Consider the following 144,179-nt stretch of genomic DNA (forward strand, 5'->3'; position numbering starts at 1 on the left):
TAGAAATTTACCTAATAATTTACCTCATAATCTAAATAAGAAATTTTGAATTGTAAACATTTATTTTGAGAGTCTTTCAAGGCACGTATTATGATACTGTTCGGAAACGATTCCAATCGGAATGATTCCACATTTGTCCCTTTTTTCCCTGTTCTTCTCTTTCTTTTTTCTAGGGAAAAATGTGGGGAAACGGAATCATTTCGATCGGAATCGTTTCCGAACAGTATCATAATACGTGCCCAGATATCATTGAGAAGCTTCTATAGCAATTTGGTATACAAAGAAACTATTTATTTGACCTACATTTAGCCGGTAAAGTAGAACTCTTCTACTATAGTAATATAGTTCGATAACTGATGATATTTAATGGACAAAATATAAAACTATGAAATATATAGAAAATAAAATAGATGAAACAGAAGAAATATCGTTGCTCCAGCAACAGTAGGCAACAGTGACGTCGGCCGAGGGTTGCAGCAAGCGGAAATTTCAATTAACTTTACGGAGGCTGCAATGTAAATTGCATAGGGGTCAACCCGGCGTGTCGGCAGGGGCCAGAGTAGGAACAAGGGTGCCATTATTGCTGCTGTTGGTGTATCACTATTGGTGGGACAAAGGTGACAGTTGCTTCTCTAGTAGTTGTGTGGCAGTGATGGTCCTGGTGATAGTGATAGTACTAGTGGTGGTGGTGGTGGTGGTGGGTGGTGGTGGTGGTGGTGGTGGTGGTGGTGGTGGGGGGTGGTGGTGGCGGTGTGGTGGGGTGGTGGTGGTGGTGGTGGTGGTGGTGGTGGTGGTGGTGGTGGTGGTGGTGGTGGTGGTGGTGGTGGTCAGCGTGACCAGAATGTAACATAAATCCCACCATACGGCACCTGCATACGCAGTGAAAGAAACACATAATAGATCATATGATTGACTTAGGCAGATTTGTGCTTCGATCCTATGTAGAACATACGTTTGAGCTCCATAAATTTTTTTATATTTGCGTATTAAACATACTGATAACACACAATATAGAAAAAATATCATAATACATGTTATTAACATGTTACAAAACTATTTATAAAGTTAAACTGAAATTAATATCAATAACAAACATTAATTGATATATAAGTGTATTGCAGTGATTCCTATAATATGAATATAATATTGCTCTCCAAATGTTATAAAATAAAAAACAAATAATTACAGCTTCATTACAAATTCTATAAAGTAATTTGTTATGTTGTAATTTGGAAAACTCAAATTATCATAATTTAATCCTAAAAATACTTTCATAGTATTATGATAAGATATTTTATATCTCAATATTATATTAGATGTGTAAATAAACCGCTGCTTTTATTGAAAAACTTGAGTCTTCATTATAAAAAAGTAATAAACATATCAATCTGCGAAATATCCACCATCATCTTCTAATGCTTTTCTCCATGTATCGGGCAGCTGTCAAAAAAGGAAGTAATTAAAATCTCCATTCCTTTAAAATAAGCACTGGATTAATTTGTATACCTGATAATAGTATTTTTTAACCCTTTGCCGTACAAATTAGTTTGGCACCACGAGCTAAATCACTATCACGAGTCTGACGAGTGGACGGAATTCGAATCAAACATGAATCACGAGTCTTGTGTTTATATTTCACCTGTAATCCCTACTAGTCTAATTTGTGATTTTTGGCCCGGATTCCATATGACACACTCGTCATACGGCAAGGGGTTAATTTAGTAAGTATATAATATGTGCACATATTAATAATTAGTATATGTCATAATCAATTATATGCAGTTATTAATACTTTTATATTCCTTTATTTCGTATTCTTTGTTTCTAGCGCACACTGGTATCCTTTTTGGAAAAAGTATGCACAGAACTGAACGTTGAGCACGTTTATTCGTGCTTGTGCATTGCGCATGATTGAGATTTCTCACGAGCTGGCCATACTGTTGATAGTAGAGGTGGTGGTGGTGGTGGTAGTGGTGGTGGTGGTGGTGGTGGTGGTAGTGGTAGTGGTGGTGGTGGTGGTGGTGGTGGTGGTGGTGGTGGTGGTGGTGGTGGTAGTGGTGGTGGTAGTGGTGGTGGTATTGGTGGTGGTGGTAGTGGTGATGGTGGTGATGGTAATGGTAGGGATGGTGGTAGTAGTAATAATGGTGGTGGGAGTGAAGGTAGTGGTAGTGATGGTGAAGGTGGGAGTGAAGGTGCTGGTGGTGGGGATGAAGGTGGTAGTAGTGATGGTGGTGGTGGGAGTGAAGGTGGTGGTGAGAGATGGAAGGCTGGTGGTAGTGGCAATAGCAGTACTCGAATTGAGACGTGGTAGAGGTTCACGGTCTCATGAGCAATAGGGTGCAGCGAGTTGGATGAGTATTGATCACAGTCGTGTGGCCAACAAAACGTCTTTGCGAAAACCTACTACATCGCGGCTTCCATTACCATCAGTATAATTATAATTATTATTACATCATCGTCATCATCATCTGAGATTGTATTCCAGTTAATTGTATCAGATGCTTCAGAACGCTTTCTATCCTTTCCCTATTTTCAAATAAAAAGGAGGAAATAGTGTTCTGAACGACAACTAGATTGTAGCCTAAATCGTATGCATATCATAAATACACTAACACGTGTGTCGCAATAGTTATCTACTGTATATTTAGTATTATATAAAGGTATATAAAAATAATCTTACTATTATATAAAGAGAAGTCACATTTTCCTTTGTTACCTAGGATCTTTAAAACTACTGAACCAATCGACTTGAAATTTTAATATGAGTATCTTGAGGGTTCCTGGAATGTCATAGGCTATATCATTTTCTATAATAATAATAATATCGCGAGCGAAGCCGCAATGGGGGATGCTAGTATTATATAAAAATAAATTATAGAATAATAAATTTGTAAATAACAATATTATAATAGACAAACCGAACATCGAACATGTTTCATGTATACGCATACACGTTTTTCCTTTTGGAGCATATATTGTCGAAATTATAAAAAACAGAAAACAGTTTTTTAATAAGAAATGAACGGTTTGAAAAGTACTTTATAACATTTCGTAATATTTTGAAAATGTTATAATTTTCTGTAATCCCCATCGCTTATCGTAATTATTTTATATATTATATATATATATATTCATATATATTTGCGCTTGATATATGAAAATGTTTTCTATTCAGCATTCCTGTCATGATCATCACATGTAATAACTTTGTACTTTAAACTGTACTACTTTTCGTAATTTGCTTTGTTATTATTATTTAACTTTTTAAATAATGCTTATATGTATAATAAATATAATAAAATGTATAATAAAAATAAATAAATAAAACACAATTCAGCAAATATTATTTACTTATATACATTTTAACAATGTAAGTGTTAAATAATTGGAAATTATTATTAGTTACTTATATATACGTTGCTTTCGGTTTCGTCACTCATATACTTTAACTGTTAATTTTATACGTTAAGAAACCAAACCGGCAATAAGAGTGAGAACGCAGTTAATGATGCGTGTTAGTCAACAATTTGTGACTAACCAATTATTACATGCAAGTAATGCACAAGGAATTCTTTCATACATAATTTAATTAACAAAAGAAATGACAAAAAGTCCTTCATACGTTTCGGCCCCGCTTCTGGCCATCTTCAGCGATACATAAAGATAACATTTCTTACGATTTTCTTCCGACAATCAACATTATAAGTCTTTCACTACTCCTCATATCTCCTCAAGTTCAAATGATAATGTAAAATGATGAGAAAAACCAGGAAATTCCAGTATGTAAATGTGAATGTGAAGGTACCAACCTCCTGTAATTCAATATATTAACGTTATACTGTTTATTACTAATATAGCGTCCTGAAAGAAACACTCACCACAGTCATGAAGAAACATGAGAAACTAACAATTATCACCACAATAGTTCCGAAAAGTTAAATAATACACGCTAAATTGAACAGTAGAAGAGTAAAAGCGTCGTATGATACCAACTATCAGCAGAACAATGAGACTTCGCTGTCTCGAAACATTCAAAATATACCGCAGTCAAAAACACAATAACACTGACATTGAGATAATATACAACTCATCGAAGACTAAGTAACCGCGCACATACATAACATTGTCCATAAGACCATACTATAATTTCGATAAAAAAGAGATATAAACATTGTGCAACGATTCAGTGTCCGTCTGTAGATTAAGTCCATTATCTTGTAACTTTATGTAAATCATCTCTGATATTAACCTTTTTGACAAAAACCTCTCGTTGTCTAGTATCCTGACATTCTCCCAGTCAAATTCATGATTTAAATCAAGTCTATGTTCAGTGATAACGGAATGGGTATCAGTATCTCTCCTGATATGGTTTTTGTTAATTTTATGTCAAACACTACCGTGTCTCTTAATACACGCTTCTCATAAATAACGATTTATGTGCTTTCAGATAGCATATGTACACTCTTTCATAACAAAAATATTAAGGAACATATAAATACTGTTGTGTATACATTAATTACTTTCAACATTATTATTGTAGTTGTTATATTTCAATGATATATGATAACATATGCCGTATATCTGTACTAATCGTCATCTCTTATTATGAGAAAGTTCAAGAGAAGGTACTGCGCCTATACGTATCGAGGATAGGCGGTTACAAAATATAGCGCGCACATAGGGTTGTTTTCATTTACTTTTCGACAAATTCATCTTGCGGAATATAACATTGTTATACATGGCTGAAATGAAAATGCCCCTTCATTTAAATAAAACAAAACTTTTGTAAAAAAATTATGATAGAGATATACTAAAAATTATAACGTTTTAAAAAATCTCAAAATGCCATTATAAAGTAACCTTAAAAACATTCAGTTTTTATAGAAAATTGTTTTCTATCTTTCATAATTTGACATAATCACATATATCATGATGATATATGTTTTGAAAGAATCAATGAATTTTTTTTCATAAGGTTCATCCCCTAAAAATGCACATGGACATATGTAAAAAAATACGTGTCCCCTATTTTTGTGTATAAATTTTTTGTTTATAAATATCTGGGTATTATATATTGAAGTATAAAGAATTTACATTTCGCTAATCAATGCTTCTCCAACTTATTTTTTCGCTGGGACTGAGATCAGAAATCAGAAAGAAAAAGAGAGAACGAGTATTGCAAAAACAACACGAAAAGAATTGTGAATTGAAACGAGAGAATAGAATATTGGATCAAAAATGGAAGTTTCTCATTCATACTATGAGCATCAATGAGGTCGGCGAGATGTTTCGGCAGGAATGTGATTATATTATATACTGCCATTATCATGTGCTATTCTTTTATTCTTTCTCTTCTTCTCTTGCTATTGCATCGAAGAAAAACAAAAACATACATAGTAGAGTAGACAAAGACGGGACATGGAAATAAATGCATTGAGAAAATAGAGTTTGCATGCGCGGGATTCGATAGATGCACGAAGGAAGTGAGGGGGGCTGAAGCAGAAGGGTGAGATGAGAGACAGAGTTTATGTCGACGAAGCCAGCGCCGCGACATAGTGCCCCCGATTGCGATATATATATTTTCTCTCCCAGCCAACCCTATGCTCCCTATCCACCCATACGTTTCCACTCCCCTCTTCTCTTCGTCCTTTCCATTCTTTCCTCGCTTATTTTTCTCCCCGTGGATTCATCCTTTTGCGTCATCCCTACCCTTCCTGCCTCTTTCATTTCAACTATCCCTACTAGTGGTCCCTTCCCGCATCCCATTTACAAGATTTCACCCCTCTCTTCTCATCACCCTTCGCCACCGTTGCGTCTTTACTATCGTCCTGCAATGTTCTCTTGGGATTCTCCGGCGTTGCGTACGGATAGGGGTATTGAACGCAAAGACGGTTCATGGTAAGCGATTCTTGACAGCACTTTTTGTACAAAAAACATATATGGAACCACAGGAAGATGGATGCTTCTTCTATTTTTTCTTTCTTAAAAATTTCTTAAGAATTTAGAATTCGTTGGGCACATTTTGAATGTAAAATTCTCATATAATTTGCAACGCGTATCGAATGCCCGTGCTTGTATCTTACTCGTATCAAGCTCTACAGCGATATATGTATTGTGTGCTCCTCGAAACGTATCTTATATTTTACGCCTGTGCGAGTAAACCATAGGCGTCAGCAGGATTTTTTTAGGGAGGGGCATGATTCAAAATGTTACTTCTAGAATTAAAATATTTATAATTTAAAATTTATAAACCGTTTGATAGTAAAAGCTTTCTCACCGCGACAAGGTAGAGGCTGTGCGTTTGTAATCTGGCATCTTTTTTTATTTCAAGGAAGAAAAAATGACTAATTTTAATTGTTTGCTGATTGAATTGAATGCCCGATCTTGTTGCCTCCCCTGCGGACGCCCATGGAGTAAACTATATAATTTGTGTAAGTTCCTAATTTAATTAATAGATATAGGTACCGACATAGCTATTTTAGCGAAATTTCAGATGTTTTCATGATATAGTAAAGCACAGAAGAGAGTAAATCAAAAACTATGTTAATATCTCAGGTTAATCAAAATAATAAGGTTAATTAAAATAATAAGGATCTTGTCCAGTTTTCGCTACAAGCGAAACACGAGCAACAAGATAGACTATGTATACTTTCGTGAAATCTTTTAATGGGAACAAGCATGTTTATCTCATCTCCGTAAGAGTTGACATAATTGATTTCTAAATAAATTTAGAATTGATAGCATCCGTGTCTTTTTTACCTCAAAATTATTTTTCAAGAAAAATATTTAAAAAATGCCAAATATACATATATGCGCCATGGATTTGAACGTATTTTTCTACAAAAAAACATGATATCAGATAATCGCATTAATAAAAAAATATTTTATGAAAGAAATTTGGCGTTTCTCGATCTAATAATAAGCAAATTAATAATGATTAATTTTACACGCTAACTTCTATCTTCTTAGACAATTCTCTCTCTCTCTCTCTCTCTCTCTCTGCGCGCGCGCGTGTATGTGTGTATGTGTTATGTGTATGTTGCATGAGAGCAAGAGGGAGAGAAAGTGAGGTCCGCCGCAAAGTACAACTTGGTAGGATATCGACCAGCGCGCCGGAAGTCTGAGTAGTTGTTGCCATGGAGACGCTCAAGTCAATTTGACTGGGCCAACAGTCAGCAGCATACTGATGCACGATATAGTATCCTATTATTCATATAGTTTTTATACAGTAAAACGTATTTCGCGGTGCGATTCCCCAATGACGATATAGCATATTCGCCTTGGCGAAACGGAATTCTCCTTTAGGTCATGAAATATCGTGGGCTTGGTGATCTTGTTGAGAATCAAACGAAACTGTCTGCACTTTCCAATATTCTATTTCAATATTACGTTTAACTTTCTGAGTAAAATAATTATTTATTTTACTCAGAAAGATAGAATGGTGTTGAGATGTTTAGATGTTTAAAAGTTACCATATGCAGGGCTGGATTAAAGGAGGGGGGCTAAGGGAGGCTATAGCCCTGGGCTTCGCTTATTAGGGGGCCTCATCCGAGCATCATTCAAAAATACTTATTTTCCGAATAACTGAAAATATTTTTTAAACGTTAATGCAAGATTTTAAATAAACTAAAGGTAATTAAAATTTCATTAGACTTTTATTTTATTACTAGCATTTATTTTACAAACTTTGTACCTCTCCCCCTCCCCGCTTTTTCGTCAAACGGCTTCCACGGAGCCAATAGCCCCGGGCCTCAAAAACCTAAATTCGGCCCTGGCCATATGCATACAGTTCAACAAGATTTACACGTAAGATTATAAATGAGCAAAGAATATGATGCTTTTAAATTGAAGCAGTATCAGGATTATTTATTATTTAATTCGCTTCTTGTTATTGTAAATAAAGATGGTAAATGTTGCTCGTAAAATATGTTTGTATATCAAATCGATTTTTATATATTTGAATTGCAAAAATTGCCGATGTTTCTCCTAAAAGCATTCGTATATACATCCATCAAATCAGTTTAAGCGCATTGCATATTATACATACAATGCAGATAACATTGAATAAGAAACGAAGTTTGTTAGAGGATCAAAGTTGATCTTTCAAACTAGTCCTTTGCATTTAATGGTAAGTGCGCGCTAAAAATAGAATTTTATGCTGATTTTTTGCTTTTAAGCATTTGCCGTCGTAAAATAAAATTAAGAAAATTGAACAAAAAATAGTGTTTTTGTAAACATGAGTAACCAAATTTATGATAACTTATAACATTTTCTTCATTTTTATAAATCTATGAGGAATAAAATTCGAGATTTTGTTTAAAAATTTCGAACATATGATCAAAACAGAAACGCGATTTGTTGCGAAATTTTCTCAGGATTTGCGGCATCGCAGACACCTGTTGGCTGCCGATTAAAGACTCACTTTGAAGGTTATTCGAAATACCACGCGTAACTTTGAACTTAATTCGTCTGTGATTTACCATAGCATTGGTGAAGTGTGTCGGTCGGTCTCAATTTATTTTCCTTTGTCTGTGCGCCTGATAATGTCCCTGTGCTTTAACTATAACATTGAACTTATTAAACTTTAGATATCATTAACCCTTTCAGGGACACTGGTACATATATGTATCACTTACATTGCCGCAGTTTTATTATTGTTGCTCTTACAATTTGGCCATAATAATCGTACCTTTTTATTGTTTTGACTTCTAAATACTTGTCCTTCAAGTTTAATTAATATTTTTATTTATTACAATAATTAACAATTATTATGAACAAACAAAGTTGAGAAAATAGCGTTTTCTTTCATTTTAATTCATCCCTGACGACACAAATGAAGATGGGAAGCTAAAACAATTACTGAATATATTTGATACCTCCTACTAGTATATATAATTTTTGCATATTTTTTCGAAGGTTCAATTTTTTATAAATAAATAAACAATTATATATTTTTGCGAAATAAGTGAGAAATGTGCACCTTTCGCTCAAATATATATTGAAAAAATATTACAAGTTGAGTTTTTTACTTTCAAAATCATAATACATATAAATAATATATATTAAGATAAATATAATACAAGAATATACATATAACAATGTAAAACATTTGGAATCTTTTATCTTGCTTCTGAAAGTGTGATAGGTCATTTTAATAGTATTTTTTCCGTAGATTACGAATCTGAAAACAGAAATGTTCCATCACCTCACGTTTTTGAAAACAACGGGCTCAAAAAGTAAAAAAACGGCGGTCATATTAGATTCATCATATTGAATTTTTCAAATCTGACTTCAGATTCGTAATCAGCGATCAGAAATTTGAATATAAAAACGTAATCGAAATTGAACATAAACTATGAATATATTTTTTGTAACATCAGATGCAATGGAAGAAATATTGTATACAGGCCAACATTGCGCATAGCATGTGCACAAAGAGCATATCATAACATAATATAACATTCTGCTTAACACTCTGTAATCAGAAAACTGTTAGGATTATTCATGATGGTTAGCGACTCGTCAATCTGGTGGTACGCAGTATATCATGTATACGAGACAATATAAACTTTCGGTATCACACAAAACGCAATGACAATGTGAAGAGGGAAAGTGAAGAGAAAAAAGGGCGAGAAAGAAAGTAAACAAAAAAAAAACGATATAGGAGAAAGAAACGGAAGAGACTAGAGAGAATGTCAAATTGTGCTGAAAATGAAAAAAAGAGGAGGAAGAAAGAAAGATAGAACTACGATTGGAGGAAAAACAGAAAGAGAGGGGGTGGTGGAAGGAGGGGAAGGAGTGCGGAGGAAGGAGTAAGGGAGAGAAGATGAGAGGAAGGAGAAGAGGAAGAAAAAGGAGAGAAGGGGAAAGGGAAGTTAACCGAGGGATAGAGGGAGAAATGGGAGAGGGGAGGAAGAAATAGGAGAAGGGGGAAATGGAGAAAGAAGGAAAGAGGGAGGAGGAGGAGGAGAGAGAAAGAGGGAAAGGGAGAGGGAGAGAGGGAGAGAGAGGAGAGGGAGGGAGGGAGGGAGAGAGAGAGAGAGAGATTGGAGTTGTTGGTACTTCTACCTGATCTCTTATCCCCATTCCTATCTCTACCCATCGTTTCTGAAGCGCCCCTTAGCATACTGGCTTGTTCCCACGTCCCTGTACCTTCATCCTTGCTCCTCGTATAACACTACCACCCACTTATCCACCCCACCAACCGACCATACCACACAGTAACACCTCGACCGACAGATCAATACCTACGAACTATCAAGCTGTTCCCAGATTATGTTTCTATCCGACTACTTCGAAAATTGAGTGGCTGCGCGTGCATGTCGGTTAGTGATTACATTTGATGCACGTACATACGACGTATATCCGCGTGTAAATATTAAACACTGCAACTATACACGACAACAAACTGTGCGGATTCATTCAATGAATATTGAGTTCATTCATAAATAAATTTCATTTTACTTAGCAAACTAAATTTTTATGTTTCAGAAACAATAAAATTTACAATAAAACGTAATCTGTGATATGTCCATTATTACAACTTGCAACAATTAAAAAATAATTAAATATCATGAGTGATATTGGTTTCTCAGAAAAAGTAATTCAGTAATTAATCATTAATCTATAGCTGAATTTATTTATAAATTAACCTTATAATTTCACAAATATCGTAAGTTCTTCGACCGTATCTTATAATTTCAATCACACGTCGCTTTTTACATCGTTTCATGCATACGTGTCTCTAATGAGGAAATTCCAATTTATATCTACATAAGAAATATTTACTTTGCATAGGACATACACACACACACACGCGCGCGCGCACGTACGTGTGCATACGCACGCACACATAACACAAATTATTGATCTATAAAGAAGCGCCAATCACATCATCCTATTACATTAAATATTGCTTAGAATAAGTTTCATAGCGACCTCGTCGATGTTATAATTCTTTTCCTTTTCAACAGTTAATTTGAGCAACAAAGACAAAATAACACTGGCATCATCATCACTGGTTATTACATAAAATTTACTCTGATGAATTAAAAGAGCATAAGCATAAACAATTTTTTTCTTCTATTACGTCCAATAGACTTGACTGTTTCTTTCTTTCTTTCGGAAGCTGCGTCCTATAGAAAATCTTTTTATTTACTGAGCTGAGTAAGATTCCCTAACAAACGCCAACACGGTATCATTTTTGTTTATTTCCAAATTAATGTCCTATAGAAAATCTTTTTATGAGTTGATTAAGGAGAAGCTGAAGTCGTCTGTATTACCGACGGGGTGAGTGATTTTTTAAATAGATCTTTTCATTGATTGCGCAGAATGAAAAATCCTTTTGCACGATATCAAGGAACTAATCTTGTGTCTGTTTTACTCTTGGGACACGATGTTACACAAAATTGTAGCGCACAGAACTCTTTTTATTTACACTTCTAAATTCACTTCTAAAAGCATCCTCGTATTTCTCCATTGTGTCCTCACACCGCTAGACAGCTAGAGTTTGTGCATACAAAGCCCATAACTTTCATATTAGGCAAATTAATGTAATGAGGTTAGGTCACAAACCAATAACAAAACTGCAATTTTTGAACTTTTTTTGATTTTGAATATAAAGTCCTGTCTCGCGGACTTTCTTACTATGTATACTTCATTTGTGGAAAAGGATTTTTTATTCTGTGCAACCAATATAATATGTGAGAGGGTCTTTGTTGCGCCCTTTCTTTCCCGAGCCCACCCGAGTTTCGGAGCTCTATACGTAATACTTCTATTAATTCTTATTTTTCTTAACAAATTTTATATTATTTAGTGACGAAGATATTTAGCGTGATTTAAGGAGGGACATTGTGACGGTTTCAAAAAGTCGAGTTTTTTGCATTTTCTTACTTAATCTTAATCTTGGGATTTTGAAAGTATGTCCCTCAAAGAGTATATTAAAATTCACAATATTAACGGAGTTTTCATAAAATAACAATTTTTGTAAAGTAGCATAAGGTTGGTCGCATTCGGTCGCATGCTACCTGAAAATACTCGCCTCAAGATGTCTAATTCTAACTGACACCACTGCTAAATGACATCGTTAATGCAGTCACTTCGATTTATACAGATTTAAGTGATAAGAAGCTGAAAAATGTGGTTTTTGATTAGGTAGTTTTACTCAAAATAATAATTAGAGAGCTTCAATAGCCTATACCTTAAGGAAGCGCTCCAAAAACAACATGGAGTGGGACTGTGGTCAAAATCACTACGTACTTAGCCATGTACATACTTAATGGAGGCTACACGGACATATTGACAAATAATGAAGCGTTGGATATTTGGATATAAAAATTGGATATAAAAATAGCTGCACAGTATCAATCGCAAGGACGAACACCGAATCTCCGCTGCCAAGATCCGAGCAGGAGACCACGCGTAAGTAGATTGCTGAAAAAACACACGAGAAGCGAGGCCAAAGCTGCCACTGAAGCAGAAGGCCTCTTATATGCATCCGGATTGGACGCGCTTTGGTTTGTTATGAAAGTCAATCATTCTATATAAAATATAATAATAAAGAGTTGTAAAACTTTAAACGCGTTTTTCTCCAAATTACATTTTCATAGTTGGACGTCCGTATCTCGGCCAATTTTTATCTGAATGACTCGCAATTTGGATAGAATATGTATAATTATATTATCTTAAATTAAGCGTAGCAGCTTTTCGATTGGACAATTTGGTTTTGAAAAACAATTAAGAAAGTGAGAAATTGTGACTAAATATCGAACTGTTATTTTTTGAACTACGCCATTTTGTTTCAGATTCATGTTTCAAAAAATCCGTATGTTTAATCGAAACTACTTTTAACTGAAACTATTCATATAGTTTAAAATCAAAAGTCATCAAAAGTTTTTATTTTAAGTCTGTTTTAGACTATGCAATACGAGTATATATTACGCTAGATTTGACGCAATTTTTAAAGCAAGAAATATTGCAGAATATCATACACAAATTGCAAACAAATTCTAGGGTAAACTAGGGTATGATGGCGATAAAGGTGGCGGAAAAGATAGGCTGTAATTTCTCCAATAATTGTTAAATAGTGTGTTTTGGTAGTCAATCTCAAAGATAATTAATATTTACAGTAATTAATGTACTGTATAAACTATTCGAAATAACAATATTGTGAATAATGTATAATATGTTTACTTTCGACTGCCTGCAAAGTTTTTCACGTCTCTAAAAGCTGCTATAACGTGAAATAAATTATAGTTAAGTTGCCGTAATCAACGTTAGATTCATAATAAAGGTATGTAAATTATAATTTGACCTATAACTTGTATTTTCGTTATTACTATTTTTTATTTATAAATACTATGACCATCTTACGTCAGTACTGATGGCTTTCGGTTAGATACCGCGTTCCATGACAGCTTGGTGCCGACGTTTCACAGACATTGCAGTCCGCATCATCAGGGCTGAACTCCGATACTGAATTCCCTTGGCAATAGTCCTTATATATCCATATTAATTAATCGATTAATCGATCAACGTTTCTCTCTTTCAAGTTTAAGGAAAGATTCTTCTCCGAGTTTTCATTAAATTTCGAGTTTGTTTTAATGCTTTTTTGTCCGATGCATTAATGCGAGAGTGATTTATATATTCGAATCGGGGTGAAGGGTTTCAATTAAAAACCGGGAGGGCCGCATGCCAAATGGGATTTACCTGAGAACCTTTATCACGGTTCAGGTTGTCAGGATTTAAAATTTCTAAACCTTATTATTAGATTAATATTAATATTAAGATTAATATTAAGGTACCATATTATTACATATGTGATGATCATGAAAGAAATATTATATATATATATATATATATATATGTACATTATAAATATTTATATACAACTACTTATATTTTAAATATACAATAATTATTCAATAAATATACAATAACAATTCCTAAAGAATTAATTAATAATAATATATATTACATATCGCTTTGCTTATTTGCTCATTTATTCTCTTTTATTAATCCTCATTTTGTCATCCTTTTGTTACAGTATTGTAGAAAAACATTTTTTATACTTTAAACCTTTATGGAAAAGTTGTGTAAGATATTAATACGTTTTTCACATATTGTATAATGTTATTCTGCTAAATGTTTATTTGAAAAATGTTTTTATATCTTTATTAAGAGACACGGTAGTGTCTCGCGCCAAATATACGCGCAGCGAGACCGCACCGTGATAATTTAGACGATACACGCTTCGAAAAAATATCGATTTTTTTCAGAGGTCGACATTTCACCTCTCGACAATATGTATAAAAAGATGCATGTTCTCTGATTAAGTCTACATTACAACATGTTTTAAACTTATCAAAATCAGAGATGGACACCTCCTGATTGAGTGAGTTTCCTGATTGATTAAACAACGAATGGACAGACAGGGGACTGAAAAAATTATAACACTGAAAAATGACTGAGAAAATTATGACATTGAAAAATGTTATATGTCTTTTATCACTTTTGTTCCTTATTATGCCGTTATATTACACTGTCATTACTTTACACTCATATATAATGAAACAGTATAATTTTTCAGAATCAAGCGACTTTATAATTGTATGCGCGTTATATCAAATTAAAGAACAACAGGTGTCTCAGCTCATCACCCAATGTATCTCGCATTAAAATAGTGTAACGGACGGAATGTATATTATATATTATATATTATATATATATATATATATATAATATTATATGTATATAATATTATTATCACAAATTTGGATCTTTATGTTTATCATTTCAGATGCCAAGTAGAATTAAACATGCAGTTATACAAAATTTAACAAAGATTTTGTCTAGATCAGTCAAAAAGTTATATTGTATATTTCATTATTGACAGAAAAAAAATACATCCTTATAAAAGAGTATGAAAAATAATTTAATTTGTTATTGATCTCGCCCAGTACTGCATAATTAAAATAATATTTTAAGCTCATGAAATATTATATTATCCAGAAATTCTTTGAATTACATTTTTTAGTTATTTTTCAGATTGATGTTGTTAAGATTAATCTTATTAGAAAAAGAAGCCGAAAAATAATCAATAATTGCAGTGATTAAAAGGAGAGCGCGATAAATGTTACATATACGAGATTATTTTTATTCTTTTATATATTTTTCCTCTTTTATTTTATAGGAAAAGTATATAAATAAATTTTTGGTTTAAATTTAATTAAGACAATATCGTTTTTTATGCTATCGCAATTCCCCATTATCAAACTGTGGGAAGAAATTGATTTCACATACTAACAGGATACTTATTTCAGAAAACAATGTGCCAATTCATTAACTGAGTTTACAAAAATTATGTATACGTAGTGCTTAGAAACGTTAGTTAGACTATTCTTAACAAGAATACTCAGCAAAAATCAAAATAGATCACTGATAAAATTGACCGATGTCATAAATGACATTAACGGCATGCGAAATAATATGAAGTTCAAAATCTATGCATTTCCTTTCTTTTGCGTGATAGGAAGACCTTACAACATACGGTACATAAGTATCTATCAAGAGACACGATAGTGTTTCGCGTCAAGTGCACGAATGAGCATTAATATATCTAGACCTAGCATTATGTCCGCAGAGTAAAGTTGACAGTTGGTAGTTTAAAATAATATAATTTTATTTAATATTAAATTTAAATTTAATTTTAATTTAATATTAATTTAATATTAAATTAAATTAATTTATTTATTTAATATTAAAGTAATTTTATTTATAAATTCTTTTTTTATTCTTAAGTTCCTGTCGATTTTGCAATTTTTCTTTATTGAAATGAAACAATTTTATGTACACTTAACGCCATTTTCTGATATTGCTTTTGCACAAAATATTTTTTATACATAAATATTAAAATAAAGTATAGGTATGTTCCTTACTTAATAATGATTTTCTGATAACACAAATTGTATTCAAAACTTTTTATACAAGCGATCTACATGTGTACTTAATGTCAGTTTTACCTTTCTTGAGAATTTTTAAAAGAAAGAAGATTTTTAGAAAAAGGCGTCAGTTTTACTTTTTTTTGTACGTACTGAAGTGGAAATGTAAGAGAGAGTATGCACAATATTATTAGGTCAGCGCCTAAGTTCTTGCTGATTTTGCAATTTCTCTTCATCGAAATGAAGCAATCGATACAAATAATAATAATAATAATGATAATAATAATAATAATAATAAATCAATCAATCAAAGTATTTTTCATCATTTTCTACTTTTTTCATCTTTCTGGCAACATACAAATACCACATCGAAAGAAAGAGTTTTCGAGGTGATTCATTCATCGATTCATTGGTAAAAACTTATACACCGACCTAATATTGATTTCATAGTTATATTTAATATATTTTATATTTACATGTTTTATAAAATAATTGTTATAAAGATAAAAAATATTTTTAAGAAATGAAGGAAAGTTGCACCGAATACAAAAACTTCAAAGACAACATTCAGTGACTCCAAATTTTTCTGAGTTAAAATTACACTTGAAACAAAATTATTGTAAATGTTCTACATTAAATTTTTTCTAAATTACATGTTATTTTATAAATTTTTTGTTTGTCCATATAAATGTGATGTATTTTTGCACAATTAAGACAGCTTTGATCAATGATGATTTAACGACATAAATGAATAAATTAATATACTAAGTTGCAAGAATTATAAATATTTTGTTTATTAATTCAATTTACATGAGCCATCTACCAATTGGTCTCTAGAATCTGACTTAAACAATATAAACAAATAATACAAACAAATAATACAAACTATAATGTATTATAAATCAAATTTAAAGTTGATATAAAAAGTGGTTTGCGAAGCGATGATTGATTTGCCAATCAAAAAATTCATAATTTCTAATTTTTAAAACTTATTACCTACACAGGTAAAATACACTTAAAAATAATAAGATGGTTTTATCTCTTTATCTAAATTATGGTCGTAAATTAATTCAATTTTTATAGATCTGTCTCATTTTGTTTTGAGAATTTTAGCTTTGTAAAAGTAAATCGCACTAACTTTTACGCTGTAATGTTGATATTTGAGATGTGATATAAAATAAAAATGACCCTGGCTCTGGCAACATGTATTACTACAAAATTACATTATGAGGGATGAGAGATTTAAAATTGGGAAATTAAATTGTAATCTAGATCGTAAAGTAGACCGTAAATGCATTTACGAATATGGTGAATTATTGGAATGAAGCATTGTAGATATCTGCGTACATAACATTGTAAATACATGTTCCTGTGCGAACAGTATAAATATTCATAAGGGAAATATGTAAGAAACATAGATAATAGGCTAGAAGAAAAGAAAATACAGGAAAAAAGATATAATTGCAAATCTGCAATTATTAAATAGATTTATTAATTATTATTAATAAATAAACTGTAGAAAACTTGATACAATTGGAGTAGTCTGTACAAGAGCAACATAAGAAATAAGATGCATCACAAAGAAAAAAAGTAAAAAAAAAGGAAGGTAAATATGTGTAGATGATAATAGAGAGAAGGATGCAATAAACGACAAAAAAGTGAATTAACAAAGAAGGAATACGAGGAAACGCGAGAGAAAGGACAGTAACAGGGTAGCGGTCAGGGTCGGAGTAAAGGGAGGCTAAGAGGGACTGTAGTCCCGGGCCCTCGCTTATTAGGGGGCCTCATCCGAGCATCATTCAAGGATACTTATTTTCCGAATAACTAAAAATAGTTTTTAAACGCTAATGCAAGATTTTTAAATAAATTAAAGGTAATTAAAATTTTATTAGACTTTTATTTTATTACTAGCATTTATTTTACAAACTTTGTACCCCCGCGATTTTTCGTCAAAGGGCCTCCACGGAACCAATAGTTCTGGGCCTCAAAAACCTTAATTCGGCCCTGGTAGCGGTACAGATGTAGTGGAAGAAGAAAAACACGAGGATTTCCTGATTGGTGAGAGGCACTCGTATGCGCGCGCCGCTGCAGGCACTGACAGCATAAATCGGGAAAATTTCGGTGCGCGGAGTTCCTAGTTGGTATATGCGTTTATGTACACCCGCGTCATATAATATAGATATGTGTGTACGATTTTCTCCGATGGTATTCGTAGATGTTGCGAGTTGATTTATGGCTTGTCGTTGCCACGGAAACCTCGATGTGACTGGATTGCACCATACCTTCATATCCGAGTCGACTCTGGTTTGCTTTATTCTCCACATATCGTCTCCCCTCTTCTTCTCTCCTTTCCTTCTTTCTTCCATCTCTCTCTCTCTCTCTCTCTCTCCCTCCCCCTCCCCCTCTCTCTCCTCCTCTCCTTTTTTCCTTCTTCCTTTCATCCTCCCTATCCTCTCTCCTTTTCTCTTACCCCTTCTGCACTATTTCCCTTGCTCCCGCTCCCCTTCTGTTCCTCCCTTTCCATTCCTCCAATCGCTCGCTTTCTGTTTCTCTTTTCGTTCTTGCTTTCCCTTTCATTTTTCTCCATCTCCTCTCGTTCGCTTTATCTCTCTCTATTTTCTGATTTTCGTCTCCATATCTCCCACTCTCTTGCTCCTTCGCTTTCTCTTTCTCTCTTATATCTCATTCTCTTTTATTTCATTCCCTCTTGCATCCTTGTCACTCCCTCCTGCCCTTGCTTTTTGTTTTCTTCCTACATTTAACATGTTTTTATGTATAATTATCGATTTTTTCAAAAATAACTTGATTATCAATAATAATACGTTTTTAATTTTTCTTCCAGGTTAAAGAATTCTAGTATATAATACATGTATTTTCTAGATTACTTTTATTAGTTTATGTGTCATTCTGCGTTTATTGTTGATTGGGTTTTACGAGGCCAAGTGAATTAAACACGAGTCGATTTTGATAATCTTTATGTCTCAAACAATTACATGCCACACATTCGTTATAACAGAATATACCATAAATAGAAGCTGTTGCGCATCGACCTTCTTCGAAAAAAGTGTTGCTAACTTAAAAAAAAAAACATACAAACCTACAGAAAGCGCTAACATGTATTTACACTTTCAGAATACATCTACTACTCAAAAAGTATCGAGACTGATCCAATAAAACGCAAATTATGAATTTATTCATCCAAATTTATTTCATCCCCTTCAAAATCATCCTCTCCCACTGTAAACACCTATGCCAACATTTTTCAAATCCTCGGAGCACCTTTTGTAGTCGATTTCAGACCTTTTATAGCCTTCAAAAATCGCAGCGAATTATCTTTTATTACATCTAATGATAAAAACGGTGCTCACGAAGTGGTAATTTCAGCCGAGGGAATAGAAAAAAGTTACACGGTCTGGCATCACTGATGTGAGTAGAAAGGGTGAGGTCAGAAAGCGTGCGACGATTCGCGAGACCATTCCCGCTCCATCCCCACCGCATGCTACAAAGCACGCTTTCTGGCACCGCTGCCTCACTGCGCCGTAACCAACAACGAGCGCGCGACCCTCTTACTGACGGCCTCGCTGCACAAGCCGCGCTCTCATTCGTACTGATTCGGTAATCTTCTTTTATTAATAACTCGAAATTTTATGTGGTTATTTGCAAAGTAGTACAGGATTTTTTAATTCAATTTGACGAGATCTACCTGTGGGCGAAAGGTTTTTACTGTTATGTGAAACATCCTGTACATATATATATATATACAGGGTGGCCCATTTTAATTTATACAGTCGATTTTTTAAAAAACTAAAAGAGATACGAAAAAATGTTTCAGACAGACATGTCACGATTTCGAGGGGGACATAAGATGATACCATTGGTTTGACCTTGAATAGTCGTTTGAAGGTCACGCGAAGATCACCTTCAATTTCTTAAATTGAATCCCCAACTTTTTATTGCAGATTCTTATTCTCCATCGAAAAGTAAGTAACTTTTGTTTGAAACATTTTTCCGAAAAATGTCATCTTATGTCCTTAAAATGTCCTCAAAACTCATCTTGAAGATCATTTTAAGGACATAAGATGACATTTTTCGGAAAAATATTTCAGACAAAAGTTGCATGTTTTCTCGCGTAGAATCCGAATCCGTAATAAAAAAATACCATGTTTCGTTAAAAAAAATTTCAGAATTCTAACTTCCGGTCTGAAATTTTTTTTAACGAAACATGGTATTTTTTTATTACGGATTCGGATTCTACGCGAGAAAACATGCAACTTTTGTCTGAAATATTTTTCCGAAAAATGTCATCTTATGTCCTTAAAATGATCTTCAAGATGAGTTTTGAGGACATTTTAAGGACATAAGATGACATTTTTCGGAAAAATGTTTCAAACAAAAGTTACTTACTTTTCGATGGAGAATAAGAATCTGCAATAAAAAGTTGGGGATTCAATTTAAGAAATTGAAGGTGATCTTCGCGTGACCTTCAAACGACTATTCAAGGTCAAACCAATGGTATCATCTTATGTCCCCCTCGAAATCGTGACATGTCTGTCTGAAACATTTTTTCGTATCTCTTTTAGTTTTTTAAAAAAATCGACTGTATAAATTAAAATGGGCCACCCTGTATATATATATACACATATACGAAATTTACGCGACTATTATAATAAATTATATACATATATATGTATATATATATATATACATATATATATACACACACATATACAGGGTGTCCCAGACCTACCGTATCACCGGTTAATGGTAGATTCCTGAGGTGATTCTGAGACGAATGTTCCTCTTGCAAAATGTCGAGGGTGGCGTAGTTTCGGCGCTACGAAGGGTTGTAGTTATCCTATCCTTGTGTAGAATTTTCCCGCGTTCAGTGACGGTGGGTCGAAGGGGTCCCGCGCATCGCGCACACTTCAATTTGAACAGCCGCGAAAAATTAAGATCAAATTGAAGTGTGCGCGATACGCGGGACCCCTTCGATCCACCGTCACTGAACGCGGGAAAATTCTACACAAGGATAGGATAACTACAACCCTTCGTAGTGCCGAAACTACGCCACCCTCGACATTTTGCAAGAGGAACATTCGTCTCAGAATCACTTCAGGAATCTACCATTAACCGGTGATACGGTAGGTCTGGGACACCCTGTATATAGAGAAAGTTTTATAATTAATAATAAAATAATATATATAATTGAATAATTTACGATACAGTTTTACTTTGTTTATCAATAATAAGATTATTTCTAATAATATATAAAGTGTTTTCTCATTCAATACTATATATATATTATTATTTCGCCAGCAAATCATTAACATTGGTAATATTTCAGTGATTGTATCGATCAATCTAGTCGATACAATCACTAAAATATTACCAATTTTCTCATTCAATTGAATTGGATTTCGTCGTTGACAAGGAAATGCATTAGGATAAAGTTATTATATAAAATTATTATAAGGATATTATAAGATTCCAATTATGGGTAAAGTACAGGATGTTTCAGATGGCAAAACTTTATGAACACATTTTATTCAACGTAAAAGGTGAAAAAGGTCATATAAACTTAGGTGTGGAAACGCATTCTTTCTAAATTATGAAAAACTTTTGTTTATAATTTTGACGAATACCTATATCAGTCAGGTTTAGTGTCATAAATATAGGTTTATAAGTTATAAATATAAATTATAAATAAGTTTAGAATTATAAATATTACTGTCAATTCTCTTTTGTTAGAGATAAACAATAATAGTCCTTGTTATCGGATGGTCTGTTTGAAATTAGAATTAATGTCGCAATGAATATGAAGATTACTTTTTAATTTTTTATTTGAGTATTTGAGATTAAAATAATGTTTATCAAGATGATAATTTATTTAATATAATATAAGCAAACTATCTACTATACATATAAGCCAGCTAATAGAAACTAAAGGATAATATTAATCGAAAAGTAAGTAAATAATTAAGACAAATAGAAAAAAATTCAAGAATTATAAATATTATTGTTTTATTGAAGGATTTTGAAAACAATTCTTCTGTAATTCTTCCACATACATAAAATTTCGTTGCTAGCAAATTATCCCTTACTAGTAAGTTTTGTTTACTGGTACCTGCAATAAAGCACTTTCTCGATTTTTGATATATCGATACTTTTAACAGACGAAATTTACGTGAACTATTATAATAAATTATTATAATAATTATCAATAGTTGAATGAAAATCATGGTATTATTATATCTTACAATTAGTATCAATTTTCGTGTTATGTGTGAGTATTATTGAAAATTTCCTTCATGAATTGGTTTTTTTATCTTAAAACTGACAAAAAAGTTTTGGAAATACAACTCTCTGTGATTATTAAAAGATGTTCCACTACGAAATGAAAATAAAGTTACGAAGATATTTCAGACGGTAATATTTAACAATATATATATATATATACATATAAGATTTTTCATTTGTGTATTGTGTATGTATTTATATGTAGAAATAAAACATGATCCATACACACGTAAAAAAACAAACAACAATGAAAAGTCACGAAAAGATAAAGATATTGATCTTGGGAGATTGAAAGAATGAAATACTGTATGAATTATTGCTAAAATATATATCTCTAGGAATTTAGTATTAGTATTAGGATTTAATACAAAACGCGGATTATTATAAATTAGAGATGTCAATATCGAGAAAAAATATCGAATATGAATATATTCATCAATTTTAAAAGTATTTATGTTAATATCGAATAAAATATCGAATAATCAATATCTTTTTATAAAAGCTATAAAAACTCTATCATGACACTTTTATCTGTTTTATAATAAATAAAAAGTGTAGGGAAGAAATATTTTATTCTATTAAAATTAATTAAGAAAATAGATAATATTTTAATTAAGAAATTAAAATAGAAAAATATTTAAAATATTAATTATGAAGCTTATAATTGGGAATATTCACTCTTCATTCAATCTTCGTCTCTTTTTAATGTGCCCTTTAGAAAGAGACGAAAGACGAGTTAAGCTACAGTTAAAGTTAAGCAATGTTGATGCAATCGGGCCTAAATTTTAAGTTTTGCCTTAAAATCTCATTGTAAATGACGCACTATGCAAATATGTAAGTTTGTTTGAATATACTTTATAAATATAGACTTATTGACTAGTTTTCAAAAATATTCATTTATACTTGTTTAAATTCTTCAAAAGCATTCATTCGATATTTTATTCATATTTTTTGCATTCGATATTTTCATATAGAAGTTGAAAAAATATCGATAATATCGAATATCGATAAACATCTCTATCTCGTAGGAATTTAGTATTAGTATTAGGATTTAATACAAAACGCGGATTATCATGAATATCTTCGCTTTCGTCTCGGTGTCATTTGCGATACGCAAGGAAGCATCCTGCTGGAGACGACAAATTTGCATTTATGTGCCGTATGAGCAACGTGTCATCAAATAAACGTATCGACACAAAACACGTATATCTGTCAATGCACAATCCGCATAGCACACATAGAAGCGCTACACGCGGTCGAAGCAAGCTGGTAGTAGGGGTTGTGTGTGACGTCCTAGTAGCGATGACACAACGATGGGATAGCCAGTAAGACAACGAAAGACGGGGAGAGAGAGAGAGAGAGAGAGAGAGAGAGAGAGAGAGAGAGAGAGAGAGAGAGACACGGACACGGCGGAGAAAGCGGCCGATGGAGATAACGAAAGATGAAGAAGAAGGCAAACAGGCGACGGAGATCATACAGCGCCAGTTTCTACCATATCAAGAGAGAATGCCAGAGAAAAGGAGATGCGATACAACGATCGTGATGCTCAGAGAGGGAAACCTCTCCTTCTATCATTGTGGCTCCACCCACATACCACCACCGCCTCTCAGAGTCGAAGCGCACAATCTGGCAACAGTGGTTTGCTATAACCGATATTGTAACCGTGGATTGAATGGAGGGGAACTAGGACTCGTTCTTTCTCTCTCAGATGAAACTGTTCCACCAGCGACATCCTTTGGTCGCTCGGAGGAGAGTGACCCTTCGTCTAACACACCTAACCCTTAAATTCTTTCCCCTGCTCCGTTTCATTTCAACCAATATATATATATATATATATCCCTGCAGCGCGTCGCGCTCTATTGCTCCTCTCTCTCACCGACATGGCCACGTTCTCCCCTTCATTGTTAACTACACCTCCCCTCCGCCAGATGGCGATCAAACAAGGCGTGCCTTGCTATGTGTGCGTCACGATTCTCCCGCACATCGATGGGGCCTACTATTATATGACGATGTCACGCTCCTTCACTATCTCGAATAGTGATTTCACTCATCCATATAGAAACGAAAACGGTGATATGTGACGCGCATGCGTATACGTACGTACGACAGAGATCGACGACAAGGACACATGCCATACGTCAGGCGTCTATATACTCAGTGTGCGGGACAGAAATGGAAGAGAGTGCTATAGTGGGAGTGAAATGGTGAGGCGAAAGCAATGAAGAGATAAAGAACGTAGTAGAGGAAGCGAACAAGAGCAACACTGTCTGCCCCAAATGGCCTCTCACTAGACAGTATTACATTCAACCGTTAGCAGGACTAATACTACCTAACGAGGAATAATCAATCAGTGAAGTAACTGAAATCGACCATCAGCGAATACCGAAAGAATACGTTCATTTTTTCTTTATTTTTTACTTATTTAGTGGGCAAAGCGTGGTATAGTAGACAGCGCACGAGTCTATAAAGTCGAAGGTCCCGGGTTCTATTCCTGGCAGAACCGAAAAAATTCTATACACTCACTCTTTTCTCAAAAGGCAACGGCAAACCACCGAGAGTATCTTGCTAAGAAAACTTCTCTAAACAAAGCCGTTCGAAATCGGCGTTAGATCCCGCATATATGTGCATAATCTGTGTGTGCAACACACATATATACGAAAAAGAGAAGTCACCATGTCCTGTCAAGGGCGGTAGGACTGAGGAGACTTATTTAGTATTTTTTGTGTTTTTTCGCTTTCGAAATATGAAGTACTGTTTCATCAGTAATATTAATATGTATTCCTGTCGTATCAGCTCTGTATAGCCTTCATATCATGTCGCTACACACCTAACCTACACTGCTAAACCTCAGCCCGTGAGACGTACGAATGTGCGCGTCTAATAGATAGAAAATCTCCATGGAGGACGATCTTACAAACGCGCGCAAGGCATAAAAGAGTGCGTGCATCAAAGAAAAGAAGGAAAAATAGCAGCAAACAGAGAGGAAGAAAGGGAGAGGGGAGAGAGAGAGAGAGAGAGAGAGAGAGAGAGAGAGAAGAGAGAGATCGAAGAATGCTGGGTGACTGCACAGCCGTTGTTTTGGAACGTTCCTTCCGGTGAGCATCCGGATCGATGGCAGATTCCAAGTCGGGATACATCACTCAACGACGCAAGCAAACGTATGCAGGTACGTATGTAGATACACACTTGGAAAGGAATCTCGTGTTGCCAGAAAAGCGATACAATCGACAAGTCGCAGCACGCCACCACAAGGACTCGACACCCGTTATCGGTCTATGAACGGAGAAGTCTTACCATCTCCCTCTTACCATCTTTCTATCGCCTGGCTCTCGACGGGGGAAAGGGAAGGAAGAAGTGGCGGGGCGAGCAGAACGCATCGCATTCAAGTCGCACGCGCGTGGAACACTCCGACCGGTTGATTGTGGCCTGCGGTCGGCTTCAGTGGATTCGAGAATCGTACGAGATGTGGTCGTATCGTTCTGGTTGTTGATCATTTCTCGGCTCGCGCACGTCATCGTCGCCGTCGTCGTCGTATCAACGTCTCGTCGTCGTAATGTGCTTATGACGGAGTGATGAATGGCCGACGTCGCTGCAGTGTCATGAGCAGAGTAGTGACAGTGTACGTCGTATCCCCAATGGACGATGACGACTAACGTAGCAGCAGCAGCAGCAGCAGGACGAGTAGTATCGCGCGATGGTCATTGATTGCAGACGCGCAACCGAAAACAGTGTGCTTTGTGTGATTAGTGCGTTTCTTTGTACACATATATAACAAATACATCGTCGAGCATTCTTGGATTACATGTCGTGGAAAGGAATTCCTTGTTTCGAGGCAAGGATAATGTGAGATCGCAGTTGCCTCATGGGTGAGTTATTCCTAATTCTAAAATGTTAATAAAGATCGTTAGGAACACTGACGCAGTTTTCGAATGCATACTGTTTCTTCTGTTTTATGTTCTAATTTTCAATGGAAAAATTGATGGCTAATAACACAGTTCAACAAAAAAAAAACACCGGAGCGAGATTAGTAGTTTCTCATAGTTTTTTGGACGCTGAACACGAATCCGGTTTCCAAGTTGCTCCATCACGTCACAATTTTGAGAAATGTGCAATTAAAGTTGCAAAAAAGGACTATTTTGACAAACTTCATCATATTATAGCTACAAAGTATGACGTGCTGGAGAAGTTTAATTACAATCAAAATAAAGTATGTTGTTAGGACTTTCATTCCTCAAAAGGAATGTTTGGTGTTGGTTATGGTTCATAAGATATCCATGGTTAAACATGGGATGTATTGTTACGAAAGTTAACTGTGACTTAGGCCACTGACAATTTATCTTTCAATTATGTTTTTTTAAACTTAAGGTTTTAGGTGGCTGAATACGAATCAAATGTCAAAATTGTCAAATTAGAAATGGTGGATTAAATGTGACGAATGTTAAACCTTAAAAAAATATTAGATTGTTACAAAAATTAATGTATAGATATCTTTTATGGCACTGAATAGGAATCCAATGTCGAAAATGCAAAATATTGGAATTAGTATAACGGAGAAAAATTAAATAATGTGTTTGGTGTGTGTGTGTGTGTGTGTGTGTGTGCGCGCGCGCGACTAACTGAAGGACTCGAATTATTCGTATTCTCATATACTCCATATTTAACCATGGATATCTTATGAACCATAACCGACACCAAAAATTCCATTTGAGGGTTGAAAATCCTAATAACATACTTTATTTTAATTGCAATTAAACTTCTCCAGCACGTCACATTTTGTAGCTATAATATCATAAAGTTGGTCAAAATAGCCCTTTTTGTAACTTTAATTGCAAATTTCTCAAAATTGTGACGTGATGGAGCACTTTGGAAACCGGATTCGTGTTCAGCGTCCAAAAAATTATAAAAAACAACTAGTCTCGTTCCGGAGTTCGAAAAATGTCATTTTTTGTTGAACAGTGTAATTTATTTAGGCGAATACATCGCGTTTTGAGTTCACTTAAAGTTACACTCATAATTGTTATAGTGTTCATTCTTACGAGTTTCATATTAGTGTTTTACAAGTTCAGTTTTTCTAAACACGTCGCAAATTAACATTCACGCATACAGTCTTATGTCCTACATAACGCGCGCGCGCGCGCGCGCACACACACACACACACACACATACACACACACAATACTTTTTCTATGACGAAAAGTGCTACAGTTTTTAAAAATAAAATTTAATTCACAATTAGTAATGTAAATAGTGTTAAAAAATTAACTGCTTTATTACCCAAAAACCAATCATCTGCTGTATTCCGCAAAATCACTCACTTTTAAATCAGTCTAGCTCTTGCTTAGTTGTGAATTGATACCATCGAATTATCGCGACGATTGCTGTCAGCATAACACACATTTTGTCTGCTTTAATTATTGTTTAACAAATATACAAAACTGAAGTCTATAGGAAAAAGTTTGCTCCATATTTATATTTTTCGAGATCGTTTTTCTTGAATTCCATTCTAGATACTACAAATATAGAAAACTGTTTCTAATTAATTGTTCTTAATTAATTAATTAATTATTCCTTAGATATATTAGATATCACATTTTTCTCGTATTTTCGCAGTGAAGCCTCATGATAGCAGTAGTTGTAATGATAGTAATATTAGCATGGAAGCATTTATATTTATCAATATTTTACTGTAATCTTATTTTCACAAAATGTGCTCGGATTCGGAAATTAACCATTGCAGAATTCTACATTATCTTCGTGTACATATTGATTGGCAGCAAAACCTGCAATCCAATATTGTGTCGTAGATTCGAAAATTACGTCTACATAAATTGTTTACATATTGTCTACACGACGTTTACGTATACTTTTTTCATATAAACAATGTAAACTATTATACAAATTTATGACAGATGTCATAATGCAAAAAAGAGAGTGATTATATTATAAAATGTAAATGTGATTATAGTAGAGTTTAGTAAAAAATTATAAAAATATCTATAATGTTAAAAAATGAAAAATTTTGCGCGTGTGTGCAATAAATAATGATATTATGTTATGCTATATTTTCATTACATTATATTTAAAAAAAATTACATTTTGTTTCACTAAATTTATATTTTTTATCATTTTTATAAATTTTTACAAGAAACTTTTATATAACTTATAAAATATGTACTGTAATATATAAAATTAACGAAAAAATGTTACTTATCTCAATGATATCTAATCTATTCTAAGTGCTGAAACGTTTTAAAAAACATTTATAATATTACTGTTAAAATAAAATATCATAATATATATGTCTTATGTACTAATTGCAAGAACTTTAACAAAAATAAGTTTATTCAACTTTTGCCCAAATAATTATGTAGTTCTTTTACATAATTACACTGCTTTCTTATAATTATATAGTTTTTATATCAATATTTTCTGTTATTGCAAATTCCCTAATTTTATAAAGATGTAATGTTTTAAGCATAACAGATTTTAGAAACTGATATTGTTTTGAAATTATATAAAGCTATTAAATAGAATTATTAAGTTATTTAATTTAAATCTAAATTTTTTAATCTAAATTTAATACAATTTTATAAAATCTAAATAAAATTAATTTAATCCAAACTTAAAATAAAATTAAAATATGAAACTTAATAATAAATAATAAATTATTAAATAATCATTGAAAATATTTGAATGAATAATTTTGTGGGTGTAATATATATGTAACAGTTTCTTGGATCGTTTAAAATTCGAACTATTCTGTATAGGCAAATGTATAAAAGACCACTTTGAAAATCCTCATTCAATTTAAGCTGAAAATGCAGATATTCTTTTCAATTTCAATATTAAAAAAGATAAGCTTAGATGATGTATTTTCGCCATATTCTAGAAAAGTATTGGATGTTCAATGTGTTTGGTAAACAGGGTTCTAAAAATCTAATTTTTCGTTTTCGTAAAGATCAAATACTCCTTTTGCATTAAGAACAAACAAGAACAACTTTCTATAAAAGAAAGATCTGTATTCTTTGCAATTATTCTTCTTACAATGTTTCACTTGCATCATTATGATACTTCGGATACAAATAATATGCAACGAGCATATAAATATTAAATGCTATTTTTTTCGATCTTCTAATATAGTTTGGAAGTTGCAAAAGTTTTCTGAAAAATTAACCAAAGGTATACTAAATACATTGGCGGTTGATAACTCATATTTTTGCGCAAAGTTTATTAATGTATTAATCATTAAACATATTGCGTCAAGAGGCTTGGACACAATATAACTTATCTTTAATGTCATTTAGAAATTCATCAAATATCATTGTTTTGATTACTGTCTTCATTATTTTCAATTGATCAACTATTAATCTTTTTATATAAGAAACATTTTTCAAAAGACAGGCATAGGAATCTCGATATGGAGTACCAATGGAGAATACACAAAGAGTTATTATCTGGTACCTCCTACATTAACTAAAATTTTTCGAAGAACGGATATTTGAATTTTTTCAAAATGTATATTTTAATATACTTTGTAAAAGTTTTATTTATAATGTCTTTTGTAAACAAATTTGCAATATGACTATTACAAGTGCTATGCCACAACAGTTTTTTAGTTTTAACATATTTGAAGTATTAAGGTCTCTTCACACATATCAGTGCCGTATCCGCTCAGTTCCGTGATTTTCCATCAGTATCAGTGCTAATATGTATCCTTCCTTTGGTTTTAAATGAACGTATCCGGAGTAGTACCGTATTCGGACCGTTCAGTCTCAGTTCAGTATTCGTGGATTGTTTATTGCAAACGATATTTTTGCTTCTACACGGACGCGTTACGACAGTCAGTAAGTTTGTCTGTAGATCATTCCATGCCAAGAAGATCACTCGATGCAAATACGTACGAAAGAGCAAGTGTCAATAGGGATGGAATTCAAGAAACAGTAACTCTTGAAAATCTACCTATGCAGAGTGTAAACGCAACAAAAGATGCTTTTCGTGTAAGAGATTTAATTTGCGTCCGTGAAGAAGCAAAAATATCGTTTGCAATAAACAATCCACGAATACTGAACTGAGACTGAACGGTCCGAATACGGTACTACCATAGTATAACTAGTATGGGCGCTCAGTCTTTTGTTTCGCTTTGCGCCGATCCCTTCTGCGCATCGCCATTATTTTGGGCGCACCAATGAGACAATTGAATTGAATCAGTGAGAGCGACACTCTTTGACGAATCAAGCGCTGGATTTTAACCCAAACATATGGCGGACTTACCACGTGATCGAGAACGATAAGATGAAAGGGCCGACAAGAGAGTGCCCATACTAGTTATACTATGGTACTACGCCGTGTATGAACACGTCCATTTAAAAACAAAGGAATGATACATATTAGCACTAACGGAAAATCACGGAACTGAGTGGATACAGCACTCATATGTGTGAAGAGACCTTTATCCGATATTGCTGTCTCTTATAAATTTTTTGTTCTCTGGATGGATTCACTTACAATCTCAGTTTGTCACTTGTTTCACTTTCTTCGCTAATAACCCATGTATTGAGAAATGCGGTTTTTAAATTATCCTTTTAAAATTAAAATTGAAGATTGTTTCTAAGAAAGTTTTTAAATATATTGGTGCAGATAATGTTGAAGACTAATCCGTAGATCTTGATATTATAGGTAATCAATTGGAATCGTGTTGTGATCAAAAGATAATTTAGTACGACATAAATAACACCATTATTGTACGCAAAAATAAGAGAGTACGTTGTAGCATGGAATGGCCAGCGTCGGTGGAAGGGCGCTGATATTTTCTAAAAGCTTCATTCACATATCGCTTTAAAAAGCGATCGTATTAACAGATAATAAATGATTTTGTGATTAATGACTCTTATGTCAGAAACTAAAATTCTCTTTAACAACAAACTATTCCCAAGACAAATTATTCCCAAGAAATATTTCATACAATTTGAGAATTTATGTGATCCTGTATAACAAATATACTGATATATAAATATGTTAAATAGAATAAATAAATAAATTTTTGTTTATCGAAAAATAAATGTGATTACATTTAATTACTTCAACAAATTTTGTAATAAGCAATTCGCGTACAATAATAACTGGATATCAGTTTTCTTATTTTTTAACTTGAGTAAATAGAGTTAGATGTAACTGAATTTATATTTGATAATAATCCATTCCAGTGGCAATGTTATCAATATCATTAATTACATTACAACTGAATTATTTCGCAATAAAATTTCAGCATTTTCAACATTGATATTATTATATACAGTATTAGAAAATCGATTTTCTTGGGCTATATTTTTACAAATTATTCTACAAAAGAAAAAAACCATAATTATTAAATAGGATAAATATATTTAGAATAATATGTAAGATTATAATTATAAATGTATTTAGTTTAGATGTGTTGTGCAATCTACTTTATAATTATTATTTAAATTATACAATAACATATTATACATTTATAGGTATAAATATTTTAGTCTTCCTTTAGTACTCTAGTATTATTAGTTAATAGAGTGTGTGACTTACACTTGACTGTGAAGGTTCGTTTGCGATCGCTTGACTACATAACTGTATTTATAATGTCAATTTCGTTAGAGTGTCCGGGTTTGCAAATGTGTATATCTGTATTGCGTCATGTGCATCATCAAATCCACTGAAAATATGTTTGTTTGAAGTCTCAAACAATTGACTGCAATTTTTGAAGATCATGCATACTTGGAACATGTTATAATTTATTTTTATTCCGTGGAGGCTGATTGTACGAGCTGTAATTTGGATTATGTATACTGAAGATGGTCCAACGATTGGTCCGAAACGTTTATATATTATTTGAATAAATCTACATGCACCAACATCCTGCGTGGCTCAGTGCGGTTTTTCTTTCTAATTTGTATTATTATTTAAACTTTAAATAAATTCTCGTTTTTGAAGAGTTGGCATTGAAATTTATAAAACGTTATATGTGTCATGACTTAACGATAAACATAATTTCGAAAAACAATAATAAACGCGATGGACAATGAAAAGCTATGGTTTTCGTGTTCAGTAAACCATTTTGAACTTGGGCTGGAACATTTTTCCGCACGAGGCGTAGACCAACTTAGCACCTTCGGATTACCTCTTATTCCAATCGATACTTTATAACTGGATAATAATTCGAGATATAGCAGATACGAGAAAACTTTTTTCGCAAAGGAATTTTTTGAAATTCACTCAAAAAAAGGTGGCAGAAAATAGTAAAAAGTGAGGACATATATTTTGATGACTGAATTATATTGCATATAAAAAAACATGTGTAAAAACATGACTAAAACTTTTGCTATGTATATTTAATAAAACAATAGCACAGAAATTAATATAGAAATGTTATCATTTAGTACCTGTGAGCTTTTAAATGACAAAAGGCAGTATTGCTTGGCAATCGTTAATACAATGTGCACAATATGCATAACGCATTTTTTTCAGTATGAAATCTACTTTCGTTAAATCCTTTATTGATTTTTTATGGTATCGTGAAATGTTAAAATTGTGTGATTGTGTTTAAACTACATGCAACATAAAACGCGAAATATAAGTGACATCGATACAAGGCTATTCCATAGATTTCTCATTGACATAAATTACATATTAAATATAATTTATATTGGTTATATATAAACGTAAACTATTATAATTATTATAATTTATTATAATTTTAATTATTATAATTTTTTAACTATTATAATTATTATAACTATTATAATTTTACGGGTACACATCTAACACTGCTGCGATCTTTCTATACTGTTTCTTCGTCATTGTTACATTGCAATAGTGAATATTCTGATCGGTGCAGCCGAGAAGCGCTTTCACAACGGATTGTTCTAAAGATGTCATTCCGTTTTGCTCGCGCTGTGCTCGGTGATTGGGCATGGTTGACTATGCAAGTGAGAAAAAGATATGTAATAAAACAAGGACAGCTGTGATGTAATAGCGTATAAATTGAAGACATATCATGCATAATTAGTTTATATAGTTCTATACTCTTGTGCGACTTAGACAGCAAAGTTAAGCCTGCGGCACACTGGACGAATTTTCGTACGAGATCGCATGCAAGACATTATACTAGCAGTCATACTGGCAATGCAACTTGAAATATGCGTACTACGAGCTGCTGTGCGTGCTAGCATACTGAGTTTTGATAATAGATTTGGTACTATTTTTCATACGAAATTCGTTACTAGCTGCAGACGATATTATGTTATTAGTTACGACAAAAGCGCAAAAATACAAATAATAATATAAATATAAAGATAAAAGTTTTTATTTAGAATTATGATAATTTTATGTATAATTATGATATGATATTAAATGAATATATATATATATATATATATATGTATAATTAGTTAAAAGTGACAGATTTCCTAATCCTTCATAAAACTTAACTTAAAAAATTTTATAATTCTTCAATATAAATAAAAACAGTGTTTTCAATTATATTTTAATTGTAACCAACTGAATATATATTGTTTTATTAAGCCCTATAAAAATTGGTGAAAGAACTTAATACACACAAATACGTATGTATGATGGATGTATTTGTGTGTGTATATAAAACTTCTTTTTTTTAATTTGCAATAATATTGCAATATTTGTAGACAATATTGGCTAGGTTTTAGAATCTTGCAGAATTACGTTGAAATCTCTAGAAATCTTATAACTAAAATATTAATCCAACACATAAGATAATTTGCACGTGTGAAGCCAAAACTAGTAGCACTCTTATGATTGGAACACGTCGTTCAATATACGGCATGTTCAAAATTCGCTAAAAACATCGAAGGTTTTGGAGCTTTCTAATAGAATATCGTCAGTGGTACATATATTGTGGTTTGAATGTTTGTCTCTGGAACGCCATTTTCCGGTAATAGCTCCATATATGGTTATGCGTCGTCATGTGCAAAATGTCATGTCGCAATTGGTTTATTCTTCTGAAAATATGATTCGTGGACCAATTAGACGAATTCCTTTGTTTTCGCGAAAAAGACTCCGTTACTAGTCAGTGGTGATGATCGGCTTCGAAAGTCAGAGAGTCATGAGATTCAGAGCGAAAACGTGCGTGCGATTTTGATCTCGAGAGGTCGTATAGCAAGTCACAAGTGTCTTAAAACTAGAAATAAACGAATTGTCAATGTCAATGAATTGTATCCTTATTCCGTGAGGTAGTAGAGTAGTAGAGTGAGGTCTCAGTTATTTCTCGATCTAGCATCAGAACGATAAGCCAAAGCCGAATTTAGCACTAGTCATTCAAGTTAACGTTTTCAATGTCACGTAGTCGAAGGTACGTGAACACTGAATGTAATAACACGTAAGTTGAAGACTTATTATAATTAGTTTGTATAGTTCTACAAGTTTATGCGACTTGAATAAGAAAATTAACCCTTGTTTGAAGAGAAAAATCTCTTAAGAGTGCAGCGCAAAAATCAATATTACTGTAACTTAACCCTTTCAGAGGCACAATTAGACGACTCGGTGGATTTTTGTGAAAATATGTAGTTCTATGTTTCTTTGATCACTGATTACGAATCTGAAGTCAGATTTGAATAAATTCAATATAGCAGATCCAATATGGTCGTCATTTTTTTACTTTGAGCCTGTTTTTTTTTTCAAAAACGTGATGTAATAGAATATTTCTGTTTTCAGATTCGTAATCTACTATTGAAATGACCTATCACACTTTCAGAAGCAAGATAAAAGATTCCAAATGTTTTACATTGTTATATATATTCTTGTATTATATTTATCTCAATATATATTATTTATATGTATCATGATTTTGAAAGTAAAAACTTCAACTTGTAATATTTTTTCAATATATATTTTGAGCAAAAGGTTCACATTTCTCGCTTATTTCGCAAAAATATATAATTGTTTATTTATTTATAAAAAATTAAATCTGCGAAAAAATGTAGAAAAATTATATATACTAGTAGGAGGTATCAAGTATATTTAGTAATTTTTTTAGCTGCTCATCTTCATTTCTGCCATTAGGGACGAATTAAAATGAAAAAACGCTATTTTTTCAACTTCATTTGTTCATATAATAATAATTGTTAATTATTATAATAAATAAAAATATTAATAAAACTTTAGGGACAAGTATTTAGAAGTCAGAAAAATAAAAAGGTATGATTATTATGGCCAAATTGTAAAAATAATAATAAAACTAGAGCAATGTAAGTGGTACATATATGTACCAGTGCCCTTGAAAGGGTTAATAGCGTTTTGTGACTTAATTAAGTCACAATAATTAATGCAAAACTCTTGTCACAAATATATGGGTAGCAGATTAATTTCATTTTAATGAATAAAAGGTTAACCGATTACCTACTCTGTGTCTTCTCCATCGAAATAATTTTTCTTGAATTAAGAGAGCGCAGAATTTTTTGTTTGTAGGTTTTAAGAGCGCATAATTATATAATTTTCTGTTATATTGAGATAATGTGGGAGAGCTATGTATAGGTATATGCTACTATTAACCCTTTCGAGCCGTCTGCAAGTGCAGCATCATTCGTTGGTTATTTTTGCGGAGCAAGCGAACAATATATGCAGCTAATTCATTCCGATAAAACAGTAATGAATACAATTCTTACAAATACAGTTTTATATATTAATAATAATAGATTTATAGAATTTATACATATCAGAAATATTCTGGCTTGAAGTTATAACGACAAAATAGCTTTATCAGTAACATCTCGATTTGTTAATTGCAAATGTTTTTAAATCGCAAAACTTAATTTTCTATTAAATTAAATTTTTAGAGAGTTATTTTTAAAACAGTCCTCCTCAATCATTCTAAAAAATACCATTTCTCTTTCTATGATTATTATTTAGTTGCTTTTGATCTTTCAGACCACCTTGAATGTAATACCCTAACTGAAAAATAATTTACATGAGATGTAAGCATGTGAGAATTAGCTAAACCTCGGCAGAAAGGCAAATTTTCCTAATTTCGCGGATGTGTTTAAAACGCATTCCCGCAGTTTGCAAAAACTAAACGCTAATACTCAAGTAATTCTCCCTGAATAGTTCTTGACTGAGTAGTACGCGCCACCAAGTGTATGCTTATTTTAACAAACCTATTTCTGATATTGCGCCACTGCGATGGTGCCTGTATCGAAATTAGAAAACTTTAAACGAAACTGCTTTGACACGCCGCAGCGGCAGTGACGGAGTTAACAATAAATGTGTGCAAATTACGCCCGGCACTCGCGATTTTGCTGCGTGTACACTGTAGATATACACTTACGCACATGAGGCACGCAATAAATACCTCCTTCTCATAGCGCAACTCTATATCTCTCTTCACACAGCCTTAAGTGAAAGCTCCATGGTCGCAAAAGCGGCAGCTGTACTTAATTTAAAAATAGCGCGTAAAGAAACAAAGTTGCGCGTGGGGATCATGTAAACCCATAATAAGCTAAAATCTTAACAAGTTCGCATATATCACAAAATTTCGTGCTAATTTCGTGGTCTATTTTCAACTTTGTTGCTTCAATTATTTTGCAAGAACTTATATTAAAATAGGGAAGAGAATCAGTTTGACATTAAGCTGCTTCTTATTTTGGAAACTTCCTTCCTTTTGGAAACACGAGATAGAGAGCTTTAATCAAGAAAATAAATATATCTTAGAATTTTTATTGTTATCTTGTATAAAGACATTTTTAAAAAATCACTTTATACGAAATACCGGAACTCCATATCTTTGGATTACGTACAGCAAAGTACACAAGTTTTACTGCTTGGAAGATGTTGATACAGAAATGTTGCTTTAAGAACAAAAACTTTCGAAATATATAAGATTCGACTTTGTTACTTTTTGTAAGTATTAAAAAATTGTGCTTGACGTGATTCGTGCTTTATATATTTCGACAGTACTTTTCTTTTCTCGATATATCTCGAAAATTATTCGAAATATCGGAAAATGTTTTATACAAAAGTTTTAGGGTAAAAACGCTCCTATTTAATAACATTTAATGAAATTTTTAAAAATAATTTTTCACAAATTTTTGAAAAAATTGTTTTTAAAAATTATTTAAAAAATTTCATTAATGTCATTAAATAGAGGTGGTTTTACAATGAAACTTTTGTTTGTCATTAAATAGAGGTGTTTTTACCATGAAACTTTTGTATGAAACATTTTTCAATATTTTAAATAATTTTCGAGATATATTGGAAAAAGCAAAAAGTCGGCCTACGTATGAAGGATGGTTTCACTCCTTAGAATTGTTTTTGGCAGCAAATAAAATTTCTAAATTCATGTATTAACCCTCTCTACATGTGTGTAAAGTTTCATCAAAATCAGAATTTTCTAGTTCACGATGTTCCCTTGTAAATGTTGTAGTATATGTGAACTTGTTTCCTAAATGGAAGTTTCAACTTAGCAAGAGTATATTTGTATAACAAGAGTATTGAAAATGTGATACATCAATTTTTAATGATATATCAAGCGACGCGGTAGCGTCGCGACGCCAAGTACATAATCAAAAATAAGGTTCCGAACAATGAGAGTCACTACATAAACATCGAGCATTACAAAGTTCAGTGCATAGACGTCGAGCGCTACCGCATAGCTTATCCGGAATTCATATCATTTGACAGGTCACATAAACTTGTGATTAAAATAATTCAGGAACTACAGCCGTTATCAAAAATCTAACGGCACTTTTATTATATAATATGGGTGCAAGCTTTCAATTGCGACCAATTTGAATAAGAATGATACAGTCAGTCCTGAGATATTGTAATCGCTATGTTAAAATTGTGACGTTTCGTTTTCCATTTCCGTGGTATTTCAGACCACTCACGTACATATGTTCGCACATATACATGTAAAGCGATTTTGTCTCTCAAGCTGCGTTCACACATGCACATGATTTAATTTAATACGAATTAAAAGTGAAATATGAATTAAATATGAATTAATACATCCAAAAATTTTTCTTTTGAGATAACGAAAGCGCAAAAACTACAAAAAATTTAAATTTAATTGTTTTAAATGTAACCATTGTGGCTTATTATTGCGGTAATACCAAAATACGTAAAAACATTAAAAATTAATAATACTAAGTTACTTAAAATGACAGATTTCAAAATTCAAGAGTGAGAGAGAGAGAGAGAGAGAGATTATAGATAGGACTATAATAAAATATAATAAGAATGATACAAAAATTATTAAAATAACAGATTTAAAAAGTAAAGTTGAACCTATGGAAAAGATCTCTATTGGTTCGAATATATATAAAATAAAAAATTTTTACAAAAAGCAGTGAGATCCGAATAAAAAAACCTTATAAAGGTGAAAAAAATACGCCAAGTAAATAAAAAGTCCCAACTTGTATACAACAAACAGTTTAACAAAATATTTATTATAAAAATCAAAACTAAATATAAAATCAATTGTGTAACTACTCAAGTACTTACATTGTTAGAAGCAATTCAGTTTAAGTATTTTATCTAACTATTTCTCATGCATACTCTCTTATCGCATGACGACATTGAAGTACTTGGCGTGCCCGGGTCGCATTGGACATGTCTTACAAAATTCTTAAAAATTTGAGTAACAGTATCTTGATTTGTACTGTCTTTTGTCTAAATAAACACATTTGCAGTTGTACAGACTAGCAAAGTGATTATAAATATCTCTTTTCATTACTCGATACAAATAATTTACATGTAAAATACAGATTATAGGTAGGACAGTTTTGTATATTTTAATGCGACCCGCGCACGCCAAGTACTTCAATGTCGTCATGCGATAAGAGAGTATGCATGAGAAATAGTTAAATAAAATACTTAAACTGAATTGCTTCTAACAATGTAAGTACTTGAATAGTTACACAATTGATTTTATATTTAGTTTTGATTTTTATAATAAATATTTTGTTAAACTGTTTGTTGTATACAAGTTGGGACTTTTTATGTACTTGGCGTATTTTTTTCACCTTTATAAGGTATTTTTATTTCCTAAATTTTTCGAGATTGATTTAATCTTTTGCAGTCAGAATGCGCTAAATGTTAGGTACCTTATTGATCGAAGTTATTTTAAGAGGCATGACATGGTGTATATGTAACCAAAGATCATTGAATAAAAATCATAAAAGATTTATCAATTTAATAAATTTTTGTACATTTCTAAAGAATATTTTTCATTAATTTTGTTAACTGTTTTTACGATAAAAATACTTTAGCTAATCCGGCTTGTCTTCTGACTGCAAAGGGTTAATCTAGTTATAGCTATCAATTGCTAAATAAATTTCGAAAAATTGATGATCGTATAAAAATATTCATATAAAAAAAATTCTCTGTACTTAAAGAATAAAATTACTAATAAACAAGAAAATCTCGTATCCAAGTATAAAACTTTCTTATAAATTTCATTTTTAAAGTTTTTATTTGATGCAACATGCACTTCTTAATCATATATGTACAAACAGGATAATTCCGGGATAGATGGCTACACGGGAGAGACGACCAATCGCTCTAATTTCACTACTGGCCGCACAGCTATGTTATCATTCAATCTGTGGTGAGCTTTAGTTGTGTTTGCAACAAGAGGTTTAACGTTTTAACAGAAAAAAATATCATAATTGTGAAAGTATTTTTATTTTAAACTTTATAGTCTGCTGAAAATGTTTTCATAATCTGTTCACTATTTCTGCATAATTATCAGAAATATCTGGCTTGAACTGCCAGAAACTAAAAATGTTAGATTTATTTAAAGTTCTTCGCGATATCCGCAGTTTCCACTCGTGCCCATCATGTTTTATGAGGTGCTAGTCATCTCTTTCGGATAATCGGGAGAAATGGCCATAGCAGCTCGGAATAGTTAGTTATCTGTGGAATTATTATTATTATATTTTTATATAAAACTTCTTCCTTTTTTCAGATGCCGAATAAATACATACCTAAGCGAGTAGTATCGGTGAAAGGTGAGAAAAGAAGGATCTAAGAGACGCTATTAACAACTTTTGTCAAAATCTTTTTTTCCTAAAAATATAAGTACGTTAACACTTAATTTTAATGTAAAATCATTTCTTCCCTCTCTTTTGTTTTAACTTTTTCGTTGATTTTAAGATTACAACTAATCTTGTATTAGGGGAGCAAGGGGCTAAAAGTTACAGTTTTAGAAAAATATAGCATAACTTCTAATATCTCATCAATATTTTTATAATATTTAGTACTCTGATATGAAATATATCTAAGATTTATTATAGACTACTTTGAACGATATTGCAAAAAATAGTTTTTATTTTATAGAAGATTTTTCATAAAAAGACAGACTGTCACTTCTTGCCCCGGGTTGGGGCTTAAAGTTACAACCTCGGGGTAAATTGTTACTTATAGAAAGAAACGCATATTTCTAAGAAATTAAAGGTTTATTTGGCTTATAATCACAAATAATTAAATATTCAGTCTTGTAAGTCAACCTAAGAAACATAAAATAAAGATTTTCTCGAAATACATAACGAAACATTATAATTAAATTACTATAATAATAACTAACATGACATTATCATCAATAGTTTTCTTTAAACTAATCTTTTAAGATTCATCTTATGCAAAGAAGTAAAACAATAAAAATAAATCTTTACAAAAATAAATTTTCATAAAAATAAACAAACACAAAGAAAATCAAATTGCACTTAAAATTAAGATGAATCTGACGATTCCTCCGAAAGACAATTTTGACAAATAAAATAAAATTTGTTTATTTTAATACATCGATCATGGGCCCACTCTTTGCAAATCAAACATTGAATCCACTCTTCACCTGGCTTGCTATCTGAAAATGTTTTATGACAAACCAGACAATGATATTCCATACTTTCTTTACTTTCCTCTTCTTGTAAAATTTTTCTTTTTGCTTTTGTAATTTTTCCGTTACTCTTTCCTTTGCCCTTTCCTTTACCTTTACCTTTACCTTTACCTTTACCTTTACCTTTACCTTTACCTTTACCACGAACTAAACCAGTAGATTTCTTTAATTACAGTGTCACAACGTACCCCTTGTTGTCGTAACTTTGAACCCCGATGTAACTTTAGTGACCTCTTACATGTTTTGTCATTTACTGACTAAAATATTATCAAAAATACTATTCGCGTCAATAGGTTTGACTACTACAAGTAACATTAAGTTTTAATATCTTGGTTATCATGAAAAATCTAACTTTAAAACCAAAAAGTCTTAATATGTAAAAATATACTCACGTAGTGTTATTTTGCGGCACCTCAATAACACAACACACTCGACCGGTTCAGGCCCACCGACTGGCGATGGCGTGATCGCTAATGGTTCTTTCTTTCTTTATCGCGTAGTATTATCTCTCTTACACAGTGTGGAATATCATTGTCTGGTTTGTCATAAAACATTTTCAGATAGCAAGCCAGGTGAAGAGTGGATTCAATGTTTGATTTGCAAAGAGTGGGCCCATGATCGATGTATTAAAATAAACAAATTTTATTTTATTTGTCAAAAGCTATGGCCGTTGTAACAACCTACCCCTGCCACTTCTAGCCTCTTGCTCCCCTAGGTACGCAAATTCGGTGCTTTTTTTTTAAGAAATTGAACTTTTGTTTACTTTCTTTTTTCGAAAGAGGATTTGTCGGCTACCTGACATATGGAGAAAAATATTAGAAAGTGATGAATATTTCAAACATTGACATGTTTTATTTTATTATTTTTTTGTAAATAAAGGCTCTATTTCTTTAGAAAAGTATTAATTTGTGCACTATGTGATCATCTCTCCCGTGAAGGGATGGCCAAAGTCTTTGCATTTCTAAAAAAATTACGCACGTGCGTGTGTGTAATTTTAAAAACAATATTTTTCATGAAAGAAAACATTAAAATAATAAAAATTCATTTTGTAAGAATTTTTTATTGTAAAACAAGCTATTAAAGAAAACGACAATCAAAAGACTATGATTATTTATCGTAGATTATCCTATAATCTCATTAAATAAAACTTACATCCTAAAACTGGAAGAGAAATGGAAAAAATATAAGTCACATATATAATTATATATAGAGTGTCCGGTAATGGAAGTACTAACGCTCGTGAGGTGACAGAGTGGATTGACTTGAGTAAAATTTTGAAATATTAAGTATATATAAAAATGATAAAAACGATAAATGAAAACACATCTCGCGTGTCAAGGAAATAGGTGTAGTACTCTAAAGGCCCGTCTACATAAGCCGCAACCAGGGTTGTTATATTTTAATCATTTATGTTTAAAACAAACGTTTAAAACATGTTTTTAAACACTTAGCCATTTTAAACATACTTTTGTTTAAATCATGTTTTAAATAAAATACTATGTAGTTTTACTTGTTTTTAAAGTACACGTTTTTTAACATGCCTGCACACGAAACGACACGTTGTTGCATCATCCCTTCCACATGCTACCAAATGCTACCAGTGACCGGAATCTAGCATCTCTGGACTATAATGTCATACTTTCATTTGCGAAAAAAGAAATACAGAGGTGCTAGGCACTTTAAGAACTGAAGCGTTTTATAACAATACCAACGACGAAGGTATTACGAAAACGAAATATCGACTTCTGGAAAATGAGTTATGTGAAAATTCATTTTATATTAATCTGCCGTGGGTAACTTATGACAGTATTCTTCAATTACCTGCAAACCCCCAAAGTCTCATAGGCCTGTTTCTACCAATGTCACTTAACTTTAACCATAGTTTAACTGTAACCGTAGGTTAACGCTTCGTCTCTTTCTAGGGCAGATAGTTAGAAAGAGACGAAGAGTGAGTTAAGCGACATTGTCAGAAACGGGCCATAATCAGAAATTTTATCTAGAGCTGCTATATGTTGTGTGTATATGTATTATAAAATAAAATATATGTATTTAAAACACGTTTTTTTTGTTTTAAACATGTGCTGTTTTAATAACGGTTTAAAACATGTTTTAAACCGTTAAACATAAAAAAACGTGTTTTAAACAAAACACTATGTTGTTTTGCTTTTTTTAAAAAAACATGTTTTTTAATAACCCTGATTTTACAGAATCGAATTATTGGTTCTTTCTTTATTGATGGTACATCAAATGGCCAAAAATATGCTGATTTTTTGTCCCAACAATTACCAGAATTATTGGAAGAGGTGCCGTTAGAAACTCGTTTACACATGTGTATCAGCATGATGATTGTCCGGCTCATTATGCATACGTTGCACGTGCAGTTTTACGCTTTAAATGTTTCCGGAACGCTGAATGGGAAAAGGAGGGCACATCCGTTGGCTTGCACATTTTCCTAATTTGAATTCTCTAGTCTTTTTTTGGTTTTTGGGGACTATTGAAAAACATTGTTTACAACGAAACTAAACTACACATGAGAACATGAGAGAGATTAGCAATCAAGCGCTTAGGGCTCTCAATCACCGCTTACTGAGTTTTCGCGTCTCTCGGTAGATATAAAACCCGTAAAATTTTAAATTAATTTTTCTTGCGAATACTTGACAGGTGCATCGAATCACCTTACTTTCATTTGTAGCAAGGCACTACTACACATATGTCAGACTCGGCAAAATCTTAGGGGAAGCTACTTAGGTCTCTCCTTGTTAGCAAAATTTAAGCGCAAAACTTTGTAAGTGGTAATAATTGCGTTTAAATTTTACTAAATATAATAAACGCTAACAGATTACATATAATACAATAACAATTTTGCTGAAATGTTAATTTTAATAGACTGTGTTATCTTGAATCAAAAATTAATAATTGTAATATATTGATGAAAAATATATTTTTAAAATAAAGTACAAAATGTTTTAATGCAAAAACCTTGGTGCTGCTAGATTAACTGATATAAATTCATATAAATCATGTAATTTGTAAATTGACATTACTGTCTCACATTTTGAAATCCAGCAGGAGCGCCAAGTTTTTTGATTAATTAAAAAAATTTGTACTTATTATATTCGAGAATGAACATTGAAACTTGTTTGTTGCATTGAAAATGCGCAAATGAAACTGTCAAGTAAACTCAGAATCATTATTCTCCAATGATTTTTTCCGAAATTACGACTGCTTGTATTGTTTATATTAGCAAATTTTTGGCTCAAAACAACTTGATCTCTTAATTCTGTTGCCGGACATATAAGGGACAATATAGGAGAGACCGGAGCGGAATCGTCACTACAGTTATCTCAAAATTTGTATGTTGCGTTAACTCGCCATTAATATTATAAATGCCACTTATGGTGCCTACACAATGACGTATATACCTAGACCAAGCATTCTCGAGAGGGGGCCAGAAGTTGACAGTTTAAGACAGAGTAAGAACGTTGCAATGAGATTTTGGCTTTCTCTTTCTATCATACAGAAAGCAAATGGCCGACCTAAATCCTGTCAATAGCTACATATAAGATGGTACAGAAATACAAGAATGGAATCATAAATTTCACTTATCTTGATATACCATTGATATTAATACTATTATTATTGCTTATTGAAGAACTTTTTTAACAATTGTATACCTAATAAATGATATAAAAAAATTGTGAAATAAAGGAGCTATATATATACACACACACATATATATATATATATATATATATTTGTACTATAATTATGTACACACTACCTAAAATAGTATTAATATCAACGATATATCAAGATAATTAAAATTTATGATTCCATTCTTGTATTTCTGTACCATCTTATATGTAGCTATTGACAGGATTTAGGTCGGCCATTTGCTCTCTGTATGATAGAAAGATAAAGCATACATCCTATTGCAACGTTTCTCACTCTTAAACAGCCAAATTCTAACTTCACCCCCCTCGTCTACAAGCTATGGGAATGCTTGGGCTGCGTTCCGATATTGACTGCCAGTACTGAAAAGCTATAGTTTATGTCACGTATACTATAGATTTTCAGTACTGGCAGTAATATCGGAACGCAGCCTTGGTCTAAGTATATACGTCATTGTGCCCACGTGACCAACGGAGTTTAGTGAAGTTATGCGTCATGTTGTGATTTTCATTACGACAAACGTGTTTTCGGACGTCAAAAGTGAAATGTTTTACACGTGAAAAAGTTTTAATATTATAAATATTATTTTCTCTCCAAATCTCGTGGTAAAATAATTCTAAAGAGTGCGCATGCTGAACACGAATCCAATGAAGTTTCTTTCATTTTCGTTGATTTCTAATATTTCATGAGCGACCAAACTTGGAATCTGTGTCCGTGGTGAAATCGTCACCAAGCCATCGGGGCGAAGAAACGAGATAAGAAACAGCTGAAATTATACGATACGCAGCTAGAAACGCATACCGCGATCGGCAATGCACGGAAACGAATTCGATCTCACCATAGACCTAAACTTTAGGATCCCACGACGTTTTCCATGTCTCGTCGTGGTAAACTTTAGAACCGCAGCCTTCGACGAGCAGTGGGCGAAAATCGAAATCATAGAAGCAGTGGTTGGATTTCGACGATTAAATGTTTATATTTTTCTATCAAAAAATAATTAATAAAATGTATCCTATCATTCTTCATGATCGGAATTATGTTTTTCCATTTAAAATCCATTCCGAGAATGAAGTGACGACTCCGCCTCGACAATTTTGACATTTCAATTTTTGCACCTTTATCGTTTTTACTCTATAACGGTTGAACAAAGCGACGTAAGCGACCAAAAATGTCCATATTTTGTAGCCAAGAGTTCACTTTTTACAATGGTACAACACCACATTTCACGAAAATTATTTAAATAAATAATAAAATTATATATTTTGTTGTTAAAAATCGACATCGAAAAAAAAGTGACGACTTCGCCCCGGTCTCCCCAACATAATCCGTTACTTATGTTGCATGGCAACTTCAACATCGTGGTTAAATGTACTTGCTAAACTTGCATCAGCCGCATCACATTGATTGATCAATGTACGATCCGGTAACAGATGCACGTGTTTGCTATCAACGAGAAAACGAAATTGGATATACCCCATACATTGATTGCGTTTATCCATGAGTACGCTATAAATAATTACATATAATTACATTGTTTATTTATTAAATGAAATGTATTATTTATTCCTGTATGCACTCGATGTTACACAGAGTTGATGTTTGATTATTGACGAGAAGCTGGTCAGTTGATTATTCTATCAATTGTTATGTGTGTGCAAATTTAAATCATTCGGCGATTGATACTCTCATAATTGTATATCTACGCATTTGGTATCATAAAAAAAATCAAACACGAAATTCATACATGGATGTATGCAAATAAGATGTATGCATCGAGCATGTAATAGTTAATTAATTAATTAATTAATTTGTTAATCAGAAATTATTAAAAGCGTTATATACACATGATACTATCGCGTGATACGTAACGTTTGGCATATATACAACTATTGTCATTAATGTTATAAACTGTTATTCTCTACTAAACTAAATAAGAATAAGCATACTCAATCAGAACAAATCGATTTCTTAAAAAAGCGAAGAATTCTTACAAACAAACTTGTCTAATTTTTACGAGTATAAGACGTGGTAGCAATATGCTACTAGTTTTGTTACATTCTGCATACATTGTACAAATATTTTATTTTATTTTTATTAAATTAATTAAATATAGTATATATAATTAATTAAATCATTTTACTTAAGTACTAATTAAAAATTCTATTGTAATTTTCAGGTTTGGACAAACTTAGAATTTAAACTTTTATTGAAGTTAATTAGGAGAAAAGTCGCAGACAGTCGCAGTTAATTAATTATATTTATTCCTGCCTTTATTTAACATTTATTTAATTACTAAAAATAGTCCCAGAAAAATAACATAAGAGTTGAAACTCTTTACGAATCTTTTTGTACAAAATAATTCTTCGATTTACTGAGAAACACGAAAATTCAACAAAAAGTTTTTAAATGTAGCTTTTTCATGGTGTTGACGCGCAAAGAAAGAAAATCGAAACCAGTGCTGGAGAGAAAAAGAAAAGTGAGAGAGAAACGCGACAATTGACCCGAAATGGAAGAAATGGGACTTGTCGATTAGCTCGAGGCAATCGCGCGTGGCAAGGACGTCGTCTCGTCTTACTGTGAAGGCTGCGTGTAAACCATCAGCTATCATTTGCGTCTTATACATTAACCGTTTATTTCTGCAACACATGTGCTTGCATGCGTATATGCGCACAATAATCATGGTAATTGGTCGATTGTACAGGGTGTCCTAGAAGAAAACGTCAATATTCTGGGAGGTGATGATATTGGTTATTTTAAGCAAAAATATTCATATGAATAAATATCACAAAAAATCCATAATAGATAATAGATAATAGAAATCTATCGTCTACATAGTAAAATTCCATTAAATGCAGTATAGTACAGTCGAGTTTACTAACTTTAATATATTATAAAATTCGAAGAGAAGGAATTACTCCACACGATATTTGCGTGGAAGCGATTATTTATATTAGTAAAATTATTAATAATTGTTTTTACCTACTTTTCCGTCACTCTCTATGATGCATTCTTACTTCGCGTATAACGTGACGAAATATGCACAAAATCTATTGAATTATATTGTTATATAAGAAATTATTAATAAATAGTGTTATTCGCGTCTTTTGCGATATGCAACCGAACATTTTCGTACTTTAAAATGACTTGCTGCGTTTTTATGATTAGTAAACGCTCTTTTCGCCTCTATTTCATCGCTCAAACGAATACGTTATTGTTAATAATATTTAACATTAATTGTTTGACCAAATTGCAGCACCTCATAATATATTATGCCTTTCATATTCCACAATTATTAAACGTCTCTTGTTAATAACTTTTTCATAAACAACAAGCGCCGGTTAAAACTTTTAGAACGTCCAAGGTGATGACCTTAATAACATATCTCAGAATTACTGAAATTGGGAAGTGGTCCGTATTACTGAATAATTACCAAATCTTCCTTGTACGGTGGGCCGTCGCTTCGTCTTGTATAAAATGAAAGTTTCTTATCAGACTTTTTTTCTTTGCAAAAGGGAAGAATTTTCCTGCAATAGCTGTTTGTAACTTTTCCCAGTGACAGTCGATTCAAAGAATTGTAAGTAAATTTCTTTCACTGTAAGCGCTGCTCATATTGTTACTTTCTGTAGGTGTAGAGATTACGTTAACGAAAGTTGAGAGTTTTTCTTGTCCCAAAATAAGTTCGCTTATTGACGTATCCATCAAACCAAAAATGTGCCTCAGAAAAAATAATTTGGTTTTTGTTAATTTCCTCGATTTCAGACAACTGTGTCATTGTCTTGCAAAATTCTACGCGTTACTCTCTAGATTGGTCTGTTAACAATTGATGCGTTGTTACTTTGTAAGGATGTAGTTTGGATAAACTTCGTAGAATTCCTGTGCAGCGAAGATTTAGAGATTCCGAGCACGAGCTGTTTTTCTAATGGAGGAATTTGGATTTTCTGTGAAATATTCCTCCATGCCGTTTTCTGCTTCCTCCGTCACTACTGTGTACGAAAGATTCCAGATTTAAATCATGCCTGAATAGTACTTGAATAGTACAAGACGGTAATCTTGAATAAAATTGTCGGTTACTCTGAAAAAAACGTGGAATCATTTTAATCGATTAACAATGAGAATTAAAATTATTTTAGAAAAACGGAGTGCTGTACATGAGTACGAATAAATAAATTTTTCTAACTTCTTCAGAGTGCTTTCATTTGCAACTCTATGTGTTCCACACCTAGTACGAAATGCTCTATACGCATTAACGTACACTTTTTCTCTAGAAAAGAAGCCCTTGATAAGATAAACTTTTTCTTCCATCGTGAGGTAATTCATTTTTCAATGCACGTTCTTGCTTCGAAGAAGATTAGAATAAAACTGCAAAGTTCCAGGTATAAGACTGCGGACAATAGAATATCTACTTAAATCGTGGAGGAGGAAAGAACGCGTTTAGTTTCAACAACTTCCCGTGGGACACCCTGTATATTCCTTTAAATCATGATAATTTCAATGCGTGAACAGGAGAGAAGCAAAGCCCTTCCGCCTGCACGCTCCTCACCCTAAAAACACCTAATCTAACCCACCCTTTTTTTACTTTTTGAAGCGTTATTCAAGATAAATAAGTATTTGAGAATTGTTTCGAAATTTGGTAGTTTCGAAATATTTCCTCGATCTATATACGCAATAGTGGATCCTGATGTCGATAATGGGGAAGGGGAGGGAGGGGGGTTGACAAAATTATTTGGTTTAATATTTTTCTTAGTATCACGCATTTTTGTCCTAGATTTTTCAAACAAATTTAACAAAACTAATTTCTTTATTTGGAAGGGGGAGGGATTAACTCGACCCCCCCCCCCCAAGATTTGCCAGTGTATACACGTATATGATATTTCTTTAGACATTAAATGATAAAATTCTCGAATAACTATTTCGGAAACCTCGAATAATGTTTCACTTCAAGGGAATGGATTGGACTAGATTCGATTTTTTTTAGAGGTGGGGATGTAGGAAGAGGGGCGGAGTGCTTCTCTCGCCTACATACTATTCTATTCAATTCTATTCAGTAAATCTTTTTGTTAATAACTTTTTAATAAAAACTTGACCCTTTCTAAAGACTTTCATATATTTTCCTTCTTATATTTCTATAATTGTTGTGATTGCTATTAAATTTATTTTCGTTAGATTAGCATTTCTAGATATTTACTACCATCTCTTTTCATCCTTCCAGCTGTTGCTCTAATTTTGAGCAAAGTATTGCAATCGGCATGCGACGTTTCTTGTCCAATGCTTCATCTTTTCTCTTTTTCTTATTCTTTAGCATTTTAGTATAATGAATAGTGCATGCCCTTTCTTTAGAAGATATTGAGGGGGCTCATAATGTGAAGGCTGCTTTTGCAATGGTATTTACTATTTTTTAAAATGTTTCTAACTTATACCGAAGAATAAACAGCTATAGATTTTAACATAAGGAGTGTGTACTTATAATAATCGGATGTCTAAATGTGGATTATCATAAACACATAAAATTATTTATTAATATTTGTTAAAATAATATTTGCTAATAAATATAAAATAATATTTGTTAACAATTTATCCGCTTCAAATTTAAAGCATCTATTTCGTGTAAACTTATTTTCTTATGGTTTGGAAAAAATTTATGTTTATTTGATTATTGCATCTTTGTCTTTTAAATTAGAAATCCTTTCAAAAATTTGATCAAGAAATTTAAACAAGAGATGTTGTACCTAAAAATCTGTTAGGAAATTGTTAGGAAATCTTTTTCTACGTAAGAAAATACTAAAGAAAATTATTTAAAAGGTTGGATATACATCCTGTCACACTGCATCAACTAAACCGACAGGGAGCTACAAATGATCCTTTATCCGCATGAAGCTGTACTCTTTTCCGATACTACTGGCATTTCAATATGTCGGATTTCTGAAATTCCAAGGATGATATTGCTTTTTATTTATTACATTTATCCTCCTTATAACATAGAGTTCATATATCAGCATAAAAAAGCTGAACAAAATGCAGTTATTATACAGGATGTAGTTAGTATATACAAGGTGTCCCAAGAGGAAATATAAGTAAATCTTTAGAAAGGGTCAAGTTTTTATTAAAAAGTTATTAACAAAAAGATTTACTGAATAAAATTGAATGGAATAGAATGTATACGAGAGAAGGACTCCGCCCCTCTTCCTACATCCTCATCTCTAAAAACATCTAATCTAGTCCAATCCATTTCCTTGAAGTGAAACGTTATTCAAGGTTTCCGAAATAGTTATTCGAGAATTTTATTATTTAATGTCTAAAAAAATATCATATATGTATCATATATGATCGAGGAAATATTCAATATTCTGGGAGGTGATAGTATCGGTCTTTTTAGCAAAAATATTCATATGAGTATGTGTCCTATTCCTAACGCTTTCTGAGGTAATTTGAATTTGGCGTGCAATATTGTCACTGCGCCACCATAGGTTTGTTCTTTTTCGCTGCACTTCTGAACTGGTGCAATAAGTTAGAGTGAAACAAATAATATACTTTCTTTCGCTCTAACTTATTGCACTAGTTCAGAACTGCAGCGAAAAAGAACAAACCTCATGTGAAGCACTATGAAGCATGTTTACTGTGGCGGTTATTGATAATGAGTGTGAGTATGTTTACACGGTAACATTAATCCGGCTTAATAACCATCGTTAAAAGTGATACCTATTTACACAGTAAAATTTATTTCATCATTCTTCTTACTAATGTAATAAAATAAATTTGCTCGAAATTGTGTCATCAGCTGGCAAAACATACATTTAATGCGAGCATAATTAATACAGGATCTAACACACACTACCCAGACAGCACACAATATTTATGAAATATTTATAAAATATTTATAAGATTTATTTAAATATTTTATAAATATTTATCAAAATATTTCATAAATCTTTTTGTAGTCTTAGATTAAACAGATCATAAATATTTATCATAAATATCTTAAAAATGTTTATAATAAATATTAATTAAATATTCTAAAATTACTTCCCAGGCAGCACACATTGGTTTCAAAGCCGTTTCATAAACGTTTTAACGTAACGTTTCATAACCATTTTATTAAAACGTTTATTTAGGAGAAAAATGTCCAACGAAAAAACGTTAAGAGAAACGTTTCTTTTTCGGGAAAAAAACATTTTAGAAACCATTAGAAAAATATTTATTAATTCTATATATCAGTGCCTCAAAGATAGACAGAGTTAAGTCACATTTTTGTAAAAAACTAGATTTTTATATTTTATGAATTACTCTCTAAATTTCGTGTAGTGGAATCTCACTCTTTTGGAATGAGATATCACTTCAAGCAATAATGATTTCAAAAGAAAAGAAGAAGAAAAGAGTACTGGATCGGTTTTCCGGATGGTTATTTATAAGGTGATAACGCAAATGTTTCGTGCAAGAACGTCACGCCTGGCCGGGCCATCTATCGGTCGCTTGGTGAATCAGAGGCGGGAATCTCACACGCACACAATAAACCAACCAAATATTTACAAGATATTACTATAAATATTTATTTTTACTTACCGTAAATATTATATAAAATATTTAATATTTATTTTAATAATATGTCGAATACAATTTTTATTTTTGTATTGTCTTTATGTATCTTCAATATTATTAAAATATTTATATAATATTTAAAATAATAAATATCAATAAATATTTATGAATATTTATCATAAATATTATGTGCTGTCTGGGTACTAGCATATTGCTAAAGAAGTAACAATATAACTAACGATAAATAATTCATTTTTACTTATTAACAGTTTTTACATAGTATTCATTAGTCGTTGACACTCGCTGATCTTCTTCTTCCTCTTCTCCTTCTTTTTCTTCTTATTGACGTTGACTTTTTCGATGATATTTTATATTGGTAATACGCCTATTATAACATTCGTAGAAGTTGCCGTGTACTCATTGTAGAAGTGTTGTTAAAAGTGCCACACATGGCGACATTTACAAATGTCGAATATGCGGATATGTTGTACGTGTACAACTTTGCGGTGGTAATGTCCTCGCTGCTGTTGAAAAATACCGTCGACGCTTTCTTGTGCTGAGAATTCCGGATAGTAGAGTATTTTACAAGGTGTTTAATACACTATAAAAATTCATAAAAAAGGGATACAAGGTGAATTAAAAATTTGATATTTTTCTTTTGTGTCAGATTGTGTTAGAGTACAACTTTTTCAAGTGACAAATTGTCCTCAAATTCGATTCTTTGCCGCCGTTTACGTGTTATAAACGTTTGACATTTTTTATTTTTCAAAATCCGTTTAATGTCATTCTTAACTTCGTCTATACTGCGAAATCTAGCGATCTAACGAAAATTCGTCATGTGAAAAAGTCATGCTATTCTAGTACAATTCGGCACAATTAAAGAAAATTAGAAAATATGAAATTTTTAATTCATTCCCACTCCTGTTCTGTAAATTTTTATGGATCCCTATGTTTATCGGGATTTTTATCAGTTGCTTATACTTTATATTTAATGTAGTAAGATAGCACAATTTACAGAAATTTGAGTTTTGTGTTGCAGTGCGATTTATATGGTTTTCTTACTTATCTTTGTAAATTCTTTTTTATCGGAACAGAATGAGATATCGAAATTCTTTCAATGACACAACATAGCACAAGTTAGTGCCAACGAAAAAAAGTGAGTTCAATTGTGAGACTAGCAAAAATTTGTAATTTTTTGTTTTTTTTGTAATTTTTTGGTTGTTGTAATTTTTTGTAATTTTTTAGTTGTTGTTTGAATTATGAATTTAAATTATTTTGTTTTGCGGCACAAATCAGGTTAGAATTAGACATAGAACAATACAGTTATTAAAACTCCAAGGTTTGAAAAGTGTGAAGCTAGCAACAATTTTGTTTTTTATGTTTTCTGAGACATGCAAGTTATTTAGCTGCAGTTTGCAACACAAATTGACATAACTTAGTACAATTGAGAAAAATATAGAATTTAAGAAATGCAGAACTAACTTCACATACATGTATTTATCGCATACTTACCTCATACAATGATTTCTCAGCGCGATATTACTCATTTTTCTTTCTAGTCCATTTAATCAATCTTATGCTGATTGAAAAATTTGGTGTTACCAATGGCGAATCGATTTGAAACATCGAATATTCTGACTTGAAAAATTTCAAAGATTCTTTGATATAACAATAATCATGCGTTTGTAACCAATCGATGCTCAAAAATTCAGCGATATTAAAATGCTATAATTTACGTGTTCTCGAACTTGGTTGTATCAATTGAGGCGTGCATATTAGAGACATTTGAACAACGTTATAATATGGAAATTGGAGAGGGAATGTCGTAGTTGATAAAAATTTAACATAATTAAATTAAGTAAAGCCGAAAGTTTTTAGGAAATTTTCGCTCCGTTTAATCGCAATTGATAATCATTTTGTTGTCAGTTTTTATGTCTATTTCTATTTATTATTTTTCTTGTTTTTTTTTAATTTTTATCACTTAACAAAGAGACAGTGTAACATGGTTTTTAACGGAGATATGCAATTTAAAATTTATTTCTAAAAAATTCTGAGAAATCAATAATATTTTCTTAGAATTTTTTAGAAATAATTGGATGAGAAGTTTTAGAATATTTCATATCTATGTATGAAAATGTATGAAAAATATTAATAATTTCTCAAAATTTCTTAGATTGTTTAAATTATTCTGAGAAACGTTTCAATTCTTATAGAAAATCTGAGAAATGTTTCTACCAGAAAAATTTGAAAAAAACAACATAATTTTAATATTTTGAAGAAAACAATATAGTTGTATTGACATCCATAATGCTCTTTTTCGGAATTTGTTGGTAAAGTTGCCAATATAAAATCCTTTTTTATCTTTGTTTGTACAACCTCATATACAACATCCAGTCATTTTGTATATTTTTTACACTAATAAGATTATATTAAAGGTTATATTGAAGGAAGATTATATACTCTTCATAGATAGTGACTCTACTAGTGACAAACGGACGCCATTTTCGATCCATGATGCCCAGACTCTTACTTGAAAGTCTCTAATACATGCCAGCTCTCTTTCTCACACGCCATGCAACAGCAGTACCCAAAGCCCTTTGTTGCGCTCTGAGAGTGAGCTTTAATTGACGAAATATTGATATTTGAGAATAGAAACCCGTTGCGGAATCTACAATGGGGTTTCCCTCCTTCCCCCCCCCCTCTCTCTCTCACTCACTCTCTCTCTCTCTCTCTCTCTCTCTCTCGCAATTTTTCCTTTCTTCCTTCTATTATTGAGCGATAAGAGGGTGGAAAACAGTAGTAGCGGGAAGGGAAAAAGCAGAGGCTAGATTGTTCTCATCGGTAGTCGTATTCAGTGTGAATTTAAAGGGAGCGTGTGGGACTCAGATGACGTCAACCACCAAATCGCTCCCTCTTTATGCGCACATTGCATTGGGTTGTGTACGCAGGCTGCGCGTCCGTCTCATGTAGAGTTTGCTTGGCAGATTGGGGTGAATAAATGTTGAATGCACTCTGGTTGATGAAGCAACTATTGTATATTAGATATATGATCAGATGGAAATCGTTTGAAAATTTAAAAAGTTTTGGAATTATGAAGGAGATGGTGTGACATATTTGTTTACGCAGTCTTAAAAATTTATATAACAATTTGATAAAACAATAATAGTCGATGAATAAGTGATAATAAAAATAATAATATTAATAACATTATTTTATTAATATTAATAACATATTAATAATATTAATAACATTAATTAAATAATAATAACATTATTTTATTGAGTGCAACATAAAAGAATCTAACCAATTACAATATAACAAGATTGGCAAAAATATAAGGTAAGGAGAGGCTGTTTGAGTTAATTAAAAAATAAAAATGGAATAAAAAAATTCAAAATATCTTACAAGTTTGGAATTAATTTTTACATACTCTTTATATGCTTGTTTGAACATCTGCTTATCATACAAACACTATTAATAATTTTTAGTTTAAAATTAATTATATGACAATACAAGAGTTTGTGGTTTATTGAAACGGTGGCATTATTTGATGAGGAAATATTTTGATAATTTCGGTTTTTAATCTAATTATGATTTTTATTTAGATCATTAGAACCTTAATACATTACTTTTAAACATTTAATTAAAAAAAAATAAAAATTATCATACAAAAACTTAATCACATTTTAAACATTTAAAATTTAATTAAATATATTTTAAAACTTTATGAAATAAAGAAATAAGGTTTAATAAAAATATCAAAACGAAGTGTGTAAGAAAGAGTGAAAGAGAAGGAGAGAGAGAGGGAGATTGATTGATTGATTGATTGAGCTTTATTTAGCCTTCTCGGCTATTACTATACATATAGTTACAATTATATTACAATATATTGACCGTGTTTACAATATGATCTTTTACCATTCTTTTAAATTTTCCTACGCTTTCACATTGTTTTATCTCTATAGGTAAATCATTGTACATTTTTACACCTTTATAAAAAATACTTCTTTGCGCTTCACACGTCTTTCGCAATTGTACAGCTATGTTACCCTTCTGTCTAGTCTCCCTCTGATTACCCTCTCCTACTAATTCTACTCTTTCTCTCAACACACGCGGTAAATGTTCTCTTAATATTTTATACATAATATATTCTTTGTCTTATTGACATATATCGCAAAGCTTGTAGCATATGTTCCGCTCTCGTATTTCTCTTACATTGCAGAATCACTCTCATAGCTCCATTCTGCGCAACCTGCAATTTGCTAATTTGCGTTTCACTCATCCCCACAATTACTGTTGCACAATATTCAAAATGTGGCGCAATAATCAACTTATATACTATTTGTCTACTATATGGTGTTAAATAATGACCAATTCTATTCAAAAAACTAGTTTTCTTACCTATCTATCTTTATACTATCTTTTTTAACATATAATCACAATGTTCCGCAAAAGTAATCTTATTATCAATCATTATTCCTAAGTATTTTATTACTTCTACTTGTTCTAACTCTTCACCATTCATACAAGTTATTTTTATCTGCCCTTTAACTTCCTTTCTAGTACTTCTAATTATCATATATTTTGTTTTATTCACATTTAACTTTAATTTACTTAAAATCATCCATTTTTCTATTTCATAAAATACATCATTCATCTTCCTATTAATCTCTTCACTAGATTCTCCTATTACATAAATCATCGTGTCATCCGCAAACAATTTTACATTACTTCCCATCGGACATATTTCAGCTATATTATATATCGTAGATATATAATATAAAAAGTAACGGTCCTAAAACCGATCCCTGCGGAACACCATGTTCTATTAACATTAATTTTGAGTACTGATTATTAAATCTAACTTTTTGTGTTCTATTACTTAAGTATGATCTTAACCAATTTAGTACTTTTCCTCTTATTCCAATCTGGTACATTTTTTCTAATAACCTATTTCTATCAACAGTCTCAAATGCTCTTTTTAAATCCATAAATATGATCCCTATCATTTTCCCTTCCGCAATTTCTAGTTTCCATTCATCTATTGTTCCTTTTATTGCCGTCTCGCAGGAATATAATTTTCTAAATCCTGACTGATGTTCCGTTAACACTTCATTTGCCTCAATGTATTTTTCTATTTGTTCTTTGACCACTAATTCTAATACCTTCTCATATACTGGCAGGACGTTAATTGGTCTATAATCACTAGCTTTTATTGGCTTTTTTATTTTTGGGATTGGAATCACCGTGGATGTCTTCCAGCCGCTAGGACATTCTGCTATCAATAACGATTTATTTATTATGTTCTTGAATTCATCCTTTACTACACAAAATGCTGTTTTCAACACATTAACGCTTATTCCTTTATCTGTCCCTTTTTTATCCGGGAGATTCATCACGATTTTTTCCAATCCACTAGTATTGATAGGATCAAAATATTCAAATATTTCTGTATTTTCAATAACATATATTGTTTCCCTATCACTTCTATGACCATCTACCTTCTTAATACTCTTTATAATATTATCAATACTGTTAATATAATATTCATTGAACTTGTCCACTATATTTATTCCTTCATTTGTAATAATACCTTCAAAATCTACCCTATCAATAAATTTTTCATCTGGGGCTTCCCCTTTCAGTATTTCTTTTAATGCTTTTAATGCTTTCCACATTCTCCATGAATCTGACCTATTATCATCAATTATAGTTTCATAGTATTGCTTTTTCTTATCTTTTATAAGTTTTACAACTATATTTCTTTCGATTTTATATTACATCCAGTCCTGCTCTAATCCCGTGTAAACTGCTTTACCATATGCCTTATCTCTAGCAATTGCTGCCCTTCTTATATCTTCTGTAAACCATAATTTCCCCTCCCACGCTTTTGGTATCTTAAATGATCATTTATTTTCATATTATAAGTTTTATTCTTATACATACAGTTTACACATTTTTCTTTTTTAGCTTTACATTCACTATCCTTATGGTCACCTGCACATCTCGAACATGTTATTGATCGTCTACAATTTGCTGCAACATGATAATATCCCCAACATTTGAAACATCTCTTCACATTCACATAATTGACAACACGACACTTTTTCCATCTAACATTTATTTTCTCCTTTCTTAGCATTTCTTCATGTGTTGTATCATCAACTTCTATTATCAGCGAGCCATCTTCTTTCTTCATTCTACTGGTACTGTTTTCATTCCCTTTTTTAATTATTTTCTTCACAATTTTCATGTTGAATCCTCTGTTTTCTTCCTCCAAATTATTCTGTTTTATTATCATACCTACTATTTGCTTCTCATTACATTTCATTTCCTCTTCATCCACATTGAATATTTTTAATTTCAGTTGAGCATTTCTCGGCTCTATTATTTGATATTTGTTTCCCAATTTATTCTCAACAGTTGATTTTAGCTGTTTTATTTCCTTCTCACTTCCATAACCTAATATAAGTGCACCATTTCCTTCTTTTCTCATCTTTGATACACCTATTGGCATATTCTTGATATCAATATTTTGTTTTATCTCTTCTTTTGTCATTTCACTCTTCTGCTATTCCTTTGGTTTTATTATAATAACATTTTCTTTTTTCTTTCCCTTGACTGCATTACCGTAACTACGTGGGGCCTCCTCATCTGCCATCGCATTCCGTATCATCTTCCTCATTTCTTTCATCTCCCTCTTAAAATCCTCCAGTTCATCTTTAATTATATTTGTAATTATACCTTTTATTTCATTTTTACTAACCATTTTATCCTTGATTTTCCTCACCAGCCAATCTAACTTAGACTCCATATTGTGTTCGCCTGCTTGATTCTCTTCTGTATTCGACGCTTTACGCTCTCTCGCCGCACTTCCTTCTTCACAAATAGCTCCTTTTATAGTAAATATTTCGTGCTTTCCAGGACATGTAATTAGTTCATTTGCCGTATTATACACTTTATGCAATTTATGGCAACTTGGATGAAATGTTTTCTCACAAGGTACACATTTTATCAGCTGCGTTTTTATTTCCTTTCTACATTGCCGACATGTAAGCTGTTTCTCACTCCAAGTATTCATCACTCATTATCATTTGATCAGAGTTTCAGAATGAAGTAGTATCATCAAATTCCGCCGATATCGTTGGCAGTATAATCGACACGATGACAACGCTTCGCCCTTCCGACTACGCTGAATCAGCTTGTTTCTCCTCACATTTCAGCTCTCCGTTACAAAGAAATAATTGTTCTTGCCACTAGATAACACTCTCACTAGTTCTCCGTCCTCAACCACCTATGAGGCGCCAATTTCAGAATTGATAAATCAATATTTTCCACTAAACTCTCACTATGTTTCAGGAGCACGTCTCAGCACGCCAAATCCAGAGAGAGAGAGAGGGGGTGAGAGAGGGGGAGAGAGAGACAGAGAGAGAGAGACAGAGAGAGAGAGACAGAGAGAGAGAGAGAGAGAGAGAGAGAGAGAGAGAGAGAGAGTAAAAAGTGAAAGAACTGAAGATAAATAATTGTTTTCCTATAGCTCTAACACAGATTTTATGGTATCAAATTTTACAGTCTTGCCACAATATTTATTCATTTTATTTCAATTACACGTACGAAATCGAATTTGTGAAAAAAAACTATACAGAGTACTGTCATTATCTTCTTCATCAAAGGGAAATATTTTGTCGAATGAATTTTTGCTATCGTTTCGTCCTTTTCCTTTTGAAGTGTATTATTTTTAAATGTAGCTTCCTTTAAGATATTGCTCGAATTAATTTTTTCTAATTTTAGCTTCTTCTCAACATGACTCAATAATTTTACAAAGAATACGTTATTTCCGCCAGACAATTTTACTCAAAGGAAAAACTATTTATTATTCGACCATTCTGGCTGGTTTATTCGAAAAAAGAGCACGACGTTTCAACCCTGATTCGGACCCTTATCAAGTGCACAATACAATAATAGTTATTTTCTGAAACAATTTCGGATTACAATTTTAAAGCAAGAAACAAATTAATAAAACAAAAGAAAACGAAAAAAGCACTTACTGGCTGTAAAATAACTGGAAACTTTTCAAGGAGCACCTCAATGTGACAATAGTCCTACAGCGATCATCTATCGACTAACATTTCACCACAACAACTAGATATTTTTCAGGATGGAGTCATAATTGTCTGTGTCTCTCTGTATGTTTATCGCATTAGGGTGTTTTTTGATGAAACACATTTCCACGATTTCTCTTTTCCTCAAATGACTCATGATGCAAAATTTTAATATTGTCTCAGTCAAATTCACGATCTACACTGACTCTATGTTTACTAACCACAGAAAGACAACTATCGTTTAAAATGTCGTTTTAAAATGTCAGATTTATGCTCCTTGATCCATTTCTCCAGATGCCTCTTAGTTTGGCCAACGTAAAAACGTATAACACGCACCACAATTTAAACATTCAATTTTATATACAACATTCATATTTTGACCATTAGCTAACAAGTCTTTACCACGTCTAATAATACAGTTCAGTTGATTATGGACAGTGTGAACGCAATCTATGTTACTCTGCTTCAAAACTCTTTCCAAATCTTTGTTTAAATCCTTAATGTAAGGAATCTTTACAATGTTCTTATTACTTTGTCTATCATTCTCTCGATTAAGATTATCACTACACCTAATTGTTTTAAGTCTACGGTTGACATGTTTGATAATAAGGTGCAAAGGGTAACCATTATTCAATAAAATATCATGTACAAAGCCTATGTTAGTGGCGTGAAACCTGGAATCCGATAACAAAACTGCACGGTCAACCAAACAACACCGATTAAAATAACACTGATTTTATGTTTCAAAGGGTGATTGGAAAAATAATTTAAATAGCGACCTGAAAATGTGGGTTTGCTGTACCAATTTGTGATTAGTCTTCCTCCGTCTCTGATTACCGTGTCTAGAAAATTTAATGTGTCATTATGTTCTATTTCACATGTGAAATTAAGTCTTGGATGATAACACAGGCACACAAAATAAAAAAAAGTGGTCAATCTCAGAAGCCAAACTATCCATTCATATGTATTTTGGGTTACTGAACACGAATCCGAAGTTAGTTTTCGTCCATTGGATCTTGTTTTTTTTCGAACCTGAAAAAACTGGAAAAACATTTAAAAAACATTTCCGTTCATTTCTTTCTATGATTGTTGTCAATCTGAATCAGCAACTCAAAACATAAAAATATAGCTTTTTTTCTCGTACCCATATCTATCTTTTGCATAGCAAAAAATGCGATTTTAGCGACTTTTTGGCGGTTTTTTCAGGTTAAAAAAACAAGATCCAATGGACGAAAACTAACCTTGGATTCGTGTTCAGCAACCCAAAATACATATGGATAGGATAGTTTGGCCTCTGGGATTAACCACTTTTTTTATTTTGTGTGCCTGTGTAATTATTGAAAATGTCCAATACATTTTGTATCTTGTCACTCGGTAAGATTGTAAAAATGTCATCCACATATCTGTAAAATATTTTTATATCAAAGTCTAGTATTGCACTGCAGTCGGATTGTAGATCCTTTTTATTCCTGATTTTACTTTAGACATTTTGAAGTAGGTAAGATCTGTGAAAAAAGTGAAATGGAAGTATGCATTTCATTAGCACTAGAAGTTGGAAAATTAGTAGGGGCCGGTACTTTAAAATAGTTGTATATTTTGCATTAATCATGATATTAATAACTAGTGTTTGCGAAAAAGGTTTTTCGTACCTCAGAGTACCATATTTAAACAGTAGTATCTAGTTAAAAAGTATTTTGAAATAAGTGGTAATTCGAAGGTGCTAAGTTGGTCGAATACGTCGCGTGCGGAAAAAGTTTCCAGCCTAACAAGTTGTTAGAATTTTCTAATCTAAGCTATGTCAGGTATTATTCAACTGTTTCGTTCGATCTTGTTGTTGCTATTCAACCAATTTTTTTTATTTGAAGCATATTGTTATATTTATTGTATACGATAATTATAATAATCATGATTTTTCAAAAAGATAGTTTTAACGAGTCACGCTTTTTGTTTCAGTACGTCAATAAATGCAGCGCATATGCATCTATTTCATGACGACCGGTCGTAGAACATTTTTTCTCTGAATGGTGGCAAGAATCATAACAGTCATTAATAGCGGTGGTTGGCATTGGTATTGATTTCATAAATCAAGCAATTATAATCCAACTATCATAACATAGTGCCATCCCAAAACAAAAGGGGTGATTCGCCACTTCTCGTGTTGCGGCGATGGTGGCAGCTGCCTCCTCTACGGCCACCGCCACTGCCAGTGTGGTGGCCATGCAGGACCGTCAGGATATCCCCGCACAATTCAATCAGGTAAATGTTTGTAACCGGCTTTTACGATTACATTGTTCAACAAAAAATGACTTTTCTTCGAAACTCGGAACGAGACTAGTCGTTTTTTATAATTTTTTGGACACTGAACACGAATCCGGTTTTCAAATTGCTCCATCATGTCACAATTTTGAGAAATTTGCAATTAAAGTTGCAGAAAGGACTATTTTGACGAACTTCATCATATTATTGTATTGTTACAGAAGTTAATTGTATCATTGACAATTTATCTTTCAATTATGTTTTTTTTTAATTTAAGGGTGTTTTAGGTCGCTGAATACAAATCAAATGTTAAAATTGTCAAATTAGAAATGGTGAATTAAATGTGGCGGATGTGGAAAACTTAAAAAAATGTTTAGATTGTTACAAAAATTAATGTAGAGATGTCTTTCATGATACTGAATAGGAATCCAATATCGAAAATGCAAAATATTGGAATTTGTATAACGGATAAAAATTAAATAATGTGTTTGGTGTATGTGTGTGTGCGCGCGAACTAACTGAAGGACCTGAGTTATTCGTATTCTCATATACTCCATATTTAAACATGGATATCTTATGAACCATAACCGACACCAAAAATTCCTTTTGAGGGGTGAAAGTCCTAATAACATACTTTATTTTGATGGCAATTAAACTTCTCCAGCACGTCACACTTTGTAGCTATAATATGATGAAGTTTGTCAAAATAGTCCTTTTTTGCAACTTTAATTGCACATTTCTCAAAATTGTGACGTGATGGAGCAACTTGGAAACCGGATTCGTGTTCAGCGTCCAAAAAACTATGAGAAACTACTAATCTCGCTCCAGTGTTTTTTTTTGTTGAACTGTGTTATCAATAGCCGTTGCCAAAGAAAGTCTCCAAATTTTGTGAGAAATCGAATCTTTATATTTTGAGTCTCCAAATATTTTGTACTCTATGTGAAAGTTTATGTAAATGTGTTTAAATGAAAATATCAATAATTATTATTAGATGCAGAATCAACATGGAATATCTCATCAATCATACAGCGCGGGATATGGCCAAAGAGGACCAATGGCAGGAATGAGTCCAGTCGGGATGAATAATTTTAACAACATGAGTACAATGAGCCCCATGCACAGCATGAGTTCCATGAATTCGATGAACAGTATGAATGGGATGAATTCGATAAATCCTATGACAATTGGAGGTATGAATGGCATGAATGTCATGAACGGAATGACATCTATAAATTCCATGAATAACATGAACAACATGGCCATGAACAATATGATGGGATCTAACAATATGCAGATGAACAAGATGCAGGTATTTATGTATTATAATCTGTATATCTGTATAATATTTATAATAAGCTAAATATGATTAATCATTAAATGCGATTTCAAAGTACTAAATATATTGTTAAAATATTTTGTACTTTGATTTGTCTTATTCATATAATACCATCCATCTACACATACACACATACACATACACACGCATACGTACACATATATTATACAGGATTTCCTATTTCAACCCTTTCAGGGGCACTGGTACATATATGTACCACTTACATTTCCGCAGTTTTATTATTGTTGCTCTTACAATTTGGCTATAATAATCATACCTTTTTATTTTTCTGACTTCTAAATATTTGTCCCTAAAGTTTTATTAATATTTTTATTTATTATAATAATTAACAATTATTATTATATGAACAAATGAAGTTGAGAAAAATAACGTTTTTTTCATTTTAATTCGTCCCTAATGGCAGAAATGAAGATGAGCAGCTAAACAAATTACTGAATATACTTGATACCTCCTACTAGTATATATAATTTTTCCACATTTTTTCGCAGGTTCAATGTTTTATAAATAAATAAACAATTATATATTTTTGCGAAAGAAGCGAGAAATGTGGACCTTTCGCTCAAATATATATTGAAAAAATATTACAAGTTGAGTTTTTTACTTTCAAAATCATGACATATAAATAACATATAAATAATATATATGAGATAAATATAATACAAGAATATACATATAACAATGTAAAACATTTGGAATCTTTTATCTTGCTTCTAAAAGTGTGATAGGTCATTTCAATAGTATTTTTTCCGTAGATTACGAATCTGAAAGCAGAAATGTTCCATCACATCACGGTTTTGAAAAAGCTCAAAAAGTAAAAAACGGTGGCCATATGAAATTCGCTATATTTAGTTTTTCAAATCTGACTTCAGATTCGTAATCAGCGATCAGAAAAACATAGAACATATTCACAAAAATCCACCGAACCGTCTAATTGTGCCCCTGACAGGATTTATATACTACATGCTTGTACGAACATTCGTCAGTGAATTCAACTGAAAGGGTTAATGTAAGGCTTATTGTTGAAAAATGCAACATTAACTGTATAATTATCTCTTAAACTTACAGTACAGTACAGTACAGTAAACTTAATACTCGAACAATTCCCAGATAAAAGTTTTAAGAAAAAAGGAATAATAATAATATTCATTTTGTATTGTATACAGGGTGTCCCAGACTTACCATATCACCGGTTAATGGTAGGTTCCTGAGGCCATTCTGAGACGAAAGTTCCTCTTGCAAAATGTCGAGGGTAGTTTCGGCGCTATAAAGGGTTGTAGTTATCCTATCCTTGTACAGAAGTTTCCCGCGTTCAGTGACAGTGGGTCGAAGGGGCCCCGCGCATCGCACACACTTCAATTCGATCTTAATTTTTCACTGCGTGTTTCTATTCACTGTTCTATTCACTGCACAATGTCTTACAAGCACTGTATCCTGTTCCTGTAAGCACTATTCACTGTTCACGGTCAAATCCGCACTTCACGTATGTTTTGACAGTTCCTCGTGTATCGCGATTTCGTGCAATAATCGTGGTAAGCGATCGGTCCGTCTTTTCTCGTCGGTCATACTGCCGATGTCGCAGAAAGTCGAACGCGCGAAAATCCCGGCGCACTCGTACGCGGAAGTGCGTTTAACGAGACATATGCGGATAAATGGATCGAACGCGGAGAAGCGTGTGATTTGGCTAGCGAGGTCTTCGGATTTGATCCTGAACAGTGAACAATGCTTACAGGAACAGGATACAGTGCTTGTAGAACATTATGCAGTGAATAGAACAGTGAATAGAAACACGCAGTAAACAGCCGCGAAAAATTAAGATCGAATGGAAGTGTGCGCGATGCGCAGGGCCCCTTCGACCCACCGTCACTGAACGCGGGTTTTGTACAAGGATAGGATAACTACAACCCTTCATAGCGCCGAAACTACGCCATCCTCGACATTTTGCAAGAGGAAATTTCGTCTCAGAATGACCTCAGGAATCTGCTATATTAACCGGTGATACAGTAAGTCTGGGACACCCTGTATAGCTTTTGAAGGCCACTTAATTTTTTAAAATAGGAAACCATATTTTTTATTACACAAGTTTTTTTCACCACTTAATCTAAGCAATCTGTTTAAAAGTTTTTTTTCATATAGTCAATATTTTGCGATTGTATTTGGCCTAACTTAAAAGCATTATTCACAAGTGTTACTTAAGGAAAACAGAATATTACAAGACCTAATCCAATCTGCTGTGCGTAACCGTACACGCGCGTAAATGTATCGTCTTGTCGAAAGACGCAGTGAGTAACAATTTGCTTTTGTCCTGTTGCATTTGGTTAAATTTTAGATGGAAATTTTTCAATAAATTCATGATCCGCCTACATTATTATTGTCTATTTCCCAGTTCTATTCTGGACTTGTATTGGATAATTCTTCCGGCTCACTCAACGTGTTCCCAATTCAAGACTAGAGACCCTCTACAAGAGACTGGCATATGTGCATCTCTAAAATGACCAAGAGTAAAACAGAGCACAAGATTAGTTCCTTGATATCATGCAAAAGGATTGCTTTCATCGCGCAAAACGATTTTTCATTCTGCGCAATCAATGAAAAGAGCTATTAAGGGGATCCTGGAGTCGTCTGTATTACCGACGGAATAAATGAGTTTTTTAAATAAATCTTTTGATTGGTTACGCAGAATGAAAAATCGTTTTACACGATAAAAGAAATCCTTTTGTACGATATTACCTAATCTTGTGCCCTGTTAGCACGCTTAGCCATGATTGCAGATGTGTAATTATCAAAGAAATGAATCTTTTTTATTACACTTCTAAATTCACTTCTAAAAGTATCCTCATATTCGTTTATTGTGTCCCCAGTGTGGATGATAGTTATTTCGTATGTACACAGTGCCAAATTTTTATTATTGTACGACATTCGCCAACAAGCTCATAAGAGAACTGTAATTTTCAACTTTTTTTTCGTTTGGAAAATAAAGTCTGTTTTTCACATTACTCTTTTACTTTTACATTACATTATTTTCTACATTATTTATATTGTGTACTTTCATCGTGCAAAAGGATTTTTCATTCTATGCAACAAATAAAAAGATCCATTTTTTGAAAAATCACTAATTTCGTCGGTAATATAGACGACTCCAGGATCCCCCTAATCCTCTGAACAACAACTAGGGTAATTATATAGATATAGGGAGCCACCACCAATGAGCTTGACCTTGACATATGTTGTCAAGGTCAGTGTCCTGAGTGACTTCAGAACGTTTTAGCCGGTGGTCATTATTTATTAAAAAGTTATTAACTAAAGAGGTTTGAATAATTATTTGCATAAGGGGACAGTGCCGATACCTTGATCATGACATGTATGTTATAGAAATCACTTCCCTCAGTAACGTTCTACAAGTTTTAGTCATCGCTCGTTGTTTATTAAACAGTTAAAGAATATATTTGATGGAATTTTAGCTTTAGATCAGAAATAGGTTTGGGTTAGGTTATATTTTCCGAAACTGGAGCCCCGGACACATACGCTCGTTTTCAGCCCGCTTCGTGGGAGGGCGGGGAGAGGGGCTTTGTCCCTCCCTCCGCCGGAGCCAGTGTAACAGATTTCACCGTACAGATTTTGATCACCTGATACACGGCACGGATCCTGCCAAGGGAGAGGCGAAGCCTAACCTAACGTAACCTAACCTAACCTTAGGTTTTCAGCCCGCTTCGCGGGAGGGCGGAGGGCAGCGGCTTCACCCCTCCCCCCCCGGCGGAATCCGTGCCGTCTAGGGGCTTTGTCCCTCCCCCCCGCCCTCCCGCGAAGCGGGCTGAAAACGAGCGTATGTGTCCGGGGCTTTTGTCAAATTATGCTCTATTCATTAAACTTTCTTTATTAATAACTTTTTAACAAACAATGACCGCCAGCTAAAACGTTCTGAAGGTCACTCAGGACACTGACCTTGACAACATATGTCAAGGTCAAGGTCATTGGTGGTGGCTCCCTATATCTATATAATTACCGCACCTAGAAACAACTAGAGAAGTGCTTAATTTTTCCTTCCCTTTACACGTCGTTTGTCCAAGAAATGATCCTATAACCAAAAATGCAAATTATAAAGATATTTAGTTATATGTGCAATGTTGTGTAATTGATAAAAAATGAATCATTTAATAAAAGAATTATTAAGAAGTTAGAAATATTTGGTACATCAGGAAAATAATTTATGTAAATACATTAATAGTCATAGGTAAAAAATAGCAATATTATTATTATTATTATATCTTGGCAACTATTGTACTATTATATTTAATATAGTGAAATGTGTTCTTGAGATATCTGTACTCAATAACCATTTTCAATTTTAATGCTCCTGTTTTTTAAGGCTCTTGTCGATTCGATTGCAATGTCCGTGTAGAGACTCTCTATAGAGGGTCTCTATGTCCGCGTTGACAGTAGCGACTCAATTTGAAACTGTGAAAATAAGAATCATATTCCATATATCGATACAAAATGTATGAATGCTTTTTAACACGTCAAGAAGCTAAATTAGTTGCTTCTTAATTTTTAATTACTATAATTATTTTTACAACTTACAGCATTTTTCATTTTAGAGTGTAGTGTTTTTATATTTACAAGTATTGTCATAGTATTTAAATATACCGAAGTACTTCCAGTTTGTTATAATTTAATATATAAAAGCATACATTTTTATTTCAATTCGGTCAGCTGTCAAACAACTTGTTTTTATTCTTGATTAGGCACAATCTAATTAACACACATGACATACATATTTATTAATTAACCAAATAAAAAGGGAAATTTCAGTATATTATTCAGTAAATTTTACAAATTTATTCTATCGATTACAACCGCTATTTTATCGAAAAACATTTTTATTTTACTGTATCTTGCAAAAGTTTTCGTGATATATTTTCTCACTTCTGACATCATCAATCTAAGATGGCTGCAATGAATGAACAGGAGCCTTACGGAGAAATACTTTTTAATTAACATAAATAACTTCCACATGGATGCTCCATTATTCACAATAACTGAGAAGTACTCGCATTTACAACATAATATATATACATTATATATATATACACACATATACAGGGTGAGCCATTTTAAACAGTCCAGTTGAATATGTCGAAAACCGAGTCCGATAGAACAAAATGTTTTAGGTGAAATTTGTAAGGTTCCGAGGGGGTCAAAAGGTGGTAAGCTTGTGATTTTACCAAGGTCATTTTTCGAGGACATATGAAGGTCAACTTTGGTTTTTTAAATGAAAACTAGTATTTTTTATTACATATTTGAAAAGATTATCGAATTTTGCATAAGAAATATTTATGACTTGTGTGAGCTATGTCTAACAGTTTAGAAGTTATTCAGGCATGATGAATTTTTTCCATTACATTCTACCACAAATAACGCGGGCGCGGATGTTTGTGTTTGTCCATTCTTAGCGATACTCAGGATCAACAACAAAGACGAATTACCTATTTTATTGGAAAATGTTGATTTAGATACCAGACAACGACTCTGGTATCAGCACGATGGCGCGCCACCACATTATGCACATCAAGTACGTGCATATTTAAATCATGCATTTTCCAATCGATGTATAGGTCGAAATGGATCGATATTATGGCCACCATGATCGCCAGATTTAACGTCTCCTGATTTTTTTATGGGGCTTCATTAAAAGTTGCGTTTATGCTCGACCAGCAACCACGAAAGATGACATGAAAAACAGAATACGTACTGTTTGCTATAACATTTCACGTGAAGTCTTATTGCGCACTATTGATAGTTTTAAAATGCGAGTTAATCTATGTGCGAGAAGAGGAGATGTTTTTGAACATCTATTGAACAGTTAGTTCCATATCTAATCGTGAGAGGCAAGGGGACTCACGGTGATCAAGCACCCCAATGGGATTAAATATCCATCACGTCCTCGTCGTTGATCCTGGGTATCGTTAAGAATGGACAAACACAAACATCCGCGCCCGCGTTATTTGTGGTAGAATTTAAGGGAAAAAATTCATCATGCCTGAATAACTGCTAAACTGTTAGACATAGTTCACACAAGTCATAAATATTTCTTATGCAAAATTCGATAATCTTTTCAAATATGTAATAAAAAATACTAGTTTTCATTTAAAAAACCAAAGTTGACCTTCATATGTCCTCGAAAAATGACCTTGGTAAAATCACAAGGTCACCACCTTTTGACCCCCTCGGAACCCTATAAATTTCATCTAAAACATTTTGTTCTATCGGACTCGGTTTTCGACATATTCAACTGGACTGTTTAAAATGGCTCACCCTGTATACAATACACACACACACACACACACACACACACACACACACACACACACACACACACACACACACACACACACACACAAATATATATATATACAGGGTGTCCGGTAAGGAAGTATCGACCGGAAAGGTGAAGATAGATTGGGTGAAGTTGAAAAGAAAAGTCCTGTACCGTTTTGCGATTTGCGCAATAATAATCGAGTTATTAACGTATTGATATCAACGTATGAGAGTGCGGTCGTGCAGCGCGGCCGTCGCTAGGCGAGCCGCGCGCTCGTATTTGGTTACGGCGCAGTGAAGGAGCGATGCCAGAAACCGTGCTTTGTAGCATGCAGTGGGAATGGAGTGGGAATGATCTCGCAAATCGTTGCACGCTTTCTGACATCACTGAATGGAGAGGGTGTGGCGCGCCTCAGTGATGTCAGAAAGCGTGCAACGATTCGTGAGATGGCCTCGCTGCACGACCGCGCTCTCATACGTTGATGTCAATACGTTAATAACTCGATTATTATTGCGCAAATCGCAAAATAGTACGGGACTTTCCTTTTCAACTTCACCCAATCTATCTCCACTTTTCCGGTCGATACTTCCTTACCGGACACTGTATATTCACAGAGTGGACAATATAACTTGATCACGTTAATTATTTCCATTTCTATTGCACCAATTTAAATTATTTGTTTTTTAATACTTTAATGTTCAGAGGAATTTAAACTGACTTTAATATATCTTCTGTAAGCCATTTTTTGTAATTTTCAATGTTACTTTCAGTTTTTTAAGGAAAACTTGCATTTTTTTCGATTGTCTGTTAGTGGACAGTAAGATGAATTCAGCAAGTATCATAAAATGTAAAAGAAGCTGAAAGGATGGTGAGCACGCGCATAAAAGAACATTACTTTATCAAGAAATAATGCATTACTTTAATAATTGTTATAACATCCAACAACTAAACATTATACAATTATAAAAGTTGTTTATGGAATTCCTGATTCTTGCAGGATAACAAAAAAAAATGAGAATGAGACGATATGTAAAATATTCAAACATTAGATTTAAATGTTTTTAATGTTACTATTTTTAATTGTAATTATACATTATAGATGTGACGATTTATGAAATCTCTGAGAATGAATATCGCCGGAGGCTTTGACTTACCGATAATTGAGCCGCCGTCACAGTATAAGCACTGCTATGGTCATAAGGAGTTTGGCAGTTCCTTTTTAGTTTCCAGCAACTAAGATAATTCGATCATATAAAGTGGAGATACGTGGTACATATTCTCGGACAGTTTTCCTCTCAGATGAGAAAGATCTTTATATTTTCGGTTGACTGGTATATTCCGTGCGCCTAATTACGACCAAGTGTGTTGTATTTTAGTTATTTGATTAAATTTTGTATAGCATACACCGAAGTTGCTTTACCCTTTACCTATTCATTGGCTGAGAAAATTTATTACTTACACCCTTGGATAAGGAGATAGCTCCAATATCCTAGAACTTGACATATTTTATCCTTCATATCATTCTTCCTCTTCTTTCCCTTACATTAAAATAATTAGGTATTTTCTTGCCGTTACTGCAGAAGATGCTCAAAATGAGCACTATTGACTTCCACACAGTAAAACAAGCGATCGTGAAACTCTCTCCTTACATTCTGAAATGTCTGAGGAGGAATATGGTGGGGGAGAGAGAGAGGAGAGAGGGAAAGAGGGAGAGAGAGAATTTTGACTGACGAAACACACACACACAAAATTGGCCCTTTTTAGGGCCACAATGATGTACAAATCCGACCGAGCAACCTCCTCGCGGTGTACATCGGGTAATGCGAATGCCGGCGGTATATCAACTTTGAAGCTTCATATCTTGGGAACGACTTGTGCAAAAGACACACGTAAGTAGTGTTTTGAAACCGTCTCGACAAGGACTACAAGAATATGCAATAAACAATTGGGGGTTCCATTTAAGAAAACATCGATCACGTTGGTCTTGAAATGGTCATTCAAGGTCAAGTCCATATTTTCATCTGTCCCCCTTAATATCCTACACCTTTTGTCTAAAACGTTTTTCCATATCTAAAGCCATTCTGAGATCCAAGGGGTTGGGTCAGACTTTAGAGATACCCTGTATATGTCAAGATCAAGATCATTGGAGCTGCCTAAGACCTTATGATGCATAATTATTTTGATTTATTGGACGATTGCATTTGCCTTATATCAATCAACTTATATTGAATAACCAGAATGTCTGCGCAGAATTTTTTTAACAAAATTCGAATGCAACACTTTGTATTAATTCTTTAAAAAAGTTGAGCAAATGTTTTGGCAAAATTTGAATCTAAAATTTCATATTAATTCTTAATATAAAGTTTTGTGGTTGTGCGTCCGGAAAAAAGTCTAGTCAACTCAATCCATCCATATTCACGAAGTAGTTTAACCGCTGTATCAGATTACTTCTTGTTTCTTGACGAAGTGGACTGGACTGAAATGTTTATGACATGTTGGAATAAAAATAATTGTTATATTAATCAATTTGTAAATCCCTCTGAACACTAAAGTATTAAAATAAATAATATAAATTGGTTTAAGAGGAATAGAAATAATAAAGTTGAACAAGGTATGTTGTTCATCTTGTATATTTTTGACATAAAATAATATTATCTTGTATATTTTTGACATAAAATAATATTATTAATATTTAATAGTTCTTAACTTATTAAAGAATTCTATGAAAGAAAAACATATTTACGCTAATAGTTTGTTTTTCCTGATATTTTATTATCGTATACTTTTGCAGGCTCAATCGCATCAAGGCTATCCACGGAGACTAGCGCCTTATCCAAATCCGCCAATGCATTTGGCACAGAAACGACAACAATTGTCGTACCCCAATCAAAATCTAGCGGCCATGCAGCAAAGTTTCAACGGCATGACGACACAGTATCCGACCAATTATCCCGGCGGTGCAAGACCAAATTTTCAACAGCAATATCCACCAGTGCATAACATGAATTCTACGTCGAGTGGTTTCGGACCCAACGTGATGATACGAGGAACAAATATAAGACAAACAACGCCGGCTTACAGCACTGTATCTCAAGCGGTCACAAATCAGTATGGTTACAGTAGTAACGGAGTGTCCGTTATGCCCATAATCCCATCCACGTCAGTCAGCAGTCAGCAGTTCATCAGTCATCAGCCCAACGCAGTATATGGCAGCGGTAATACGTCATATGGTGCACCTGCCGTGGCGACTAGTCAATATCAGCAAGATGTGGCATCGATGAGATCCACAAGCAGCGGCAATGTGAATTACCAACATAGTCCCATCCCCGGTAATCCAACGCCTCCATTAACGCCCGCTACCAGTATGCCGCCTTATATCAGCCCAAATCCAGACATCAAGTCTAATTTCAATGAAATGAAGTCACCTGTCAATATTCAAAGTGAGTAGATCTTAAATATGTGTTTTTAAGTAGATAGTTGATATTTTTAGTTCAAATTCAAAACATAAATAAAGCAAATAACATAATTAATAATAAAAGTAATAATAGAAGTAATGCATGATCAAACTCGGAAACTTCATTCTTATATTATAATTATTAGGTGCGCAAATTCGGTGCCTTTTTATAAAAATTGAAGATTTATTTATAAAAGTTATAATAATCATCAAAATAATTTGCTATCGATGATCTTATGCTACTTATATACTTATACTTATCAAAGTGATTTTGTTGTTTCAATACAATAAAATCATGACCATATCAAGGTGTTGCTTGTTGCTTTCACTTAGTGTATGTAAAATCAATTTTTTTCTGAATTTCTTCTAGTCGCTGTAGTAGAACAGAAATAAACTATAGCGTAATTCCAAACAATAAAACAGTTTCTTTTTTGTGTTTGCGTGGAATTCTCATCCAATAATTATTGCGTTTCTTCATCATCAATTTTCAATTTTTGACCAGAATTATGTTCTGGATCACTGAGAGAAAAATTTCCATCATGAAATGTCTTTTAATACTTTTTGCATGTTTTATAAGTCACAGCAGTTTTACTAAGAACAAATTATTTTAGTGGCTTTAGGGTAAATCTACCGATTAGTGAACCCACCTCCTATCACCTTGTCCTTGACATATACACTCACTCCCAAAAAAAGCGGTACACTAAAATTTAGGGAAAAATTTACCAACCTTCAAATGATCATAACTTGGTAAATAATGAAGATAAAAATATGTTCAAAAATGCAAAATGAAGCTTCAAGTATCCACTTTAAGAATATTTGAATGGCAATTATGGTCGGCCATTTGATTCAAAATGGCGGATGACAAAATGAGAGGATGCAAAAGTGATAACCGAAAGTCCGAGTTTGTGACGGTGCATGGCGTGAATTAGATATCGCAGCCTAATGGGACCAAATACAAATGAAAATATAGAGTGTTATCTTTAAAATGCTTTTTACCGAGCTCGATGCGATCATTTTTCGCTGAGTTGTGCAACTTTAAAAAAGAAAACACTGCTAAGTAAATTTAGAGTATCTCAACAAAAAATTATCGCATCGAGCTTTGTAAAAAAGCGTTTTAAAGATAAAACTCTATACTTTTATATGCATTTAGTCCCATTGGGCTGCAATACCTACTTTACACCATGTGCCATCGCAAACTCGAATCTTCATTTATCAATTTCGCATGCTCTCCCTTTCCGCCATTTTAAAAAACTCGTCGTGCACAATTTCGATTTAAATTGCGAAAAGTAGGGTTTCAAAGCTTTAAAACCGTTTTTGAAATTTTGTGCTAGGATAGTTAGGTACCGAGATATTCAATTTCGAATTTGCAATATCGTCGATTCAGCAAGGCCTAAGGAATTAGAAAACCCTGCGGTTCGTTTAGTTCTTTTATAATTCCAACTGCTGCGTTCATTATTCTTTATACTCCAAATCCTTCTTATGTGGTGTGTGCGTGTGTGGGTGTAGGTGTATGTAGGCGTGTGGGTGTAGGTGTATGTAGGTGTGTGTGTGTGTATGTGTATCACAAGGATGAGGACCCCGTGGTTCGTCAGTTCCACAGTAATTTAAGACTCCAAACCCTCCTTGTGGGGGTGTGTGTGTGTGTGTGTGTATCACAAGGATGAGGACCCCGTGGTTCGTCAGTTCCACAGTAATTTAAGACTCCAAACCCTTCTTGTGGTGTGTGTGTGTGTGAACGCTTTTTTACAAAGCTCGATGCGATAATTTTTTGTTGAGATACTCCAAATTTACTTAGCAGAGTGTTTTCTTTTTTAAAGTTGCACAACTCAGCGAAAAATGATCGCATCGAGCTCGGTAAAAAGCATTTTAAAGATAACACTCTATATTTTCATTTGCATTTGGTCCCATTAGGCTGCGATATCTAATTCACGCCATGCACCGTCACAAACTCGGACTTTCGGTTATCACTTTTGCATCCTCTCATTTTGTCATCCGCCATTTTGAATCAAATGGCCGACCATAATTGCCATTCAAATATTTTTAAAGTGGATACTTGAAGCTTCATTTTGCATTTTTGAACATATTTTTATCTTCATTATTTACCAAGTTATGATCATTTGAAGGTTGGTAAATTTTTCCCTAAATTTTAGTGTACCGCTTTTTTTGGGAGTGAGTGTATTATAGAGGTCACCCTCCTGAGTAACATTGTGCAAGTTTTAACCGTCGGTCGTTGTTTACTAAAAAGTTATTAACAAAAGAAGTTTAATGATTTTGCACGAATTTTCAGCTGTATACGCGAACCAAGAACATAATATTGACATATATTACAAAGGTCACCTTCCCGAATAACCCGCACTAAGTTTTAGTCGTCGATCGTTGTTTATGAATAAGTTATTAACAAAAGAAATTTTGCAAATATAATAGTTATTTTGAATATTGAAAGATATAAAAGACGAATATGTATATGAACGAAGGAAGGAAAGTCATTTAAAGCAGTGAATCGTTAATATATAGAATAGTTTCTTTTAATATAAGTACAAAGTATTCTTCACTTTAACCAAAAGCATAAACAGTTAAATACAAAGTATTCTCTGCTTTAACCTAACCTAAACTAACCTAACCTAACCTGGTTAGGTTATATTTTCCGAAACTGGAGCTTCGGACAGCTCGTTTTCAGCCCGCTTCGCGGGAGGGCGGGGGGCAGGGGCTTTACCCTCCCCCGCCGGAATCCGTGCCGTGTACCAGGTGATCAAAATCTGTTACACTGGTTCTGGCGGAGGGCGGGGGCTTCGCCCCTGCCCCCCGCCCTCCCGCGAAGCGAGCTGAAACCGAGCGTATGTGTCCGGGGCTCCAGTTTCGGAAAATATAACTTTTTGCTTGTTGTGGACGGCTGAAAATTCGTGCAAAATCATTAAACTTCTTTTGTTAATAACTTTTTAGTAAACAACGACCGACGACTAAAACTTTTTGAAGGTCACTCAGAAGGGTGACCTCTATAATATATGTCAAGGACAAGGTGATAGGAGGTGGGTTCGCTAATCGGTAGATTTACCGGCTTTAGTATTCCAACTTAAAAAGAAAGTATTTTTTAGTTGGAATGCAAAAAAATACAATGTCTTAAATGCACTTTATCGATGTCCATCATATTTATTGCAACTTTTTGAGGTCAAGTTGTTGGATTCATCTTGTAAAGGAGTATTTGTAAACATTATCAGTAACATTTCAAACTTGTGATTCAAATAGTGATTAAGAAGAAAGAGATAAAACTAAAGGCAAAAACTAAAGGTAAAGGCTCTTAGAATGAATGAAGTTATCAATGAATTACACAGGCCTGCGAGGGTCAGTTACAAAAGGCAAAGTAGGAGAATCTGATAGATTTTTTGACGCTGAAAACAAATCTGGCCGCAGAATTTCCCCAGCACGTCAGGTTTTTGAGTAATTTGTGGTTAAGGGGGCATATACACCTAGGAGGATAAAAAAAATCGATTTTTGGATTTTTACATATTCATAATGTTTAATATGTCGAGAATGTCTTATGCAAATTTCAGGTGAAAATTCCAAAAAATGACGAAGGTATTGCCTTGACAGTACATTGTTGGCGCGCCGCTGAGATGTTGTGGTTAGACCACTCACCCGTCCCTTCGGTTTCGTGTCTAGGTTTTTTGTGTTCTTCGGTATAACGGTATTGTATTGTCCCGCTGTAGCCTGTTTAGGCAACAGTAATGAAAGTTTTAATAATATAATTTGGAAAATAGCCTCAAAAACAATGCACAGCGGTGCTATTATAGTAGAAATTGCTGCATACATAGCTGCTTGCATATTCAACAATGGTATGACTTCAATATTACAAATAATGAGCATTATGGGCATCTCGGACCGAACGCACACTAATATGCTGCGTGCAAAGATGATCGCCGCATAGCGCAAGCCGAGGCACGCGCGCAGGAACAGACGAAAGAAGCGCGAATACGTCGCCGACAACAAAATTTAGACGATAATGGCATCGTATCTACTGCAGAGGACTTATATTATGAACCTGAAATTGACGACTCTGTGCAAGTTAACAAAATTTCATGTTTTATTAACAAAAACATATGTTGAATATTCAAACGCGTTTTTCTCGAAACGACATTTTTCAAACTGGTACCAGAAATATCTCGAAAACCACTAAACCGATTTGTTTGAAATTTATAGGGGTTATTCTACACATAATTATCTATCGCGTATCGTAGGGGTTTTTTTTAGGACTCATAGTTTTTTTGGGAGAGTGAGAAAACGAACGGATTTTGTCTTAAGAATCGCTATGTTAAATTTAAACACCCGCCATTTTGTCAAAAATTGATATTTTTGAAATCGGCTACGATACGCCAAAACTATTGTTATATATTTTAATATTCTATGTCATTTTTTTGTTTCGGTTGATTTTTGACGAAGGTACATCTGGTACCGGTTTGGATGATTTTTTCCGGACTGCTTCTTCACGACGCCATATCTCCGACATTTTGCAATAATTTCTAATAAAAAAATCATGAAGCTTCTTCAAAGTGTATATTTTTAACTAAAAAAAACCACAATTCGATAACTCCAACAGTTTCCCAGAAAAAATTCCAGAAAATTACCATATTTTCGGCCTCCTAGGTGTATATGCCCCCTTAAATGATCCAAAAATGGCTATTTCGGCCAATTTCATGAATTTATTATGAGAGAACCAAATTTTTTGAAACATTTCTGCCAATGACATTGTATAGTACTAGTCTTTACCTTTCAAATCCATTTTCGATTGCCGTCGGACGATTTGTTTTCGCTAAGATATATAAGTATGAAGTTATAAGGCTGGTCATGTACAAGGGTCCATTCCAAGTCAATTGTGCCACTCTGTCTCTGTCTCATCACGAATCCAAATTTGGGTAAAAACATAAATTTTTGAACACCGCCTGTCATTTTTTGACATAAAAAATGGTGGATCAAATATGGCAAACAGAATCGCAATAAAAAGGTACACAACTTAAAAAAAATTGTTTTCAGAACTATAAAAAAGCATCAAATGAGAAAATTTGAAAAATATATTCTTAGCTGCAAGTTTTATAGCCACTTATATTTGAGGATGTAGGGTCACAACTTCTCTCTTCAGAGCGGCGTTGACCACGACCAACCTTATAACTTCATACTTATATATCTTAGCGAAAAAAATCGTCCGACGGCAATTGAAAATGGATTTGAAAGGCAAAGACTAGTACTATACGATACCATTGGCAGAAATGTTTCAAAAAATTTGGTTCTCCCATAATAAAGTCATGAAATTGGCCGAAATAGCCATTTTTGGATCATTTAACCATAAATTACTCAAAAAGCTGACGTGCTGGGGAAATTCTGCGGCCAGATTCGTTTTCAGCGTCAAGAAATCTATCAGATTCTCCTACTTTGCCTTTTGTAACTAACAAAACCTAAAATTTCGCAGGCCTGTGTTATTGCACTTCCTCAACATTGCGAAATCATGTATTAGAAAGACTGTGCTGCATAGAACGAAATAAGTGAAAATCAGATGGGGCAACATCTGTAGAATATGCCAGATATGGTAGGACTTCCTATTGCAATTCCATTAAAGTTTTCCGGGTCGTCAATGCAACATGAGGCCTGTCATTGCCTCGCATTGAAGAAGAATCACTTTGTCGCAAAATATGATCGTTTCTCGATCATTGCTCATTCAACTGCCTCAATTGTCGATTGTATAATTCCGTGGTTATAGTCTGAGCTGGTTTTACCAGTTCATAATATAACACTCCTTGCAAGTCCCACCAGATACACAGGAGAACCTTATGACTATGGATATTTCGTTTTGGCTTTGTAGAGGGTTCTCCGGGATTTACCCACGATCTTTTGTGATTGGGATTGTCATAATAAATCCACTTTTCGTCTTCAGCCACAATTCGATACAAAAAAGACTTGTGTTTGTATCTATTGAGCAGCGAAAGGCAACTAGTGACTCGGCTGGCAATAGCGTTCTCGGATAATTCATGGGGAATCCATTTTCCTTCCTTCAGAATTTTCCTTCATGCAAACGTCGAATTATAGTGCTCTAATTAACATGTAACCTTTTTGCAAGTTAATGTTACTAAATATGTAACTTCCGTATTACCAGAAATGCAAGACGGTGATTGGCCACCGCGTTGCCGTATTACCGCATTGCTGCGTTACCGCGTCCTGTGGGCATGAGCCATAATTGTGTTATGAAACTTGACATTTCAGTTATAATTCTATATAATAATACTATTCAAACTTTTAAGTTTTCTAGTATGTCTGTATCACTAGTTTTGACGTTAAATGTGATAGTACCTTATTGACATTCGTCGAAAAAACACAATAAAACAAAATATTAAATTTTATTTTGTTTAAGATGAGAAAAGTAACTAGCGAAACATACAAAATGATGAAAAGTGTACACAGTAATGATTGTTTGGATCGTTCCAATGTTTCTATATAGTATGCTTGATTTCGTAAGGGCAAAGAAACCATCGCAAATGTTCCACGAGCATCGTCTCCAAAAATAAATGGTACTACCGAAAAAGTGAAAAGTGCTTGAAGTCCTTCGATCGAACTGCTATATGTCTGCAAGATCTATTGAGGGATAGTAATGGTATATCTAAAAGCACCATACATCAAATTCTGATTAAGAATTTGGGCAAATGAAAAGTCTGTGCATGTTTCGTACCGCACATTGACGGAGAATCAAAAAGATGCCAGACTGGAGTGCTACGAAGATATAGTAAAGATAGTGATCCGGATTTCATCGTAAATGGCGACGACACACACACACGCGCGCGCGCGCACGCACGCACATACACACGCACGCACGCACGCACGCACACACGCACACGCACGCACGCACGCACGCACACGTACACGCACACACGCACACACTAAACCGACATCGGTTTGAAAAGGATGAATTTGTAAACGACAAATTTATTCACCGAAAGATCAAATGATAAATCGTGATTATTACATATTAGGTGTTATACTTATTGTTAGTTTTGAAGGTTGACCAGATGGCGTTAATGATGTAAATAAGTAAATTTGTTTGATTGCATCTGTTGTATGTCAAAGCTTTAACATGTTTTTTTTAACATAACCTAATAGTTGCGGAATTATTGTTTAAAAAATATTCATTGCTTATAACGCGTAAAAATGCAACGTAGTAAACGACATTTTCGACACCTGTTATTAGGTGTATAAATAAGTTCGGTACCTTTACATTTGACGTCTTGTAACTCTGGTCCAAATTTAAATTTTTTTCCGCCCTACGGTGATTTAAAAGTGCCAACTGTAAGCTTTAAGGGGGGAGCCTGCTTTAAAACGCTGAAAATAAGGTATATTTTACGAATTGTTTTTGGAGAAACTATACAGTGTATCATTATAAAACTTTTATGCATTTATTAGTACATATTTAAAGATAAAAAAATTATTTTTTTATTTGAATATATCGCTTGTAGAGGTCGTCCTGGAGAAATCTTAGTGCAGCCGCGTCGCCGGCATTGCAAATTGGTGAGCATTCTCCTGCCTCCAAATTTCGTCTAAACTGAAAAATTGAAATATGTTCTCGTTATTTATGAATTCCATCGTCGATGAACCAAAGAGAGAAGAAAAAAGTTGAAAAGTGCCAAAATGGTGAAGCTTAGAACACAAAAGTACGATTTTTAGGCGAAGTTTTTGAACTTTTTCATGCAAAAATAATTGTTTAACTTAATATTTTTCTGAATATTAAAGGTTCATCGACGATGGGAATTCATAAATAACAAGAAAATATTTCAATTTTTCAATTTGGATGAAATTTGGAGGCAGGAGAATGCTCACCAATTTACAATGCCGGCTGCACTAAGATGCCTCCAGGACGACCTCTACAGGCGATATATTCAAATAAAAAAATAATTTTTTTATCTTTAAACATGTACTAATAAATGCATCAAAGTTTTATAATGATCCGCTGTATAGTTTCTCCAAAAAAATTCGTAAAATTATACGTTATTTTCAACGTTCTAAAGCAGGCTCCCCCCTTAAGGAGCACTATAATAGTTGGCGGCCCTGCTGACATAACCTCAAAAAACAGTAGTGAGCACGATGTCGTCCGAAAAGGAGCATTTTAGGCACTACATTCTATTTGCTTTTGAATTAAAGAAAAATGCTGCTCAGGCTGCTGAAATGATTTGTTCCGCTTTGGGTGAAGGTGCTGTGACTCATAAAACTTGTAAAAAGTGGTTTCAGAGATTCCGGAAGGCAATTTTGATCTTACTGATCGAGAACGCAGTGGAATGCCGAAAAAAGTTGAAGACGAAGAATTGAAGCAACTACTGAACGAAAATCCTTGTCAGACGCAACAAGAACTTGCTGAAGAACTTGGTGTAATTCAATCAGCTCTTTACGCTTAAAGAAGCTTGGAAGAATTTCAAAAGCAGGCCGTTGGGTTTCTTATGTGCTCACCCCGGAACACAAAATGAGACGCTATGACACGGCAATGTTCCTGCTGTCACGATTCAAACGAAAGGACTTTCTTCATAAAATTGTGACTGGATATGAAAAATGGGTATTGTACGATAATCCCAAAAGACGAAGATCATGAGTTTATCCGGGTGAGCCATCAACAAGTACTGCGAAACCAAATATTTACGCTAAAAAAGTGTTGTTGTGTATTTGGTGGGATTTTAAAGGCGTCATTTATTATGAATTGCTCAAACTCGGTGAACTGTTACTTCTGAACGTTATCAACAGCAACTCATTCATTTAAGTGACGAAATCAAGCGTAAAAGACCATTTACTGGCAATGAAATCCGGCAGGTGATTCTGCTGCACGACAATGCGCGGCCACATACGGCAAAAGCGACCCTGGAACTTATTGTTTCTTTGGGCTGAGAAATTCTCCCGCATGCGGCTTATTCTCCAGACTTTGCCCCTACGGATTATCACCTGTTCCAGTCGCTTCAGTATCACTTAGTGGATTTCCACTTTAAATCTCCTGAGGCGGTCAAAAAAAGCATCGATGGTTTCATAAAGTCAAAACCACCATCTTTTTACCGAAGCGGGATTCGCCAGCTGCCTGAAAGATGGCAGAAGTGTATGGAAAATGATGGGGACTCTGTCGAAGATTAACAGGTTCGTTTTTTCGTTTTTTGGGAATAAACATTAAAATCATGCTAAAAAGGCACCGAACTTATTTATACACCTAATACTTTCCTTCGTTGATCAAAAGAAAACAGCTACTGAAGCTCACCGAATCATTATTGAAACTTATCCTGATTCTGCTTCATTCCTTAAAACACACTGGTTTAGATGATTCGAAAGTGGCGTTTGTGACTTGAAAGACATGGAATGCTCAGGATAGCCGAAAAAGTGAAGAATGAAGAAGAAATGAAGAAAAAATGAAGATGAAGAATTAAAGGAAATTTTAGATAAAAATGCAGCTAGAACACTAAAAGAACTGACAGGCTTATTGTATGTTAGCCAAAATGCTGTTTCTAAGCGTTTAAAAGCCTTAAATGGAAACATTCAAAAAGAAGGAAAATGGGTTTCGCATGAATTGTCGGAATTGGCTATTTAAAGTCGTTACAACACTTGCGTTTCACTGTTTTTAAGGTACAAGAAGAAGCAGTTTTTGTATCAAGTTATGACTGGAGATGAAAGATGATATAGTACGATAATCCTAAACGAAAAAAATCATGGATGGATCCAAAACAACCATCAACATCGACGCCAAAACGCAATATTCATGAAAACAAAGTTATGCTCTGCATTTGGATTATGAAGGAGTACTACGAGCTACTACAACCAAATGAAACTGTTTCAACTGATCGATGTTCACAACAATTAAGCAAATTACAACAAGCATTGTACAATAAACGACCGCAAATAGCGAACAAAAGACGAAAGGTGATTCTTTTGCACGTCAGGTGCATGTCAATGTCAGGTCTTCTTCTTCTTAGGGTGCCATGTTCGTATCCGAATGTAGGCGACCATCAATTAGATTTTTATAACTCTCCCGATCTGGGGCAATTCTGAAAAGCTCTTCCAGGTGGAGCCCAGACCAGACAATGTCAGGTCACATGTCATTAAGTTCATGAAAACAAAGTTATTGGATCTTGGATGGGAAGTCTTATCCCACCCTGCATATTCTCTTGACACTGCTCTATCTGATTATTATTTGTTCCGATTGATGCAGCACGCTCTTGAAGATACACACTTTCAAAATGTCGAAGAAGTCAAAAAATGGATCGATGAAATGGATTGCTTCAAAAGACAAGTCCTTTTTTTTATCGTGGAATTCACTTACTATCAGAGATGGGAAAAGGTTGTAGCAAGGGAAAATATTTTGACTGAAATATAATAGGTATCATTTTTTAAATGCATTTTTTTAATCTAAAATTCATAGTGACTAAAAGCAAAATATTACGACACCATTCAGGATATCTAAGGGACTTTGATCATAGGTTTGGAAGCAATTCCGGAAGCTGGGTACAGAGACAGCTTCGAAAAATTTTTTAATCGTTCTCAGCGTTGTATTGACTTATTAGGAGTGTATTTTGAATAAAAGAATAAAACCAAAAAACAATTAACGCCTCTTATATTTTTTCCGGTATTAAGAGGAAGCTGGAGTCGTCTGTATTACCGACGGAGTAAATAACGTTTTTAAATAACTTTTTTGTATCTTATATAGTTAAACATTGTAATAGTGCTCTTTATGTTTTTTTTTCAGAAAAAGACTTGATTTTTATTTTTGTACACTTGAAAAGGGTCGGAATACCGATCGAAACGTCGTGTTGATTTAATTATCTATACATATAAAATCCCTATTCTGTCTGTTGTTGAATTGATCGGGTACTTCCCGACATGCTAGAAACACCAAATTTCGCATGGTGATAGGAGTTCACCCCCAGGTAATGGGAAAATTCTTGAAATCTTTAATTTCAACAATGATAACGCCTGGCGTAGACAGGGGTTTCCTTAGTATTTAATAAAGTGCCAGAGCAGTCAACACAGGAATTATTTCATTGTTTTTTAAATAAATCTTTTTATTGGTTGCGCAGAATGAAAAATCCTTTTGCACAATATCAAGGACCTAATCTTATGCTCTGTTTTACTCTTACTTGGTCGATTTCACATTCACAAAAGTTTTATAAACACTAATCTTTTTTACTACACTTCTAAATTCACTTCTAAAAGCATCCACATGTTCCTTTATTCTGTTCCGAGTTGGGAGCTACCCTATTTTGTACATACGAAATGTAAAATTGTTGTGGTCAGACAATAATCCGAGAAGAAAACTGTAACTTTAAAACTTTTTCTCGTTTTTCATATAAACTTCATTAGTCCCGTATTCATTATTGCCTATACTTTAATCGTGGAAAAGGATTTTTCATTCTATGCAATCAATAAAAAGATTAGTGTTCACAAATTTTGGGTAATACAGACGACTCCAGCTTCCTCTTAATCGCTCCTAAGTATGGACAGATTGTGTATTACAAATTTTCTGTGAAATGTATCTATATATCAAGATTCTGTAATATCAATATTCAATCATTTCAGATGATGAATTGCGGTTAACATTCCCTGTGAAAGATGGCACTATACTTCCTCCCTTTCGTTTAGAACACAATTTGGCTGTTAGCAATCATGTGTTTCAACTTAAGCCCACGGTGCATCAAACGCTAATGTGGCGATCAGATTTGGAGCTGCAACTTAAGTGTTTCCACCATGAGGATAGACAACTGAATACAAATTGGCCGATGAGTGTGCAAGTTTCAGTAAACGCTACTCCTCTCATAATTGATCGCGGCGAAAACAAAACTTCCCATAAACCTCTCTACTTGAAAGATGTCTGTCAAGCAGGAAGGAATACAATACAAATTACTGTGGCGGCATGCTGTTGTGTAAGTTTCACTTATGTAAATCATTTAAACAATGATACAATGTAATTCGGAAATAATGAGTTTTTGTTTAGGATAATCAAATTAAACATTTAATCAAATATATCATAAAAAGCATATATATAATTAATCCGTTTTATTATAAATAATAATCTTTTCTTTTTTATCATGGTTTCTCTTCCTCGCTTTTACTTTCTTCTCTTTTTCTTCCTTTAATTTTTATTACAATTGTGGCTCTTTCACGCCGATTTATTGTTGATAGTCGCACTTATTTATACTACAACTGGTACATCGACCAAGTCTACGTAGTGTACTTCATGGATTATTACGTAAAAGACTGCTTGGAGCGGAGCATTGTATAACGAAAATTAAAAGAAATTTCAACAACACGTTGTCGAATAATGGTATACAGTCGGAGAAGGATGTAGTGGAACAAACAGCACTAAAGGTGAAATTCATAAAAATTCATAAAGATATTTTAAAACTTGAAATTCATTCGAAAATTTTGATTCAAAATGTCAATAATAATTTAAATCTACGTGTACTTTGTGGCTTACAGGTATCCTTGAAATGTCCTATTACCTTTAAACGCATCACACTGCCAGCTAGAGGACACGATTGTAAACATATACAGTGCTTCGATTTGGAATCATATTTGCAATTAAATTGTGAACGGGGCAATTGGAGATGTCCGGTGTGTACGTAAGTATTCAAGAAATTATTATGATTTACAGCATATTCATTCAAATTAATAACAAATTCTTATATTCTTATGTTGCAGAAAACCTGCGCAGTTGGAAGGTTTAGAGGTCGATCAGTATATGTGGGGTATTCTGAGTACGTTGAACAATGCAGAACATGTCGAAGAAGTAACGATAGATTCGGTTGCCAACTGGAAACCTGCGAAGAACTTTTCCGGGATAAAGCCCGAGGAAGAAAACGATTGCAAGAGAATAACTAAAGCCATGTCACCAGGTAGTATGAACATGCCGACAATGAACAATTGGGACATAAATCAGGCGATGAGTCCATATATACCACCAGACATGAACAGCATCGTGAGCGGCTCGATGATGAACAGCGCTTCTTCCACATACGCGAATAATAGCATAAACCATCGGAACACGTCGGGCGGCACATATGAAGTAAATACTGGCGCCAACACTATTAGCAATAATGATTACGCCAGCGCAACGGGTCCGCTTTCGCACTTAAATGAATCCGTTAACTCTTTAGATCCTCTTAATGCTATGGAGAAGTCACTCAATGATCAGGTAAGTTTTGTCGAACACGTAATGGTTATTATTCTTGAGGAATCGTGAAATTACGAATAACGCGCAGTGTTCAGGGTACGCACATCAACCGGCCTTTTATTCAACGCAATAAAAGAAATAATACACAAAGCTTTTAACTGTTCTAAACAATTAAAGATAATAATAATGACAAGCACGTGGTTGTACATGCGGACGACCACGACAACGACTGCGACTACGACCGTGAAGAAAAGAAAAAGGGTGCAACGACGTCGCCTCGCGCGCGAAACAAAACTACATGTATTACTACGTGCAATACCGTAAAGTCCGATTACAGGTGCCACTTCCTTACAAAATAAAACTTAAATAAAAGCTCGAAAAACCATAAACCTTAACAATTATTATATAATGGAATTAGTCATCTTGTAACTCAACAATGACGGAAACAACCATAAAATACAATAGTCTTATAATACCGGCAGTAATATATGTGGAAGTGATCAATGCGTAAACACACTAAAAAGGTTCCAATTTTGGTAATTCTTCGGAATAAGGAATCCCGCTCCAATCACCTTGACCTTGACATATATTATAGAGGTCATCTTCCTGAGTGACCTTCAGAAAGTTTTAGTCGACAGTCATTGTTTATTAAAACTTATTAACAAAAGAAGTTTGATAGTTTTGCATGCATTTTCAGCTGTCCACGCCAAGCAAGAATTTGACCTTGATATATATTATAGAGGTCATCCTCCCGAGTAATTTGCAGAAGATTTTAGCTGTCGTTCCTTGTTTATTAAAAAGTTATTAACAAAAAACGTTTAATGATATTGCAACTATCTTCTTGCTGTCTAAAGGAAGAGTTACGGGTGAGTTAGGTTAGGTTAGGTTAGTTTTTTGCGGAGAAGAGGTATAGACGAAGTCCCTCACCCGCCCCGATAACATGAAACACTAGAATCTGCAAATCTACGAGGGTGAATCAAATATAAATCGGAATTATTGTTTTACGTGCCGTAAGGTGAACGGAGAGGGGCGCGTTCTGAGCGTTGTAAGTAGGGATACCTGAAGGGGATTCCTCCCGTAGGGGACCTCACATTATCGCTTCTTTAATCAGTATCACGATGTCAGAGCAAGAAGTACCCTCGTCCGTTGCGCAACGGATTATTTATTATCAAGTTTCTCACGACAGAGGGCGTAACATCGTCCGAAATTTTGAGAAGGCTTAAGGCATAGTTCGGGAACAACACCCTTAAGAAGACTCAAGTGTACGCGTGGCAGAATCTGCACTCGTCAAAGCCAAAACTCGGCTCTCAGCTGGAAAGGTTCTTGCAACTGTATTTTGTGATTTTAAAGGAGTTTTGCATGTCGATTTTCTCCACGAACGTCGTACTGTGAACGCCGCGTACTACTGGCAACTTTTGGACGAAACAAAACTCGCATATCGTCGGAAAAGACGCGAATTTCCAATCCGAGATGTTATCCTGCTTCACGACAACTCCTGGCCTCATACAGCTGCCCAAACTCGACAAAAAATTGAGGATTTGTTCTGGACTACACTAGAACACCCTCCCTACAATCCGGACTTATCGTCCTGCGATTATCATTTGTTTGGACCACTAAAAGAAGCATTTGAAGGACAGAGATTTGACGACGATGTTGCTGTCTAAGCGTTCGTGCGCGATTGGCTGGTGTCAACCACCTTCATTTTACGATAGCGAGATCAAAAAACTACCTATCCGCTGGGAAAAATGTGTTTCTAAGTCAAGAGATTATGTAGAAAAATAACTTTGTTTGTATTTTTATGATGCTTCAATAAATTTAAAAAAAAATTCCGGTTTATATTTGATTCATCCTCATATAAAAGAGCTATAGATATGAATAGGGTGCAGGGGAAGGGCAGGACCTCTTCCCTCTCCCCGCAGAAACCTAACCTAACCTAACTTAACTCCACTCAAAACTCCTTCTTTCACGTAGACCACTGAAAACTCGTGCAATATCATAAACGTTTTTTGTTATTATTTTTTTAATAAACAATTTTAATAACAAATAATATGTCCACTCGAACAGTGCGCAACTTTGTGTGTCTAATAGCACGGTGTGCAATTACAACAGTCCAATTTTATTGTGCGCCAAAGAGCCTCTCTTTACATCTACATCTTTATCAAGATACTAGCTTTAATGCCCGGTCTTGCCCGGTACAGTTTACATTAAACAGTGTTTAATTAACTTGTAGTAGGTATAGATATATAATAGTCTAGATAGATTATTTCCTCTAAAAAGAAGTATTTAAAAAAATAAAGACGGTAAGACCTTCTACTTGTCAAGACAAACAAAGTGATATAACACACTTGTGGATGCAGTTCATGTTTATTGAGAAAACGCATTTCAAAATATGTACTTTCACATTTATATAATAGTATAGATAGATATATAGATTTTCTATTATAACATAGCAAATATGAAAAATATTATACGTATGCTGATATATTTATTGACAATTATTAAACTTCTTATAACAATGTTGTTATTTACATTACAGATGCCTCATACTCCGCATACACCACATACTCCGCAATCGACTCCTCATACACCGGGCGGAGGAGCAACTGGGCCGCCGAGTGTTCCGCCTGCATCACAAGAATCTACAGGGAATCACAATACCTCTAGCAACACGAGTACAGGTATAAATAATGACGGCACGGCGGATTTATCATCGGATTTAAATTTTGATCCTACTGCGGTCATGGAAGGAGAAAGTGCCGGACAAGAAGCATTAAATGTAAGTATAATAAATATTAGGGGTAATTATTTAGTTTAACGGAGCAACATCGAATGACCTTAACCTTGACATATATTATAGAGGTCACCCTCCTGAGTGACCTTCAAAAGGTTTTAGCTGTCGCTCGTTGTTTATTAAAAAGTTATTAACAAAAGAAGTTTAATGATTTTACACGAATTTTCAGCTGTTCATGCAAATCAAGAACTTGAGTTTGACATATATTACAAAAGTCACCTTCCCGAATAACCCGCACTAGGTTTCACCCGTTGCTCGTTGTTTGTTAAAAAGTTATTAACAAAAAAGTTTAATGAATAGAGCATAATTTTACGATATCATATACGTTTACGAAAGAGTATATTTGATGGAATTTTACCTTTAAATCAGAAATAGGTTTGGGTTAGGTTATATTTTCCGAAACTGGAGCCTCGGACACATACGCTCGTTTTCAGCCTGCTTCGCGAGAGGGCGGGAGGGAGGGGCTTCGCCCCTCCCTCCGCCGGGGCCGGTGTTACAGATTTCACAGTACAGATTTTGATCACCTGGTACACGGCACGGATCCCAGCGGGGGGAGGGGCGAAGTCCCTTCCCCCCACCCTCCCACGAAACGGACTGAACAACGAGCGTATGTGTCCGGGGCTCCAGTTTCGGAAAATATAACCTAACCTAACCTAACCAGGTTAGGTTAGGTTAGGTTATTAAAAATTGTTTATTAAAGTGATTTAACCTAACCTAACCTAACCAGGTTAGGTTAGGTTAGGTTAAATCACTTTCCTTCCTTCGTTCATATTCATCGTTTATGTCTTTCAATATTTAAAATAACTACTATATTTTCGAAACTTCTTTTGTTAATAACTTTTTAATAAACAATGAGCGACGGCTAAAACCTTTTAAAGGTCACTCAGGAGGGTGACCTTGACAACATATGTCAAGGTCAAGGTCATTCGAGGTTGCTCCCTTAATCTAAATAAGTACCTAAGATAATTTTTAATCCGAATTTGACTTAATATGATAGTCATAGCTTTATTCAGTGTGCAACAACGAAGAACATTGTTGAAAAGATAGCATTCCGAATGTAAAATAAATATATTCAACACAATATGTAACACACACACACACGCGCGCGCGCACGCGCGCACTCTATTCAATAACTATAAAAGGTATTAGAAAGAAAAAGGTTCCCTAGAGAGCTAAATGTGTACATAATTCATTGAAGAAGTTGTAAATTCTATAAATTATTATTCCAAATCATATTCTTAAAGATAAGGAGAGGCAGATACTTATATGCCTCTTAGCGATAAAAATGTAAGAAAATAATCCTATGAAGTTATTTGAGAAAATAAAAATAAATAAAGTAATAAAGATAATTAAGTTTGAGTATGAATAATTAATTAAAATTTTAAATTCTTTATGTATGTATCTTATAAGTGTAAATCATATTATTGATAAACGTGATGGTAAGATTCAATATTGGAATGGTAAGAATATAAGAAGAATTGTCACTCTCAATCAATTTAATGGGAAGTAAAAGCTAGTTAAAGGATCAAAAATTCTAAAAATATTAGATGTTATTATCATAATAGGTATAATAGGTATAAAAATCAAATTAAATAATTTGTTTTGCGACACCGTAAATGAACGACGTTCGCGACCGCGTGACCAGCTCACGTTCCGCCGTGGACGCGGGGAGTCACGGGTGAGTAGAGGTCGGGTTGGATGGTCAGCGCGGACCAATCGCCGGTAAAATGCGGGACTGAAGTATTGGGCGCCAGGTGCGCGAGCGCACCACTCAAAGATTCCGTACTGTAGCTGGATTATTGCGTGACCTCAGGGCGGAGGTCGGATAATATGAGAGTCTGGAGAGGGACGAGTCAGTAACGAATCATATAAAATCAACAAATAATATATTTGGTAAAGAACGTAACAAATATGTAGAGATCCCCATACGAGGATCAACGCAAGACAAGCACGATAATCGCAAAACCAACAGAATAATAATACGGGATGTGGCCACGCGGGAGGCCGTTTATATCGCGGTAATTCTCACGTACGCGACCCCGATTTTGGGAGACCCGAGCGCGTCGGCGTCGAGATCTCGCGGATCGGTCGCGACGCTAACTCCCGAACGATATCGACAAGATGAACAATACCCGGAAAGCACACCCAAAACTCAACGATAAGCGGAAGCGTTACTCCGCGATACGAGACGGAACCGATAATCTTGCACGATACGCGAGCGATACCCCACGCAACGATACAAGGGCGCTATTGCACGCCAGAGATACAAAACTGGAGCGTTACTTCATGCATACGATATTTACTATAAACTGATTACCACAATGACAAGACGATACTGGAGCGTTACTTCACGCATGCGATAATCACCGTAAACCGATTACCGCAAATGACGAGACGATCTCTCAATCCATTAAACGAAACAATATGAGACGGAAGGGACGCGATACGACGCTACGCAATATAACATACGCGATACAATAAGATACGATACAAAATGATTGGAGCCGGCGAATTCCGAGAGGGAGGATCTAATCACTCCGGTACTCAACACCTTGCGGTGGCTCGGTATATTCGGGAGTGTACGGGATTCTACTATTTTCACGAGACGCTTTCCGGAGCTGACGGGCCTCGATAACACGCCTCCGATAGGTTATCTCGATATGTTAATTAATACTGAGGCTCGAGGTGCCGTCTTGGCCGGGAACGGAATTTATACAGTCGCCGAGTGAGGTTCTTACAGGTTGGTGCTCGTCCCACGTTGTCCTGATCGTCAGGTGTGGTACTCGTCGATTTCGATCAGTCGAAGGGCCTCGGAATCGCTCCTTGCTCAACGCTAGCCGGGCTCGCAGTGAAGATCGCGGAGCGTGCCGGGAGGGCCTCGTTAGTCCGCGCATCGATTTGCGCAATCCATCGATTCGGCGGCGATAGATCCATGTTTCGGCCGCTACTTCGATTCATCCGCAGCCCCTCGGTTGACACTCCTTGTAGTTCTTTCTGCGCTACCTATTCCCTTTGCTACGACCAGTAGTTCCCTGCCAGAGCGGCCAGACTCCGACAGGGACGAGGCGGAAAGATCCTCCATCCGCTCTGGCCAGCGGGCCCGCCTCGGTAATCGGGAATAGCAGCTTGCAGATCGTGATAAAGCTGGCGAGCAGATCCTTTGCTCGGTAGGCCGAGGGTGCGGTAATTTTGAAGCGGTGCTCCGGTACTGCTGAGAGTCGGTTATGACTCGGCTCCTCCCGGGCTCCCGATACTCGCTTCCGGTCGTCTTGCAGGACTTCTCTTCGCCCCGTCCGTCGCTCCTCCCTATCCGGCAGCCTCTCCGTTGTCTGTATCCTCACTCGGCTATTCGAACTGCAATTCCTCTCGCAATCCTTCTGTAAAGCAAAACGAACGCGACGGATCGCTCCCCTTCGGGAAGCTGGAGCGACTCCGATAAATTCCCCCCTCGGTTGGGCAACGCCCTTGTGACGGACGTCAAAATGTCTCGTCACAGTTTATCAACGTCAATTATTTTTCTCGTTTTGAAATTTTACTGAAGAAATAAAGGAATGACAGATAAGAGAGTGGAGATGAGAAATTATAATTAACATAAATATTGTAGAGATAAATAAAGTTAAAAATCATAAAATAGGTTTTATTTGTGGAATAAAAGAATATTATTTTAAAATAGTGATATAATATTTTTAAACTGATAATTTAAGGTTTTAATTTAAACTAATTCTTTTCATTACAAATAGATGTACTACTATTATTATTTGATTTAAAAAATCGATACTTTTCCTCAGTCATTTAATGAGTTAAAATCATAAAAGTAAAGGAGGAAGGATATTACATTTTGTTAGAGGATATTAATCATTTTTTAAAGTAATTTAAATTTGTTGATTCAATTATAATAGGTATAACTCTGTGGTTTATACCACAGATTACTGAACATTGACCATAGAATAATCCTGGTCGGTATATAAAAGGATTTGTTTGATTAAGGCGGCCTGGAGTTGAGTCTATTTTAATTCCAAGGGAAGAGACTGTTCAAGCGTGAATTACATTGATGGAGGTTGTGATGACACGAATATTTAGATTAAGTGGTAAAATACATCGATTGTCTACATCGAGGAGTCAAAATTTATTTAAGTTGAGTTGATTAGATGGAATTATAAATGAATCAAATTCAATATTGAGGAAATCTGAATATTCATATCTTCAATATCATTGATGACCTACAGATTTAATCGCGCGGGGAGTTGTTTATCACAAGTGGCAATGACTAGGCAGGAGCGACGCGCCTAACAATATATAAAAACAATTTCAAAAGTAAGACTTGAACCAACAACACGCAGCATACTAGTCGGGCGCTTTATCCACTACGCCACGCTGTTAGCTGCTAATCCGTTCTTCCTACTCGGTACATTACGAGCACGTAAATTTTTAAACATGTTTTTCTCGCGAATGCTTGAGAGGTGAGTCGTATCCTTTTATGATGAATTAGTGGGAAGATGGAACAACAATGTATATAAGACTCAGCAAAATCGGTGATTATACTGCCTGGGGGTCCCCTCCACTCTATCTGCACACGAACATTGTCCCAAACATTCTGAGACACCCTGTATATATATTTTGTTTATATTTATTGTGCAATAACATCCTGTAATATTCTGTTGTTACAGCTTTTGCCGGATAATGTGGATGCGATGGAACTCCTCTCATATCTCGAGCCACCGGATCTCAACACTCCTCCCAGTAGTGGTGCTAGCAGCGACAACCCTTCTTCCAGCGATGATATTTTAGCACTCTTCGAATAAAAAGAAAAAAAGAGGAAAAAATAAGACGATCGGATATTTTGTAAAAATATAATCAAACTACAATTAATTTTGTAAAAAGAAAATTTAGGAGAAATGGTTGGTATCTCACTGCAAATATAATGGCGATTACAAACTTCCGCGCAAATCCTCAGGAATCCGTAGATCCCAACGAATCGCTGAATATCCAATCTTAAACCTTAACATTGGAAGATCAATTTTAAAGTGTATTGTATGTAAACGCTTGCAGTGACAAAATTCAAATTTTATCGGGATCGCTATGGGTGCTCTCACCTAATCAATGGTACAAATAATCTTAGCTATAGTTACAATATTTCTATCGAACGACACGCGCATACAGTGCTAGAATTAAAGAAACAAATTTTAACGATACATGATAAATATCATATTAGTACTTGGCATAAAAATATTATGATATAGAAAGATAATTGCTCTGTTATCAAAACATAAATACATGGGTAATTATATAGTTTAACGGAGCACCCTCGGATGACCTGGACCTTGACATATATTATAAAGGTCACCCTCCTGAGTGACCTTCAAAAGGTTTTAGCCGTCGCTCGTTGTTTATTAAAAAGTTGTAAACAAAAGAAGTGGGTAAACCTAAAGAAAAGGAGGCATCTCCGATGACCTTGACCTTGACATATGTTATAACGATCACTCTCCTGAGTGACCTTCAAAAGGTTTTAGCCGGCACTCGTGTTCATTAAAAAGTTATTAACAAAATAAATTTAGTGGTTTCGTATGGATTTTCCACCAAGTAACATGCAGAAGGTTTCATCTGTTGCTCGTTGTTTGTTAAAAAGTTATTAACCAAAAAAGTATCACGCATAGTTTTCAGCCCGCTTCGCGGGAGGGCGGGGCAAAGCCCCTCCCCCCGCCGTGGCCAGTGTAACAAATTTCAGTGTGATACACGATTGTTTTATACTATAATAGAAGACGTTCAGACACGTATCCCGGCGGGGGGGAGGGGCTTTGCCCCTCCCCCCGCCCTCCCGCGAAGCGGGCTGAAAACTATGCGTGATACTTTTTTGGTTAATAACTTTTTAACAAACAACGAGCAACAGATGAAACCTTCTGCATGTTACTTGGTGAGGCGATCTGTGTAATATATGTTAACTTCAAGTCCTTGCTTCGTGTGAAAAGTCGAAGATCCATACAAAATCACTGAATTAATTTTGTTTATAACTTTTTAATAAACAATGAGCGACGGCTAAAACCTTTTGAAGATCACTCAGGAGGGTGACCTTTATAATATATGTCAAGGTCAAGGTCATCCGAGGGTGCTCCGTTAAACTATATAATTACCAATACATGAAATATAGAAGACATTTTGTCATTTTTTAATAGCAAAATTTCACATCATTTGAAATTTGTTTTGATGCTATATTTTTGTATATTTGCTTTGTACATTTATATACTTTGCTCTATTTTATCATTATAATTTATTATATTTACAATCTATCTAATAAGAGCAAACTACTGTTTGAATACGGTTACATCAAAAAGTTTTAAACGAGTTATAAAAGAATTTTTCTTCTATTATACAGAGGGTTTCAGGTATTGTTCGACTTTTACTAGAGATTTACATTTAACATAAGTGTCACGTACGTCAAAAAATTCAAAGCTTCTTTCCTCTGCACGTTCGAAAAGATCGAAAATGTTGCAGGAAGTGGCTGCAAATATATAAAAAAGCTAAAGGCGTTTGTGAACAAGTGGATAAAGAAATATGAAACAATGAGCAGATTTCTCCAGCGATCGTCAAAACACCTTTTTCACACAATGAAGGTGGATATTTGAGACTGTGTTTTAAATTAAGGATTTGGAGCTTTATCTCTATTTACGGAGAATTTCAATGCCAAGAAGATGGTCAAGAGAGCATACTAGAGAGCATTAATATCATATGCTCAAAAGTTGGAACCAAATATTAGGACTGGAAGTCCTTTAAGAGGACAGCAACTTAAAACATCGAAATCGTTTTTGCTCCCAGTGAAAGGAAGAAAATGATGTCGAAACATTAGGTGTCACAGTCATCAGGTGCAAATAGAGAATGTCTGGATTAATATAAAACGATAATAAGATAAAACTGTGTGAAAAAAATATACACGGTGAAACAATCATTTCGACAGATTCAATATGGCGGTATTTATCTCGAAAGTGTGCTGTAAAACTAGTGGAAAGTATACTTCAAAATATCACACAATAATTAATAACGGCAAGGATTGGATAACATATTAATACAAAATTTTAATATTGATAGAGTAATACATATCTAATTGTATTTATTTTTTATAATAAAGCTGAAAACTTATGTCGGTCACGCTCTTATTAAATAGACTGTAGTTATAATAATTATGATGAACCGATTAAATTATATTACTGAATTTTCTTTCAATCCCTTTTGGATTATTAATTTAAAAGAGAAGTTACATAATGCATTTAAATATTTTGAAATGTAATGCTTTTAAACATCTTCAGAATTATTCTTGTAATAAGTTCTTTACTTTCGGAAATCGGTCTATTTACATTCAAGGCTATGATAGATACGCAACAAAAATACTTGTATAGATTTACTTTTGTAAATAAATTTTATTTAAGATGAATAATAATATTACTCTGTTGAAAATATTTCTTGCATCTTATGATGGATATTATACATATAGTATTCTTTTTCTCTAAATAAATAGTAGTGGCAGACGAAAATGTAAATGAACTAGGGAATATCGGGCATCACATTGGAAATTTAAAAACATGATGATGTATGTCTTGACATAAAAATTACAGACGTGATTTTGAGACAAAAGGAAAAATAAAAAAAACTAGAAGATTGATTCGTATAATGTTGTTAAGTGTTGAATAATTTTATTATTTAAAGAAATTTGTTTTTGAAAATGTATGTGAATATAATTTATTATTTACACATTTTGACGTAAATAGATGAAAGATATAATAGTGCGCATTCATAATTAAGTTCATAAATCATTTATGAAATTTCTTTTTTCTATTAACTTTATAAGAGTTACAATTTCCATTTTAGATAAAACTTTCGATTTTAATATACATGAAATAAATTTAATACATCTTTTTACTGATACTGGTAAACTCTGAAGATACATGACATAGAATATTTCTTTTTGCATGTATAGGGTGTCTCAAGCCTATCGTATAACCCGTTAATGGTAGATTCTTGATTAATTGTGTAAATTGTGAAGCATGCTACATAAGTCAAACCAAAAGACACTTGGAGACTAGAATCAAAGCAGGGTCGGATTAAGGGGGAGCTAAGGGGGGCTATAGCCCCGAGCCTCGCTTATTAAGGGGCCTCACCCTCAAAGCATCATTCAAGAATATTTATTTTCCGAATAACTAAAAATATTTTTAAACGCTAATGCAAGATTTTTAAATAAATTAAAGGTAATTAAAATTTCATTAGACTTTTATTTTTATTACTAGCATTTATTTTACAAATTTTGCACCCTCCCCCCGCTTTTTCGTCAAAGGGCCTCTACAGAGCCAATAGCTCCGGACTTCAAAAACCTTAATCCGACCCTGAATCAAAGAACATATGACGTATATAAGGAAATACGAAAACAAACATTCGGTCGTTAGCAAATACAGAATTCAATAATTATGATTTTGAATGGCCGAATGTTAACATTTTACATCAAGAAAGCCATTTTCGCAAAAGAGAGATTGCCGAAATAGTTTTTATCAAGTGACATCTCAATTCGATCAATTTAAAGAGAGACACAGAGAATTTACCGGGTGTTTATGATACTATTTTGATCGATACATAGAGACGGTCTTTGAAACAGTTGTTTGTTGGACTCACAGATTGACGGAAGTGTTTCCTCATATTCTCTCTAATATTACATGCATTGTGTGAGTCGTATTATAAATTTCAATTCTCTCTGACTTTTAATATTCCCTGAATTACAACATTATTTATTCTATCCGCTTCTTGTTTTAGAAAACGACTTATTTATGACTCACTTGTTAATTATCAGGTGATAAAGACCGGAAAACTCGGTCGAAACGTTGTGACTTTAAGTAATAAATTGCCAGTTTTGGTACGACTAGAAAATAAAAGATTCTATTATTGAATTATCCTGGCAAAATACAACTATTTTCTGAAGTAGATTTCTGAGTTCATTTGGAGACGAAAATTTTAATACGAAAATGTCGAGGCTGCTATAGTTTTTAAATGGAAAAGATGTAAAGTTCACCAATTAGCTTGTCAAAATTTTGTGTGCTCAAGCACATCGCATATCAAAAGGACTCTTCCACGACACTTCATTTAACTCGATAAGAACAATAACAAAGAAAACTATCATTCCAATATTCGTTGGTCTTGCGAACAGTGGTCAAAGAAATAAAGTGAATAATAATTTCGAGTGTTATTGTTTTTATCGAGTTAAGTAAACTGTTGTAGAAGGGCCTTTTTAATACGTGTCCCTGAGCGCGCAAAATTTTGACAAGGATTGATTGGTGAACTTCAAATCTTTCTCGTTTAAAAACTATAGTAGTCTCGACATTTTGTATAATTATATAATAAGTTTTTAATAAGTTTTTGTGTATTTTGTAGAATTTCGTCTCTAAATGGATTTACTATTACCGGATTATATGGTAGATCTGAGACATCGTGTATAGAAGTTATTTTCATATTTAGAAGTATTCTAATATATCAGAAATTGTCCTATAAGGTTGCCATGCCTCTCATGGTTTTATTACTACGCGTTTATCACGCTTTTACAGCAGCGGTACAAACCAATCGTCATTGAAATGGCAAAAGTATATCCATAATATAGGTGCGTACTTTGATTAATAATAAACTGTTTCTTTTTAAAAAAAATGTTAAACTTTCATTCAAAAATGGCATCTTTATAAATGAACTCCTAATATTAATGTGTACATGCATTTTCAATTAATTTATTATAAAGAATTAACTCCTCTCTTTATGTACAAATAAGCTGTCATTTCTTGATGAACTTTTCTGTGTAACAAAAATTGTTCTTATTATGTGATCAATAAAATAAATTTCTGGTAAAGAGCGAGAGATGTACAAATCATATAGAAAATTAATAGCAATATGTATATAAGGTTTTAAGAAATCTTATGATCTGCAAACAATCAAATTTTATGCAAAAAAATCAAAATTTTGCACAGATATATTGCAAAATAATTACGTATAAAAACGTAATTGTCTAGAACAATGAACAACTAGCGATTACAATGGATTAGTATGCGAAAATAAATTCTGAAGCTTCTTGCACAATCCAGCGGTAGACTGTTTTCGTTTTAATGAAAATCAGATATCTGATATATGAAAGAAAAAGATACTGCCAGAGTGATACCGCCCAAGACTCCCTGCTTGTAGGTTAATGAACATTTGTATCTTTTATGATTAAAAAAAGGATTATAAAAGAGTGACTTGTGTACATTATACAAAAGTTTTATATAAAAGCGTATTTATATTCCAGTGCGTGTGCATGCTGGTGCTGCATAGGAAAGAATTAGACACAGTAAAGTTTCTATTCGTATAATTACTGCAGCATTATATTAAGATCTAAGTTTTAATATTATTTATATTAAGCGCGTGTGATTATTGTATATCACCTGTATATATGGTACATAGAGAAACTAGCAATGTAAAAGGAAACTAACAGATGCTTATTGGCCAGTTATATAATATTAAAATATCGTTATTGTACTTATTTCTCAGAACCAAAACATACACAAAATGTATGAGAATAATTAATAAAATTAGAGAATATAATCACACATGTGTGGTTGGCTGATGAATGATGATGATAACAGGTGCAGTTAGATACTGTACTGTGTTATTCTTAATAATAGAATTAGTAATTACACAGGCCTGCAAGAGTCAGGTACAAAAAGCAGAGTAGATGTTTCTGATAGATGTTTAGACGCTGAAAACGAATCTGGCCGTAGAATTTCCCCAACGTCAGATTTTTAAGTAATTTGTGGTTAAATGGTCAAAAAATGGCTATTTCGGTCAATTTCATGAATTTATTATGGGAGAACGAAATTGTTTGAAACATTTCTGCCAATGGCATCGTACAGTACCAGTCTTTACCTTTCAAATCCATTTCGATTGCCGTCGGATGATTTTTTTCGCTGAGATAAACAAGTATGAAGTTATAAGACTGGTCATGCATAAAGGTCCAAGGAGCCATTCCAATTCAATCGTGCCACTTCTCTATCTCTGTCTCATCATGAATCCAAATTTGGGTACAAACAGAAATTTTTGAACACCGCCTATTATTTTTTGATATAAAAAATGGTGGATCCAATATGGCAAATAGAATCACAATAAAAAGGTATAAAATTAAAAAAATTGTTTACAAAACTATAAAAAAGCACTAATGAGAAAATTTGAAAAATATATCCTTAGCTGCAAGCTCTATAGTCACTTATAATTGAGGGTCGCAACTTCTCTCTTCAGAGCGGCGTTGACCATGATCAGCCTTATAATTTCATATTTGTATATCTCAGCGAAAAAAAATTATCTGACGGCAATCGAAAATGGATTTGAAAGGTGAAAACTAGTACGATGCCATTGCTAGAAATATTTCAAAAAATTTGGTTCTCCCATAATAAATTCATGAAAGTGACCGAAATAATCATTTTTGGATCATTTAATCACAAATTACTCAAAAACCTGACGAGCTGGAGAAATTCTGCTGCCAGATTCATTTTCAGCGTCAAAAATCTATCAGATTCTCCTACTCTGCTTTTTGTAATTAACAAAACTTAAAATTGTGCAGGCCTGTGTAAAGATATAGTTATGTAAAGAAATTTATTCGACCTATAAGTTTTACTTGTTAGGATAAAAAATGTAATATAGGTAATTGTATTGCGAACTGTACATACATAATGTTTTTATTTATACCTATAATAATACAATACCATAAAATAAACGCGATATATTATCTTAATTCACGAGAGTTGCAGAGTTTTGATGGTATTTCGTGTTAAATAATATAAACATGAGGAAAGTTGCGATGTGATAAAGCAAACATAACGAAGGTTTCAATTGATTATACAAGGTGTCCCATTTTAATTTACCCCAAAACTTTTTTATATTTGATTGTAAAAAAATACTTCAGACAAAAGTTATTTGGTTTGAAGGCGGATACATGATTCCAATCTAAGTTATATATATCGTGTCGTTTTCAAGACATTTTAAAGAAGAATAATTTATTAAATAAAACTTAAGTTGTTCCTTGAGATAAAAGTTGTAGATTTTGTCGAAACGATTTCAAAACACTTTCCCAAATTGTTTTTTGCATACGCCGTTCCAGAGATATAAAACTTCAAAATTTACAGAATCACTAGCTTCACATGTATGATTCATGCAAACGGTTTTAATGATTGTTCTAAACTTGTTTTAACATCACGAGAGACTTAACAAGATTTTTACAAGAATTAATTGAGAATAAAATATTTACGCTTTCTAAATGTATGTATGTTATAATGCAAGTGTTTTAATATTGACATACACATTTGAAATTCTGTAAGAATTTTATTAATTGTCGAGTTTTTATATTTATATTTTTGGAATTTACTTAGGAACATTGTATGAATTCATACAACGTCCATTTGTATTACATACGTGTCAAACATTCAAAAATATTAAACATTTTTACAAGAATTTCATTTACCTCGGTTATTCATTAGATTACTAATTATGAGAGATTAGCCATAGTCCAGCGGAAATAATCGATATGATAAAAATAATCGAGTTGCGTAATAACAACTTAAGAGGAAACTGGAGTCGTCTGTATTACCGACGGAATAAGTGATTTTTTTCTAAAGAAATCATTTTACTGGTTGCACAGAATGAAAAATCCTTTTCCACGATTAAAGTACACACAATATTGAATCCTGGACAACAAGACTTCATGTTCGAAACGGGAAAAGATTCTAAAATTACAGTTATCTACTTATCTTGTTACTTAATCTCGTACAATAATGTGCTTAATATAAAAATTTGGCGCTTTGTACGTACAAAATGGTCGTCCAGGGTGAGGACATAATAAACGAATACGATGATGCTTTTTAAAGTGAATTTAAAAGCGTAGTAAAAAAGATTAATTGTTATGAAATTTCATGCCAAATTTCGTATGTGAAATCGTGGCACAAGATTAGTTCCTTGATATCGTGCAAAAGGATTGCTTTCATCGCGCAAAAGGATTTTTCATTCTGTACAACCAATGAAAAGATCTACTAAAAAAACTCATTTATTCTGTCAGTAATACAAACGACTCCAGTTTCTCTTTAAAAGCAGTGGAAAGGATGTATGCTGCTAGATTCTCGATAGACGATATATAATGCTCAGGACTATGAAATTATTGCTTTGCTGGGCTCAAAAGTGTCACTAAAATGTAACAGAAAAAAGACTGACCCAAAAAGAAAATAATATTCTGCTGATAGCAGTAGAACAAAACCCCTACATCGCGACAAGAATTATTCAAGACGAGTATAATATCCCATGAAGCACAATAAGTCGAGTATTGAGATTTGGGAAATTCTACTCCACCACATTGTCTTGACACTGCAGCTCGAAGCTCGAGACTTTAATCATAGGCTTCAATTTTGCGACTAGGCTAGAAGTTAATATCGGAGAGATCCATATTTTCGTGCACCTTCTATTTATAAATGAAACAACATTTAACAGAAGAGGATTAAATCGACACAACTGCCATTATTGCTCTATCAGAATCCACAATCGCAACGGAACGTAGAAACCACTAATGGTAGATTAAAGGTCGTTCTATAGTAGTCGCAAGCAATTTATCACACATCCATATTGTTGCAAGTCATACGAATCTTGCGATTTGAGTTTCTACATTGCAATCATCATTTAGCCAAGCACAGAAAAGAATCGTTGTGCCGTGACAAGAGACAAGTGACAGAGCTCGACGCTCATTGGCTATCACAAATCGCAGAGATGCAAGTTTCAGATTTGACCAAAGTTTCCGACTGCTGCTTGCGAGGAGTTTGCGACCGGAAGTACTGCTTGCGTTCATACGATTGCTTGCTTGCGACTAATGTAGAACGACCTTAATGTTTAGGGTAGCATTATTGGAACCTATGTAATTGGAAGCGTAGAAACCACTAATGGTAGATTAATGTTTAGGATAGCATTATCGGAACCTATTATGTAATTGAATTTTACTTTTTCGAAGATCATTTAAATAGGTACCTACTTGCAATTCCTGCAAAATAAATTGCCAAATCTCCTCGAAGATGTAGATCTCCGCACTCATTGTAGGACGTAATTGTAGCTAGATGATGCTCTTATCCACAGGAGTCGCTTGATCACCATATACCTAAACGAAAAATTCCATGAAGATGGATTGAGTAATCAAACTCAAGAGTGGTCAGCAAACTTTCCTGATCTCACGCCTATGGATTTTTTCTTCTAAGGTTATATCAAGGTAAGTTATGTCAAGGTAAAGGTGTTTGCGAGACAACTTACAACTTACATCGCAGATATGAAATTGCGAATTAAACACGCTTTCCAAGATATCAACGATGATACACTGCAAAGAGTCGAAAACAAATTTTGATTATATGTAATACAATGTATCGATCAAAATAGAGGTGTGTTTGAGCACTTACGATAAGAATTTAGCGTAAGAAACAAGGGAACTCACGTTAATCAAGCACCCCAGTAAAAGCAAAAAGGACTCATGTTGCTTAAGAATTCAAAACCGAACAGAAATCTTTTATGTTCATTATTTCTTGTTATTTCTCGGTAAAGCTAAAAGTAGGATAGAAATTTTTAGAATGGATAGAAATTTAGATAGTGATATGAGTTTAAAACAACCATTAAAACCTTTTCATGAAACAATACATATCCAGTGGCTTTGTAAATTTTGAAACTTCATATTTCTGAAACAGTTTATACAAAAGACAATTTTTGGTATCTTTTGAAAACGTCACAACGAGATCTACAACATTCATTTCAAGGAAATAATCAAGTTACATTTAAGAAATTAGTCACGTTTTTTAAAAACGATGAACATCTGCGTTCGATGACATCCGACATTCACATCGGAATCATATTATATTCTCCTTTGAACTTTTCTTTGAAACATTGTTTTCTACAATCAAAAATAAAAAAGGTTTTTGGAAAGAGGGTAAATTAAAATGAGACACCATAATAATATACAGAGTGTTTCATTTTAATTTCCCCAGACAAATCTTTTAAAAAATATGGAAGATACGAAAAAACGTTTCAAACAAAAGTTGCATGGATTCGAGGGCAAGATGATGATATTATCAATTTAATTGTAGATGGCGCCACTTTAGAGATTTTATCATGGCGGTCATTTTTTAAAATGAAAGTTGATTTGTTTCTCAAAATAAAAGTTGTAGCTGAGAATGAGGCGAATACAATGGTTTTTTGTTTTTTGCATTTGGATCATTTTTTAGTGAGTTACAGTGTTCCAAAGTATAATATTTTATAATTTAAGTAAAAAGCTTCCACCCCCATACACTGTGCGTATTTTGTGACTCCAAACCACCCTCCACCTCTGTGTGTATGTACGCGCGCGCGTGTGCGTCTGCGTGTATGTGTTCCTATCCGTTATCCTGTCCTGGACTGATTCTGTTTGATAGTCAACCAGCTCCAGACTGATTGACACGCATTTTGCCGTGCTTATCTTTACCGAGGATGAACGACGTGCACGTGACGAGGCTTTCATCAAGTTTTAGGGTGCTTGATTTACGTGAATCCTTTTACCTCTCACAATTCGGGGTGCTTGATTAGCGTGAGTCCCCTTGCCTCTCATTTTTTATAAACATATTACAAAAGATGTTCAAAGACGTTTCCATCTTCTTGAACACATAACTGCGATTCTTTGCTCACAACGGCTAAGAGTTTCAAGAGACATGGTTGCGTCTCGCGCCAAGTATATGCGCAGCGAGACCGACCGTGTACTGTTACGCGACGCGACGTTTTCAGAGACGTTTAGATTATCGGATCTCAGTAACGGCTGATCCGATCAACTTCTAAGTAGGCTCAATGGATAGCTTGGGGTCGAATTATGTAATAAAAGTGTTTTCATTTTTCTTCTACGTGCCCTACGAGCGGAGATATGGCGATGCAAAGTCTGAATTGGCAAATTTTCGCTTAAGAAACGTCGTTATTATCGTCGTTTGTACAGTTCGTTCTTTTCAACGAGATGGCAGCAGCTAATATCGGTTTTCTCGCGTGCGCCAGATAGCATGTACACTAAGGTGCATTAATTCGCGTGGTAGCGAATATATATATTTATTAATATTAATATATATATTAATATTATACATATATATATATATTATATATACGTATATATTATAATATTATATACATATAATATATATGTATATATATAATATTATTATATATAGTAATATTAATAAATATATTATATAGATAATTTTAAATCGCCAGTAAGTTATTGAAATTGCTAATGCTTGATGTTATTATTTTTATTCGATCAATCCTGGCATTATTTGAAAATGTCCGAACATCGACATTGTGCCAGGATTGATCGAATAAAAATAATAACATCAAACATTAGCAATTTTAATAAATATATATTCGCTACCACGCGAATCAATGCACCTTAGTGTACATATACCGACCGGCGGAGATGCTGTTGGTATATCGTGCGACTCACACATAACAATCATATGTAGAGGCTCTACATTAGAAAACTTATCGACCCGACCGTCATGTGTAAGTCACATGGATATACGGACAGCATCTCCGCTGGTCGGTGTACGACAAGTGTACGACGCGATGTAGTGCAAGAAGTTGGAGTGAAAAAAGATATATTTGCGAGAGAACGAGTGAGTGAAAGAGCGAGAGAGCGAGAGGGCGAGTGAGTGAGAGTGAGAGGGCGAGTGAGTGAGAGTGAGAGGGCGAGTGAGTGAGAGTGAGAGGGCGAGTGAGTGAGAGAGCGAGAGGACAAGTGAGCGAGAGGGCGAGAGGACAAGTGAGCGAGAGGGCGAGTGAGTGAGAGTGAGAGGGCGAGTGAGTGAGAGAGCGAGAGGACAAGTGAGCGAGAGGGCGAGTGAGTGAGAGAGCGAGAGGGCGAGTGAGTGAGAGAGCGAGAGGACGAGTGAGCGAGAGGACGAGTGAGTGAGAGAGCGAGAGAGAGAGAGAGAGAGGGCGAGAGAGCGAGAGGGCGAGAGGGCGAGTGAGAGAGAGAGAGAGAGGGCGAGAGAGCGAGAGGGCGAGTGAGTGAGAGGGCGAGTGAGAGAGAGTGAACGAGAGGGCGAGTGAGCGAGAGGACGAGTGAGCGAGAGGACGAGAGGGCGAGTGAGTGAGAGAGCAAAATTCACTTGTATGTCACCAATTCTGAATTCATTTTCAGATACAAAAAGAATTCTTACAATTTTTTGAATTCTTTTTGTATCTAAAAATAAACTCAAAATTGATGACATGACAAATGAATTCTTTTTGAACTCTCTGTGCTATCTGGTAACTTTTATTTTTTAACTTACTTCAGGAGCTTAATAGTTTCATTTTGAAACGAAATATTCTTCTCTTCAGTGTTGGTAAATGATATATTAGATCTAATTCTTGCAGATTCTATAAATGAAATTATATTCTTGATTAATACGTTTTTTAATACATTTAATACATATTTGAACCTCAAAGAATTTCTTCCATAATCATGTATATTGTGTATTATATTTTTACCTGATTGTTGTGGAATGTTAACAAGAATTATTTCTTGTCCATCAGCAACTTTATTTGTATTTTCATTAGAAATTATTACTGGAATATCAATTATGTTTTGTACATTGCCTATTTCAATATCATTATTATTCCAATTACTAATGTTCCAACTGTTAAAATTGTTATTTGTTTGTATTATTTCTCGCAAAACACTATCATTAGTGTAGCAGATATTAAGAAGGTTCGGGTGCTTCATCGGGGGGAGTAGTGAGACGCGGTAGGATTCTATGCTGACTTGGCAACAGTGTATTAGCGTTCACCGCAAAATTCAAGCGTTAACCACAAAAATGACAGATAAACAATCGATCTCTACTATACTCGATTGCGCTGTTGCCACATTTGTTAATTTCCAATTTCTCAGCAGACGAAAAATCAGGCAATTTCATTTTTAATAATTAATTTCTCTACGAAATATGGAATACTCTACCTCCTTTTTTCTCTCATTTATTTGTAAATTATTAAGGTAAATGTGTACATTGTTTTTTTCTTTGTCATTTGCATTTTTTCTTGCATTATTTAATTCTGAAGTTGTGTACTATGTCATTACCCATAAAAACCTATGAAAAAAGGAAAATCTTTTGAGTCGATTTTTTTCAAAACGAGGCCATGACAAATTCCAAAAAAAATCACATAATTCTATTTTGCATTGCAGAACAATATATTACAATTTCATGAGGTTGGCTGCATTTTTTTGAAGCACCTGAACCTCCTTAAATTGATATAATCTCGAGGTATTATATGTAGATGGCGTAGTTGTAAAGCGACCGTGAATGTGTGGCGGCCCTGTTTTTTAAGCCGCTCTTAGTTCTTGTGTTTTTATCGTTGTGTAGCTTTAATATAGTACGCACGTACATTGTAACTCTTCTTTGCCTTTTGTACCACTGTTAATACAGAATATAATAAAGTTTTATCCAACATAAGATTATGGGCCCAGGCACTCCATGAGAACAGAGAAGGTGTTCGTGTATAGTGCGACGCATTGCAGTCTAGAAACGGCTGACGCAACTAAGGTTAGTTGCACGCGATCGCGGAAAAAGCGTGTACCGTGTGACGCTACGAAAGTGTGGCAAAAAGGACATTCACGAGCGTGAGTGTGACTGCGTGAGAGTGCGTAAAAGGTGCACGGCATAGCTTGAAAAGTTAGTGAGAGCTTGAAATCGTGCACGCGTACAAATATGGCGGAAGTCAGCGGTCTTCCTGCCATTACCAAGCTCAAGGGTAGAGAGAACTACATTACCTGGAAAATTGCGATGGAAAATCTTTTACAATTGGACGGGCTATGGAAGGCAGTTCTAGGAATTAAAACAAATGAAGACAAGCGAGCTAAGACAAAAGCGAAGATAATTCTGAGTGTAAATGAAGCGCTCTATGTCCACGTGGCAGGATCTTCAATGGCGCAAGAAGCTTGGACCAATTTAGAGAAAGCTTTCCAGGATAAAGGACTAACGCTAAAGGTTGGCCTTTTATGAAAAATTACGACGACCAGGATGGAAAATTGTGATTTTATGGAACAGTACATCAATGAAATCATGTCCGCCGCACATCAATTAACGGGCATAGGTTTCGAAATTAACCAAGAATGGCTAGGTACAGCGCTATTGGCCGACTTGCCTGAACGTTTCCAGCCAATGATAATGGCCTTAGAGAGCTCTGGTATGCCAATCACCGGAACTCTATCAAAATGAAATTGTTGCAAGAAACGAACCGTGTGCAAGCAGCTCACGGTCGGCAAGTGACAATTCAGCGTTTCATGCAAAAAGACAATCGAAGAGGAATAAATCAGCGCAGAAGCCTAAAAATGGGTGAAATGCTGGTCCTGTAACAAAAGTGGACATTTTGCTAGTGACTGCGAAGAAACGAAGAAAGTTGAAAAGGACAAACGGCGAGCGGATCGCGGAAGAAAAAAGAGTGAAGGAGCTCGAAAGTCGCCTTTCTGGCGAGCAAACACTCCAGTACACAATCAGCGAGATGGATAATCGACTCGGCGGCATCCGCACATATGTCGCACAACAAAGACTTGTTGAACTCTTTCGTTGAGATAGGCGAGTCAAAGGTCGTTGTAGCGGACAATAATAAGTTGAAGGTGAGAGGAAAAGGAACGGCGGACATACCAATAGAAGTGAACGGCACGCATTGCTGTTGCAGAAGAAGTACTTTATGTGCCGGAACTGAGCGTGAATTTATTATCCGTGCGAAAATTAACCGAAAAAGATTTAGTGGTAAAATTCAATAAACATGTTTGTACAATAACGGACAAATCGGGTAATCTCGTAGCGTTAGCAAAACCAGTGAACGGTATTTACGAGTTGTCACAGTCAGTTAATGCGGTATATAGTTGCAAAAGCGTGAAGAGCACAATTGAATGGCACAGGCGTTTGGGCCATTTGAGCAAATCCAGTATGAAGTCATTATTAAGGGACAAGCATGCTGTCGGCCTTCAATTTGATGATCCGGAAGATAGACCTTGTGAAATCTGCGTCAAAGGCAAGCAGGCGAGGCAGCCCTTCGTGACGAAGGATCGCGGAGAGAGAAGAGCTACAAGACGATTGCAGCTAGTTCATATGGATATCTGCGGGCCAATGGAGACGACATCCATAGGTGGAGCGAAATATTTCATCTTGTTTATCGATGATCATACGAGGAAGTTAAGTATTTATTTTTTGAAACATAAAAATGAAGCTCTCGATGCTTTCAAGAAATATAAATCGTATGTTGAAAAGCAAACAGGTCAAGAAATTATAGCCATCCGATCGGATAATGGAAAGGAGTTTGTAAATCAAGAATTTAGGAAATTCATCGAAGAACAAGGAATTCGGCATCAGCTGTCAGTTCCTTACACACCGCAACAAAACGGTTTAGCGGAAAGAAGCAACCGTACAGTTGTTGAAAAGGCGCGGTGTTTATTGCTGGATGCTGGACTTCCCAAACAATTTTGGGCTGAGGCTTGTTCCACGGCGGTCTACTTAACTAATCGTTCGCCAGCAAAAGCGCTACAAGACAGAACGCCTTACGAAGTATGGAGCCGAAATAAACCAGACTTGGGACATTAAGAGTTTTCGGATGTCAAGCATTAGCCTACATCCCGAAAGAACAACGCCGAAAATGGGATCAGAAATCTAGAAATTGTATTTTTCTGGGTTACCTGGAACATACGAAGGGATATCGTCTTTACGATGCAAGCAGTAAAAAGGTATTTAAAAGTCGAGATGTTGTATTCTATGAGTCAGACAGTCAAGCTTCTAGAGTACCATCTTCGACGCAAGTCTGTAACAATCAACTAGAATCCAATAAAGGACAGGATTATGAAGAAGCTGAATCAGATGCTGAGAGCTACACAAGCGCAGCAGAGAGTACTGACGTCACTACAGACGACGAAGCGGAAGAGGATAACGAAGATCCTGGCGTAGAAGAAACGAATGATGATAGAGAACAACTGGAAGCAAAATCACAATCAGTTCGCCGCAGTGTTCGTACACCAAAACCAAAGAAATTCCCGGATTACGTGTCGTATAATGTGAGTGACGAGCCAAGAGCCGAACCGATGCATTTAAAGGAAGCCTTGGATTCTTCGGATAAAGAAGAGTGGCTCGAAGCGATGAGAAACGAAATGCAAGCATTGGAAGAAAATCGGACCTGGGAATTATGTGATCTGCCGAAAGGAAAGAAGGCGCTAAAATCAAAATGGGTGTTTAAACGAAAATACAATCCGGACAACGACACACCAAGGTACAAAGTAAGGTTAGTAGCCAAAGGATTTGAGCAAGTTCCGGGAATTGATTATGATCAAACGTATTGTCCACTCATAAGGTTAATACACTTAGATATCTGTTTGCAATAGCAGCCAAGCATGATTATGACATAGACCATCTTAATGTCGCACAGCATTCCTCAATGGAGACTTAGAGGAAGAAATTTATATGCAGCAACCGGAAGAATTCGTTAAAAAGGGGCAAGAGAAGAAAGTTTACAAACTCAGAAAGGCTATTTATGGACTGAAACAAGGGGCTTACGCTTAAAATAAAAAGCTAGATGAGGCTCTACGGAAATTAAATTTCACACGTTCCAAGATAGATCACAGTTTATATTATAAAAAGCTTGAAGATGGCAGCGTAGCATTTTTGGGAGTGTACGTGGATGATTTTTTATTATTTACCAATGATAAAAAATTAAAACAATGGATCATCGAAAAACTGGAAGAAAGATTCCGCATACGAAACTTGGGACCCGTTAAGAAGATCTTAGGGATAGAAGTTTGTCGCAACCGAACAGCGAACGAAATAACTTTAAATCAAAAGGATTACATTGATGAACTGCTGCGACGATACCGAATGGAAGACTGCAACCCAGTGGGGACTCCATTAGATGTTAATCAAACATTGACGAAGGATATGGCACCGCAGAATCAGTTTGAAGAGAAAGATATGAAGAACGTTCCGTATTGAGAAGTGTTAGGAAGCATTATGTACGCATATCAATGTATTCGACCAGATTTAGGTTGTGCAATTACTGTCCTCAGTGCCTTCACTGAAAAACCCGGAAAAGCACACTGGAACGCGTTAAAACATGTGCTGAGATATCTAAAAGGAACTAAAGACTTGTGTTTAAAATTTGAGGGTTCAGAGGTAGCTGAATTAGTAGGTTACTGCGATGCCAATTGGGCAGGAGACGTGGATACCCGACGCTCCACTAGTGGGTACGTGTTCTTACTAGGAAAAAGCGCAGTATCCTGGTGCAGCAAGAAGCAACAGACGGTAGCATTGTCGACTGCGGAATCAGAGTGTATTGCAATGACGTTGGCAAGTCAAGAACTTTTATGGCTGAAAGAACTTTTAAAAGATATTATGAGTCAAGTAGTGCGTGAACCGATACGATTATATTCTGACAGTCAAAGCGCGATAAAATTAGTAAAGTCGAACAATTTTAACGCGAGAACCAAAGTCGTGTGAACCTAGCGCCCAACTTTAACAAATAAAAAAATCGATTATATCATAGGTTTGTACTTCGTTTGTACCCGTTTGTATCTCCCTTCAAATCGTTTGTACCTCAAGGGTTATCAAATTAGGGGGGGAGGAAAAATAAGCCAGCGCCCAACTTTACGATATTTGAAAACGGCCAACGGTATTCGAAAGAGCATCGTTTGTACCCGTTTGTACCTCCCTTCAAATCGTTTGTACCTCAAAGGAACCGGAAGTACAGACTTTTAAAAATTTTAAAAATACGTTCAAGAAGTATCTTCGTCAATATTTGAGATATCGAAAAACGGTCAACGGTATTCGAAAGAGCATCGTTTGTACCTGTTTGTACCTCCTTTGAAATCGTTTGTACCTCAAGGGTTATCAAGTTAGAGGGGGAGGAAAAATAAGCCAGCGCCCAACTTTAAGATATTTGAAAACGGACAACGGCATTCGAAAGAGCATTGTTTGTACCCGTTTGTACCTCCTTTGAAATCGTACTTCAAAGGGACCTCTACAAATAACAAAGTTACGTATTAACAATTTCGGAAACTTTGAAACTGCTGTACTTCCGGTTCCTTTGAGGTACAAACGATTTCAAAGGAGGTACATACGAGTACAAACGATGCTCTTTCGAATGCCGTTGGCCGTTTTTCGATATCTCAAAAATTGACGAAGATACCTCTTGGACGTAATTTTTAAAAAGCCTGTACTTCCGGTTCCTTTGAGGTACAAACGATTTGAAGGGAAGTACAAACGGGTATAAACGATGCTCTTTCGAATGCCGTTGGCCGTTTTCAAATATCTTAAAGTTGGGCGCTGTCTTATTTTTCCTCCCCCCTAACTTGTTAACCCTTGAGATACAAACGATTTGAAGGGAAGTACAAACGGGTACAAACGAAGTACAAACCTATGATATAATCGATTTTTTTATTTGTTAAAGTTGGGCGCTAGGTTCACACGACTGTGATGGAGAAAGATTTTTCTTTACGATCCTACATTATTAATTCCGGTACGCCGCAGCCGGTTTATCGCGAGAATTGATCGTGGAGATAATCCAAGCGTCTCATGCTGCCCCGCCGATATTTTATTCCTATTTTACTATTTTTCTCACCGTTTCTGCATTTTTTTTCTTAAAAACCTCGTGACCTGAACACGCTAGGACAGGATCAAACCTGTTCTGGAGCGCGTTTATTTTCCGGCGATTATTTATTACTTAGAAATATTTTCAACTGCTTTATATTATTTGTCTTCCGAATAAATAATCATTTAAGAATCTTGAATTAGCTAACACCCGCTTAGCGGAAATTTTAATCCGGTATTCTCAACCGATTCATCCTTCACGCTATATAACTTTTATAAAAACGAATTTCCGTTCAATCTTTTAAACGTTTTAAATCGCTTCGCGCGTGGGAAAAATTTAGTCGGATCAGGAAGTTTCCAATTTTACAATTACGCACGCAAGTGAATTTTCCGGGGATGACGCGAACAAAACTATATAAACGAAACGCTGCAACGGCATTCTACGGAGACAAATTCATTGCAGTTTCGCTGTTCGACTGAACGGCTTCGTGAACGCGTGGTGTTCTTCAGAGTTTTCGGCAAAGTTGATGCTGTTCATCCGCGCCATATTACAATATTACGGTGAAGTGAGAAGACATGGCTGAGCAGCAGTCTGGTAATAAACCCTCGAAATGGCCGTACACTCACGATGTTCCTGATAAGGAACACGGCATCGAGGGAAAAACGAGCGAAATCACATGCTGCTAACGACATCATACGGACTCAACAATTCACATACGAAGAGAATACACGTGGGGCTGCAGACAACGAGTGACGGAGTCTTCGTTCCAGTAGTCAAATTAAACGGCAATTACGCGGAGGGAATTCATTTCGATGCGGAGTCATGGCTACGATTTCAAAAGAGCATGAAGCTCATGAAGGAATATTTAGGCTCTCATAACAGATCTAGGCCCGACCCTATCAGCATCGATAATATTTCCACCAGTTTTACCACGAGCTACGGAGCCCGGTCCATACTAGTGGCGTACAAAGAAAACGAAGCTCATACCACGGGGAATACCCATGCTGAGGAGGAGACTGCTTTAACGCCTGCGTCAAAGAAACGAAAACCCTATGGTATATGTATAGTGATGCAACAAACTACTTTTATCGGTCTGGAAAATATTGTAAAATGTATCGATGCGCAGTTAAAACGTTTGCAATCCTTGGCAAAAAGCGTCAACGAATGCGCTCGATATCTAATCAAGGAGATTGAATTAAATCTCCCCTCGGGTTACATAGATCGTGACATTGTAAAACTAACGCTAAAGCCTCGTCTACAATGGTCGTAGCAGCAAGGTTGTAAATGGTTGTAAGACCGTAAGACGTGATGATAAATGTATTTTTGGTGCAGTAGGTTGTAAGTAAGGTTGTAAGTAAGACAATTCATTTCAAGCTCGCTACAGAGACTGTAGAAATAGAGCTGTAAGACTGCAAAAACGAGAAACCCTATATACAGAGTCTCTAGCAAACACGCATTTGTAATCTAACCTAAAATGTATTTCCGGTGAAGTAGGTTGTAATAAGGTTGTATAGTGAAATGAATATTTTTCATTTCTTGCGTTCTACATCTTACATCAGACCAATCGGAACAAAGCAATATAAGTACGAACTCAGTCACAAGCGTTCCATTCGTTATTTCCCACAGCCAATCAAATTAAATACATTAGATACGTACTGGCGGTAAAAATATCCGAACGCTAACCTTCATATTGTGATGTGCAATAGGTACATACACATGTTGTGTATAATTTGTTTATTTTGCTAAGATAAACTTGTTAATTCTTTCTGAATTCACAATGTCGGGAGAAGACGAATTTGAAGATGAGTTAGATGATAAAGAACTTATCAGCTGCGTCAAAGCCAATCCGTTGTTATATGATAAATCAGAAAAATTCTATAGTAATAGTGAAGTGAAAAGACTGATTTGGGAGGATATTGGCAATAATTTGACCAACAAAAAAACAGGTACGTACGTATTAAAATAAAGATATTTGTAAAAGTCAATCAATCAATCAATCAAATTATTTATACTAAATGAGTAATTATATACACAGGTGCTGAAACTGAACATCGATTTTATCAGTTGCGACAGCGATTTGGCAGAGAAAGAAGGAAATGTATTCAATCTCAGCCTCGATCAGGTGCTGGAGCTGGCCAACTAACATATACATCGCAATGGAATCTTTACAATAACCTAATGTTTTTGACTGATATAATAAAACGTCGAAAATGCGTGCCAATTTTTTCTATACTAATTTACTCATAATACTACTAATCTTTTGTATAATTACTTTTTTTAGGACTATTTCAAATTATAAAAGAAAAGAATCAACTTCAAAAGCAATAGTACAAGTAAACTTGCCAACCCCCAATCTGCCTTCAAATTCGATATCAAATGCCTCATCTGCATCAAACTTGTGGAACGAAGACTTGATTACTATTTCATGTGGTAAATATTGCTGTTTTTTGTAATTTTTAATTTTGATGTGGAAGAGGTTTTAAATGGTTTAAGAATTGTTTTGTTCTTCAATGTCTTATTTAGTATTTCGTGGTATTTCAGATGATGTTAATGAAAGTTCAAACACGGTTGAGCCCTTACCATCTGTGCAACCTTCTACATCATCGCTACCACGAAGTTCATCATTTTCAGCACCTGAAGATAGTGGAATATCTATTGTAGAAGAAATGCAACAAGCTATTAATACCAGTAAACATTGCGTTCCACAGTCAGATCTGTTTGCCAAACGAAAAAAGCAGAAATTCGATGTTTTTAGTAACACTATGTTGGAACAATCGAAAAATTTAAATGTGTTGGAACAAAAAGTAGGGGATGCACTTACTTCATCTCCATCTGTATCTAATATTGATGTTACAGAACCTTTTAATTCATTTCGTCCCGATGTGAAAACTATGCTAACTTCTTTAGGTTTTGCTTTGCAAAAAATTCCCGAGTCGAAACATTTGGATATCCTAATTAGTCTCATGCAGTTAGTAAAACAATATATTGAAGATGATATAACGAAGTAATGAGTTCAAACAAAGACTTTTGCGTAAGATATTTGTTTGTTAAAAGTAAAAGTTTTACATTATTATTACGTAAAATTTATTTTTTTTCGTTTCTTATTTTCAAAGTATATAATATTAATTAATATACTATTAATATATACGTCAAAGTACTTAAGTAAAAGAATACTAAATACTTGATTAAACCTTATACTTGATTAATACTTGACTAAAACTTACAACTGCTTTTAGTACAAAGTAATTTTAAGAGTTGCAGTAAATTATACAGCGTTACATTTTTATACATATATTTTTTTAGTTCCTTTATATTTAGGGTGCGTTCAGGATGACGCTAATAGCGCTATTTAGCGCTACTAATCTATAATATAATTTATGTCACACTACATATAGAGGTTTAGTGCTAAATAGCACTAATAGCGTCATCCTGGACGCACCCTTAATAACTTATAAAGTATTTTCGTTAACAAATGTTTGTGTGAGGAAATTACAAGAGCTTTCTTTCTAAAACTTGTTTTATTACGAGGTATTATAGGTTTTTATTTCTTAGTTACACAACAATTACTGATCAACCAAAATTTGCGTTCTATATGCTAGAAAATTTTTTTCTACTTAAATGTATGAAATGTCTGTGATAAACATACATTATTAATAAATAAAGAGAGAGAGAGAGAGAGAGAAGCCTGTTTTAAAGAAAAATATCTTATTTTCACTTACTATTTACATATATTACGTACAATATTACGCGTGTATATCCTATTATTATATGTATATCCTATTATTATATATTAAATACATATATTCTATATTATGTTATCATACGTAGCTTATTATATATAATTAATTATTTAACGTAAGTTTTCATAGTAACTGTTATAATTTATAATGCGTGAGGAGTAACGTAAATCAGTGAGATCAAGTGACGCAAATCGCATCAATTTACTTATTCAGGAATAAATTTACCTCTTCTTCTTTTTAGGGAGACAATATGATTCTTCAACGAAGAAACAAGATATTAATGAATATCTATTACCAAAACGCTTTAGACATATCAGAAAATAATCAATTCGAAATTTCTTCAAAGGAAAAGTTGACCTCATATCCGAAATAATTAAAATACATACATGAGTATAATTTGTTCCGGAACAACGAGTTTCTATTTTACTCGTTTTTCTAAGAAAAAGACAAATAAGTATCGCATTCGTACAGAAATGAACGTATTAATGAATAACTATCGCGCAGATGGCCGAGTATACGAAAGACAATCAATCGGGAGTTTATTTCACGCATGAAAACTAATCTTATTTAAGACCATAAATCTTTGTGCTCGGATTATTAAGACCCTTCTTCCTTCTTATTAAGGAAGATTATGTAATTCAACAATGAAGAAACAAGTTAATTACAAAATGTGTGTCGAAGATACTTTGCTTATATAAAAAAAACAGGCTTCAGGGATTTCTGGAAAAGAAAATTAAAATTAATTCGTCCGCTTTCCGCGTTAAGGGGTTACATACCTCCAGAATTTTCACAAAATCGATTTTTTTACTGATTTTCATTCTTTATACTTCTAAAAATATAATAAAAAAAGAATTAGTGAAAAATTCCAATCCAAACGAAGATATAACAATAAATATGACCGCGCGTCAGGAGGCGGGCCGCGGCGCGCAGCTGCTGCGTGCGGCGCAGGCTACCAAAGAAGCTCGAACAGCCCATAGATTACAGAAAACTGTACAAAATATACAAATTATCGAGAAGGAAGGCACGCAATATGAAGCTGGAATGGGAGATTAAGCGTAAGTTCACTACAAAAATTAATATTTACACGATTTTTACTTCTCAAACTTTAAACGCGTTTTTCTCGAAACCAGTTTTTTTGACACGGTTGACACGATAACTCGAAGAGTTTTCAATATTTCTTAAAATTTTTTGTTCTCAAATCTTTGTAATCGTTTTGTCTATAGTCTGTCGAGCCATTTTTTTGCAATTTTGTTTAATACAAATTTTATAAACAATTAAAGACCGAAATTTTTCATGAAAACATGAAGTTCAACTTTAACATGGCATAAATTGTTAATTTTTTTAAATTAAAAAATCTGGCTCGACAGACTATAACTACAACATTACTCTACAAGAAATTTCTTGTATTTTTTAGATCCATCAATGTTACAAGGAGATATCATGCCGACTCTGAGGGGACATTTTTTCAGCAGTGGTCCAATTAATGCCACAAAACTTCATTTTATTAATATTCAAAACTTTATTATTAATTATTTTTTACACTTAAAGGACCAGTAAATCATATGCAATTCATATTTTACTTTATTATTTCAGATATACCCCCTAAAAAAATTCTCCAAACACATCAATTTTTCGCTGCTATAGAGGTATGTAACTCCTTAAAACATCTGAATCAAGGATTTGCGCGAATCCTTATAGTAAATCTCACACATCTCGTCGTCCTTATCATCTGACTCACTAGCAATGCGTGCAATGACCAACAAGATAATCGATATGAATTGACGTGCTTGTGGTCAATGTTGGAGTTCCGAGACAAAGGAATAAAAAAAGTTCACCGAGACAAAGAAATAAAAAAATATTAAGCAGGTGGGTTAGCGTTGCATGTAAATACTCTTTCGAATTGCCATGGTGCTTGAGCACTTCCAATAGGCGATACAAAATAGTCCTTTAAATAATTACGTAAGCCCACAGAAACAGATCCAGCTCTATCAGGTCCTACTCTTGATAACTCTCTAAAGTATTCTGCAAATCCTACAGTATGCCATCGGTTTTCATGATGTCTTCCTTCATCATTTTCTACATCAAGCCATTCAGGTCGAGAATATTGGCTATTATCATTAGCATTCATGGCAAAATTATGTAAACACACAAGTGCTTTACAAATCTTTTCTGCATTTTGTACCGAGCAACACATCCTTTTATGTAGGATCCTCCAACGAGAAGTAAGAATACCAAAAGTATTCTCTACACAATCGTGCTCGACTTAATCGATAGTTAAATACACGTTCCTCATCTGTCATTCTGCTAACTCTCCTTGAAAAAGGACGCATTAAATACGGTTTTAGAGGAAATGCTTCGTCAGCCACTATGACAAAAGGAAATGGAATATCTCTTCCTGGTAAAGGCATGGGTTCTGGCAAATCTGCTGCATTACTTTCTAAATCAGCAGCCAAATTCGTTTGGCTCCATATGCCACCATCACTTATTGAACCTACAAATCATACTTCTTATTAAGTAGGACTGCATACAATAATATTTCATAAATTTATAAATAAAACATATTTACCAAATTGACCAATATCAACCTATTTGAATTTATAGTTAGCGTCGCACAGTGCTAAAAGAACTATACTAAAGTATCCTTTATAATTAAAAAAGTGAGATCCTGAACATGGCGGTGCTTGTATTTCTATATGGCGCCCGTCAAGTGCTCCTACGCAATTTTGAAATTGCCACTTAAACAAGAAGTCTTCACTTTTCTTTTTCCATTCATCAGCACTCAATGTAGGCAAAACAACAGGTTGTAGAGCTAGCCATATAGCATGGCACACTTCTGGTATAATTTTGTGTACTGTTGATTTTCCCACACGATACTCCAAATGTTTGGACATCACGCTATCACCTTGGGCAAGATATCTACAACAGGAAAAGAACAATTATAAAATGTGAAATAAGACAAGATAGCACTATCACAATTGTAGCTACTCACGTCAGGGTTATAGCCAGTCTTGTATCTGGTGACAAAGATTTTCGATTACTGCGTTTTCTGAGATATGGGGTTACTGCCTTCAATAAAATTTTGTACTGTTCCGGGCAAAGCCGCGTGTACATAAAAAATTCTTCGTGATCATTTGATCTGATTTCACGAAATAGATTACACAGGAAACCTTGTTGTTTCCTTTTATTGATTGGTCTCACCCACCAACGTCTAATTTTCACATTCTGCCGATAATTTATAATTTGAAGCGCAACGTTTTGATGCCATAATAACATTAAAAAAGTCATAAGGCCTAATAATTTCTGTAAATCCATTTTTGAGCGGGCACATATATCACTGATTACACAACAAAGCACACACTCCACATTTTCTTTCTTCATTGGTCTGCCTTACATCTTACGTTACTGCCATTGTAGACAAATGGTTTTAAGAATAAAAACTTTACAACCTACAACTAAATAATTACGACAATATCGAGCGTAATGTACGTACACAAATTAACGACTTAACCTTTCTTGATATGTATTTTAACATAATAGTTTTAGAATTAACTGCGTTGCGCTTCAACGAAATCCTACGTATAATTTTGTCAAATCGCGGGATGTAACTTTACAATACAAATTACTTTAACTATGATTTTCACAATATCCATATTCACACGACCCTGCGAATTGTATTTTCCTATGGAGAATTCACAGCGAATAAATGCGAAAAATTCCTCATACTGTGACATTCAAGCCTGTACTTTTAATAATAATAATAATAATTAAAATGTAAGAACAATATCGCTATTTTATTCTACTTTATAGAAATATGTAATACATGTTATAAGCGTATCATCTAATAAACTTCTTTGTATCCACGACGCCTTTCTTACTTCTTCGCTGCATTCTCACGCCTACCTCCCACCGAGCCGCGATAATAAATCTTTTTCCTATACACCCGCAAATTGACAATAAACGGGACGTGACCGTAGCTGTTTCTTCTTCCACCCCCGCGCCCAAAACTAACCCCGACACAAACCCGTCATTTTGTCGGCCCCTGGCCCCAAAAGGCCCACGCTAAAATGACCCTTTTTAACCAATCCGATCGCGTGGCAGTTACGGGAGCAACTAATCAGATCGCGCGGCTGTTACGGAGGCAGCCAATCAGATCGCGTGGCAGTTACGGGAGCAACCAATCAGAACGCACCACTCGCCCTAGGCCACGCCCACTGTCTGTGACGTCATTTGTTTTGATGCCCCATACGCTCCCATATACTACTACGGGACATTGCCCTGAACGATTAAGAGAACTTATACCACAAGACAAACAAGTGCATATTTTAACAATACCAAAAAAACGACTGCTTTTGTACAACCTTTAGACGTTTTCGGTTTTAGAATCTGGAAAACTTTTGTTCGAAGTTTTTCTGATAGTGTTATTTCACATAATTATGATGTAAATTTACATTTACGTAATAACATGATAAAATTACAGTCTTTGACACATAATCAGCTTTCTTCTCCAAGATTCCGAAAATTTAAATATAGTTGGTACAAAAGTGGCTATTTGTCACCACGGCCTGAAAGGTTTAAGAATCCAATTAATTATTGATATTTCAAAGAAGAAGAACGTATACCAAGATGTAGTATTTGTGGTAAAATGGCTTTTATACGTTGTGCATGATGCAAAAATTATTATTGTTTTGAACACTTTTTTGAACAATATCATTATTGTAACAACTATAACGAATAAATATTTAATTTCTAATTCTCTATTGTAATAACACGATATGTATGGAAAGTAGCGTAAGCAATTGTTATATAGTAAACAGATTCTGAATGAGTTATAAAATAGATCAAAATAGATTAAAATAGATTAGTTATAAAAAAGATCGTATAATAAAATATGTATAAAGATAACAATATTGACAGTGCACTATTGTCTTATATATGAAATTTTTATGCTGGATAGTTAAAGAGACCAAGGTAATAAAGAAATGTAAGTAGCATGTAATTCCTACTGCATAATTAATTAGAGTATTCTATACATATTTCTTTCAATATAGTAGTCTTTTGTAGTGTGTTTGTTTCTATTTAAATATATGATGATCTAATCAATGAGACGTATAAACCAATGAAATTATACAGGGTGAGCCATTTTAAACAGTCCAGTTGAATATGTCGAAAACCGAGTCCGATAGAACAAAATGTTTTAGATGAAATTTATAGGGTTCTGAAGGGGTCAAAAGGTGGTGACATTGTGATTTTACTAAGGTCATTTTTCGAGGACATATGAAGGTCAACTTTGGTTTTTTAAATGAAAACTAGTATTTTTTATTACATATTTGAAAAGATTATCGAATTTTGCATAAGAAATATTTATGACTTGTGTGAACTATGTCTAACAGTTTAGCAGTTATTCAGGCATGATGAATTTTTTCCCTTAAATTCTACCACAAATAACGCGGGCGCGGATGTTTGTGTTTATCCATTCTTAACGATACCCAGGATCAACGACGAGGACGTGATGGATATTTAATCCCATTGGGGTGCTTGATCACCGTGAGTCCCCTTGCCTCTCACGATTAGATATGGAACTAACTGTTCAATAGATGTTCAAAAACATCTCCTCTTCTCGCACATAGATTAACTCGCATTTTAAAACTATCAATAGTGCGCAATAAGACTTCACGTGAAATGTTATAGCAAACAGTACGTATTCTGTTTTTCATGTCATTTCTCGTGGTTGCTGGTCGAGCATAAACTTCAACTTTTAATGAAGCCCCATAAAAAAATCAGGAGACGTTAAATCTGGCGATCGTGGTGGCCATTATATCGGTCCATTTCGACCTATTCATTGATTGGAAAATGCATGATTTAAATATGCACGTACTTGATGTGCATAATGTGGTGGCGCGCCATCGTGCTGATACCAGAGTCGTTGTCTGGTATCTAAATCAACATTTTCCAATAAAATGGGTAATTCGTTTCGTAGAAAATGGAGATATACCTCAGAATTTAACGTTCCTTCAAAATAATAAAGTCCTATAAGGTAGCCATTCACAATTCCGCACCAAACATTTAAGCGCCACTGATGTTGAAAATCTATCCGTCTATACCAATGCGGATTGCCACCGACCAATAATGACAATTGTGACGATTTAATTGGCCTGTACTGTGAAAAGTAGCCTCGTCACTAAATAAAACAAAATTAAAAAATTCTCATCCACTCTTAACATTCGTTGCGCCCATTCGCAAAAGTTCAATCTACGACGCGTATCAAGCTGGGTTACTTCCTGAGTGAGTGTTATATGGTAGGGATGAAAGATATGATTATTCAAAATTCTCCTAATCGTACTATACGAAATACTAATAGTCCTTTCAATTTCTCTCACGCTTATATGAGGATTAATGGCGATCATTCCTAAAATAGCGAGAACTCGAGGACTGTCGTCATTACGTGGATCTCTGCGTAATCGATTTCTTCTAGCAACACGTTTACGTTCCCTCATTTCCATTGCTCGGATAACTGAATGCGGTGAATAGTGACATCGTTCCGGAAATCTGTCGGTATAAACGAGAAGCCATCCTGTAATTTTTATGGCATTCTCCAAGAATGAGAAATATGTCGACTATTTCATTCCTTGAATAATCCGGCATTGTACGTTAATAAGTAAACGTAAGATACCAATAAACTAAAACTAAATTATATAATAATTTTTGACAAAACGCGAGATGTATGTACAAGCATATAAGTGTATAAATAAAGTGAAGGTTCTACAGAGTGTGTGGAATATGTGGTGAATCGTCGATGAATAACATTTGGATATAAGAGACAGGGATCAAAACTGGATATTGTCTATTTTGTGTGATTAAGGGAACAATCGTATCGGGTGGTACGTCTCTGATGGCGGTACTTAAGGAATCTAGGTCAATTGGGTCTGGTCCAAGGACATAAGCATAAGGGGGAAGGGGAAGAGTGAATAAGGGGAAACAGTCTAAGATGTTCTCGCGAATGGTTTCGAGGCCAGCTTCATAAAGTTCCCTTAATACATTTATGGAAGGAAAGGTTAAATTTTCTACGAGTATTTGGATGGGTGATTCGGGGGAAGGATAGAGATGTTGTTCGGAATCAGAAGGAAGCAGGTACTGGTCTAACTCATGTGAGGGGATGGGAGAATACCAGCCAGGGGACAATTCTGGAAGATCAGAGGTGTTGATTGGAGGTGAAGGTGGTTCGGGATAGGATGGATGTGTAACTCCGCACACGGTGCAGATGCTACAGGGGGAGGGTGGTGTGATGTTAACTGAAAAATTCTGCGTGTGGTTAGCCGGTACTGTTTCAGGGGAAGCTGCCCCTTCGTTGCTCAACAGTGGTTGGTGCAGGGAAGTCGACGTTGCGTCGCCGCGGTTTATATTCACCACTTAAAAGGGAAGAATGGAAATAAAAGTTTGTTTGCTATTATAAAACCTGAGGGTAGTAATCGGTGAAGAGGGAACCGTGGAGAGACTGAGGGTGGAAAAAGTAAAATCCGACTGCCGGTTTCGCTTACTTGGTCGCTGCAGGAACAATCTTCGGATGAGGTTTGAGAAGTCAGCTCTGCCCTGAGAGTCAACCCGTCCGGAGGATCCTCGGTTACGGAGACACTGACTCTAGATTTAGGTAATGGAGAGTTTGTCGCGGCTTTCCGAGGACGGAAGCGAAACTTGCGTATTAAAACGAGTGTACGTGGTGCTTGCTGAATCCAAAGAAGAGAAGAGACCTCCGGAGCGGATCACTCCCTTTATATAGGGCTTAAAACGCTTATGGTGGGATTATTCCGATTCTGAGAATTGGTTTTTTCATTAACTAGTTGTCGCTTTAATAATTATTACGGTATCGCCGGACAGTTTTATGATAATCATTTTCGGGAAACTAAGTGCGGCACTTGTGATAGACCACCCTCTGACTTCCCGAATATGACAATCCAGACGTTAATTACGTTAGTCTGGATTTATTTATTACGTTTAACTGGTTCATGTGTGGCCATGAGTGCTCTAATTCTTGATATTAAAGCTAGGCGAATAAATTATTGCCTTCCAACGGGTGACATTTTTCAAGTGCCGCCTCAATTTTTCCAGATCTGAGGCAGTCTTCGTTGCTAGATATGTTTCATCATTTAAGTGGTTCGGCTGGGTACAGGCGCCAAGTCTCTTGCCCCCCTTTCCTTCAAGAGGTTTCATTCTTCACCTTAAACATTTTTACTGTGGACACGTGGCCCCCCTGTACACCCGCCTCCGCACTTATCGCCGCGTGTGTAGAAATTCATTCATCTATTAGATTTCTTAGAAATAAGTTATTCCTTTTGGGAGCAAGGAACCGTGGAGTCTCTTGGACGTAACAATATGCATGATGCATAATGTACTGCATCTGTTTATTTTTGCGCTATTCATATCGCGCTGTCATTCTATTATTGCAGGTGATAATTTATTTTTTGCCTATTTGTGTTTTTGCTATGTACATTAACTATTATTATGTATAAAATGAATGAAACAATATGAAACAATTCTTTAGTTATTTAATTAGATTTATTACGAATACTCGTTTCTTCGTTATCTCCTACTGTGGAAAATCATAATGAAAAAAAGAGAGACTGTTGCCAAGTAATCAAGTAGCTAAGTAACGAGCCGATAAGATTGGTGCGGACAGCATACATATATAAGGGTGTCTCCAATTATTTCTGAAAAATATATTTTCGGAAGTTTATAACTTTGTTATATATGGTTGAATTTGGCGTAAAATAAGTTTTATTTTAATTGTAAAAAGATTTTAAACTTTCCAAATAAAGGGTGAGTGGTGGGGGTACTTTGAAAAATTTTAAATTTTTGGAAAATCTATATACACAGATATAAAGCGCTTTTGAAGCCATACAACTTTTATTCGAAACATTTTTTCGTATCTCTCATCCTTTCGACGATATTCACTTAGAAAGAAAAAAAACCGAAATTTTTCGAGAGGGTGTTTCCACCCCTAAAAGTGAATATTAGCCCCAACAGAAAATTGTTTCCTTATATTAGGTCCATCTACTCTATATTTATGTAAAGTTTCAGATTTTTTTTAATTTCGCAGTTGCCGATGTTCCCTTGTAAGTCATTGAATCGTGCTGTTAGACGTTTGATAGGATCTTTCACAAGTTTTTATACGTGGTTTGATCGTTAAGCAAATCGCTCATCTGATTATATACTGGATCTGTTCATTATTACAGTGACTTTTTCTTTATCAGCCTTCGTCACCATTATATCCAAATTGTTTTTTAAAAACTTTTTGCACGACTTAAATGACTCAGTGATAAATCTGTCAATGTAGCTAAAATGTTGTTTACATGTTAAAATGTTTTTCAATGAATTACTGTGTTACACGACTTGTTTTTGATTTCATGCGTTAATCTGAAATATTTATATTCAAAATTCTGTACTACAAAATACTGTAATTAGAAATGGAGAAACGTTGATTACGGATTAGTACAGGAAACCGACATTCTCAGGTCGTTACATAAACTATTTCTCTAATCATCCAGATAAGCATAAAATCAGTGTTGTAACGAGCCTTGTAGATAGAGCAATTTTACTTTCCAACCCTCGTTTTCATGTACATAATATTGAGATTGTTAGAAATATTCTGTTAAACAATTGCTATCCACGGACATTTATTGACAAACATATAAATAGGAGATTCAAAAAAATTAAACATAATGGCGTATCAGCGAACAATAATGACGACCCACATGGTGATAAGAATTTTATAACGATTCCGTACATAAAAAATTGGAGTGAAAAATTGAGATGGCAGTTGAACAGATTCGGTCTCAGTGTTGTTTACAACATACATAGAAAGTTGGACTGTATTATAAAGAGAGGGAAGGATGGCTTAGTTAACGCACAGAAAACTGTATTGTGTATAAAATTGACTGCGAAGACGGTATTGTGTATAAAATTGACTGCGAAGAATGTGACGTTTGTTACATCGGACAAACCAAGAGGCACCTAGAGGCAAGAGTAAAAGAACACATAAATGATATTAAAAAACACGAGAGCAATCATTCGGTAGTAAGTAAGCACAGGTCTTTTAATAGTCATGAGTTTGATTGGCACAATGCAAGGATTTTGCATCAGGAAAGTCATTGCAAAAAGAGGGAAATTGCCGAAATGTGCTATATTAAGCATCACAATAACACCATCAATCTACAAAAAGATACTGGTAGCTTACCTTGTATTTATGACTTTATTTTGAATCATATGTGACGATCGACTATTGATATTTTGCTTGAGTAATACAAAAGAGGTGTCTCAGTTGAGAACAGTATGTGTTGGAAGCTAGTTGTCAAAGTACCTCTACAATTCTTTTATTACTTTTGAATAATGTGTCAAATTAATTGTTTTCTGGCAGTAAGTTTCCTATGTTTTTATGTTTATGTTGAGGCGTTTATTAGAATTATTATAATATTGTACACATTTCCATTGTTTGTTTTTAGAAAACGATTTTCGCGCATTGATTGTCACTTGAAAAGGGCCGAAACCGTCGGTCGAAACGTCGTGACGTAATATTAGTGTATGGCCAGTTTGGTTGGTAATAAACAAGATTGTACAAAAAAAGATACTTTCATTTTAGGGGGTGATTTACCCCTTTATTTTGGTTTTTTCGAAAAAAGCAAAAACACGTAACTTTTATTTTTTTCACGCCCTTTATTTTGGTTTTTGTTTCATTAAAATCAGTTAATAATTTCTTCTGTTATATTAATAAAACTATAAAAATAAACTTTTTTGGGGGGTGTTTTACCCCTCGCAACAATGATGTATGGAAAGTCGAATATGTAAATTTCATTATTTAACTTAAAAAACAATTTGCAATTAGTTTCATGTTGATCGGTGTATTGCTTCTATGCGAAACACCATAATGACTCCTTAATACCCTCAACTATGGGGGTCGATTTCACCCCTTTAATGTTGACTGTTGCATATACTAAGCCGCGCTGGGATCAGGAAGAGAATTTACTGGATGCCGAGTGGATCAGGAACCTTAGGTTTATTGGATGCTCAGGCGAATAGAATAGGTGATGGTGAAGTCTTGAGGAAGGAGTCCGGAGAATCGGTCTGTAGAGATAATTGCCAATTCCACGGTTGAGGGAGACTGAAGTGCGGGTCCATAGGTCATTTCCAAATTTGAGGGAGGCTGGAGGGTGGATCCATTATTGATGCCTAGTCCGGGGAGCCGAGGGATGTAAAAACCACGCCGTAGAGGCATTCAGTAGCGGTCACGAGGACCGGGAACCTCACCGAGGAGGCGTAACAGCAGCGGTCACGAGGACCGGGAACCACGCCGGTCACTAGGACCGAGGAACGACGCCGGTCACTAGGATCGGGGAACGACGCCGTAAAGACGTACCAGCAGCGGTCACGAGGACCGGGAACCTGTGGGAGGCCGTAGAGGCGTCCCACAGGAACAGGAATAGGTTCGTTCAGGAGTTCAACAGAGCAGGAACAATCTTTGTCCAGGAGTATAACAGGACGGGAACAATCTTCGTCCAAGAAATGATGACGTCGATGATCTTGAATATCAGAGTCCAGGGCAGGAGTCGAGGATCGACTAGAGAGAAAAGGTCCCGGATCGGTGTTGCGGACGGATATTTGAAGGGCCTCTCGATGCTTTTCTCTAGCGAGAGAGTACTGGGCCCACTGGTCATCTAGCGGCGAGCTCAGGAGCGAGCGGTCAGCGTGAGATGGCGCACAGCCGCACGGACCATGGAGAGCCTCGCTGTGTGGTAATTGGAAGCCCGGACCACAGAGAGAGCCCCGCTCGTGCAGGAATTCTCTCTCTCTTCTCTCTTTGTTTTTTTTTCTTTTTTAAATGAGCCTATTTTGTTCGTTTCTGAACATTGACCATTGCCGATAAAAAAATACGTGTCTATTATTTTTGCCTACTCTACAAGTGTACAAAGTTTTATTGAAATCGACGAGTCACAGGTCAAAGGTAGGTTTACTTGTAAGAGCAACTGTTTGGCGTAATAATAATAATACGTGTTCAAATAATTATATTGCATGTGTATTGTCGAAAGCTCTAGCCATTTCAATTGCACATTATTTAATAAAGTCTCCATCTGAAAAGCACTTTTTCGCTTGTGCAATTTCTAAAGATACGACATAAAACACTGCAAGGCATTGTTGTTGCAAGGTTTTAGTTGAAGATGGGTTATTATTAACATTTTCTGGCGTATGTTATTGCATTTTGAGATTTTTTAAAATTAGTATTTTACTGTCTCCATCATAATGCTCGTAATCTTTTATATAATTTGTAATGGCGAGGAATATTAAAGGATTTGATAGAGGAAATTACAGTATTACATATTAAACAATACGGTTTATTTTCCGCATTTAAGAAAAAAAAATCAATTTCCCATCTCTAGTAAAATTGATGATTGGATGTGTCAAGCTTTCTTTTCGGCATGATGTTAATAAAATGTTATAACATTAATCAAGCGGTAGCGTCGCAACGCCAAGTACATAAACAAACAAGGTTCCGAGCAATAAGCATCACTGCATAGACGTCGAGCGCTACCGTATAGCTTATTTACCGTATAGGAAAGGAATTTCTCATCACCCAAACTTTTCATACCTTCATTTCTATATTACTGTTGAACGAAGTGTTACGTCCAAACCACGTATCTCTCGCGCATGAACGCGAATCGAGCCGACAAAGTTATCTAGAAAAAGGTCAACGGCCGAAGCCACTCTTACACTTGTTCCGAATAAAAGTCTGCTCGTTGGCCCTTTTTATGTAAGGGAATCGAATCTCTATTACATGAGATAGGACCTCGTGCGATTAATTGAGGGAAGAAAGGAGTAAATAAATTAGGCTTGAATTAACATGAAAAATTAAAAAATGACTTTATTCAAACAGTCAAATGATGATTTGATAAACGAAAATTATACTCTTAACTCTCGGAATTTATACATAATTGAAACGAAAGGTTATACAAATTTAACTATAAAAATGGTACTTAAATTAATTATCAGTTGACTGGGACTCTTCGGCGTCCACAGTATACGTTAATGGTGGTGAAATTGCAGGAGGTGGATCAGGAAAGAAAGGTGGAAGGTGTGAATATAAGGGAAAATCGGCCGGGGAAAAGGTCTGGCTAGGGTGGTCAACAAAGACTTCAATATCCTCTAAAGGGATAGGAGAAGGAGACCGCGAGATATTATGCGCTGAAGAGTGTTGAGATAATTCATCAAACGGGATGGGCGAGTAGAATGGAGATGAAGGTGGAGGAAAAATATCTGGATCGGTCAAAAATGCTTCTATTTCTTCTAAAAAATCTTCGACTTCCTCATTAATGGTCAGCTCTGGTTTGAGGTGAGGGAATACGAGTCGATGAGGCGGGACGTTGAATTCGCACGGCGTCACTATATGAGGCAAAGGGTGAAAGTGTGTAATTAAAAGGAAAAGAAAAGGAAGCGGCAAATGAAAAAAAGAGGTTACAACCAGTCGCAAAAGAGGAAACAAAATTAAAATAATCAATAAAAAAGGAAACTTACTTTGAAATGTCCGGAGACCAAATTGACAAATGAATGGAGAGTGGTGAATAGATCAGTGTGCTGCGGCTCCTCCGATTTGAGGTGGAACGAGTGGTTGTTCAATTGCAGACTCTAAGTTCTGAGTGATGACTCTCGATATTTTGAATAATGACTGATGCGTCTGGTCGCTCTAGTTGAAAACTATAGAATGCCCCAGGGCGGTTTCTCTGCCCTTTTTATAAGATAGGAAAAATCGTGTAGGAGGGGATTCTTCTAAAACATTCGATGAGGGAAAACGCCCGAAGTTAGGTAACGGGACGACACGTGTAGCTGAAATCGAAGGGCCACCTTTGAACCTTGATAAGTGGCCAAGAGCGTGATCATGGTCATGATGACGAAATGCACGTGTTCACGACCAAGGTGACCGAACAGTCGTGGTGATAAGGTAGATGATGCGCTAACGTTCAGGGTTGCTGTAAGAAATGTTTATTTAATGATCACGCGACGAGCACATGTACTGCGTGCCTTACGGTTCCCGTAAGGTTCCCGCTTGATATCGTGTGTCGGAAAAAAAAAAATTTAATTAAAATTGTGCAACAACCGTGAGTGTCTTGGCTCAATAATGCGTGAGTGATAAGTAACACGCGGTAATTACTAAACGAATGTAACTCTATTATCTATTTCTTACAAAAGCAAGGGACCGTGGAGTCTGGACGTAACAGAAGATTCTATTCCGTTTTCCCCTTTTTCAAGTGGCTCATGTAAAACGCAAAAGCAGAAGCACGATGTAGCGGCCAGGCGCCTACGGTACGGCAGCCGCCGCTACATACATGCCAGCCAGCATGCAGCGCAAGGCCGCTCACATAGACTTATATAATAGACTGCGCCATCCCATGAGAAAGGCTGAAGACATGATTAGTAAGAGAGAGCAATAGCTGCGGTGGTGCTATCTCTGTTTAATGTACGTCTTGGTGGGGATGGCCAATGCCATCAAATGTTCACACTGTCGCAGTAGTTGTGTAGTAAAGAGTCTACAAAATAAAATAACGAAATAGTATAAAATGGTTGCGATATGTTGTATCTGTAAGATAGAGCAGAGAACTATTGCGGATGTTAGTCATCATAGGTAAGCAATGACAAAAATGTATACTTATATGTAATTGAATATATCAGCAGTTGCTGTTTTGAGGTTACGCAGACTTTACGGAACTTGAGAGTGGCCAAGCGTCCGTGCTACGCCCATATTTTTGCATTGAGCAATTTGAGAAATACAACACTCATTATGAAAAAATGGAACCTCGTATTTCTTTTATACCATGTGCCAATTTTAGAAATATAACGAATCGTTATTTATCAGGTTATACGATGTAATACATTCATACAGCTGTATTTTGACATCTGGTTTAATTGATATGAAATTTACAATCGTTTCTGGCAGTCGTGACATTCGTTCTATTTGCGTATTTACAGTCTCGTTAATTATATAATCATCTATTGATTACAAACATATTACGTATCACCCATAACTATTTTGTAGCGTAATTATAGTCAGGAGAATAAAGAAAAGTATATATTTTACATTTGTGTCTTATATTTACATTCTTCAATCTTACATATTTCTTATTTCATAATAGTTCTATTTTATTTGTTATATGAAGAGCGTAATGCGCGAGTGCGCTTCTTTGATTTAGAACTTTACTCCGCAAGCCTCCCCTTTCACGCCTTTCCTATGGTTCATATTCATATTCTCTCCTCTGTCTCCTTCAAGCACTTTCCCCCCACTCTCGATTATGAGTGAGAGAGAGAGAGCACCACCGCAGCGCTACTTCCATTTCTCTCTGTCGTCTTCAGCTCGCCCGTAAGAGCGCGCAGTCTATTATATACGTCTATGGCCGCTCACGCGGCGTAGTTCCGCGAACGCCGCTAGGCGGCGCATACAAGTTTCCCTTTCTCGCGCGCAAGAGTCACCCGGCGCGGTATATAAGACCGCGCGGCAGGACCCCGAGCACTTCTTCGACTCGCTCTCCACCACGAGCACACGAGTCGAAGCTCTGTTACAGCAGGACACGGAGCGTAAGGCAACACGACCACGAAGGCCGATAGTCTACCGCAGGCCGAACAGTTCGACAGTAGCAGTACAACCTTCTGACGACAACCCGCTATTAGGATGGAGCATCGCAGCATTATCTGTTGCACCACCGGCGCCGGCAGTCGTAGCAACACCTCTTCGCCAGAAGCCGATCATCCGGGCCATAGACGTATAATATATAGACCGCGCATTCGGCTTGGAAAGGCGTCACAGATTGAAAAGAGTTAGCATGCTTTGGATCACCATTCTGTCTTTGTCTAACAATGCAGAGTGGGGATCCCTTCTCAACAGTTCTCTATGCTGTTTCCCCACTCGAAGGGAGGGCGTCTCTCCCACTACGCGTCGTTAGAAGAAGACAGAATGGTGATCGTACAGAGGCTTTCTCTTTCTATTCTGTGACGCGCTCTAACTGCGGGAGACATAGGACCGCGCGGTCTATATATTATACGTCTATGATCCGGGCCCTCACAGCAGTACAGATACCACCATCATTACTGCCCTTACGACGTCAGCAAATTCTGGCGCAACGTCCAACAGCGGTGCCAACAGCCAGGGCATCTACACTGGAACCGGTAACCGTCACCGGAGCATCGACGCCAGCATCACCGGTAGCTGGGACATCCAGCAGTCTCTCCGCAGCTTCCGAAGACGAGCCGAAGCCACGAGTCTGCGAGGACAAGTTACCGTGGGCATTACGGGAGATCCACCTGTCTCCACCATCACGAACAAGGCCTCCCAGGGACATCCTGGCCGTGTGAGACATCCGTGTACGCCGTCCCACCAGTCCTCGTGCTAGGAGAAGGTCGGAAACACCGCCGCCGGGAAACAGGCCATCACCAGCTGGCAAGGAGAACGTCGCCACCCAGACGAACATCTCCTAGGTAGCCATCTCCCGTGACGAATCTCCATCACCACCGCGGGATAAGTGGGGTCCCATCCTCGTCACTTTGACGAAGCCCCAGATCTCATACCGGGAAAAACGCCAGGACTAACACCCGTCCAGTAGAGGCTATTCCAGCGCCTCCACGAGCCGCAAAGCAGCCAATAAACTTCCATGACACAGTAGCACCACAGCTACATAACCTATCAACTGTATCCACTTACTTAGAATATAATAATAAAGAATAGATTATTATATTCATCGCTTCATTCTCTTCTCCGAGCGAATCAACCAGTACCCCACACACGACTTCTCCACCAGAATCATTTTCAACTGACCAAAAGGCAGCCTCCCCTGAACCAGCAGCGATTGAACGACCGCGGAAACGCAATAGCCGCGTTACAACCCTACCGCGGTCCCCCTGTCGCGATTGTACCGAGCGCTCAACTCGCCTAACAATAGACACACCTTCTCCTACTTCTCCTTCATTTTCTTTCACTCCTCCATTTTCTCCAATATCCCACGGATCCTCTATTTCACCTTCCTTTTCTACATACGCTGAACCACCTTCTTTTTCCAGGAACTCCACTTTCTCTCTCCCAGAACTGTCCCCTCGCTGGTATTCGCCCATCCCCTCCCCGGAGCTCGAACAGTATTTACTTCCAACGGATTTCGAGGAACGTCCCAACCCTCCCCCTGCATCACCAGTTCATTTACCCTCTGAGATTCATGATCAATCCTTTCCCTCCCTTGCTCAGATCAGAGAATTTTATGAGCGCGGTCTCGAGATCTTGAGGGAATATACCCTCGATTTCTTCCCCACATGCGCTTTACCCCTTCCACCCTCCAACATCCTTATAGGACCTGATCCCGTCGATATTACCAGATTGAGGGAGGCATTGAGCACCGCAGGTCCTAACACCGTTATTCCTCTTATAATCAGAAATCAACAACATCCTGTTCTGATCCCGGCCTCCTTTATCCAACCATTATTATTCACCACCATCGCCGCAACACACATAGTTTTATTTTAGTTCAATGGTCTTGATTTTATTTTTAATTCCGAATTATTTTATTTGTATTTTATCCGTATTTTTGCGTGTGAAAAAAAACAAACTTGTAATTTTGTAATCTAAACTAACTTAAAAATGAAAATATAATGTGTTAATTCCTGTAAAAAAGGGGAGTAATTTCATTTGAATTGACCTCAATTCACCTTTCCCCTTTCCAACGATACGTACGGGTCCTATCCCTGGTAAAAGGGATTCAGTTCCCTTACCTAAAAAGGACCGACGAGCTGACTGTTTCGACTGTTCGGGTAAAATCAATCTCAGGTCGTTGACCCTAAAACATCGGAGCGTATCGGTCAGCTCAACTCGAGTTTCTGCGGCTGAGTGCCAACGAACCTCGAGAGACGTCTAGTTGCGCCCTTCCTCGAGCTCACGGAGCTCTGGACGTAACATAATCAATTACATGTGTTTCTGATTGATCATATTAAATAAATTAATTAAAAATTATCTTAATATCTTATTGCAATCAATTGCAATATAGAATACCCAAATTTAATACTGAATACTTTAAAAAATATAATGAAATATTTAGTACTTGCAACAGTGCAAAAGTATGACATTAAACATTTCCTTCCTTCCGTATCTTTCTGGATCTTGCTTTTAAATGGCAGGTGAAGGTACTGCTGATTCATTAACTCCAAGCTCCAAGCTCCAAGCTCCTCTGCAAGCTCTTTTAATGTGATGAGTTGAACAATGCTTGCAATTCGTGACTCTGCTTCTATTTGTGATCTTGCGAACGTTTTCAAGCCCCTGTAGTTAGCAAATAATTCCATAAAGCAGGAAAATTAACATAAAATTCACACTATCAAACATAATGAAATAATACGTTGCTCAAAATAGAGATGATGTGTAATAATTACACATATTTATGACATCCATCGTACAACACATATAACTACATTCTCAGAACATTTCCGTAACTTATCTTTGTTAAAATAATAGTTTTTACTCAAATAAGCGTTACTCTTGATGACTATATCTTCTTTGGTATTTCGTTGTTCATAAATGCATAGTATGTAAAACAGTAAAATATGATACAGCTGTGGTCAAAAGCTGAAACGCGAATTTTCCTCCGTACCGACAGTAGTCATTAAAAGTTATTAGCAAGTGTCTTGAACTGCTAAATATATCCATTGTAGTCGTTACTTATGTTAATATACAGAATGTGCCGAGAATAATATAACCAAGAAGGAAATAATTCCTTGGGGGAATAAAGTCGAAAATAGAAGGAAAATAGAAGGAGAAAGTATAAAATATTTTTGTATAAGGCTTTGTTTCCAAGAAAATTGGATTTGACAATTTGTGGAGCATAAATACTTTATTAACATGATTCAATTAAAAGCTACACATTATTATTTCTGTCCATACTACTTCTGTTTGTAAATATTAAGCTGAACAATTGTTTGTCTATGGTATCTGTACTAGTGGCTTAATCTATCAGTATGAACCGACAGACGTGTTCATATGACACGACATACAGCACATATGATCTTTTTATTGCAAGCATTAAACAAGGATATATTATATTAAATATCACAATCATCTTTACTTAAGAAAGTACATAATATATAAATTAAAAAGAAATTATGCTAAATATTGACAATAACGGATCCCGATGACCTTGACCGTGACATATATTGTCAAGGTCATCCTCCTGAGTGACCTTCAAAAGGTTTTAGCCGTCGTTTATTATTTATTAAAAAGTTATTAACAAAAGAAGTTTCGAAAATATAGTAGTTAGTTTAAATATTGAAAGACATAAACAACGAATATGAACGAAGAAAGGAAAGTGATTTAATCTAACCTAACCTGGGTAGGTTAGGTTAGGTTCCCCTCGGGCGCTGCATGATTCGCTCTGCAGTACGGGTCTGGCACACCCGGAGGTACCCGAGCCCAGGGAAACGAGGAGTGGTGGGGTCTCACTCCTCTCCCTGAAACCTCAGGGGTTGCTCGTCACGGCAGCACGGGTCCAGCGCACCCGGGGTCACCCAAGCTACCTCAGGGGCTGTCGGAACTTCCCACTCCGCAGTACGGGTTTGGAGAACCCGAGGTACCCGAGCCAACTGGCGGCTTACCGCCGGGAGAGAGGTCTGCGCGGTTTTTTTCATACTGTTGCACCACGGATACATGGCTGTTGATTTTTCGATAGGTAGGTTTGTAGTAGAGCATTGTATAGAAAAAAACTTATGATTGTCACTCTAAGGGAACATGTCGAAAAAACTTTTTCAAAACTAAGATTTTTTAAAAATTTGAATTTCGCGCCAAAATCCAGTTAGTCCTTTATTGGTCTTGAGGCCCTGCATCTACCAGTATTTTTATAAATAAATATCTCTAAACACCACTGAGATATTCGCAAAAATCATGAAATCACATTTATTAACATAACTTCTAAAAAAAGTGATTCCCATGTTTGAAACTTGGTGTACTTAAATCTCATATAGGGAGCTAACTTTGAGCCAAGTGTCATCAAAATTTACGCCTGGAGCCGATGCACCCTACATACCCTGCTAGAGCCTTTGGTTTGTCTACTCTGCACTGCTGGATTCGTTTCATGGAGTGCATTTTACATATTTCGTACAATACCGATTTTAAAGAAGCTTCTGCCAGAGGAAATAATAAAATTTTGAAACAGAAAAAAAAACAAGTTCAAGATGATTTGAAATCGCAACTAAGTATAACTGTTGATGTTGTTGAACAAGGTTACGGAACGACAAATGATGGTAATACAGCTAGGCGATTTTTTGCTCACCCTGAAGCTGTTTAAAAAATAATTGGGATCGATCAAAAATTAATCGAAAGGTTTGGCAATATTTTACATGTGATGGCAAGTAGTAAAGCAATTGATTGCTATAAATTTGAAAGATATGCCTACGAAACTGCTGAACTATTTGTTCATTTGTATTTTTGGTACAATATGCCTCCCTCCGTACACAAAGCATTGATTCATGGTGGCGCAATTATGAAAAAAATGATTTTTCTGTCGGATATCTTTCTGAAGAGGCTCAAGAGGCAGGAAATAAATTATTCAAAGTTGCGAGAGCCCATTACAGTAGGAAATGTTCGCGCACATCTAACAACGAAGATATTATGCACTATCTTTTAATATCATCTGATCCAGTAAAAAGTAAATTAAGAGTTTATAAAAATAAAACGGTGAAAGATTTAACAACGGAAGCAAAAAGTTTGTTAATGGATGACCAATACAATAACATTCAAATTGATAACAGGATAACAGATGAAAACAATTGTTCAATGGAATTAGATACTGATGAAAGTTTAAGTGACCTATAAATGATTTTGTTTCTTCAATTATTATTTTTAATTTTAGCTTTAATTTTTTTGTTCTCTATGTTGTATATTAATAAATAAGAATAATTACTAATTACTCAAATAAGTATAAACAATGTAAATATAAAAAACGGATAATGCAAAATATTGTAAAATAAAGTATTAAAAAATGAATTTAAAAAAATTTTGCTTTTTGTGCTTCTTTGCTTTATGCTTTTGTTTATTTTTTATTTTAATTAATGTTTCTTTTAATTTGAAAATTGGAAACATTAAAAAAACAGATTTTGCTACATAATTACATTTTTAAAATAACAAATAATAAAAAAAGTAACAAAAATAAAAAAGCATAATAACTTTAAAAAGAGAGCGACTCTAAAACCAAACATTATTTTACATTTACATATAAAACAATAAATAAATATTTGTTTTCTATGTTGAATCCGCCATTTTATTAATTTTTTTACAATTTTAAGTTCAGATTCGAAATCACCGACCCCAAAAACTTAACAAGTTCCACACGATTTCCTTCACACTTAAGTTATCGATTTTTGGACACTTTTTTCGGATTTCGCCCACTGTGCGTCGTGTCGGCGGGGCATCTGCCCGGGGACGATGTTTCGCCCGTCTGAGTCGGTGCGGCAGTGGCGCGCCACTACTGCACACGCGGCGGTCCCGGTGGGGGCTGTGTATCAGCGGGGTATTTGCCCGGGCCTCCATCGTCGCGAGGTCTTCGGACTTCGTGACCTCCACCTGGGACTTCGGGATGGGAGGACGGGGGCTGATTTGGGATTGTCAGCCCTCGTCCTAAAAAACCCCCTCTCTCCAAGAGGGGGGGTCCCCGTGCAGTGGTGGTCTGCCCCACTGCGCGGGGTGAGACCGGGCCTGCTTCGACGAGCAAGCGCGCAGCCACAGCGCGCAGAACCGGATCCCAGGCGGGGGAGAGGACTGCGTAGAATCCTTCGGGGTCCCCAGACCTCTCCTAGCCAGGGCTGGCAGATGGAGGTAGGTTTAGTGAGTATGCGTCTCACACTCCCCCCGTGTTTCGCCTAAGGAGCGCGGGGGAGCCCATGACGGGTTCTTCCTCCTAAAAAAAGATTAGGTTAGGTTATATTTGTCGAGACTGGAACCCCGGACAAATACGCTCGTTTTTCAGCCCGCTTCGCGTGAGGGCGGGGGAGGGACTTCGCCCCTCCCCCCGCCGGGATCCGTGCCGTGTACCAGATCAAAATCTGTAATACCGGCTCCGGCGGGGGAAGGGGCAAATCCCCGCCCTCCCGCGAAGCGGGCTGAAAACGAGCGTATGTGTCCGGGGCTCCAGTTTCGGGAAATATAACCTAACCCAAACCTATTTCTGATTTAAAGGTAAAATTCCATCAAATATACTCTTTCGTAAACGTATATGATATCGTAAAATTATGCTCTATTCATTAAACTCTTTTGTTATTAACTTTTTAACAAACAACGAGCGACGGGTGAAACTTAGTGCGGGTTATTCGGGAAGATAACTTTTGTAATATATGTCAAACTCAAGTCCTTGCTTCGCGTGGACAGCTGAAAATTCGTGCAAAATCATTAAACTTCTTTTGTTAATAACTTTTTAATAAACAATGAGCGACGGCTAAAACCTTTTGATGGTCACTCAGGAGGGTGACCTCTATAATATATGTCAAGGTTAAGGTAATCCGAGGTTGCTCCCTTAAACTAAATAATTACCCAGAAAAGTACAATATAGCCTAGACATACAGCGTGTCTCATAGCTCCTTATCTTCCCGTTAATGGCGTATAGTTTGGACTTAGCTGAGTCGAAAAGTCCTGTACCATTTTGCGATTTTCGCAGTAATAACCGAGTTATTAAACGATTAAAGTAAACAAATGCGAGCGCGACTCGTGCAGCGAGCCGTCAGTAGGAAAACCACGCGCTCGGTATTGGTTACGATGCAGTGAGGCAGCGGTGCCAGAAAGCGTGCTTTGTAGCATGAAGTGGGGATGGAGTGGGAATGGTCTCGCGAATCGTCGCACGCTTTCTGATATCACTGAGGCGCGCCACACACTCTCCATTCAGTGATCCCAGAAAGCGTGCGACGATTAGCGAGACCATTCCCACTCCATCCTCACTTCATGCTACAAAGCACGCTTTCTAGTACCGCTCAGTACGCGCAGTGAGACGAGTCTTGTAGACGCGACTTTTGACGTGCGATGTCAATACATACTGTTTTTCGCAATCAGACTCCGCCTTATTAAATATGCTTACACATACAGCGTAACTTGCGTCGACCAATCACATCTCTGCCTGCAGAAGCTGATATCCAAATGAAATGATCTAATTGGTCAACGCAAGTTACGCTTACGCAAGTTACGTTGCATGAGAAACTTTCACATACAGCGTAATTAATAGGGTGCTTTCACAATGAAAGCACCCTATCAATACCGTCGCGAGCGTCAGTTGCTACGCGTCTAAAAATCGCGCCTACTACTTCTCTCATCGCATCGCGCGTACTGATTCGCTAATCTTCTTTTAGTAATATCTCTTTAGTAATATCTCAAAATTTTACGTGGTTGTTTGCAAAGGTACAGGACTTTTTACTTCAATTTGACGAGATTTACCTTTGGGCGAAAGGTTTTTATTCTTATGTGAAACACCCTGTATATACAGATTGTAAATCTAAAAGCACAGTGCCAGTTCCACGAAATAAACAACAAATTCATAATTCTCAGTAATAATACATTTTACATTAAATAGCTTTTATGAAACTGAATACATTTACTAGTAATACTATTAACATAGAGGAAAGTCCCCGATTATGAGATACCATAACGATTTTGCCGAATGTAAGGAAATATATAGGCAGAATTTATAAATGTAATACGTTATCTTGAAGTTCATTTAATAAGTTTTAGGTTGGTAAAATGAAAAATCTAATTTAAATATTATTTTTTCCGAAAATTAAAAAAATTTTGAAAAATGAGCTTTACGCAGGATCGAGAAAGTGTGCTCCTAATATAAGATACTTCGAGAAATCGGTGTTAAAAGTGCAAAATACATCAGTATTGCAATTAAAATCTTTATTAGATAGTTTTATAAAAATACTGCTGCCACAGCCTTCGCCAGATCTTCACGATTCCACTGTCGACGCTTTCTCGTATCTCTAACCTCCATAGTCAGATTCTATAAAAATTAAATACACAAAAATTCGTAATATAAATTCGTATTAACTTTTCTTTAACCTTAAGTAGTATTTTCTTTCATTTTATTACACTACATAATCTTCATATTCGAGCAATAATTATCTCATATTAAGAGTACCCTGAATATCTCATTATACGAGCCACACGCTTAGCAATTCCGATCATAAAATCTAACCTCTACAATTAAGCAATTCAACAAATTGAGTATTTTCCTGTTACTATGATTCTACTCTATCATTGCATACTGAATTTATTGTCAACCATTTCCTTATTATATAATAAACAAAGTTTAAAGACTTACCTCAAGTTCCTTTGACATGTTCACAATTTCACAAATCTTTTCTTGCAAAGGCTAAACGCAATAACGAACAATGAATTTTTCACTAAATACATTTTACACCAAGAGTAATAAGTTCATGGTGGAACTAACAGATGGTACTCACTAGTTTAGCAGAAACCCCATTATCTCATATTAGGAGCATATCTCATAATAGGGGATTCTCCTCTACTCTTATTATACGTAATAAAATATAAAATAAAATATTATTAATATTTATAATATATTTTTTATAAATAGGGGCACAATTTTTTCAAAACAGTATTGAAAGAATTTCCGCATCTAATAAATAACGTGATTTTTTTATAACAATAGTATAAACTATTCATAAATACAACTACATTTCACATGTAACGAGTATTTGTTCACTCAAATAATAATTAACTGGTTGTGCGACACATTTGACCTATGCCAATGATCCCCTATTTGTTGTGTATCGATTCATCTGCTGCCACAAGATCATTCGGTTTCTTCCTTTTCAGCCTTCTTATCCTTCCAGCGGTTTTAAGAAGACCTGATGCTTCATTGTTCTTGTGGGTTGCTAAACGTTGTTTATGCGTCGTAACAAGATCTGCAATTACCTCACTGACTGTCTTGATTTTTAAGTCCTTATGTAAGCGATCCGTATGCATGTATCTAGGAGCATCCACGATACAGCGCAGTACCTTGTTTTGAAACTTGTGAATTGTCTCGATATGAGTCTTTTTAGCACAACTCCACAGCTGTACTCCGTATGTCCACATAGGCTCTAAGATCTATTGATATATCAATAATTTGTTATGTACGGATAACTGCGATTGTCGGCCCAGCAATCAGTACATTTTGCTAAATTTGAGGTTTAATTCTTTTCTTTTCATTTTTACGTGCTCTCTCCAGCGCAACTTGGTGTCCAATGTCATGCCCAGGTAATTTGCTGTGTTGGACATTGGAACGGCTACGTCATTAATATAGGCAGGCAAAGCAGAGAATTTGCGATTGGTAAAGTTCACTTGCTGAGATTTACTCTCATTAAGTTTTATGCGCCACTTTTTAGTCCATGTTATAACTTTGTTTAATGCTCGCTGTAATTTACGTGTCGCTTCTCCTATAATTGCTCCAGTAGGGAGGAGGACCGTGCCGCAGATATTAATATTTTTTAATGATTTTTTTCCAATATATTGAATATATGTACATTGAACATATACAAAAATTTCATAAAAGTTATTATTTCTTTGCAAAAAAATTCATGAAAAATAGCAATTTTTTGAGCCGTCACAGTGGTGTGCCCCCTTAAATCATAGCAGTCCTCAACATAACAGTAGTTAGTAGATATACCTTTTGTAATAAAAAAGTCTATTAGATCAGGAAGTTTATTTGGGTCAGTTGGCCAATACGTACAGTCACCTCCTGAAACAAAGTTACATTTTAGGTCAGTGCCAGCTTTGAACAGTTCCTTGCCTTTAGTATTTATTAGTCTTGAACCAAAGGAATAATGCTTGGCGTTATAATCTCCACCAGCAATACAGTAATTGCCTAGGGGCTAAAAATTTACCTTTACACAGCCCGCACCAAATGATCTCCGACTGACCTTGACATTGACCTTGATCCCTAACAAGGTCAAGATCATTGACCTTTCCCGTCGGAAAGTGTTAGATCAAAAGTTATTAACAAAAGAAGTTTAATAATTTTGCATACAGTTTCGACTGTTGACACGAAGTGAGAACACACTGTCTCCACGCATGTACTTTACCCATTCAAAGTTAGAAATAGGTTTGGGTTAGGGTATTTTTTTGGATAGTGGAGCCCCGGACACATACGCTCGATTTCAGCCCGCTTCGCGGGAGGGCGGGGAGCAGGGGCTTCGCCCCCCCCCCCCGCCAGAACCAGTATAATAAATTTCACACAGATTTTGATCACTTGGTACACGGCACGGATCCCGGCGGGGGGAGGGGCGAAGCCCCGCCCTCCCGCGAAGCGGGCTAAAAACCGAGAGTATATGTCCGGGGCTCCAATTTTAGAAAATATAACCGGTAATTATGCACATAAGGAGACATAAGTTTCGAAAATATAGTAGTTATTTTGAATATGAACGAACAAAATTTATTTAAAGCAGTGAATCATTAATATATAGAATAGTTTGTTTATAAATACAAAGTATTCTTTATTTTAACCAAAAGCACAAAACAGGTAAATATAAATTATTTTCTGCTTTAATCGAAATTAAAGACTTTTTCGAAACTACTTTAATCGAAAGTGAACAAACAATGACCGACGGGAAAGGTCAATGACCTTGACCTTGTTAGGGGTCAAGGTCAATGTCAAGGTCAGTCGGAGGTTATTTGGTGAGGGCTGTGTAAAGGTAAATATTTACCGCCTAGGGTCCTCAAGAACACGATATATTCTTCTTTTTTAATGCAATGCTTTGATGGACTATAAACAGCCGAAATAGCATATTCGCGCCCATCAAAGTGGACTTTAATAGTTGTGGCCTGCAGCCATTCAGTTGTAAATTTTTGCTCTTCATGATATTTAATTGTATCTTTGACTAGAATGGCGGCTCCGCCCTTGGCTTTATCATCAGGATGAGGTTGTGATAGGTATTGTAACCTTTCATTTTAAGGTAAGAGTGTTTTGTGTAATGGGTCTCAGAAATCAGACAAATGTCTATTTTTTGTATATTAATGA

The 144,179-nt window shown here is 35.1% G+C and overlaps 3 protein-coding genes and 1 long non-coding RNA gene across 8 annotated transcripts; all 4 read left to right on the forward strand.

The window, feature by feature from the left end:
* Window positions 1–25,312: 25,312 nt before the first annotated feature.
* LOC105280634 (zinc finger MIZ domain-containing protein 1) lies at window positions 25,313–94,622 on the forward strand. Of its 4 annotated transcripts, XM_026971977.1 has the most exons (12): window positions 25,313–26,101; window positions 39,749–39,840; window positions 40,201–40,243; window positions 62,391–62,693; window positions 63,685–64,002; window positions 73,155–73,803; window positions 85,389–85,732; window positions 85,992–86,177; window positions 86,289–86,431; window positions 86,511–87,003; window positions 89,519–89,758; window positions 94,441–94,575. In XM_026971977.1, exons 4-12 carry the CDS (start codon window positions 62,604–62,606, stop codon window positions 94,573–94,575), a joined length of 2,598 nt encoding a protein of 865 aa, XP_026827778.1. In that variant the 5' UTR covers window positions 25,313–26,101; window positions 39,749–39,840; window positions 40,201–40,243; window positions 62,391–62,603. The 4 variants fall into 4 exon arrangements, with proteins under 4 accessions (XP_026827778.1, XP_026827777.1, XP_011339602.2 ...); XM_026971976.1 differs by lacking the exon at window positions 39,749–39,840; XM_011341300.3 differs by lacking the exons at window positions 39,749–39,840; window positions 40,201–40,243 and having other exon boundaries at window positions 94,441–94,622.
* An 18,722-nt stretch (window positions 94,623–113,344) lies between these two features.
* Window positions 113,345–114,994, forward strand: LOC113561372. The gene has a single exon (XM_026971808.1). The coding sequence runs from the start codon at window positions 114,069–114,071 to the stop codon at window positions 114,660–114,662; it is 594 nt and encodes a 197-aa protein (XP_026827609.1). The 5' UTR covers window positions 113,345–114,068; the 3' UTR covers window positions 114,663–114,994.
* A 145-nt stretch (window positions 114,995–115,139) lies between these two features.
* On the forward strand, window positions 115,140–116,476 carry LOC105280633 (transcription factor Adf-1-like). 2 transcript variants are annotated; one of them, XM_011341299.3, is made up of 4 exons: window positions 115,140–115,338; window positions 115,428–115,514; window positions 115,674–115,822; window positions 115,934–116,476. In XM_011341299.3, exons 1-3 carry the CDS (start codon window positions 115,170–115,172, stop codon window positions 115,718–115,720), a joined length of 303 nt encoding a protein of 100 aa, XP_011339601.1. In that variant the 5' UTR covers window positions 115,140–115,169; the 3' UTR covers window positions 115,721–115,822; window positions 115,934–116,476. The 2 variants fall into 2 exon arrangements, with proteins under 2 accessions (XP_011339601.1, XP_011339600.1); XM_011341298.3 differs by lacking the exon at window positions 115,934–116,476 and having other exon boundaries at window positions 115,428–115,799.
* A 1,482-nt stretch (window positions 116,477–117,958) lies between these two features.
* On the forward strand, window positions 117,959–122,901 carry LOC113562417. The gene is made up of 2 exons (XR_003406901.1): window positions 117,959–118,187; window positions 118,547–122,901. It is a non-coding gene; the product is annotated as an uncharacterized LOC113562417 (long non-coding RNA).
* Window positions 122,902–144,179: the final 21,278 nt, after the last annotated feature.

Source organism: Ooceraea biroi, chromosome 8 (genome assembly GCF_003672135.1).
Source record: "Ooceraea biroi isolate clonal line C1 chromosome 8, Obir_v5.4, whole genome shotgun sequence".
Lineage (NCBI taxonomy): Eukaryota > Metazoa > Arthropoda > Insecta > Hymenoptera > Formicidae > Ooceraea > Ooceraea biroi.

Excerpts from the sequence above, each read along its gene's own strand:
- LOC105280634 (XM_011341300.3), top strand. The coding sequence starts at position 62,604 with ATGGTGGCAGCTGCCTCCTCTACGGCCACCGCCACTGCCAGTGTGGTG. Across the intron at positions 85,733-85,991 it reads CTGTGGCGGCATGCTGTTGT|TCGCACTTATTTATACTACA; the intron begins GTAAGTTTCACT and ends TATTGTTGATAG. Across the intron at positions 86,432-86,510 it reads TGGAGATGTCCGGTGTGTAC|AAAACCTGCGCAGTTGGAAG; the intron begins GTAAGTATTCAA and ends CTTATGTTGCAG.
- LOC113561372 (XM_026971808.1), top strand. The coding sequence starts at position 114,069 with ATGCTGCTAACGACATCATACGGACTCAACAATTCACATACGAAGAGA.
- LOC105280633 (XM_011341298.3), top strand. The coding sequence starts at position 115,170 with ATGTCGGGAGAAGACGAATTTGAAGATGAGTTAGATGATAAAGAACTT. Across the intron at positions 115,339-115,427 it reads TTTGACCAACAAAAAAACAG|GTGCTGAAACTGAACATCGA; the intron begins GTACGTACGTAT and ends TTATATACACAG.